The sequence below is a fragment of the Sinohyriopsis cumingii genome, chromosome 5 (assembly GCF_028554795.1).
Source record: "Sinohyriopsis cumingii isolate HCF-2022 chromosome 5, ASM2855479v2, whole genome shotgun sequence".
Classification (NCBI taxonomy): Eukaryota; Metazoa; Mollusca; class Bivalvia; order Unionida; family Unionidae; genus Sinohyriopsis; species Sinohyriopsis cumingii.
The window spans coordinates 47748509-47886008 of NC_142965.1; the positions used below are offsets into that span (position 1 = coordinate 47748509).

A 137500-nucleotide genomic window follows, 5' to 3' on the forward strand; every position below is an offset into this window, starting at 1 on the left:
GAGCTTCATTGCTTATGGTGGCATTATTCTAAGATTTGAGAGTTACAAACCATTTTGGATGTTTTCTTTAATGTACGTAAAAGATTTTGCATTTCACACTGATATAAGCCCACTGCTTGAATTACATCCTGTCAAACAGCAGAGTCAAAGAAGAAAAGAACAAGTCCCGTGGTTTTGAGTGTTTTGCAACGTCAGGGATTAAGATATAACGTGGTTTGTCATTTTTACCAGTCTGAAACAATATATTGTCATTATTATGCATGCAAAATGTAACATACATGATTGACACTATCATGGAACTATGGGTCTTGTTTCTTGTGTAAAGTAGTGGACCAAAGAAAGGAATTCTGCTCTCATTTGACGGTATTCCACAAAAGTGACCACTTTAGCTTTGCAAGTGTCGATGATATTTAACATTCCACTTGTTCCTTCTTAAAGTACAATATATCATCTCCAGTGTCGACAAGGCAAAGTTCTTAACCACTCAATAGATCTGCAAATTTGCCCACAATTGTTTGGATGAATTTGGACACCATCCTCATATCGTTGCCGCCTCTTCTGGACCAGCTTTATTATGAACTTGATTCCTTACCCACTCATGTTAGTGGTTGCAGCACATATCGACGCACGCTCAGTGGAGGTCAGGAACGACTTATTGAAAGTTCCAGGCTTCTGGCTATATACCACTACACTACCCTTGGTCGTAGTTTTCCTGTTTTTACTTTGATTCAATGCCATTGCAGTCCACACTTGAAAATCTCCTTTCTCAAACGTCTTTACGGGAGTTTTATTTATGACAAATTTAATTATTGACCGCAATCGCTGTTTCTGGGTATCTGCGCGTGTCTGCAATGTAAGCTACTGACCAGTAATTCTCAATCTTTGAGTCGTGACCCCAAACTGGGTCGCCACGCTATTCTGAGTGCTTTGCCAAGATAGACCATTATTATTTGAAATTTCCAAACCCATGTGGTGTGTTTAACATTGAGGGGTGTCGAGGCTAACATTACAAATCCTATCTGTATCGCCACCCAAAAAGGTTAAGAACTGCTGCTGAAGCCCATCTTTCAAAATTCATTCGATCCACAGCAAAGAAATAAGGGATCATTTTACTGACAGCTGCATTTTCTAGAGTTCATCTCTCTTTGCTCGTGGAAGACACAAATCTAAATCGTTTGGAGGTAGTTATACCAGAATCTAAATGTGTTTGACCTTTTGCTCATGTAGGGTATCAAGCTCTTTATATTGTTAAGAACAGAAATAAGCTTTTCAGACAGTATCTCACTTGCTGATTGGTTGTTAGCTGCATATTCTTTATCGCTAAATGTCCTAAGTATGCGTCAGTGAGATTTATAATTTCGTTTTTGCTTCACTCAGATCTGTAAAAAACATCCTTGTGAATCCACTGACCTCTTTCGATGCTTCTCCCACGGGATCATTCAAACTACTGTCTGCATATAGCCTTCCTGCACATGCAAGAAATAATAACCCTGAGGCAAATAAGCACATTCTAGAACTCTTCTGGGCATCTAAATTGTATTCCCTAGGTTTTATAAGATAAGATCAGAATTCTTTATTTCAGACTACAAAGTCCATACCTCTAAATTAAAATATAATTATATAGTAAATACATTGTATACATAAAAGAACATATATATCATACATACATATTATAATAAATAACTTTATAAAAATATATAAAAGAGTTGTACTGACCAAGTGATGTCACCTCTTTTTGAACTGTCTTCATAACAGTGTAAACAGTACTAAAATTGCAGGTAGTTATGCCAGAATCTAAATGTGTTTTACCTTTTGCTGATGTAGGGTATAGAGCTCTTTATACTGTTAAGAACAGAAGTGAGCTTTTCAGACAGTATATCACTTGCTGATTGGTTGTTATCTTTATCGCATTTGCTGATTGGTTGTTAACTTTATCGCTAAATGTCCTAAGTATGCGTCAGTGAGATTTATAATTTCCGTTTTTGCTTCACTCAGATCTGTACAAATTTAACCATGTGAATCCACTGACTAATGACATCTATCGATGCTTCTTCCATTAAAGCCACTGTCTTCATATAGCCTTCCTGCACATGCAAGAAATGATATGCAAGAAATGATAACCCCAAGGCAAATAAGCACATTCTTGAACTCTTCTGGGCATCTAAATTGTATTTCCTTAGTTTTATAATAAATGACTTCATAAAAATATATTAAAGACTTGTACTGACCAAGTGATGTCACCTCTTTTTGTACTGTCTTCATAACAGTGTAAACTACTAAAACTGGGTCGTGAATTCGGGACACTGGGGCAATACCCTATATGTGTTGGTATGGGGTGTCTTTCTTCATTATATTATGACCACCCACAAGAATGGCTTGCTCTCTTGAATCGAAAGAATACATGAACGAGTTTTTGCAGACAATACCATGCCTAAATCCAAGCAACATCAAGCTTGCTGGCTTGTTCAACAGTCGTAACATCACTGTACCATTCTTCAATCCACTCTCCAACTAAACATTGCGGATATGATTGCTGTCCATGGTGGAAGTCAATAGTGTTCGTTCTGTTACAGATTTTTGTTGTTGCAATGAGCTACGTGAAGGTGCCTTGATTTCCATTATGCCAAGGCCGTCTTCATTGAGCCTTTGAAATAGCCAAAGAGTTGAATTAAAGCATGGGGTTCCGTATTAGCAGAAAGACCCACACCATCAGACTGTTCTGGCCTCTCAAGTTGTATTGAGAAGTGTCTGAGTTCAACCGTATCATAGTCTATGAGTTCACCGTATCGTTATTTATGAGTTCAACCGTTTTGAATTCTATGAGTTTAACCGTATCGTGGTCTATGAGTTCAATGTATCGTAGTATATTAGCTCAACGTATCGAAGTCTGTGAGTTCAACCGTATCATAATTATACAGTACCCGAACATGCTGAGCACTGTAAGGTGCTATTACTTTCTGTTCATTGTTGAATATTCATGGCTAAGCCGACATGTTTAGGTGTACAAATTTAACTCTTGAATCTACATGCAATAATTTGATTGTATATGGATTAATAGCTAGATTTTATACAGATGGTTTCAATGATACTCTTCCTATATCCTTCCCAGTAGCAATCAAAATATTTCAAAAAGCTGTAAAGACTATTAGACTATTTAGAATAACAGTGTCATTATCGTCGGCCGTTCGTATTATAACATATATGCCTCCACATTTATATAAATCAGAGCGCAAAATTTCACCAGCATGGTACAGGAGGTATTTTTATTGTACCGTCATATAATGGAATATGAAGTTCACTTTCAATATGGTCAAGCTTACATTTGTCTTCTTTTCGTTAATTTTTTTTTTTTTTTTTTTTTTTTTTTTTTGTCTGTTTGCTTAAATGCAAGACTGGCTTCATTGTCTGACCAAATGGATACCACAGCTGAATCAGAGTTATGAAGATCACAGAATGCTTGAAAGACTATACCGTCACAAATGAACTTTGTATACCTATTTTTAAGGGTTTCACTTCTGTAGTTGACATTATATGGTAATTGTAGCACTGAGGAGCTGACGAAAATGAAAGGATGAACCTGGCATTGAAAAGACTCTAAACCCGTTTATAAGACGAGTCCAACTGCAAGCTACAAAGACCCTATCTGCCGTCGCATAATGCGAGGCAGATCGGGGCCTGTGCAATATGCTAGGCGTAATCAGTAAAGCAAACAAGCTAGAAACTGACAGACAGGCGCATTATGTACGGCTGATCAGGATCTTTGTTGTTTGCAGTTCGGCTCGTCTTATACGCGAGTAAATATGGTACCTCGCGCATTAACTCCTCAAACGTTTTGTAACACCAGCTTTTATCGGGTCTTCGTTTGAGACGACGTCCGTGATATATTTCCTTTGCTTGTGATGTCCGCTTAAAGCAGGGGTGGGCAAACTACGGCCCGCCAAGGGCTTTCATGCGGCCCGCCAAGGGTTTTCATGCGGCCTAGGAACAAGTCATCATTCGCACTGACTCTGTTTATGTTACTCTGTTATCAAATAAATGTGCTTCTTTTGAAGTTTAAGTTTAAGTTTTCAAATATTAAAAACATATTAACAACTGAAAATTAGTTAGATGTTATTTAGAAAAACCTTTTGTTTTTGCTATTTCAAATATGAATTATTTTACTTAATGAACTATGCGGCCCGCGACAAGATGTAAATTTGTGTATGCGGCACTTGCACTGGAACGTTTGCCCACCTCTGGCTTAAAGTAATCTATATAGTACATCTCGGATATATAGTACATCTCCACGGCAGCAGTAAGGTCTTCCTGACGAATGTAGAATGGTACGGGTTTTCCTACATTAAGCAATTGTCAACAATAACTTACTGACAAAATATGACATCTCCTTTGTGGTATAAATAACACACTTTCTGTCCCAGACAACTGAGATAATACCAGTCTTTCTTGCTTTCATTGGAGAAGATCATCTCTACTTGTGCTCCTTTTGCAATCAGTTTAATATTTGTTTTGCTGGTATGAACTTTACAGAAATTCATGTGTTACAGAACAATGCTGTCTGATTATAATAGATTACATTCAGCGTCACAGCAATTCATGTGTTATAGAAAGGTGCTATATATTATGATATACTTCATTCAGCGTTACGTAAAACTTCATCTGTCTTGCTACTCGTTGTAATGTCTGAATACCTGGCTACCTGCCATACATAACTTTCTGTTCCGATTCTCTTGACAAATGATTCAATGTTTCAGTCTATTTAGCTTTATATATGTGTGGCAAGATATGTCTTTGTGTCTATGCCATGTTCTCTCTGTCCTTTGTGTTGTATTTTGAGAAGAAAATTACATTTCAAGCAGAAATGCGCACAAACACGATCTCTTTGATCACATCTCTCTCTCTCTCTCTCTCTCTCTCTCTCTCTCTCTCTCTCTCCTAATATATATGCTACTTTACATATTCCCCTAAAAACTATTGACTATGAAAAATAAATCTAACAACGGTACTAACCACCTAACCAAATGACTAACTGCCTATTAGCTATGGCATCTTTAACAACTGACTGAAATAAATCAGTTGTAATTGATGATATTCAGCAACCAGCTACCATATTCCGTAAACTATATCTGCATAAATTATATCCACGGTAATTTGTTTACCACAGTCTAGACATCATTATAAGAATAATATCATTTTTCTATACTTAAGCCTTTTACCGAATACTGAGCCAGTCTAAATTGAGGTTCCATTTAAATGCTGAATGCATGCTGTCCCCCTAATCTGTAGAACGCGGAATGCAGATTCATATTAAAGTCTTAAGTAGGTTCATACCTATAACACCAGTTATATATATAACATGGCATTTAAAGTGTTGGTATAAAGCAAATTGGTATACCAATACTATTGGTATATCAAATTGTGATCCACCCATGGCGCAATAATACGAATATATTAAACATTCTTTCAACTGCAGGCCTATATATCAATGATGAATGTATCCTCATTCCTTAATTATAAATGACATATGTAAATAACGATAAAAAGTGTTACTAGTCCCTGTTTTCTAAAAGAAATTAAAATGGTACACAATTTCATCGGAATCCTTTTTTTTTCCATTCCCCTCTCCCCTCCCGTGCGTAAGGGACAAAATAAGCAAACATCTAGAGAAAGAAAAACATATTGCGCTGGACGAAAACATTAAAACTGAAATTGTATCAAGCAGCCTACAGTAATCTGGTTCGTCATAACGGTATGTTTACGCTTTTATTGGGATCTATCTACAGTGCTCTTAATATAAATCATAAATAGTTGCAATAGCCTGTCGACACTAAGCCTATATGTTAAATTTGTCGGTTACGAGGCACACATACTGTAGCGTTTTTAATGCTTTGTTGTTGTTGTTGTTTCTTAAACTATTATAATGTTCTAAAAATCGATTATTAATTATTAAATATAAAAAATGTCCAAATGGTTACCCCCGCCTCCCACCCTCTCTCTCTCTGTGGATTATCGTAGCTAGATACGAGCGAAAATCCATGAAAATACGAGCGTTGGGAGTTTCTCTTGTGTCATACGATGATGTCTCTGGACATATGGATGATGGAAAAGTTAGTCAAACCGTCCAAAGAGGAGAGAGAGAGAGAGAGAGAGAGAGAGAGAGAGAGAGAGAGAATTTTATAGTCATTAGAAATGTTTAAAAAAAAAACATATTTCTTGTTTAGATCATGAGTGTGTCTTATATTGATTTAGTAAATGTGAATAAAAATAGAAACTAGAAAAAGAAAACAATCAACTTATCAATTTGCATATGTGATTGTGAACAAGACAAATCGTAGAACTACATTTTGTAGCGGACACACTCGCAGGGATCTGAGGAGTTCATTCACTAGGTCAATACACAGTTGCCATCGGAACTCCATTCAATGTGCAAATTTGTGTATTTTGTATGTGATATAAATAAATAAAATGTATGTTTAGTATGTACGCTGTATCAATGCTATACCACTCGTTGAATAGATTTTGCATTAAAAGGAAACTCGGCAAACCTCGTTTCTTTTAATAAAAAATGTATACATCTGGTGGTATATCATTGATACAGCGCACATATTATACATATATTCTATATATTAATGAGGATGCTGGAGATGTTTATCTAGGTACCGAGATTTGTTCTGTTCTTGTATCATTCCCTTTTAGACTTTCTTGATAACTTCATAAGGTCAGCATCTTCCCACCTGATACCTATGTTTCTCCGCCCCAAAGACCAATCAATCACCGTGGTCAACACACGTTTTGAGCAATCAGAGTCGATATTATAGCACCAGACTACAAAGTTTCCTTTTCTATCATTATTAATCGGCCTTCAGCATCGCATTTGCTATTTACGTATCACTATCACTGTATCGAGTTTTGTAAGACTTAATAAAAAATGAAAACCCTAGGGATCGACCTTACGGTGAATGAGAATCGCCCATTTAATGATGTTTCATAAGTTAACTCTTTTGCAATAGTCAGTATTTAATCAGCAACAAAGATATGACCACCATACAAGATGTATTCTTACTTATCCGGCCTAAAACTTATTTTTCAAGGGTCTCTAGGAGCAAACATAAGTTGAAAAATGGGACGGTGATACATAAGTTGAAAAATGGGACGGTGATCTAACAAGGTATAACATTTCGCAGCCAAAATACGACAGACAAAATCTTGTACATGCAGTTGCAAATACAATAAATGTCGTTTGTATCATGAAATAATGCGACGAATCCTTCAATCCAATGAAGCACATAAACAGCAGATAACTGTTCGACTATTCCAAATTTCGTCACTGACAACAAATAATTAGAACGGCGTATGCCATCCCGTGACCCACAGTATGGTGTACAATGGTGTAATGTTTAATTTCTGATGGTCTAATGGTGATCGTTTTAAAAGTTCACTATTATCTTTGGTTAGAGTCGACCTCCTAACTATGGAAGAAAGCAAGAGTATTAATTCTGACACTTATCAGAAGATGATGGGTTTATTTCCTATTTCATCTTTTACTTCTTAAAGGCAAGCAGCGTAGACCCAGATATGTCGTCGCATAATGCGATAGCAGATTGTGTTTTATTTTATTTATATCTGGGCGCGCGTTATTCACGCATAACAGCTGCTTGTAGATCGCTGCGCGTTATACGCAGGTTCAACTTGTTTGTATTTTGATGAGCGTAATACGCGGAACCATGTTATTTGTATTTAGGTGCGCGTTATACTCGGGTCCCATTTGTTGGGTGTGTGTTGTACGCGAGTTATACACACTTTAATAACCTAATTGGTCTACATAATTGTATGTGTTGTTCATTTACCTCTGTCGCTGTATCTCTGTCCATTTTATGGGCCTAAATAATAAAAAATGGGAGAGGCTGATGTTGGGATGAATTTAAGCCATCTCATCAGATGACGTAGGCCCAATTATTCCCTTAAGCAACAGATAGCCGGTAATTAGTCAGTGACAAAGTTGACCCTAACCTGCTACGGTCAAGATAAACCCATCTGGTGCCCGTGTCCATGTTCACTTTACTGACTCATTTTATCCCATATCAGGATAAGACATGACTTCGCCTAAAATTATTGCCATTAGTTTAAAATGTTGCCCCGCCTTGATATTAGTATCTGCACATCAACGATCCATCTTGTCAGAAAGGAGCTGCTTGTGCCGGGACATAATTTACTGAGTACAAAAACTAATTAAAATGGTCACATATATTTTTGTCCCGGACGAGAGAAAAAAAACAACATACATTACAAGATAGTTTCAAACGATTACTTTCGTACCTACAAGACTCGCAATACTAACTATATGGAGAAAAGTGGACCAGTCTAGAAATGAGTGAATATAAAATAGAGTACATACGAATTTAGTTGGCCCTTATGATGAAAAGTAAGTTGTAGTAAAAACTATGTTGCTAGCTTATCATATTCGTTCCTAAAATAACATCTACAATGTTCCTTTGATGTAATTTCAGTCTTTTTAGAGCCCTGTCTTATGAACACTCACTAATAAAACTAAAACCTCATTATTCCGGTCTGGAATGGGAAACACGTGATTCGTGCAGATGTAGATTAAGACGAATGTGGCGAATCACATGTTTTTTTCACTCAGAAGCTTGCACCAAGGATGGGTCTATACTGAGATGCCTTTATTTGATCATGAATGTTTAGAAATTTAAAGTTATTTTTAATATCATGGTGTTTTCATAGGTTTACTATCAGCGTGGAATGCGTTCTATGAGTCCTATACAGGTCAACAGACTTACATGGTTTCAGATGCTCATTTAGAATTAAGTTTCCGTACATGCAATATCTTTGTTCTATTTGTGAATGAAATGCAAAAATGAATACCTTTTGTCCTTTTATCTCTACAAGATTTTAAGAGGAAAATGAGCCACATTTTCACAAATATATGTTGCCATGACATGGTGGTGGTGGTGGGGTACAATTTTTATATTTGACTATATTAGTTGGTGGGTTATCTATGCAACCAAAGATATAAATGTAACACAATTGACTATTTATGGAGTAATCTAAGGTTACCAGTTTAATATTTCTGACTGCCTTTTGCAACATTATGCTTCACCTTTGCTCACTTACAGCACCCTACCTAATCCTGATGACCCGCCCGTTTCATTCAGTGAAAGCTTTCGAATTTCATGTTTTGTATTTAAATATGTTAATACCTACCTCACTTTACCTTTAAATTGAGTCCTGGGGATTGTAAATAATTTCTGACATTTAAATCTCTATTTTTGAAGTAATGCATATGCATGTAGATTGTGACAAGTTCCTTTTACTCATTTTATAGCTTAATACGAGGAGGCTGATAAAATATTTCAATCTTAAATCTAAGAGAAATGGCGAAAGCATGCAAGAAAATCTTGATTAGATAGATTTATCTCAAACATTTTATTCCCTTTTTGTGAAACGAAGCTAAAATATTTAAATGTTACCTGAAACATACCATTATTGATATTGGTATATATGGACTTCCAGTATGTTTTGATATTCGCTCATGTGAACTTTGACAAATAGAACTGCTCACTATTTAACGATGCACTCGACTACTGTCTGTCCAGTAAATCAAGGGCGGAGAAAGGACTCATGGTACTAATTTATAGGAGAAATGGGAACCAGTCTAGAGATGATTTGTGAGCATAAAATTGTTTAGATATGAGTTTAAAATTAAAGTTTTAAAAAATAACTTTTGACAGTTTATTCGTTTTGTACTAGAAAAATAGAAACAATGTTCTGATGCAGTATCATTATTTGTTTATATTTAACTTAGGAACACTCAGTACTGAAAGAAACAAGTAGTTCTTGTGTGTGTGTTTTGTTGGGGATGGGGTGTGGTGGTGGATTATTAGCGTAGCTTTAATAATTGTAGCTATATCGCTACGACGTCTGCAGTGTTGGAATTTATAGTTAAGTCCAGCACTGGGGCACCATCCCGCAGACATGTAGCATCATGTACCACCCAGTCACATTATCCTGAGACCAGGCTGACCAGTCCTAACACTAACCTCTTAATGCTGAGGGCCAAGCAAGGCAGCTCTTAGTGCCATTTTTTATAACTCTCTGCCATGACTCGGCTGGGGTTCTAACGCGGATACTTAAGCCACTTAGACTACAGGAGTGGTCCAGGCAGTTGTGGCAAGAGGAACACATAATGAGTATCATGGAGAGTTGGAAATTTTCGGTAGAGACGGAATCACAGCCTTACGGAAATATAGTAATCAGATGTCAAGGATTTAAATTAATTTCATATTTTGATTATTCACCATCAATACAAAACCTATATGTAACTGAAGATGTTTATTTAGTGCTGTAGAAATTGGAGCACACAATCCGTAGGCATTCCATTCACTTAAAAAGGAAATATATAAAAGAGATCTGGCATTCCTTCGGATTTACAAAATGACACATAAATAAAGACTCCTGGCATTCTTTCATACATACAAAGAAAAACTTAAACAAAACTTTCTGACATTCCCTCAGTCTTACAAAAGGATATATAGACAAAGAGTCCTATCTTAAACGTAAACTCATTATGGTCAGCCCGGTGTACTTCTATTATAATCCTTTATTTTTTACAAAGAGGGTACGTTTGATTCAGTTCCATTTGCTTAATTTTAGCCAGATGGCGTCGCTAGGGTTGGTGTCACCCAGTGCGGTAAACTCATGGTGTCACCCCTCCAGACTTTCACCATGGATTCCTTCTTCTTAAAATAACTCCAAATTTTGCTCCGACTAGCTCTGAATCTCATTCAAATAAGCACCAGACGCGCTGCAGACTGCATGGTGGCACCCTATGCTTGCTAGTCATGTATTTAACTATGATCGGTTATCCGCTTATGAAATCCGACTAGACCGAGCAGTGTGTGCTCTGTAAAATTTGCAATTTTTCATTTTGGTGTCACCCCTCTGAGATGGTGTCACCCGGTGCGGTCCGCACCCCCCGCACCCCCTAGCGACGCCACTGATTTTAGCTTATGAACAAAGAGAATCTAGTAGTAACAGCCTTACATTTCTATTTAATCCCTGGAGTTCGAAAAGATCCTTGAAGAATAGTCACTATTCTTGAATAATGATGCAAATAAGCCTCTATTTTGGATACTCTCTCAGATTACTGCATTCTCCGTATCCAAAGTATGGGGACTGAGTCGATTGTGTTGCTAGAAAGGGATCTCTCCTAAGGCAGATAACCAAACAAAATGTATGTGTCTCTTCAGCCGAGTCCCCATCCTACAGTGCGCGCATATTTTTCCGTGTGCTGTTCTGCAACTCGCCGTGGGATAAATATGGAACACCGTGTGAACAATTCGTCAGTCTCTACTCCTAGCGCAAAGAAGAGCGTTTAGAAGAGGCAATGGGGAAAATAATTTCAAACATGCTACACAGAAAATGATCTCGTAAAGATTAATGTTCAATTTCAATAATACTTAGAAGAAACAACAAAAAAAGGAAACAAATATAAAAAAATCCATAAAAGAGCCACGGACGGTACTAAACGCACCATAAAACCTTTGGGATTGGACACGAGCTGTCTGCCCATTAACATTATTGCGTCTTTGATCAAATTGTATGCAGTCCATGTGTACTCATAAGAATGTACGCATTTAACAACCTATATTATTAATGCGAGACGTATGGCGCAATGCGATGCCAATCGCCATTTATTATTAATAGGGTGTGGCTGCATGATGCAAAGGTTGAGGTTTATTTCTCGCTATGAGCCAAATGATTAGGTAAACTTATTAAACAACATACAAACGACGACGGTGGGCAAGGTTTCTTTGTACCCATACATAGCTTCATCATTCGCACGTGTTGTTGTCGACATCGAAAATGAGAGGATAACACCAACAACAAAATCAAAACAGGTTATATGGATAGTGACACGTAAATTTGGTAAATAAATCCACGTGCAGCATTATGATTGACGTACATGATATCGTGAAACATCTCTATATGGTGGCAATATTGAAAGAGAGTTTGCAAATTCTTAAACAACAATGTACAATTTTAGAACTGTTGAGGTGATTATAAAATCAGTATGAAATGTGAATATGAAATCAGTATTAAATGTCACTATGAAATCAGTATGAAATGTGAATATGGAATAAGTCTGAAATGTGAATAGGAACTCAGTATGAAATTTGAATATGAAATCGGTATGAAATGTGAATATGAAATCAGTATGAAATGTGAATATAAATCAGCATGAAATGTGAATATAAATCAGCATGATATGTTTGCTGGTTCATAATACTTCATGGTCGTCGAAACAAAGGTATATACATATAATTGTTTATCGTATGATTGTACCCTATGAAGAAAATGTCTTGAAACCAATAAGGCCACATTTGTGACAATGGAAATCAGCATCATATGTGTTCTGCAATAGTATAAATATGACAAGACCGAGTCTAGCAATTTGAAAGTACTTGAATCTTTCCTTATACAGACCACACAAAAAAAATAATAAAATCATACTGACTTACGTGCAGACCTGACATTACATTCATGTAACTTATTAGATAAAAGAGGTCGACTTATATTCCAAACTCGGTTTCAATGAGAGCTAGTTGAAATCAAGATCTAAAAATGTGCCGGAATATAGTACAGGCAGAAAGTATCAAAACCTGAACATTGCGTGCAGGTAGCTTCATTACCTTTGGACATACGTTATCGCAAGGTTTATAATAAATTCTCAGACTTTGTTTATAAAATATTATGAATTAAAAAATTGATCATATAATAGTGAACACTCGCAACTAGAAGGAAGGGAGAATGTTGTGGCGGTGGTTTTAACGCCATTTATCAGCACTTGAAAGGAGGAAGAAAAAGAAATGAGGAAAACCACAGTAAGTACCATCAACCCACGGATGCTACTGGCAAGATTTCTCAGATGCTATCATTGGCCGGGCCCTAAACCCTAACCCACGCGGATAGATGTGAGATGCTAGTAATTAGTAAAGGTGAACGCTTTAGACCACTCGACCAAAAAGGAGAAAATGTTAACTTTTTGTACCGTATACATTTACTTATAGAACAAATTGCAAAAACTGTACTTATCCAGATCTGCTGTCGCATAAAGTACCGGCAGATCTGGGTCTGCTAGGAGTAATCAGTAGAACGAACAACATAGACCCTGATCTGAAGGTGTATTATGATACGGCAGATCGGGATCTTTTTTGTTTGCAGTTTGGCTCGACTTAAAAGCGAGTTTAGACGGTTCTGCTGATTCTGTTAATCATTTTTCTTCTCGGTACAATTTATGTAATTTGCTCTTGAAAAGACTCATCAATGCCGCCTTCTTCTCAACTTTTGAATTCATGTTATCTACTTTGGTCATCTACTTGTACATCAGATGTTTTATACATTATTTTATTTACGAAATGATAACTGTCCATTATGTGCATTTTTATTTCTATTTGTTGGGGGGGGGGGGGGGGTTTGCAACGTGGCAAGAAGTGATATAAGAAGATTGCTTTCTCCATTGGTCGACCTTTTTGATGATTGATAGCACTGCAAGGAAATAGTGTACGCTCACGGGAATCATTTGTTTACCTAATCGCGCGCAATCGTATGTAATACACGTGAACTGCCCATTCTGTCTAAATTTATTTGACAACATTCCTTAATATGTCATACTTAGTTTGTCTTTTTACGCGGGTTAAAAGTATAAATATTTTGTCTGTACTGCACGTTGACTCAATATATTTAAGGACCATAAAATTAAGTAGCAGGAACTGAAGATAAGAATAAAGTTGGAGTATTCGTTTGCAAACTTTTGAAGGTCCAATAAATTGTAGTAGATAAGACTAAATTTAACGTAAACGAACGTCGCAAAAACGGAACTTTATAACTAGATTTAGAGCTGTAGGATATTCCCCTTCTCCTCTAAATGTATTTATTTGTTGGCTTAAAATACAGCACATATCATAAAACAGTCCTTTATTCGAAATCGCTTTAGGGTTTAATTCGTGTCATCATGCAGAAAACGAGTGGACCTCATAACGCGTGTCATCATACAGTAAACGAGTGGTCATCTTAACATGTGTCGTCATACAGAAAAGGAGTGAAACTTTTAGCGTGCCATCATACAGAAAACGAGTGGATCTCTTGAGTCCATTTCAACGAATTTTGCAACCTTGTTACCTTTTCTCCTTTGTCATATGCACATATTTGATTCTGGGTTGATAAGGCTTGTCTTCCCGAGGATATGGCACGGTTTTGCCGCATGGTGCCTGTTTGAGTTTGGCAAGGAAAGTTTGTCGACCTGGAAATTTTGGTTGGGGAGGTTTGTCTTTCTGTGGATTTGGCAAGAACTTTGCCTTTACCATTAGTACTACTTACCTTTTGCTCAGCATTATATAGCCAGGATTGTGCTAATTTGCTGTTTTGATTTTCCGTTATACATACATACATACATACATACATACATACATACATACATACACACACACACACACACACATACATACTATACATACATACATACATACATACCTACCTATCTACATACATACATACATACATACATACATACATACATACATACATACATACATACATACATACAAGTGGGTAGCAAGCAATCCGCATGATCTTTCGCGTGCTCAGGATTCAGTAGATTATAACTCGTTCGTTTATTCCAATATCAAATAACAGGTTGAATTGAAGGAAAGAAGAAATAAAGAAAGTTAAGTCAGTCTGAAAAATACTTTGTAAAGGATATACATGTATACGGATTAACGTCCTAAAAATGGAGGAGTTCGATACATAGATACATAAATATGTATTTGAAAAATTGTTCCAATTTACGACATCTCTTAATTTTATTTATTTTTCGCATAAGCACAGGCAGCGCTGATAGGTATTGGCATGACATGTTAGTGTCCATTTGCTGTGCATGAAATTCAATGGCAACGCATTAAAAAAAAGATCTGCTTTAATTAGGTCTTGATTCTGTACGTCCTTCGCCTTTGTGTCTGGTTTGACGACTGATGCCCTATAACCTTGTACAGTTTCAGATAAACATACACAATATCGTATACCTTCACTTCTAAGATCATAATCAGGTGTTTAAGTAATGCGTTGAAAAATTTAACGAATTATATTGATCATTCAGGCCAGGTGTGAATTAAAAAGTCTAAAATAGCAGTCAAATTTAGATCTCTGAATAGATACGATCTATCGTATGTCACCCTGTATAAGATGTACATAAGAATTAGCTATTTTGAAATGACTGGTCATCCTAGCTGTTCAGTGATGATCATAATGACCAATGCTAATGCATGATTTTTAAATAAACAATTTATTAGCGTATACACCTTTCTGACCTCCAATTACGATAAACCAGCGGACTTTTGATGCGACTCCCTTTGATCGAAAAGTTAAAAAGTTTTAATATCTGTCCCCCCCCTCCCCCCCCCCCCCCCGTTCTGTATTTGTGGATGTTTTCGCAAAGTAAAAACGAAATCTGGTTTAGAAAAAAAAAATATTTTAGGTATGTTTTAGTTGATTCTTCTTTCTTTTTGATAGGGACGTACTTGTTTGGATTATAATTGGCATGTGTCAAGTTGTTTCAGCCCCAAGCCAACATTTTATTTTAATACCGGCTTCTGCACTCTATCAGCCATTACACCTTATGGCCGGTTTCCTGGCCCTGATTTAACGGTTATTACACCTTATGGCCGGTTTCCTGGGCCTGTTTTAACAGTTATTATGGGATCCTTGCTATGTATCGATATGCTTTTCCTTCTAATGTGTATAGCAGATTTGTGGTATATTTATTTTTTGTTGTTTTATTATTCTTATATTTTTCGTGTTGCTGTTGTTTATTTATATTTGTCAGCACGGACCTATACGTTGCAAGTTTTTTCTTTGTTTCTGTTTTATATGAGACAATAAATAAATAAATAAATAAATAAATAAATAAATAAATAAATAAATAAATAAAATTGTATTTTTCTTGGAACTCAATGATGGGGTGTGTGGGGCATTCCTGACTGTTATGGGTGGGCGGGTAAACGCTCCATTACCCCTAGTGGGAGTGATTTACCTATCCCCCTCAATCCCAGTGGCTATATTTTGTTCCTCCCCAGCCTCATTTATAAAATGGTCTAATTCGTGTCAACCAGCTTTGGGGCAGTGCTGGTCATGTCCCTTTGTGTGCGTTGGACCTGATCACAAGACTATGTCACACTTCAGGATAAATTAATATGAAATAATGCAAAGGCTCGTAGAGGAATAAAAATTAAAAAAATGAAAAGAAAAGGGAGGAAAAGTGTTGCTCCTTGTACTGTTGTCTGTTTGATTTGCGTTTTTCACTCGCATTTGTTAGTACTTGTACCTTTATCGGTTTTCTCAAGTGTTTGTCTTACGTTCGAACACCGGCCGAGTCTTACCAAAGACTTACAAAAATGATAATACCAGCTGCCTCGCTTGGCGCTCAGCATTAAGAGGTTAGTGTTAAGACTGGTCGGCCTGGTGTCAGAATAATGAGACTGTGTGGGACATCATGTTGCATGTCTGAGGCATGATGCCCCAGTGCCAGACATCACTTTAAATTGCCACATTGCAGACATCGTAGGGATATGACTGAAAAATTTTGCAAATTCCAGATCACACACACATGCACGCACGCATGCACATAGACACACAGAGTCTGATGTTAGTATGCAAGTTTTCTGTTTTTGTTTGGTGTTTTTTGTTATTTTTTGGAGGACATATTTGTTCCTATTTCGGGTTTGGATATTTCCAGGATGTCGGAGTGGAGATTGTGCCGCACTATGTGGATTATCCCATTTATAGGAATGATATACCCTACCCTTTCCACCTCAGTGACTGTACTTCATTCATCCCCCATCTCAGGCAATAAGTATATATCGACAATCATTTAAACATTAGAAACGTCTATCAAATGTGTGTGTGTGTGTGTGTGTGTGTGTGTGTTTGTGTGTTTGTGTGTGTGATTTGGATTTTTAACGTAGTTTTAACAATTTTTCAGTCATATCGCTACGATGTCTGCAGTGTGACAGTTTATAGTGATGTCTAGCACTGGGGCATCATGCCGCAGACATGTAGCATGATGTCCCATCCAGTCACATTATCCTGACACCAGGCTGACCAGTCCTAACGCTAAGCTCTTAATCATGAGCGCAAAGCGAGGTAGCTGTTAGTACCATTTTTGTGAGTCTTTGGTATGACTCGGCCGGTCTATCAAATATATAGATAATATTTACGACTAGAAGCCGTGAAAAAGAACAGACTGTATATATGAGTAGCATATAAATTAGAGACGGGTTAGCTGTACTTGTGCATGTTTTGCGGTCTGTACTTGTGCGTGTTTTGCGGTCTGTACTTGTTATTTTGCGGTAAATTCCATTTCTCAGCGCAAGATAGGCTATATGTGGCGGCCATGAGGAAGAACTCGGGTAAAACCCGACCCACGGGAAGCCACTAGCAGCTTTCTCACATGTCCACATCGACCCAGCCCGAGGCTCGAACCCACGCTGACAGAGGTGAGATGGTAGTGATTGGTTAAAGCGAGCTCTTTAGACCGATCGGCCATCCTGGTCCCTGTGTGTACCTGTAGTGGTGGCATATAGGGCTATATCCGATTAAAGGAATAAATGTACAAATATACCGTGCCCAATTAGTGTCCTTTTCAGTAAAGAAATTAATTCCACAATCACACGAGTATGTCAGAATTGGATTTCTAAAACTTTTTCAAAAGGATGGAAACAGTGTTCACTTAGCGTACTTACACATTTATTGAATGCCTTCACGCTAGCCTAGACTATCTCCAAAAATACCCTGTAATCATCTGGTACGGCTTACCGATTTGAATAATCGCTAAAAATCTGTGTTTTCATCAGGAAGCCAGGTGATTGGGTTGTTAGCGGCAAGCGTGTTAAGTGACCGTGTGATGATTTAATTCTGGCTAAATCAGTGGCCATAATTCAGACCAGTTAGTCACTCATTGAACATAAATTAAAATAATGAGTTAATGAATCAATTGTTCTGAAATAATTGGTGGTCTTAACTAAAATAAATATGTTTCTCGTGTTTAATATATGCGGTTGGTCGTTTCAAATATCAACACAAATTCTACCTACCTTCCTACCTACCTACTTTACTATCTATCTATCTATCTATCTATCTATCTGTCTGTCTGTCTGTCCGTCTGTCCGTCCGTCCGTCCGTCCGTCCGTCCGTCCACCCACCCACCCACCCACCCATCCATCCATCCATCCATCCTTCCATCCATCCATCCATCCATCCATCCATCCATCTCTATCTATCTATCTATCTATCTATCTATCTATCTATCTATCTATCTATCTATCTATCTATCTATCTATCTACGCTATATACAACCATACTGAATTTTTTAAAATATTATTTCCCTTAAAATCTTAGAGGGTGAAAATGAAGTATTCTTCGGTAGTGAAATTAAGAAGCGTGTGAAAATGTTACTCAGCTTGGATGCAAACAATTTCTCAAGGGTGAAATTAGACATGTTAAAAATCTCCCTTGAATTCTTTTTAGTCAAAGAGTTTTATGTCCTCGTATCACCAAAAAGAGTCACACATAAGCGATTCTAGTATGGCTGCTATAAGTAAAAGATAAACTACTCAAGCAAAGAAACGCATATTGTCATATATGCCACGGAACATTCATATATGTAATAAATATTGCTACCGCATATACTCGCTTATAAGTCGAGCCAACTACAAACAACAAAGATCCTGATCTCCGTGGCATTATTCGACGGCAGATCTGGATATGTGCAGTATGCAATTGGACTCGTCTTATAAGCGAGTATATACGCTAGATGCAGCTTGAGTTATGATGTTGTTGAATGTCTGAAGATGAATTTCAAAGAGTGGAGAATAAATCAACCGAATTTGATTATATCTCTCAAAAATTGGGTATGATGACAGTTTGTGTTTTGAAAAGGTAATGGACCAATATTTATACCATATGTTCTTGCTTAAAGTTCGGATATAAGTGCAAACTTAACAAACCTTGATCCGCCGTCGCATCATGCGCCAGCAGATCTCGGTTTGTTCGGTTTGTCAGGACTAGTCAGCAGAACAAACAACAAAGACCCTGATCTACCAGAGTATTGTGCGATGAAAGATCTGAATCCATGTTCTTTGCGGTTAAACCGGACATAAAAGCCAGAATAAACGGTTCTTGTTGGTTTTAACGGTCCTTTTAGCACATCAATGACTTTATCATGCCAAGCAAATGGGAGCGAAGTACCTGTTCCAAGCACACACTGAGGCAGCAGACCAGAATGGCCTATTGAACATGCCACCCGTGGATTACGAGTCTGCAGCTATAACAACTGGAGCTTATGATGATAGACAAAAGCGAGGAAGACAAACAGGAAGAATGCATATGTACCTACCCACCTACCCATCCGCACCTACCTACCTACCTACCCACGCAATAACACATACGTGGACAAATAAATGCTCATGGATGGATGGATGGATGGATGGATGGATGGATGGATCGATCGATCGATCGATAGATAGATAGACAGACAGATAGATAGATAGACAGACAGACAGACAGACAGACAGATAGATAGATAGATAGATAGATAGACAGACAGACAGACAGACAGACAGGCAGACAGACAGACAGATAGATAGATAGATAGATAGATAGATAGATAGATAGATAGATAGGAAGGTAGATATATAGATAGATAGATCTTTGACACGATTTTTTACTATCGCCTTTACGTGATATTATTTTCAGTTACTCACACGTAGAAAATTCGGCTCTATATAGAGTGCACGGTTGGTAATTGAATGGTAATTGCTACACGTAACTGCTTTCTAAGCACATCAAATGCAGAAAGGAAAACAAGGAAAAATTTCAAATGTATACGCACAAACGAAAGAATGATGGAAGACATCATATTAGATGTCAAAAAGTACAACCTGATGTTCAAGGAAACCTATTGTTTTTCACTACCTTAGTTTGAACATAGATAGTATAAATAGGCAGTAATGTGGAAAATCTATGCACACGCCATTGACATTTAATTCTATTAAAGCTGGATGCAATCGCAGGAATAACCGTTTCTAATCTAGGAAACTACTATATTCATAATTTATATTGCATAATGTCGGAAAGGGCCAAATAATAATGTCTCAAATGCAATCAAACCTGACGTAGAAACTATCTTAACATATCTATCGTCTATATTTAGAGACCGATTGACTGAAAGAATGTAATTTGATGCATTGTGAAAACCCTTATTACCATATATCTGTGTGTGTCTGTATGTTGGAACACTGTCTTGTTGAATCAGCATTTTGAATCACTGGTAGATAATACAACAAAGCACTGATGTCAAAATGGACTAAATAATGCTTGGCCTTATTCAGTTCAATTCATTTTTAGTTATCTTAAAGCTGAATTCCCTTCCAAGTCAATTTTATTCTAAGGTGATGAGCGTTTACAAAAATTATTTTATCACTGAAGATCCACTCAGTCTAGTTCGGCTTGCTTAGTTTCCGTGAAACCGGGAGTTGCGGATTATAAACAGTAATAATTACGCTCTGGTAAGTGGAGGTTTTGAAAACAAGGTTCGCTTTCTCCAAATTGCAAATGTGAACTGTATTCAGATAATTGTTCTGGTTTTCAATTGGTACACATTTATTAATTGGAAGAACAGATTTTCGGTCGGCCAAAAATCGTCTGATAGCAAAGTTGGGAAAGTGAGTGCACGTGCTCTGCAGTTAGCTGTGCCAGCCCTTTCAGTTGTTACAAATAAGGTGCGCCTAGTTATATGTGTCATGCTGACATTTTTTGCTGATTTGTTTACGTCACTTGTGTATGACAAACAAGGTATTGGAGATCACCATGGATCATTTACATGTTATTTTGTTTGCTCGACAGTATGGGCTCCCCTTTTAATTTTTCACCTCTTTTGTCTTTACTTTGGTGTAAAATGTTACACGATATTGTTCATTATTCTTCATTTGGAATGCAGCTTCAGTGTTCGGTATTGTCAAAGTGGACAGAGATATCCAAATGGTCAAATGTTCGGAATAGGAGGGAGTAGGTTTTTTATATCAACTTTTATATGAGAACAAGAATGAATCTTTACATCGTAAAGAACAATTGGGTCAAATTCATATTCTAGCCTCCTTCGAAAGTTTTCCAATGATCACGCACATAGCATCGCGGCAAGCCGTCACATGAGACACTTCAAAACTTTTCTTTATCGCCTGCCTGTATGGAGGTTTTCTCGTTTTTCATGAGTTCACATTAATAAAAATACGTCATCTGCAAAACAATGTAACGAACTCAAACACATAAATGAAAGTGCCTGTTTATCAATGGTGTCTGAAAGACAAACTTTGATTGGTTCATTAAAACAGAGTGAAAGGTCACAGTGGGTCACAAGGGTAAACATATTTTTCTCGACTCTTCTTGATTGGCTAAACAGGTTTATGCATATTCATAAAGTAAGAAAATGTCCGCACAGTTACGGGTGATAGAGGGGCATAGCGGAAAGTGTCCAATGGCTTACAACGATGCGCACATAATGGACGCGCGCGCATATTTTTTTTAATAATAATAAATAAATAATATAAAAACTGATTTTTGAACCAAGTTCTAACGTTACATATTTAATATTGACAATTGAAAGCTTCCGGAACACATTAATATTCAGTGTTAACTGTCTTCGTCACCACAATTCAATAACAATAAATCGGTTATTGTAGTGCCGGTAATATTTGGTTTTTAGAGAACGTATTTCCTTGCGTACGCACTTTTAAAGCAAGCAGGCGTCTCGCATACTTCATAGTTATCGACTGGAATAAATAACCCTAAAATTAAAATTAAAATTAACGATTGATGTTTCAACAGCAGTAGATGTTCCCACTTCTGTAAGTCATTTGCCGTAGTTATAGTCTTTCTCAAATGTGCGATCGCCCTACAAAGATGTACGGGGAGTGTTTTATTTTCTCATAAATTAAAACATTTACCATTGAAAATAATTAGAACGAGAAACTGTAGGACTTTAGATTACATGGTCCGTACTATATAATACATACATACATACATACATACATACATACATACATACATACATACATACACACACACACACACACACACACACACACATACATACATACATACATACATACATACATACATACATACATACATACATACATACATACGTACGTACGTACGTACGTACGTACGTACATACATACATACATACATACATACATACACCAGGCCCAACAGCCCTTGTAGAAATAAATCAAACTAAAAATCTATCCGTATGAGACAAGCTAAACGTCATGTACATTAGCAGAGATTATAGAATATATGTATAAGGATATGAGGATATAAATTACATTGATATCAATACATAAATATATATAGTGGGTACCTGCTGTGCAATATTGTACAAAACATACATTTTGTCCTATTGTGAGTAACACTTTCTTAAAACAAAAGAAAAGGCAAAAGAATAGTAATGTGAAAATGAAGGAGAGAGAGAGCATAAGAACTATATATATATATATATATATATATATATATATATATATATATATATATATATATATATATATATATATATATATATATATATATATATATATATATATATATATATATATATATATATTTATATATATTATATATTATATATTATATATTTGTTATATCTTACATTATGTGCACATGTACATGTGTGTGTGTTATAGGGTTTACTAGCTATTAATTGTATAATTCTGGCTAGACCATAGGAAATGTGATTTATATAATATGTTAATTACGTGGTTTAACTCGCATGCTAATTGCTCGCATTTCTAAATGCTCCATCTTTTTTTTTCTGATTGCCAATAGTTTCCTTTGATTTTGAACGACGAGCAAGTACCTGTTGAAAATTACAGGTAAATAAATTTAATGTTTTTATATACAACTTTCTGTATCGGCTTTGGCCCTGTAAGTAGTATCTTTGCATTATTTACACACCCTCCATTTACCTAACAGTTGTATTTCATGGCTCAGTGTTGATAGCCCACAGGTAGTGCCATTTAAATAACTGTCGCTGTTTGGACGTTAAATAACTGTCGGCACAGGTAGCAGCAGTTTATCTTTTCTATTTTTTTTTATACATAGGAGACGGTCTTTTCAATTCATTACAGATCAACATTACACGCAGCTTTGGAAAGCCAAATCCATACGAAAAAGTATTTTGTTGGCTAAGCGATACTGTTTTGGGGCGGGCTTAGTTGAGCGCTGTAGCCAACCAGCTAGGGTTTTAGTCTAGCTCCACATGCTTTATTATCATTCTCGTGTTGGACTGCCTCTGATTTGTACGTGCGTGGTTTACTGATCTGAGAAAATAAGCAAGCATATCAGTTGAGCTGAGATTTGTACGAAGTTAGCGATAAAGTTTGTTCCCTTTCATTTCCATTTGTCCGTTAGAAAAAAAGGAGTTTATGTGATTTCCTTCATGGAATATATTATATTGTTACATTGTTTTCGATGATTTCTGAAGCTGGTTAACGTGTGGAAAATATTCCATGACCGTTAAAATGAATGGAATTACATTTTCGGGAATTATATATTTGTTATATCTTACATTATGTGCACATGTACATGCAAAACAATTCACTGTTTGTGACAGAAGACCGATACACACAACTGCAAAGCAATCTAGTGGCGATGGAAATTTTAGGATTAAAATTTCGACAGAAAAATATAGACCTGGGGAGGTTTATAAAGGTAAGTGCTGATAAAGTATGCTTCACCTCTGTCTATATCACTGCTACCTGTAGCCTACTGTAGGTAATATTAAGAAACACGTGGATTCGTTCGTCCTGGGATTTCGTACACATCGTTTAGTCTTTGGATTATAAATCTTTGAGTGGAGATTCAAGCATGATTAAAAAATAAATCAATATTTCTTGTCGTTTACGAGCAAAGTTGAATAGAAACAGCGAATAATACAAAATAAACATTTATTTAAACCTTATATATATAACAAAAGGTTCTAAAGGTTATACGTCCTGTTAAAAGATGTTCAGCACTTGCTTAATTTCGATTTTTTATATAAAAAATACGCACATACACCCTTACGTGAAAAAGTTTATCAACATCGTGAGTGTAGTGCTTATGCGCAATTGGTGCGGCTTACGTGTCCTTATATTAGTGTGAAAGTGCAGTATATAAAAAAAATGGTATTTAAAAAAATCTAACTATAGATTTACATCAATAAAACTTTCACATTAAGACTTTCACTAACTACCAACTCCTTTGTCACGAAACAATCTATCTATCTATCTATCCATCCATCCATCCATCCATCCATCCATCCATCTATCTATCTATCTATCTATCTATCTATCTATCTATCTATCTCTGTGTGTGTGCGTGTTAGAGAGAGAGAGAGAGGATGGATATTCAAACTATCGTATCGTTTTATTTATAACATGTACGGTGTTACTTGTTTCTCCAGATCATATGTTCAGGAATTGGTAAGGAAAAGATGAAAATAAATTTATGTATCGGGTTTAAATGCACATCAACACAATCTTGGCTCTATAGTGCCGAGTAAGGGCTAGGTGGAAAAAACGGTAAAGTCTAAAACTTTGCCAAAATTGCCAGATAGAAAACTTTCCCCGACGAAAAGTAAATATGCACGTTGATACAACACATAACAGGTAAAGAAGAATTAGCAATTTTTGTAAGCGCATGATACAATGCATCATAAAATCATTATCTGAACAGATTCAGAGCTTGGGAAGTGTACAAAATTAGAAAAGGCAAATATTCGCTACGGTCGTTCATACAGCAAGTTTTAAATTTCAAACCTTGATGACTTCACAGATGTGAAATATGAAGTGCAATTCTTACATAAAATTGCGATTTACGCTAAGATTGTAATAATACTTCCTCCAGAAACACGCAAAGACTAACCACAAAACTGACTGGTATGCTGAACACGTTTTGTCACAGGGAATACCGTCTCTACGCGCTTATAAGTCGAACCAAACTGCAAACACTGCAGATCCAGATCTGCCTTAGCTTGATGCGCCTGCACATCAGAGTCTATGTTGATTGTTCTACTGATATTTCCTAACAAACTGTACAGACCCAGATCTGCCGGCGCAGTATGCAACGGTATATCTGGGTCTGTGCATTTTGCAGATGGATTCGTGTTAGAAGCAAGTACATACGGTAACCGCCATAAATTATTTAAAACCGCCGGATCTGTGGTTACTATTTTACTAGGGTGATTGCTATAATATTTGTCAATTTTAGTGGGGTGAACAGTCTGCTCATATGGAAGCAAGTGATATTATAACTTGGTTAAAATGCAAGCTAATTTGAATTGTACCCCCCACCATCATCTTTCTGTTTAACACCAAATTTAGTACACTCTAATAAAACAAGAATAACAATTTAAAAAAGAAATATTGGGTAAACGCTGTTTGCATACAGGTGCAAATGACAAACCGATCAAGATAGTTCCAGTTTGAATACACAAACATATAGACATACAAACATGTGGCGAGGAACCCATGGCAGACACACGTACAGACGGAATGATACAATGAAAAAGTACAAATAAACCTTTTGGCTTGTATGTAAACCACTAAGAGCATTCATGTCCTTAAGTGCATCTTGAATATTTGCGATCAACAATCGCAAACGTAATGGTTGCAATGTACTGAAATCATGCAACTTGAACGACTCTCCGACGTTGTATTACTCTCCTGTTCAGCCTCCACAGGCTTGGACCCCTTCGATGTCCCTCGTTGTCGAGAAACGTCAGGCTTTATCTTGAGATGCAGACCCATGCTGCCCTTTTTTATCAACTAGAAGTGTTAATTTCAGCCAATTATCTAAATTACGTGGAACAATAATAACTGTCTTAAGGTACCGTGTATACTACACCACCTTTCATGTGTCGTTTTTGACAAAAGGATAAATATACATTATTTCAATAAGTGCGATTTAAACTGTAAAATGACGAGAGAGAGAGAGAGAGAGAGAGAGAGAGAGAGAGAGAGAGAGATTTCTGGTTGATCTTTGCTTTAAGTTTTACTTTCATTTCGATCAATACATAAAAAAAAGAAAACTCTTGGACAACGTATCATATCTCTCTATCAGATGCTGAACTTAATGTCCTAACCATAAAAAACCCACGAGTACATTTTTTATATTGTTCTCTCCAAATAACTCGAGGTATTGGAACTTACTTTAGTGAATATTCTCCTCACATAATATCATTTTAAATTTTGAAAGTGTATAACTTTATTGCCCATTCACCGCATCACCTATGCTGATAAATTGCGAATAGTTACAATCTCCTTTGATACCATACCTCCATCAAACATTGTATAGGGCCACAGGCAGCACAAAATAAACCATCCTATGTACTCGCTTGTAAATGTAGTCCAACCGAAAAATGCACAGACTCAGATCTGACGTGGCATAATGTGCTAGCGGATCCGGGTCAATGCAATTTGCTAAGAGTAATCAGTAGGAAAAGACACGAATCCCGATCTACTGACACATTATGCGACGGCAGACCAGGGTTTATGTTCTTTTCAGTTGGACTCGACTTATCAGCAGGTTCAGACGGTAGTATATTTGCTATCTATATCAAACCTTGATTTTATATGGCACGTAAATGTCCTTTCATAAAAAAACATGTGTACGCGTTGCTGCCCGTTCAGAATCCTTTTCTTAATATATTTACCTGTACGATGACGAACAAAAATGTTGAAAAATCTTATTCAAAACGGTTGCTGAGCAGAATATTAGGTCTGACCTACAGCCCTTTCACGACACTTTTGAATGTGGAAATAAAATTTGAAACAAAATTATGCAAAGGGGGGGGGGGTAATGAGCCGGCTCATGTGGTAGGCATGTCTTCAAATCCTGACATTTCCAGGAACAAAAATATGTTAGAATTGAAAGAAAAATTATATGCATCTATCTCACAATTTTACTTTCATGTTTCTGTGCACTTGTCATGAAAGACGGATGGAAACGATATGTGACTTTTAAACGTGTTTAAGTAAAATCTTGTTATTCACAGTTATCAGGAAGATTCTCATCTGTCAACATCTGACAAAGAATCGAGTTATCATCTATTAACATCTGACAATGAATCGAATTACGCCACTAGTACTATTAGCCTGAGAGGAGAACTGTAACGTTTGATGATGTCGTATTTGTATATCCTACACTATGAATAGATAACTAAATAAGTGCGGATACCAGATTCATTTCTAGAAAAGGACATTCGACCTTACATGAAGTAGATATTAATTTATTGTAAATTCTACTGTTATAGATCAATCAGTCAATAAACCACTGACTGACTGACTGAATGGCTCAATCACCTACTCACCCACTCACTCATCCTAAGAAAACGCATGCAATTAAGTTCGTTAAAATTAATTACCAGTTTACATTAGATGTTTCTTTGGGAAAAAAATCCCTGATTGGTTGGATATTTCCTATAACTGTTCATTTAAAACATTTAGTGTTCGTATCAGAAGCGAGAACAAGAATAAAAATAGTAACTCCGAACATAGTCGCTTATAAGTCGAGTCAAAGAAAACACCTTTATCTGCCGTAGCATAATGCGCCTGCAGATCAGGATCTATGTTGTTAGTTCTACTGATTGCTCCTAAAAATAATTACACAGATCCAGAGATGCCGGCGCATTATGTCTGCCTTATAAGCCAGTATAAACCCTAATGCTTTTTGATAACTGCATAGATTACTTTCTCTTCTGTAATTATATTTTAATTATATAAGAATAAACATATTAATACCCCGGCAATTAGACCGATATATCGCCGATCCTTATCGATGAAATAGGAATATATCGATCTATGATATTTTTGTCGTTTTTGAAAAGTATAAAAATCCTTTCCTTACTCTCTCTCTTTTAACTTGATAGTATTGAAAAAGAAGATGTATTGTTATCAGATGTTAGTCACGTACTTAGAGAATAACCCAGCCAGTATTATTTTTTTACTCACGGGTCAAAATGCAGGTTAAACGATGTGTCAAATTACACGAGTACTTTTTTTCATATGTATACATACACTATCGAGAGATTTGCAGTAACTGGTACCTGAATGCAAACTTTAGGTGTTTACCTTTTCTGTGCAGTCTGTTGACGATGCCAGTTATGCAGCGCCTTTACAAAACAAGTGCGTGTCGATGATTTTAGGATATCACTGATAAATATAAATCACGGGAAGATTTTGAGCTGACTTGTGAATCTAATGTTTAATAGCCATTACAATATTTTTAAAAAATCATTTGAGAAAAATATTACCACTGCAGAATCATGTCTCAAACAGGGGCGAATGAACTACTTTTATTTATAATTACTGATAGTACGAATTTAACCAGGTATAGCGCGCAGGTAATAGTTAATACATTTTTAACCGTGTATAGCGCGCATGTAATAAATAACTGTGTAGACCAAGATATAGCAATACGTTATTTAACAGTCTATGACGCACACGTGATCACTAGTAGCGTTGACTTAGATCTGATAATACGTTATTTAAATGTATGGCGCGCATTTAAGTACTAGCAGCATGACATAGATCTGCCAAAATGTAATGCGCTGAAAGGTCATGATCTATGTTGTTCTTTTGAATATTTCATGTTGACCATGATCTCTTGGTACATGATGCCAAGTAGATTATACCATATACCATATATTCCCAAAAGAAACTTGGGATGAGGCTCTGTGTCACATCACGTTACCAGCCAGTAACTTTAAACAAATTGATATCGAAATCATTGAACTTTCAGAATTAGTATAATTTGAGTATCTCGCCTCTGTTGATTAATTGCATTGGCATAGATGTAGTCTATATCGCATCCCATTTTAGACTTTTAATCCTGAGCTTATGTTTGGTCCTCAATAAATTTCGAGAATACAGGTAATCGCAGAGGCGGCAATAGGAGTACGCGGGGCCCAGGGCCGACGATGACCGCGCGGGGCCAGAGTATCAGTATCTCGATTGGTATGCTATTGCAAACACCGATTATGTCTAGACTAGATCAACTTTCGCGATTTGCATGCATTACGTGCGGCCTGTATCAGCGTTTCCAATTTACCGGAGAATATAGCTTGACAAACTCATAAGGACGACCTTAGGCCTGAAGCGCTGGGCCCCCTCACGCCGTTCCTGGGTAATCGGTTTAGGAAATTCGTATTTTGAAGCTTGTTATACACGACCAATGACGGATTAATAATAATGTATCACATGTATATATCCGATCATTGGCGGAAAAGCCCGATTATGCTCCGATTGACAGAGAATAACACGAATCTTCGGCAATCCCATTTCAAATGGAAATTAATAAACTAAAAACTGAAAGACAAAACAGGCATCTAAAACTCGTTTTTTTGCCCCTTTATTTTTAAAAAAGACAATCCTGCAAGGCCTTCAGCAGCATGATTTTAACTTACCGCAGAACTTTAAAAAATCACTTTTCATGGCGTTAATATTGATGGATGAGTGGCTGTCTGCCTACGTCTTCGTTGATTGATAGACAATTAAAAATAATATATATATATATATATATATATATATATATATATATATATATATATATATATATATATATATATATATATATATATATATATATATATATATATATATATATATATATAGAGAGAGAGAGAGAGAGAGAGAGAGAGAGAGAGAGAGAGAGAGATGCGAAGTTGACGTCAATGGAGGAATCTGTAAAGGAATACCCTGCGTCATTTGCTCTGCAGTGGGTAGAATGCAGCATACCGACCATGGAAAGAAATTTTACTGTTTTGTTCTTTTCTCCCTATACTTTCAAGGATTGACATGCAATATATGATACGTCAGCATAAGTTCGGTTTAATGTGCTGTGTTTATAGTGAGAACAGTGTTCGGTTTAATGTGCTCGTCTGGCATGCATATGCAACAGAAATGCACTATAATGTGAATGATGAGAATTGGAGCAAATGCAACACTTTTTCAGATCTGCTGGTGCATTATATGACGTTAAATCTGGGTCTGTGAAGTTTGCAGTTGGATCCGACTTAGACGCGGTATATACGATGTACACTCAAGCCCCAAACTGCACAAATCCTGGGTCTGTTGTTAAGTGTATTCAGTAGACCATGATCTGCAGGCGCATTATGCAGCGGTAGATCAGGATCTTTGTTGTTTGCAGTTTGACTGGACTTATTAACGAGTATATACGCTAGGGTGCGAACTATATTAACCACAGTCGGTAATATAGTGATATTTGCGATCGAATTTCAGTGTGTGGGGGGAGTGCTCGAATATTCCAATATACTCAGTAAACCACTGTTTATTTTATTGTTTTTTTTTTTTTTTCATTTTCACCGCCTCCATTTCAGACTGCGTTAGCGTATAATGTGTCAATTTGTTTTCCATTCACATGTTTGTCTATAACATATGATTCACGAATGGCTTTTGCTTCAGCCGTGCTAAATATTGGCATACTTAAAGATTGGTTGATATGGTAGGGCTGCTCCTGTCTGATTTTGGTTGCGTGCAAATGAATTACGCAACGCAATACATGTTATGTGTATGCATGATCCTGCAAGTCAGTAATAAGTACATGCAATATATATATATATATATATATATATATATATATATATATATATATATATATATATATATACACACACACACACACACACACACACACACACACACACAATAAAAATGTATAGACCTAGATCTGCGCTGGCGGACAATGGTTTTTGCAGATTTACGGAAGCATAATGATCGATGTTGTTTGCATTTCAGTGCGACTTAAAAGTGAGTATAGATGATATAAGGAAAAGAGGGAATTTATATGAGTACATGGGGAATCGCTTTGTACGGCCTTTAGTGTAATGCAGAACGCAGATCTTTTATTTTTCCCTAATATCTTTGGCAACTTCGACCTAAATGGGGTGCGTGAATGGTTTTGGGCTTGTGGCTATTGCAGGTTTAACGCCATTTTGCAGCACATGATATGCTATACATGGCGGCCAGTACCTTTGGCGGAGGATCCCACTCCCACTCTGTGAAAGAGCCAACGACCCACGGGAAGCTACTGTCATTCTTTCTCACGTACCCAAGAGGACAGAGCCGGGATTCGAACCCACTTTAACATATATTAAAGGTTTAGACTACTCAGCCAGCCGTGTCCGGGGCCCCGAGTTGTCGAATGGTCTGAAGCGCTCTCCGTTACGGATCACTGCCATCTCACCTATGTCTGCGTTGGTTCGAGTCTCGGATTCAGCCATCTTGGGTATGTGAGAAAGCCTGCCAGTAGCTTCTCGTGGGTCGCGTGGTTCTTTCCGGTTTTTTTTCCCCTGGTTCTTCCTCCACCATTAATATTGGCCGCCATGTATAGCCTATCGTGTGCTGAAAAATGGCGTTAAATGCAACAACAACAACAACAACAACAACAACCAGCCGTGTCCCATCATGAATGTTTAGTTCATTGACACAGTAGTCTTTTTACTGTGTGCTGTTAATGATTATTCGATGGGCTTTGGTGTGACATCACAACGGACCCATAGCCGCGCCTGGTATACTCGCACAACAATTCTCAGAGATGATAAATGTCAGAATTATTCAGCAAAATACATAATTACCAGTTAGTCACGGGTACTTTGAAGTGGGGTTTATCTTGGCCTGGAAGAAACGGGGCTAATGCGACTTTGAATTCTTAAATCTAGTTTCATAATGCGGACTTGCAATACCAGAGCTTGAAGATTCTTTGAATTGTGCACCCCGTTTTTAATCAAATTTAAACATCTTACATTTGCATCTTTCGTTTGATAAATTACATGTATTTGAAAATACTGCGGAGTTTCAATGAACAGGTCCTATAGATTTTAATTTCATTCAGTATCTTTGTATTTGTAATGAAAGTATCGACCGGAATTAGTCATATATCAAGGTGTTTAGATAAACTCACGTTTCTTAAATTTGTGCTTAGAGTTCAAAGATAAAGTCTACCCGATATTAGGGTTAAAACGACGAAAGTTCAAAATGTCACAATTTAAATAGGCTACAAAATCGATAATTTCTAGACATGAACATGGAGTGACATAGATAAGGGGAACATACTTGTAAAATCGTGAAAATTTATTTGCAATGATCTTAGTTGTTATTGAACTCCGGCTGCCGATTGATGTCGTTTATCAACAAGAAAGTTGGCTTACCCGGGCACAAGGAGCGGTTTTTCTTGGTGCGTGGAATCATTCAGTTACGATCTGACATTATTTAACTGCTGCCGATTAGGTTAGAGGAGACCGTAATCTCTATTCTGGTTCACGGCAAAAGTTTCTTTTGAAAAATATGTATGAAGCAGCAAGGTTAATAATAATAATAATAATAATAATAATAATAATAATAATAATAATCAACAATAATAATAATAATAATAATAATAATAATAATAATAATGATAATAATAAGTAGTAGCAGCAGTAGTAGTAGTAGTAGTATGAATACACTGAACATAGCAGCTCCAGTCATTCAATCATTATAAAAGTTAAAGTTATATATTTATCCTTGCTCGACACAGCGGCGCAAGCCACGTGCGATAATCCGCAACGCGTATATTTACCTTGTCCACTCGTGCGTAGATTTGCTCAGTTGCCATGAACACCCACCAGTTCTTTAGTGAGTTCGACTTGAAAAAGAAACTTGGGTATATTTTGGTCAAGAATAAATCATCTCAGTTGAGTCGCTCGTGATGATCGTCCTGACCGTCTGTAACCAATCAGAGCGTCCTGGCCGTCTGTAACCAATCAGAACGTCCTTGGTCTTTTCGACCACCAAAAACTTAACCAAATTTGGGAAGTCTCACTTTAAGTACCTGAGAGTCCTTTTCAGAGTCGACATTACCTGACTTGCAACGGAAAGAGACGAGAGTGTTCCGAATGGGTCTGTGATGTGCACATGATGTTATTTGTTAAAATAAGGTACATGCATATGCAACGGCGGTTACTAGTATTTATCCAAGGCGTTTTTCCAAACACTGGCGGAAAGGGCAGAGCGTCTTCCGATTGCATCACCCTCCTGGCTCTCTTGCCCATAGCACTGGGATGAGACCGCGTTATGAGACAAAATACATAATTTGTACAAACGTAGTTTCTCTACTGGAAGAATACAAGACGCTGTCACTCATTGCATTAGTGAAAATTATATGACATTATAAATCATTGACCAGATAAAGTATTGATAGCGAATGTTCGGAAAACGTAGACATTTGGTACGTGTACGTTGCCTCCAATTTATTTTAAGCAACAGTTCGTAAAAAGTTTCAATCAAGACGGTGCTGCAGTATGCTATGTGATATATGCGCAAATATATGGATCAAAGGTGACACTCGGTACTTGCATGCGAGTTTTACTTCATCCTATAGTGGCTAAGTTCCGTTATTAGATTTAACTGTGTAGTCGGTGTTAATGATGTATTGAGAGAAAGAATTTATCGATGTCTATTTGTTTTAGGTTCATGAATGTTCGATATGAGTGGAAAGTAATCTCTACCAATTTAAATAATGTGCCTAAATGAATTTGCTCCGACAGCAAAGGTACTCGTCCTCATGTTTTTGTGAATGCTAAACTGTGCCTTACATTCATGGGAATACGACTAGACTACAGTCCTACCTTGCGATATCTGAGCAGACTAATATGGTGTTCGAAAATTAAAGATTCCGGAAACTATCGTTATTACATATAAGAAGGGAGAATACGCCAAAAGAAAACGGTGAAGTCCAAATGAAACAAAGATTTAGATTATCAAATTACCTGTGGAATGATGTCGATGTCCGTGGACATTTCACTGTGGTAGAAATTTGCATGCAAGAGCCACTACAAAGAGGAGACCAAACTTGCAACCGAAAAATCTGAATTGAGCCTATAACGTATAAACTTTAGTGTCCATAACAATTAGGCATAAAACTGCGTTCCAGACACAAACAAATTTGTACCCTGAAAGAAGGGGACGGAAGGGATAAAGAACCATTTTTGCGAAAGGCGCTGCCTTGTAGCGATCAAGAGATGAAACGGGCAATAGTCAACTCTAGTACATAAAGACAGACATGTTTAATGTTATTTTGTGGAAATTAACGTATCCATTTGTTAGAGATGTTGAGTTAAATGTTATTTAAATCTGTTTAAATCGGGGTTTAATGCGAGTGATTTTAACTGCCACAATATTTCTGATAGTGGTGGTATTTGTAGCACTAAAAATCTATATCGGTGGCAACAATGACTTAAAGAAACCTTCTCTAGACAGTTGATCTAATTTTAATTCGACACATTCTCGCCCTAAACGAGACTGTTTTTAACCTTTGACCTATTTGATAGCGGATACGATGGAAGCTGATATTTCTCTTTGTTAGTTACTTTTTACCTCGCGATTTTCCAAATCCCAATGTCAGACATCCAACGATTGTCATATCGTACTTGCTAGATAAAATCATACGAAAGAACTTGTGTTAGCAAACACCTCTATAGGAAGGATACCCGGTCAGAGAGGTTTATCACCACATGCTTTGCAAGATTATCAACAAGGTATTTGGAGTGGAAGTTAGGACTATTATTTTGTATCTTGAACTTTAGACGATCGCGAATTTGTTAAACGAGAACATCACAAGTAACGGAGACAAAGAAAGGCAGTATTTATATTATGAGACAATTGGAACTTGTCGAAGGGTTAATTGTTTAGGTCATATAAATTAACGACAATAAACATGAATATAACAAACCAAAAACAACAACTTCCCCAACCCCAACCCCCAGCTTGGCATTCCTTTTACTACTCTGCACTTTTGAGTATAGAGAAGGACTATTTAGAATTTTTCAGAAACTCTATAATATCACTAATTATCAATATCGTGATATCAAAGTCAAACTAAACACACCCTGTCTGAGTTTAACTGGATTTTGTTCACGCTTTTAAATGACCAGGAGTTGAAGTTTATTTCGGAACCATCAAAACATCGGCGTCATATGTGACGGGCCATGTATCGCAGTTTAATAAACCGCGATAATCTGATTATATCGACCTGTTTTTAATATTTATCCTGGACAATTATACCATGAATAGATACAACAAAATCTAAACGGTTACGAAAAGAAAAACAAGCACATTTTTATCCAGAACTTGTTCTATATGGAAATATTTCAATTTATTTATTCCCGCAAAGAAACAATACTGGTCTATTTTCTCAACAGAAGGAGTTAATGTTGCTTCAATAATTTACATGTCGTAGGTAATTCGTAGGTCAACGTTTGCTTTTTTTCTGTACTTATTCGATTGACCTCTCGGCTTCGTGCAGCATATGTCGATTAATGTATAAAAGCAGTCCCAAGAACCAATGTCCTCTCTAATCCCAGGTACGTACTAGTGTTTACCTAACTACATATTTTTTACAAGTGTGGTAGTCGGACAAGCGTTTGTCGAACCAAGCTGATCCAATAGACACTTTAGACTATACAACATATGTACTTTTAAATATATAATCACATTTTTTTCGTAAAATTTTCTTAAATATTTTTCCTTTACTTAATTGTATTGGGTAAATAACAAAAATTATTTTCTGCAAGGAAAACACGGATTTAAAAGAAATCTCCATGCAGTCAGCAGACAGAGTATTCTCTCCAAATCTGAGGCCAACATTTTCTGATATTGCCTTTAAAAATGTTTCTGTAAAAGTTTCAAGATTTGGAAAAAGAAATATTTAGAGCTATATAAGGACTGAACTAATTCTAACAGTCTGAAAAAGTCTCAAAGTGTAAGGGAAATATTTCACTTGCCTGATAATCTGATTTTTTAAATTTAATTTATCATTTTTTCAAACTGATTGTTATATTATTTATACTTTTAAACGAGCAAAGGGTCTAAAAAAAATCAACAGATGCAATCGATGTTGCCCTTCCATGAACATTATGATCATTTTCACGTTTTTTTAAGCACCTTCCTTTCTCCATTATATAATCACATTTTCCTACATTCTCTTGATGCCAGACCTTGGCCTTTCGCAAACGGCTTTGCAAATGAAAAAAAAAAAAATACTTTTCCGTACCAGACATTATAAATATCCAGCATACCAGACTCCCCATGAGCGGGGGATCGCGCGTTGCACAACAATCTTTATTGACCTATCACTTCACACGCTAACTGGACCAGGATTTATTTCTTTGTTGGAAAGTTTTACTTGTATGTGTACCTATAATGGCGAAATTGATTAAACTACTACCGTATATACTCGCTTATATGTGTGTGTGTGTGTGTGTGTGTGTGTGTGTGTGTGTGTGATATGGATTTTTAACGTAGCTTTAACAATGTTTCAGTCATATCGCTACGATGTCTGCAGTGTGACAGTTTATAGTGATGCCTAGAACTGGGGCATCATGCCGCAGACATGTAGCTTGATGTCCCACCCAGTCACATTATCCTGACACCAGGCCGACCAGTCCTAACACTAATCTCTTGTTGCTGAGCGCCAAGCGAGGTAGCTGTTAGTACCATTTTTGTAAGTCTTTGGTATGACTCGGCCGGGGATCGAACCCACGACCTCCCGCATCCAAGGCGGACGCTCTAACCACTAGGCCACCGGAGCGGTACTACTCGCTTATAAATGAGTCCAACTGCAAACTGCACAGACCCATTTCTGCAGTCGCATAATGTACCGGTAGATCTGGGTCTTTGCAGTTTATTAGGAGTAATCAGTAGAACAAACAACACAGACTCTGATCTGCAGGCGCGTTATACTAAGGCAGAAAAGGATCTTTGTTGTTTTCAGGTTGACCCGACATATACGGGAGTGTAGACGGTCCTATTTGCATATACATTACAAACAAAGCAAACGTATGTGGCCTCGATTATACTCATTTATTGCGAAAACTGTTGTAAATTTAACTATAGGTTACTTCTAATGATTTATTATTGTTCTTCCTTTATTCCCCTCATTAACAAATGCATAATAACCCTTTCAACAAATGTCATTGTCTACCCTACGACGTTTTCTTAGTGTCCACTTCAAATGTGCCGTCGAAAAGTGTTTTGCTTCAAAATTTACAAAATGTTTGGCAAGGAACCCTTATTCAGAAAAATAAAGTTTAGCAGCTGTGGATTATACTTAATTAGAGGAATGGCATGCACTCAGCTCACATGCATATACCTCCACCTCTCCCATGCCCGCTCCTACCCAAGATTGCAATTAATCCACAGTAAAAAAAAATCTAAAAGTAGTTTGAGGAAAATGAATGGTCAACATGCATATCCTTTGATGATGACCATATCATGCACTAAGTTTCACAGCAATCCGCTAACAGCTGCAAGTGTAACCGCATTTACAAATTTATGTTACACAATGCACCCTATGAACGCCAAAAAAGGGTAGTAACTCTTATCAAATTCTCCGGACCACAAAGGTTTGTCAATGCTTGCATCTTTAGATGATAATCATACTTTGTACCAAGTTATACGGCGTTCCATTAAAAACAAATGCAAAATAAGCTGAGTTGCCCGATTCTGTCTTACACTGCATACAGCTGCAAGACATAAAGGGCAATAACTCTAACAAATATTGCGACAGTGATATATCAATATGCGCTTGTTCAAATGGCGCACATAATACACTGGAAATTTCATGGCGTAACAACTAACAGTGAGACCAGATGTATTCACAAGATTATGTGGTACTATGCACCAGGCTCCTTCAAGTCATTTGGGGTAACAATTCTAAATAGCATCGTAGAAGCAGGGTTATTTATAGATTTTCAAATCTTTAAATGATCAGAACATTTCCCAGGATTCATAGCGAATCTCTGAAATCTGAAATTGATTGCATTGAGAATTTAGCTTGAAGCATAACGGGAAAAAAAGCTTTATAAAAAATAAGCGCGAACAGTGATTGACAGAATGCATATATTTGGGTGATTACCATAATATTTGTCAGTTTTATGGCAATCAAGACAAAAATGCTAAATAAATTATTGTCAAACGTTGAGTTAAGCTACACGATATATAGGACAATAAGTCTCAACAAATGAGAGAGCGAAGTGCACTGTCGATATAAATACGGATTGTCAGGGGATGCCCATAATATTTGACGAAGTTTCATGGAATCCATCAAACACCGCGGCACTAGTCGTGCATACGAGATTGTGTTGTAAGCTGTAGTCACCTATAAGAGAAAAAGAGCAGCAAGTAACATAGATTGCCGGAGCAAAGAGATTTGTCGATACACACATCCAAAGTTGCGCTAGCGAGAATGTGTCACACACCATACACTTCTACAAAACAAAGACACAATTTTTTTATTTTATTTTACAAACACGAGGGAGCAAAGAAAGATACATTTAAGCAGATTGGATTAGACTTAATTAGAGGAATGGCAACAACTCAGCTCACATTAATATACCTTTAGGTGATGACCATATTTATTTACCAAGTGTAACCATGATATTTACCAAGTGTAACCATGATATTTACCAAATTGCGTGGCGATCCATAAAAAGCTGCAGGTTTTGTTGAGCTAACGAGATTGTGTGCCCGATGGAAGGAGTGACTACTGCTGTACCTTTGATACCATTGTCTTTATTTGCAAATTAGTGGCTTGACGTTTACCGATTTACCACATTAGGACTGTGTAGGTAGGTACATTATCTGTACGAGACTCACTTCTAATAGTGCAGCATGTTGTATTGCTTCGTAGTATGCTAACTAGGTTTTGGAAATGCAACAGATGTAAGGTTAACAGCATGTTTTATGTCCACATAGATTACCAGCCTGTGTTGAAATCGTGTTTTCTGTCCACATAGATTACCAGCCTGAGTTGAAATTGTGTTTTATGTCCACATAGATTACCAGCCTGTGTTGAAATTGTGTTTTATGTCCACATAGATTACCAGCCTGTGTTGAAATCGTGTTTTATGTCCACATAGATTACCAGCCTGTGTTGAAATTGTGTTTTATGTCCACATAGATTACCAGCCTATGTTGAAATTGTGGTTTCTGTGTTATTGTTACTTCGATGGAAGACGTAAAGAAAGTTGGAAAAATAAGCATTACCCCTGCCAGTTGCATTTTCAAAACAATTGGTTAATTATAAATACAGCATATATGGAAAATATTCAACTTCAGTAATAATGCCATGCATTTTCTTGATTTAATTCTGCGGGCATTTCTAACTTTTCCTTTAAATTCAAGATTAATAAATATACTCATTTCTACAAAGTTGGAACTAAGAGTTACATTTTAATGTGTGTGTGTGTGTGTGTGTGTGTGTGTGAGAGAGAGAGAGAGAGAGAGAGAGAGAGAGAGAGAGAGAGTGTGTGTTAGTTATGTTATTTGTGCATCTAATTTTGTTAATCAATGCCACAGTGCTCAACACATGGGGAATTTTCGTACTGGGTCTGATCTCGATAAGTACTGCCTGCATTTTCACCAAAATCAATCGTCTTCAGTTTTTATAGTCAATCAACGATGTTGTTAGCAATTGCTAAATCAAAGATTTAATAGAATTTTAATAGAATTTTAATACAATTTTAATAGAATTTTAATAGAATTTTAATACAATTTTAATAGAATTTTAATAGAATTTTAATACAATTTTAATAGAATTTTAATAGAATTTTAATACAATTTTAATAGAATTTTAATAGAATTTTAATACAATTTTAATAGAATTTTAATAGAATTTTAATAGAATTTTAATACAATTTTAATAGAATTTTAATAGAATTTTAATACAATTTTAATAGAATTTTAATACAATTTTAATAGAATTTTAATAGAATTTTAATAGAATTTTAATAGAATTTTAATACAATTTTAATAGAATTTTCCAGGTGCTCTGAAGAAAACAAGTTTAGATTCAACTGGAGTATTCTCTTTGTACGTTTTGGAATATAGCCTCTTGGATACTGAATTTAACTTACTTTCTGCCATGCTTGATACAAGCAATTGGAAGACATATCCATATACATTACTATAGTATAAATTTTCCAGCTTTGAGGCACGGTCACTGACAGGATTATGTTGTCAGAATAAAACACCAAGAATTAAACACACAAATACGCATACATATGCCCCTGTTTCAATATTCATTCTGACGGTGAACACTGAGACATACCTGCACTTAGACCTTGGGCCAGTTATAATATCTCATGTCCGTGAACATTTTATCAACAATTTTGGGATTATATATATATATATATATATATATATATATATATATATATATATATATATAGTAACCACGATTTTATTATTTGACTTCGAGTCATACTTGTAGTACTATCAAATACATACATCCATGCTAAACATATCTGCATTTAATAGTAGCATATCAGGGCCAGCCTGTCCTATTGCGTTTCCATTACACCGAACAACGTGTCCAACTCACGCTATTTTGTGATTTTATACTTCTTTCCGTACGAGAAATTTCGTACAAAGTCACAACACATGGACAGGTGATAGGCAGTTGTTTTACATGGTATGAATGCCTTATAAAGTGTGGAATTTACACTTCCGGAGCATCCTATTTGTATGCCGGAGACAGTTTTAAAATCAAAACATATCTTTAACAGGGTTAGTATGCATTGTCCATATAAAGTATGAAAACTGTATATGATGAAAAATTTACCAAATTTGCGAAAATTGAAGTGGCTGCAGTATAACTGATTGATATCAAGTGGTTTCACGGCAGTCATTTTTTCTTTCTTCTGTTTTTAAGTTTTTTTAATACTTCTTTGACGTGAGTTAGCATAAAAGTCCTTTTGCTTGTTAAAAAATAACGGAAACGAAGGTTTTCAAACTTAAATTACTTCCAGATAACAAGGAATAAAGATTTAATTCAGGTGCAGTACACTATAATTTGATCTATTTCAGGTTATTTTTATATACACGCAGTTTTCCCCACAGAACTTACTGTTACATATCGTGGGCCATGATTAAGGACTAATTATATTATCACGCCCAGCAATATTCCGAAATTCATGGCCTTACCTCTTCAGTTAACATAATGGTGACCTTACCGCTTCAAATAGCAAAATCATGGACTTACCTATTCAAGTGACAAAGTCATAACCTTACCTCTTCAGGTGACAAAGTCACGGTCTTTCCTCTTCAAGTAACAAAGTCATGACCTTACCTCTTGAAGTAACAAAATCACGGCCTTTCGTCTTCAAGTAACAAAGTCATGGCCTTACCTCTTCAAGCGACAATTATGGCCTTACCTCTTTCAAGTGACAAAGTCATGGCCTTACCTCTTTCAAGTGACACAGTCATGACCTTACCCCTTCAAGTGACAAAATCTTGATCTTACAGCATCTAATATCAAATTATGGCCTTACCCCTTCAAGTTACAAAGTCCGGACCTTATGACTTCAAATAGCAAAATCAGGAACATTCCTCTTCATGTACGAAAGAATAGAACTTTAAAGCAATATAATGGTTCATGATGATAACCATACCTTTATCCACCTTGATTTTTTCCCCTTCAGAATTGATTAGTTAACACTAGAGGAGATTGAAATCTTTAGTTCAAAGTTGTACCCATTCTTATTTCTTGGTGGGTTTGCTCAACTCTGTCCGAAAGGGTCAATATATGATTTATGCAGGATCACAAATGCGCATTAACCATTCGTGTCATCTTGACATTGAGGGCTCTACAATTATAATGCTAGAAAACGTGTAACTAATATGAACAGCAACGATTCATGTTTACATGTTTCAGTTACATAATCTTGTGCTAATTCTTTGAAGCCACATTTTCTTAGACAAAGCCTAAAACTGATTGGTATAAAGTCGCTCTATATAAAGTATATTTGAAATATATCTGACTTTTATTACTGTTCTTCGCACATTGAAAATCAAGTTTCACCCACGTTGTAGTTGTGATACATTGTTCAACAAAACAGGTGTACAAAGCTAATGTTCTCACATTGTATGCGTGGTGTGGGTTTTTTCATCTCTGCAAGATAGAGACATAAGGAGGCTTCTATATCTTTAGAACATAAAAGACGTTGATTATCTTACCTGAATTATGCCCGATTGCAATCTAAGGGTCATTTATACAACCGAACTTCTGATAGATTTGATTCAATCAAACCGAATACAAAATCTTCTGACAGGAAGGTTATCTTAACAGATTATTGAATTAATGTCCTTATTAATATCCGCCAACTGGTAGAAACTTAATATCAATGTATACATGTCCCCTTTGTAGGTTTGATTTGATGTTTGTCTTTATTATCAGAACAAGCTAAACTTATCGTTAAAACGTGCCAATGATGAATAACTAGTTGCCTACCAGTCCTGATCAGTTCAGTATTAAGAAGATAATTCTAGTTAAAGAGCAATTAATTTGGACTACTTGCATTTATGGATGGTCGGATCAGCGAAGAGTTCATATAAAGATCTTAACTAGATCGTTTGTATACAGCCGTACTTCGACGGGCACCTGCTATTGTAGGCATATATAAGGACCATAGTACCCACAGTGACGACGCGAGGGGGCTGGGGGTTGAGATGGGACAATTGTCACCAGGTGGTAGGCGAATAGGGTTCCGTCGGAAGTTTTTCTTTTCATTTTGCAGCTGAATGGTTTATTCTTTTTTATCTTCACCATAGCGTAACGTGACAAGCTCTTCACAAAACTTAAATTTATGAGGTAGGGGAGAGGGAGGTTGGCAAATGACATAAGCATTGCTATCTGAAGCTAAGCAGGTTGGCCACGACACTTATGAACACTTACCCCGGGCACCTCGATCGATCCATTTTCGATGTTTCGGTGATATTTAAAAAAATATATTTCCGGTATTAAAACACTGAGATATTAACTAAAGAGGAATATTTAACTAGGTCTGATTTATAGGAAAACGGGAACTTGTGGAAATGTGAATAAACATTAGAAAAATGAGATCACAACTGGAACATGTTTGAGTCACAATCAACACAGGGGATAATATCATGAAATATACGAAGTATATACATTAAACAATTATACCAAAAGGTGACATTACAGCGGATGATGAGGTTTTTACATTTTTCAAAGCAGTGCAGCCAATGAGGATGATTTCTTTGCAGGAACGTAAACTAAGTTTTATGTGTGCGGCTTAGATGTCTGAAGTGCTCTCCTTTACCTAAGACTGCCTTCTCACCACTGTCCGCGAGTTTCGTGCTGGGCTAAGTTGGTTATGCAAGAAAGCTTGCCAATACCTTCCCGTGGGTCGGTGGTTCTTACTGGAGTTTTCCCGGGTTCTTCCGCTGAGAGTTATACTGGTCCCCGTATATTGCCTATAATGTGCTTAAAAATGGCATTATACCTAAAACAACATTAATGGAAATCAGTGGAATGGATTGTCCATTTCTTGCCAAACAATTATTAATACTAGATGGTTTCTGACAACAACAGGACTCGTGCCTAATTAAACTGTTGCTTTTCTTTTTTTTTTTTTTTTTTTTTTTTTTTTTTGAAGGGATGGGGTTGGGGTTTAGTTATCATAATATAATAAACTTGTTGACTTTCTTCTTCATATGTGTTGTTAATTATTTGTAGTATTTAATCTTATTGTTTCTTTTTTACTTCTTAAACACGTCAACATTCTAAATTAAGATGTTATTTAACAAATCGCCAAGAAGTAGCCTCGAGTTAGCCAGAACGTCGTCTTCGAATCTGGCTCTTCTTTGCTGAAATATAAAAGGGGTTTACCGGTATGTACAACGAACTTTAGTAACAGAGATCTCACAATGAAATAAGAGACAATATATGTGAATGCATACAGATCTATATTGGAGGCAAACACCATTACACTGATAACTGGAGTAATTGAGACAGAATTAATTGCCATAGAGAGACATAAAACGTTCACTTGTGGCAATAAACGCTGCAAACAAAAATCGTTGCTGTGCATCACGTCTCTGGTCGGCGCCACTTATGTAGAACAAGAATGCGAGTCTTGCTCGTGCACATGTGTACATGAGTGATTATCTGTCCGCGTCATTTTACACGTCTTATAAAAATATTGGTTCATTACTCGAAATAAACTTATTCTAACACGATTCAGTTTAATACAGGAATGTTTGATTATTATATAAGACCTAATGTAATGATTTCATTATTTTGCACAATTTTAAGAAAGAAAGAAATCGCTAAAAACGTAATGTAACTTATTTTGTTTAATACTTATAGACGTCGACCGTGATAGATGTAGGATCTTTAGCCGCAATACACTCAACATAGTCAAACTGAAGAAAGTGCTTTCAATTGCTATATTTGGAAATAAGATCAGCAAAAAATGCTAACTGCACTTAATGCACATAGTCTGAGAAACCCGACGCCAGTCTGTCGAGAGCAAAACAAAACCTCAAACATTTGACTGATTAACTGAAAGATAATAGTTCTGAGAGCAAAACCAGTCTCCACTTTCCCCCGCCATGCAGATTGTTTCCCAGAGACCTTGAAAATTTGGTCAGGGTCAAGGTCGCTAGGACATAATCAGGCCTGAAAATCCTCCAAAGGTATCTACGTATTAAATTGTGTCTTGTTTGGCCACGGATATTGGCGATACATTACTTATAGGTTTATATCCTTCTCGAAGCACAAATTATGATCATGTGACCTTGAACATACAATACATGTTATTGCAACTAATCCGATATTGGGATCTTTTCAAGGAATATAATTATTCAGTTACATTCGGTTTGGTTCAAAAGTTCTTGAGATATCACACTTGCAATATTAGCTCAGTGTTATTTGTGGACGACGGAAGTACGAACAGCATAAATCCAACATGTCTCCCGCTTGTGGCTGACGTACTGTAACTAACTTTTTTGGTAAAATAAAGGCACTGAGATTGGAGTTCATAAATATATAAAATATCCTTAAAGTTGTATATTGAACACAGTAGGTGAGCGATGTCATATTAGAAGACTATTTTTACATAAAAGATGTAAAATAAAATAATCGAATTCGTCCGTAATATACTATTCGTGAACTGCCTCCTGTGAAATTCATCTCCGCAGAACTCGTCCCACGTGTGGCCGGTTCAACTTGTAACATTCTTATGTATGTTTGTATGAAATCAGCCATCCAGGTTTCGATAAATATCAACATAAATATCAAGTTTATTTTGGTAAGTCAGTGACTCAGTACTAATGAAGTATATTGATTAATCTAATCGTTAAAGTGTTTTAAGTGATATTGCACGTATAGCACGACACCATACAGTCACATATAATATACTCCAGGATCCAGGACTCGTACCCCAGCATAAATGACCAAGGGGTTTTTGTCTCACCAGTCGAGCTGTAACTCGTTTTCCTATTTTTGAGGCATACAGTTCTTGAGCCCAACATACTACGAACGCAAGAATGCAACTTAACGTGTGAGTAGGAATATCACGAGATGTCAGAGGCGGAAGCCTACGAAAGCCTAAAACTATCTCCCTTATGCATGTGATTTGTCTTTACTTTGAGTCAGTTTTCTCTTACCTTTTAATTTTTATTGGCGTAAAATGCTGTGTTCCCAGCAATATTATATGCATTTTTCGCTAGTACACATATATTAATGGAATAACACTTTGGAAAAACGATGATACCGACTTCAAGAAATCTATCGATAAGCTGTGTGCAGTTGAAGAGTAAAGAAAACCGCATGCAAGTTGGGTAACAAGAAGATTGTTTGTGTTCTTGTAACGAAGCAATTTACAATATTTTGCAAGAGATTAAATTGTTGACAAGTGAAACTGGACATAAGGCATCCTTTTAAATCCAGATTTACACATCAAACTGCACATCTGGTATAAAAAAAACCCAACATGCTAGCTACATCAGCGTTTCATCTACATAAACCTGTCTGATGAAATTTGTTTTATCCTTCCTTAGTTATCGCGTCGGAAGCAGTGACAAATTATGGATGTCTGCACAATCCCATTAGAGAAATAACTAAAGCGGTTGGCACTATATTTTTGTCATGCGGCGGAAATTTAGTACACGAGTATATGAACTTTTAACGTCCCGAGGCTGTTGTGTCCAGCTGGAAAACAAACAAAGAGTTAGGCAGGTCTTTGCCCATTTGACTTTTCATTTTCATGTCAACGTTAGTCCTCCGAGTACCGGCCTTGAACCAACAGCTGTTGCATGGAACCATATTTCAAACGATTGCCGGTGTTCGTTTTTTGTTCACTTCTTGTCACGCCTAGAAACATGGTAAAACATAGTTATCACTTTTCAAAAGGCGACAGTGACAGCAGTGGCCTTGTCTACGTCAGCTTTTCATTTATATATGAATCAGATGCCGTTGGGGTATAATTTAAATCAGATGTTTGTTATCAGATATCCAGGGTTTTTTTTTGGGCAAAGTCTTTAGAAGAATTGAATTTGTTAACCAAGTCCAACAGATTTCCCAATCATCCCTTGCCACCCTTGGAATATCGATACATGGAAGAAATAATCCTGGACAAGTGGGGCGATAAGGACCGGCGATTTTATTGTTTAACTTTTCTTATATGTTACTATAACCTTCAGTGCCCATCTTTTATGCAGTTCTGATTGAAGCTGTCACATACAACACTTTGTTATAGCACCCATTACGTAGGATTAAAATCGACGAGGATGGTTACATGTTCGGGCTTAAGAAGGTTAATTCTTCGAGTACACTTGTTTAAACACAAATGCATGCAGAACAAACCTTTCCATTCATTTATGATTTGCCCCCCATCCATCACTGACACTATATAGTTAAGAAACATTAGATGCGAATGAGACACCTATTTGACAGTTATGCTATATTAAAACGACAGATTTTTTTTTAACAGATTTTGGCACTTTTAAAACAAGGAAGATCGATGGTTAGATAACATACGATCGGACAGTTTGCATGTAGAAATTTACAAAGCAAATGCACATAAACAATCTCGCCACACCTGATAGGTGAGTAGAAAGAGAAAGCTGACGAGCAAGTCGTGCACTATTTTTAATAATAGACAATTCGCCCATTTTAAATCTAGTATCAAATTATAAAACTGTTGACCGATAAACGATTTATTGCTCAGGATAACGCGTGGGTGAGATACATTATTATGGCTGTAATACATCCAACAATTGTCTCTTTCTCATAGAATGTCATTTAAACTGTATGAGTTGAAAAGGAAATTGCCTCACACTCATCAAGTGTTGAATCCTATAAAATTTTTGGACATAAAATTAAGTGAGAGTCAAAAAGAGACGTTCTGCTGGACTGGGGAAATCTTTTCACGCCATTGATGTAGACAAAGACTGGCTTTAAATACCTTAGTCCTCAGCCCAGTTCATTGTAGTGTATGGTGGTAAACGGACACCAAAATAGTGAAAAGCGTCCGCAATCAAGTTGTTAACGCACGTGCTAGTTACTCTATACAGGCATGCATCAGTTAAGAGTCTCCACATTCTCTGCATTATATATATATATATATATATATATATATATATATATATATATATATATATATATATATATATATATATATATATATATATATATATATATATATATATATAAGAAAATGTAATGGATCGTTAACGGAGATCGAGAGATGCAGGGGACGTTCTAGGCACTGTTAAAATTGATTTGATTAAATAGCAAATGTGATTTGTATTTTCTTAAAGTTTATTTTTTTTTATATGTAATGGGCATCGTTTTGTTATATGACACAGCTGATCTGAAGACGTACTTTTACGGCCTCTTAAATTCTTTCATCAATTAAAAAATTAGAATATTAATTATGCTATTCTCACTTAGTAAAAAAGTTTTTAACATACAGCACATCGGGGTCTTACACATCCTTACTATATATGTATGACAAATCTCGATTTATTCGAACATGACCCATCATTTGTGAAACCGAACACATAGTTGCTCTGGAAGTGTAGATAAACACGGGCGGCACAAAATTTGTGTTGTCTGCGGGGCATAATAACAATGAGAAATGGCAACTGGTTGCATTATTTTAGTGTCAGAGACGGGATAAATATTATTTTACATTATCGTTTGTAAGGCAAGATGATTAACGAATATTCCACACCCTTAAAATGCATTTGCCCTGTCAAGTATGTACTGGGATTGTCTTTGGTAACGTTTTTGATAAAGAGTGAGTGTGGCCCCGTATTCAGTCCAGAATAGATGTACTCCACGGTTTTCGCGCCATACATTTTTGTCCATCGTGCACTCCTCGGGTACAGCTAGAAAAAAGAAAGAAAAAAAACCCCACTGTCACGAGTATTGTTGTTGGTGTTATTGTTTTGACTGCCATGACTACAATAATTTGGCTTAAGTGTGCAGTCGTTCAGTACAGGGCAGCATGCACGTGAGAGTTAGACAATTAAACAGTTTAAAATTAATTCAACTCTGATAATATCTTACCTAGTTTTGATAGACTTCACAAGATCGCTATTACGTTTTGTATAACGTGAGTACCACATCTGTGGATATTTTAATTTACAAATATAAAGTGAAGCTATTACAAGTTGTGAAATCGCTCTGACGTAAAATTCTTCTTAGATTTTTTGTGAATAATCAATTTAAGGCCATTTTAACCCTCACGGACACTAGAACAATATATTAAATATCCATAAATTTTCAATCCTGGTAATAACCATGTATATAAGCTTAACAAGAGAAAGGAAGGACAGAATGAATAATGAAGAAAAGTATAAACGGTGTAATATACAGGAGTCTGGAAATATACTTCCTACAATTAATGCTTACTTGTTGTTTACTTATTTATTTCAAGCATTGTGATAAAGACATAAATTTTCTCATTTTCCTCGAGTATTATTAAAACTGACTGGCTGCGTTTCCTCTACGGAACTTCTTCAAATTTTCAGATCACTTGCCACCCCCCAAACGCCGTTCATGCATACATGCGTACTCACGAATCTGCTTAACATGAGTTCATACTCAAACTAGAATATCTTCTTTCTGCTGTGTTATATCTTATTTATTTCAACTTCATAAAGTAACTCTCCATATGACACTGCATCCTTCACCAAAATAAAATACATATTTAAAATCTCTTGTATATAAATCCTTGTTTTTCTTCTTCTGATCGTGTATCATAATTTTAATGTACATCCAAGTTGTTAAGTATCTTTGAAATGGGTCCTATTGATTCTTAAATCGTACACATCAGAGTTTTAGATGGGTTTTCCACACGTGATAGATTATACGTAGTGGCCAGTATATTTGGTGGAGGATAAACCCTGGAAGAACGAACGACCCACGGGAAGCTACTGGCAAGCTTTCCCATATACCCATTTTGATGAGCCCGAGACTGATATTCAAAAGCGCTAGCAGAACCCCCTTTTAAATGATAAAGCTATATTCTTAACAACTATCAGGATGTAAAATCTAATCGAGTATTTCTCTGCATTTGTTAACAGTCAATAGAAGATTTCGAATTAATATTATGACTTTACGAAGGTTACACATGCTATATGGGGTCTTTTTGAAAATTTTACTTATACTGTGTAATGTTGAATAATTGTGCCTCCAGGGTATAATGAACACCTATTTCTGCCTGCAAGCAAATAAAAGTTTTTAGCACTCAAGCACGTTTCTCTCGGGTAGGACGATATCAATCCTCTTGAGAACTGACTGGAACTCTGCAAATAATGTTATAATTTTAATTACCGTATATACTCGCACATAAATTAAACCCAGCTGCAAACTGCACAGATCCCGATTTTCTGTCGCATAATGCGCTGGCAAATCTGGATCTATGCAGTGTTTTTTATAAGGAGAAATCAGGAGAAAACAACATAGACCCTAGTCTGCCGATGCATTATGCGACAACAGATAAGTGACTTTGTTGTTCGCAGTTGGATTAGACTTATCAGTGAGTACATACGGCATGTCGAGAATTAAATACGAAATAGACAAACTATGTCCAAAAGCACACGTAATGACGATTGCAAGGCACAGCGTCAACTAGTTTGTGTAAATATTCTAGAAGTATTTCAATTCATTTTGTACAAAGGCTGGTTGATCTAGTTTGTCATATAACCTCGTACGAAACACTACATCTGGTTATCACTGCCTAATTATAAATGCTTCCACATAACTCAGAACAAAGAACAACAATTGAGGAGGGTAGAGATACCAACGTTTTGAAATATGGTGAAGAAATGTTCACAAATGCATAGGAATTTCTTTAATAATTAACGACCGATTTAGCTGAAGATTAAAGCTAATCTTAAAATGATTCGAATAACTTGGTGCGTGATTCTTTTGGCGATTGTGACATTTCAAGGAATCCAACACATTCACATTTAACTATGAGAATTCAACATGTGAAAAGACTAAATAGTTTATGAAATTAATATTGTTTCTTCTTTAGTTTAATTTGCACGTGTTTGATTAGGTTTGATTAAAAGAATTAAGACCTTGTTGGAATTGTGGAAAATTTGATGAGATTCGCGACAAATTTAGACATAAATGCAATGTATTCGAACCACTGGTACTGTTACACGCAAGGGGTATCTTACCGAGGGAATCAAACACCTGTTCGAGGGTGGCTTGATAGTCTATGTTTTTCCCTATTTCCTGGGACTACAACTTGTTGTCAGGTGATAGGTTCTTAAATGCGCATCTTTAATTGTTCTCTGCTCACCTCATGACCACACATCGCGAAACTCTAATATTATATTTCATGGTGTTTCTCTTGTTTCAAATTTGTATGACTTATTAGTAAACACTTTCCGAACGGAACATTAGTACTTCATGCCTTGCAGTACAAAACACGACCAAAACATCTATAAAAAAATTTATTCCTACGGCAAACCAGGAGCTTCGTTGCTTGCAGTTTGACTCGACTTAGAAGTGGGTAGACGGTAACTTTGCTTCTTACACTTCACTAACAATTGAAAACTTAACTGAGCCAAACACACTTTTAAGCTAGTTCAAAACAACGCCAATAAATGTACACCCTGCATTTTGACCTTACATATTAGTCGTGTATTCACTTTGAAAGTGGTAACTCATGTTACTGGCGAGCAACCTCAACTTTACAAACATGTTTAAGGAGGGATCAGTTTAAAACCAAATGTGAATGTTTGGGACAAAGTCTATTTTTAATGAAGGCACCAATGAAAGACAATCAGACACTCCCCAGAATAATCATCAATTTTCCTTAATCTTCCACAAATACTGCACAGATAACATAACAGAGAAACGCCGAGAAAGCAAATCCACATACAATATCAGATAAGAAAACCCAATTCATCTTGATCAGAAAGTATAAAATGGAATATTGTTTAAATGTATAAAGCTTTCACTTGCTGACCTTGCTATATAGCAATAAATGTATCCTGGTGAAGGAAAACCAAATATATTTCCTTGTGCACGAAGTTCTACACATGTTTGTTACATGATATGATCAAAGATTGTCCATTCAAGAATGGACTTTTGCTGAGGCACAATACATAAAAAACACAACACCCCCCACCCTCCCCACAAAAACATAAAAAACAAGAAGACAATTAAAACCGAATGCATACTACATTAATTGTCAAACTACTTCCGGAATCCTGGCTACATTTTTAAGTAACATGGAAGATATTCTGGTTGAGTAGAGTAGTCACCAAAACAGAGACTGGGTATTGTATTGACCCTTTTCTCTCTCTCTCTCTCTCTATATATATATATATATATATTTATATATATATATATATATATATATATATATATATATATATATATATATATATATATATATATATATATATATATATATATATATATATATATATATATATATATATATATATATATATATATATATATATATATATATATATATATATATTTATATACATACATACATCCGGACTTACTTGGTTTAAAATCTCCACTGCAAAACTGACTAATTCACCCCTATATATAACAGGCCTGACTTATTTGGTTCAAAGTCGTTCGTCATTACCATAGTGACGTAATCGAAATGTGCCCTTTTGGAGGAAGAGTATATACCAAGAAAGGGAGACAAGTCAATGACCTATGCAGCTAATCAGGGTATGAATATTACATAGAACCACTCGGGTAAATCAAAGTAAACAAAAATACCCGACAAATAATTGAAAAAAAGTATTTTATCAACAGGGATACGTCGGTATTCTTCAGCTGCACAACACAGTTGGCTTTGTAAGAAACACGTGTTATTCGTGAGATGGACATAGTCTGAGGGCAGTGACGCCATGGAACTTGTACAACGGTGGTTTTTAAAATATTTGTTCGGTGTAAAAGTATCTGCTTCTGACGTCGGTGTAAGACAGATTAAGTTAGTGAAATATTGGTTTAGAATTACAAATTCTGGAAATATTATACTGTGCGCTGCATATATGCAGCTATATATAACTGGGTTACACTCTTTACACGGATTTAGTTTTGGTGAAGCGTGGATGTTTCCTGTTTCAGTAAATTGCTCCAAGAGTATTCAACTTTTTCAACAAATAAGTTCACATACTTTTCTACCAGACTGGAATAATAAAGAACACAGTTCTAAACAAAATAAATGTCTCTGTATAAACATGTAAAAGCTGACTTGTGACTCGAAGTTTTTCTTTGGAATTTCTTGTATAACCATAAACATCGATCAGCTTGGACAAAACTCGATAAAGTGAAAGATATCGTATGCTCCGTGACAACTATGTTATTGAAGATGAATATGATTGTTTTTAGTATGTCCAGTGTATACTAAGTTGTATGTAAATTTAATTCAAACGTACTTCTGCAATAAACCAAAATGGCACAGATAAACTTCTTGTAATAAGAAATTAAATGTTCAATAGCGAAATTTGAAAATAAAACATTTAAAATAACACACAGATTATAATTTCTATAGTAATTTATTGTAAAGACTGTGTTTACTAACCTTTAATTTACATAAGACTGTGTTTACTAACCCATCCACTCTTTTCCGGTTATATGCGATTACGGTTTCGAGTTTTTGGTTTAAATTACACAAATGACATTCGATAAACACGCAATATTAGTAATATCTGCTGTATGAACATGCAAATGCTCATGATAATAAACTGTTGAATTGAATTTAATTGGTATGGTCAGTAAGAAATAATATTTCTTGTTTACATGTCTCATTATTCTTATCAAGATTTTGTGTGCAATGCAAATTACTCACACGTTGTAAGAGGAAGTTCGATCCTAAGAAAACAAAAAAGTGTTACGGGTCGCACTTCAGGTTCAGCGAAGACTCGGCGCCTTTTCATTGGTCGTCATGGTTAGAATTAAGTATAAAAACCACAAGAAATTTTAGACAACTATGTTCCAGGGGTTTTCGTTACTAAAGCTAGTTTTCATGAGAAAGCTGTTAAAGTGATATGATATGAAACGCGACATTTTATAAATATTTCTTAGCTCATATATTCGATCTATTCTGAACTGTGAAGCATGTTTTTAGGAATGCAATTAAATTCTGCACTTGACATTTCATGAAAGGTTAATAATGTTATGTACAGTGACGTATTAGAAAATGATTAATTTGTGTTGTACATATATGGTCACGAGGTTCACAAAAACAGCTTGGATAACCGAGGAAGAGACAGTATTTAGAGGTCAACGAAGTCTAACTATTGTTGACAAAACGAGAATCGAATTCGCTACAACCTGTGTAAAATATACCAAATAAAACAGTGCCAATTGTGTGGAATCGCTCCCACAATACACGGCATTCATGAATGTCGACCCTCGTAATCACAGTCATCCTTCTTATTTACCAAAAGATAAATAATCTTGTATCAAATGTTTGACTTTCTCAACTCAGGTGTAAGACGTTTTGGGTTCGTGCAAAAGAAGTTTTACCTTTACAGATGTGTTGGAGCTGAAAATGATAGATATACTGGAAGGCATACATACATACATACATACATACATACATACATACATGATTATGGCCATATACATTTTGAATGATTCTAATACAATACAGAAAATGTAAATGCATCAAAATAGTGAAGTTTGAAGATTGCCAATATAAATTTGAGTTACATTAATACATTTTAGTATTACTATCACGATGTACTCCACTCAAGAAAAAATTAGGAGAAATCTAATGACACGCTGTTAACATGAGATCAAGAGTGAAATAACCTCTTCTCAAAAATAACAGTTACATAGCCTGCAAAGATTAAACTGTTAGTAATGAGATTTTTGGTAGAAGCCAAAGTAATTTTATGAAGAATAGGTTTTATTTTTGTCAAACCGAAGGAAAAGGCAAAGAAATCGCTACATTCAAATCTACTAGTACAAAAAGGAAAATAAATATTTGTGATATTTTGCAAATAAGTAAGACAATATCGTTTGATTAAATAATAACATATACTTCAGATTATATTTAAAAAAAAGTATTCAAGCAATACAGGCGAAAGATATAAATCCTTTCATCTTTGTAATCATTATTTTCTACAATCACTTTAACGGTTGATTGGATATGAAAATATTATTTCGAAACCTTAATATGTGCTACAAGTGAATTCCTGAACCATGACGGACATAACGATCAATATCCACGGTGTAAAGCACGATGCTTAGTAATTGTAGGCCTTCCACAGTATGGTGCCAGGTTCAGTAACATTAAAGCTATGAGTAGACACATAGTTTCTGGCGCCAGCTTCCAATCTATCACAACCATGCGATCATAAATGCTCATCATAAAGGAGGTACGTTTGTTCATTAAAGTAAAGCCTAAATTAAATATATAATCATCTTCTAATGTTACCCATAATGTTTTAAAAGTGAACTAAATTTAAACGCAGAAACTTATTTTCACACAAGGATTCTTTTCAATTAACATTTTACGGGAATATAATTATAAGTGGGCGCATTACCTGTCGTAGAATAGTTGCCTATTTTTTGTTTTCATAGTTACCATCTGTCGCGTTGCATGTTGTCCTCTTACCTCGCTGTTCTCGTGTATCCAGACAGTTTGTAACACGTGAGTACGATTTTGGGGTATTTCGAAGACCATGGGAATTAGAACAGCAACATAGTATACTTAAATGCTATCAAATTCTTTTATCTTACAAGACGAATAGTTTTGTATTATTAGATTTTATTCCCACATCTTCTTCAGTACATTTGCGGATATTAACGTCAACGATTTTCGGCTCAGTGGTAAGGCATTTTCTTATTTAATAGATTTGTAATCAGATGCTTTTTATTTATCAGCATTATTTTGCTGTTCAACTTCCAGTAACATATTTATACAATACGTAGGTATGGATGAATGTCTGTCCGTACACATGGAAGTCTGTCTGTCTGTCTGCATGCATGCATGCATGCATGCATGCATGCATGCATGTATGTATGTATGTATGTATGTATGTATGTATGTATGTATGTATGTATGTATGTATGTATGTATTTATGTATGTATGTATGTATGTATGTATGTATGTATGTATGTATGTATGTATGTATGTATGTATGTATGTATGTATGTTTTAATCTTGTAACGAGAGTCTCAAAATTTTATATGAAGCAGATTGATTGTGATGCTTTCTTAGCTGCAGTTTCAGAGGTTTTGAATCAGATTCATGTAATCGTTTCTCATTCGTAAAACGTAATAGCCAGAGAAGGCTTGTTACTGCATATATGTGCAAGATTTGTTGTCCACACACACGCACGCCTCTACCTACCTACCCACGCAGGCACGCACGCGCACACATAAATACATACATACATACATACATACATACATACATACATACATACATACATACATACATACATAAATACATACATACATACATACATACATACATACATACATACATACATATATGAAAATAATAAGTTGATATCTTTCCAAAATTTCCTTTGGTTCCTATTGTTTAATTCTTGAAAATGCATGATTTCCGTTATAAACAAATCTTTGAATATATATTTTAGACGCTCTGATCCTGAGGTAACATTATACGTTAAAATGAGAATTATCTCTATGACATAGAAACCCATTTTGGGGAATAATTTCTAAAAACAAATTTCGGAAAAGTCATAAAATTACAAGTCTTGGCAATTTGAAGAAAATTTTCAGCATAAAATTACAATTGTTGATCATTTAAAGAAAGTTTTGAGCATACAATTATAAGTCTAGGCCATTTGAAGAAAGTTCTCCGAACGCGATGAAGTTATTCGTTACTCCTGTATTCACAAATATATCATAAAGATTGAATATATGTCCAGCGCATTTCCTTTGCAGCAGGTAATACAATATTTTACTTTGATTGGTTTGCTCTAAAGGACCCTACGTTATAGAGCAGGTTTAATGTGCCTGAAAAGAGTGTGGTTGGTCCGGCGACACTATTTATTGGGGTTATTCTCAGGTTGCTGTGAAAAGGGTTACTGACAGTTATTTAAGTGGTACCTTTTTCCCTGTCATCCTCTACATTGCAGTTTTTAAGATTAGTGTGCTGTACAAAACTTATAAAGGTAGTGTAACCTTTCATAAATTTGACTAGTCATCTTGGATTAGTCGTCTCCATGACGACTGACACGCGCTTTTAGGTATCAGAACACTAACTGAGCCAATCAACTGTTATTGCACCCAATTGTAAACCCTTAGAAAATCATTTATAGTTTTCTTTGATTTTTTTCTGGAGATCTTCTGGCAATGAATGATGTTACCAGTATTCAAAAAAGAAATTAGTAATAAATCCTCCACAGAAAATACTACTTTATGTTTCTTGCATTCAGCCTCTACATATAATGACAAAGGTGTAGTTCGGTTAGTCCTGAAAAGCTCACAGGTAGTAAAAAGTCCAGTTATTTTATTAAATTGCAAATTATTTCCACAATATGACTAAATTCCACCTTTGTTTTTTTATGATGTGTCCAAGTTAGTATTAACGTAAGCATGGTAGTCTTGGTGTTGTTATATACATAAATTTATACATCACTCAATTGCTTACAACCTAATGCATAACATAAATGATTACGACTCGATACATAACATAAATGCTTACGACTTTGATGCATAACATAAATTCTTGCAGCTTGAGACATAACACAAATGGTAACAAATTGAGACATAACACTAATGCTGATGAATTGATACATAACATAAATGCTTACAACTCGACACATACCAAATGCTTACAATTGGACATATAACATAAATGCTTACAAATTGATACATAACATAAATGATTACAACTGGACACATAACATAAATGCTTAACACTCGACACATAACATAAATGCTTACGAATTGAAATATGTTGGAATTCTATGCATCATTTGACGGATTATGTACCTTTATTTACTACAGGCGCTCACACAAACAGGATAACAAAGAAATATTATAATGGTACAAAATTATATCTATACTAGATGCCGATCTCATTCTATTATCTCCATCAAAAGATAAATGGGATAGTGTGTGTGTGTGTGTGTGTGTGTAATTTTAATTTTTAACGTAGATTTAACAACATTTCAGTCATATCGCTACGATGTCTGCAGTGTGGCAATTTATAGTGATGTCTAGACCCTGGGCATCATGTCGTAGACATGTAGCATCATGTCCCACCCAGTCACATTATCCTGACACTAGGCCTACCAGTCCTAACTTAAACCTCTTAATGCTGAACGCCAAGTGAGGCAGCTGCGTGTACTATTTTCATGTCTTTGGTACGACTTGGCCGGGGTTCGAAACCGCTACCTCCCGCATCTGAAGCGGATGCTCTAACCACTTAGGCAATCAGAGCGTTCATCGGGATAGTAATATATAGTTTATATTAACTCGATACCCTTATATCAAGCACATACATTTTACAATTACATTTAATCATAACTATTACTATCGACCACTGACGAGAAGCTTCCTAAATGTTTACATAGATTGTTATTTATGAACCTTTAAACAAAAGAATCCATGCTTCAGAGATTTACCGTTTTTACTCGCTTATAAGTCAAGTCCAACAGCAAATAATATAGACCCTGAGCTGTTGTCGCATAATGCACAGGCTGATATGGGTTTATTTTGTTTGTTCTGCCAATTACTCTTAACAAATTGCATGGATACATCAGATACGAAACAAACATTTAAAAAAAAAAACAGAATTAGAAATACCCACATTTTAACAGATAAGTAGTACAGTAGACAAGTAGAGACAATGAGGTGAATACCAACTGTACATGACTATAAGTCCAGGCAAACTGCAAACAACAAAGATCCTGATCTGCCGTAGCATAATGCTAACAAACTGCACACACCCAGATCTGCCGGGGTGTTATGAGACGGTAGGTTGGGTCTGTGCAGTTTGCAGTTGAACTCGACTTATAAGCGACTACATACGGTGCTAAATGGATACGTTACAATGCCAAATTATGACAAATAAAAAAAATCAATAAAATTTCTTTAAGGATTGTAATCTTACTATGAGACTGCCGTATGTTTGGGGATTAAAGAGGAAATAGGAACTGTCATCAAATCCATTGATCTTAAGATACCCCATAAAGAAACCTTAATAGAGCTAAAACGTCTATTGTTCAAGCAAAGGTGGTCGATTCAGACATTCAAAAACACGCTCTCAAGTAGGAGCTTAACACTCTCTTTGGTTAATCTTATTCATAAAGAGCTCAGTACACTATCTGGACGATGTTTCTAATTTACTGTAATTACGTCTTTCACTATTATTCAGAAGAGTATGTAAAAAATTTATACCACAAGATAACTTTTCCACAACCGCGATAACTACGAAGCTAAGATTTTATTTGTCATCTTCTCTTTTACTCCAATACTTTAGAAAAGAATATGCCAAATGTAAAAATAAATTATATACTCGCTTTGACGCTGGTAATATAAGTATGAACCTGGTCATTTAAGCTCATACTACTTCCGGAGCAGACAGACGCTGGTAATATACGTATGAACCTGGTCATTTAAGCTAATACTACTTCCGGCGCAGACAGACGCTGGTAACATTCGTAGAAACTTGGCCATTTAGGTTCATACAACTTCAAGCAAGGATGACGTGAGAAAAATTAACAGAAGAATGGATCTTAACTTGTCTATATTCCAACATTCGTTCTATTCCTGCACTGGTGCCTACTGTTAATAAAATGTGTCGAGTGTACAGAGTATTCAACATCGCTTGTTCATGATGATTATTCTAAGACAACACATGCTATTAAATACATTTTAAGACCCCGAATTCTCTTGGCTGGGTGATCCTGCCCCCCGCCTTGCTCTCACCTCTTCTAGTGCAGTCCCGCGGTTAAGGATACCCTACTTAACATGTATTTATTATTGCACTCCGCCCAGAAAACCCAAGTCACTACCGTGGCACCTTTGTATCATTACCACAATAAAGGATAGCTATCTATATTTGTACGATTCTTTGTCAACACTTGAATAAATTCCTTTTTCGTTTTTTAAAAGTGTCTTTGAATCTTGTTAGATGGTATTTCGCCCTCAAAAATCTTCAGATCTGTCAGTATTTACATATTTAATGACTAGAGCACACTTGAAATTTGATACTTTTGCCAAATGTGTATTTTAAATAGTAATGTGACGTCATCAAATTTGAGACTTTTTAGTTCAAGACCCGACCTTGCCGACAGGTGTTTCGATTGCATCGCCTTTGTCTCCTTGTTAGGCTCACCGAGTACACGTATCTTTCAGCAACAATGGATAGAAGCGATGTTTCTTTAATCTCTGATAATTCGTTTTCGTTTCTTGCTCTTCTATCATGATTGTGTAAATCAACGTTTGGATTCAATGATTAGAAGAAAGAAAAAAATCAGTGACGCCATTATGGATAAATTAACTGGTTCGTTTGGGATTCCAACATGTGTATTATCCAAACTCCTAAATCATGTCTCAGTCAAAGCATTTCGTGGAAATTATTGAAATATTCGCAGAGAGCTTGTTGTTACTGGAATTTGTTGAATTACATATGAAAGAAAAATATGTTTCCTGTTTTGTAATTTGTATAATGTATTACGGACTTCAAATCCCGAAAAAAGAAAAAGGAAAATGCTTCTTTGATTTGCCATATCAAAAACAGGATCTAATCATTTAATTCGTTTTTATGTTCCTCTTTCAACGTTACCAAAGTTCAACTGTTTGAAAAGAAAATAATATAGTAATTATGTTTACGCTTGGTCAAATATTTTCGGCATGTTACCACTTTCTTCACAGTAACTGTTCGCTGTCTCCGTTGCGTAGCGTTCTAAATGGCTTAAAATGTAGCAACAATGAGTATACTTTCCAACCCATATGTTCCTTGCTGACAGCTATTGGTTTCAGAGGTATGGATATAGTCATTGAAGATGTTTTACCATTAAACCTCAGAACAAATACTAGTTTTCAACACCCGTATTATCTCAGCAGTTTCTACGATTCCGTAGACCGTTTTGTGAGCAAATGAGTTTTCCATTGAAGGAGAAGGTTTCAACAGTTTTTTTTTTTTTACCGGGATGGTCATAGGATGCGTCCCATTGCATTTCTTTCGATTTTAATGGCTACTGTACGACTCGTGCTGATACGTGCCTGGCGGTAGTCTATAGAGTTGTCTAAGAATATCGCGTTTCCTGATCTCCATTGCAAAGTTTAGCATAAGAACAGTCAGCGATGCCTTTACTTTCCTAGTCTACGAGGTAGTAGTACATTTGGCGGTCTTCGATTAAATTTCGAGAAATAATGATTCTTGATCATACTCCGTCACATTAGACATTTATGAAACGAAACACCAAGTTTGGTTTGTTTATTTGAAGTCAATGTTACTTACATTCGTCACTGATGCGCGATATTTGGGTACTTATGACCGTATCAATTAATTAATCAGAATATACGAACACTAGAAAAAGTATTTTTGTCTCGTCCCCAAACTTCACAAGTTCAGGATTCTTTTGGGATTGCGAACGTCAAATTTACTTACTTCCGAAATTGAACAGCTTTACAACATGCAAAACCACTCACCTCCGAAAATGAAGATTTGACAACAGAATTGTTCCTATAAGCGTCGGCAATTTTACGCTTTGCAAAAATACTTATCAACACTTTTCATTTGAAAGAATTATGTTTAGTTTAAAATTACGTCCAAGAACTGTACAGTACTGACTTCAGTAAGTTATGAAAATTAAAAAAATAATAGGCCACATGTTTTGGAACTAATTTGTTGCATTTACACATGTACGTGACCTCAGAGTTGATTGGCATAGAGATAATATTCAAAATTGGATAGTAAATCGTCAGACAACAGAGTCTCTTATTTTGCGACTATGGCGCAGAGTGTTTCGTCCCTAGTAATTTTCTGTCTTCTTTATTCTGGATTTAAAAATCTCCTACGTAATGGAGATCTGACAAGCACTGATAAAAGTTAATACTTTGGTGACATTTGGAATTTCAGCCTGTTTTTGTTTTATTCGGCTATCAGGCATAGCGTTGCATTTTCTATTTGGGAGAGTTTTATCCTTAATAGTGATATGTTGATTCAGGTGTATCACCTTCAGAAATATGCAGCCGTAAATTTGATAGGCGAATTTAAAAGACAACAGGACAAGACCTACTTAAGAGATCACGTATTCTTGTAATGGAAAACTTTGGTTGTCTCTCATTATCATCTTTACTGTATTTTTGGCCATCTTAATGTATAGTTCTCCTTTTCCGCAGAACACAATTACCACCAGCACAATATTTTTTTATAATGCATTTGTGACAAAATGAGTAATATTAGCCAGTTCTTTCCTATTCTATCATGGACGAGTTAAAAAGTGGTACAAGTTAAACATTTTTCCATTCTATGTACAACGTTCAATTTTGTAGTGATTGTCTTTCTTTTCGAATCTGGCAGTAGACAGCACCAACGATTCATTAGAACGCATACGAGTCTACCCTATTTGCATGGGATGGTCCAATTCTGTGATGAGTTTACTCTCCATTGGACAGTCCCTTAAAGCGTGCTATAGTGAAAAATTACCGTGCTTAGAAGAGGGAATGGAGTGCGAATTACTTGGCGCCGGACACTTCGAGGCACAATGCATGAAGGGGCTGCATTAGCAGAGCGTGACTTTAATGACCAACCATATCAAATTTATTGTCTGTAGGACACATTTATTTTGACAAACGTACAGAGCCCATATTTTATAGTTTGTAGATGTCTTAGACAAATACATCTTTGTAGAGAAAGTACGTATTGTTACTTTTCGAAAAAGTATTTTTTTACCGACATAAGTGATTTTTGGCTGTGTTTTTTTTTGTGCGTGCTGATGCCGAATGCTCATCTAAGGATAATATTGGGGAACAATTATTGCAAATACGCATATATTGTTGAATTTATTCTAGCAGATGGAATGCAAAAGTAAAATGATCTACCTAATTTTCTGTGAAATTTAAAATTATCTTTTTTTCTCTGTCTGAGACCATCCATTCGTATAAATATTTGTTTATTGAAGAAATGTCGCTCTCATTCCGTACTAAACATTTATATCTAATAAATTTTGGACATTTACCAGGCTATGGTACAATTAATATGAATCACTGTTACTTAATAATGTAATTAAAGAATTTCAATATTACAGATAATTAAGTATTAATTCTATTCACCAAGTCATTATCTCGATAATACAGTCACTAAAATCTATCATATTTATCTGCATAGAAAACTATTTTCCTCGTACAACCTGATACTGGTTCAAAAGAGCAATTCCCTTCACAGCACGCAATCTCTGTAGATTTCATTGAAATGAAAGACCCCTGACCGTCTTGTATGATAGCAATTTTAAATCCCACATTGTATTAAGAAGGATTTTGTAACAGTCAAGCCAAGGTTGTGGGCATATTTTGACTTAGTCCAGAACTAGAATCATTGAAATTCGTTTCCTTTTCTTGGCATGACTGAATATTCAGACAGTACGGACGAATAGGAGAAGATAAAACCTGAAACTGAAGACGTCAACTTCTGACATATATGCAATATGGAAAAGTCCCCTCCCCCCGGTCTGTTACCAACAATCATGTACTTTTTGGGCATATACGGAGTATATTTTTTTTCCTTCACTCTACAAGGTTTGGCCGAAAGTGGAAAGGTTAAACATAGCATATACACTGTGTCATCTTATACAATAATAATGACCGTACAGTGATGAAATAACAACTCGTGATTTCAGCTGAAAGGAAGACAGATATTATTCAGTTGTCCTCAAGAATAATTACAAAGAATGTGCATTGATTGTATTTTAGCTACCTGTCTTTATAAACAGTTGCCTCCGACGATGCAACTATATCAGTCCCATAAAACCTATGCTACCAAGGTCATTCTGAGGGAAATTTATTTTATTAATGTATGCGTTCTTTTAGTGCTATTGCATTCTCTTGAATCATTTTATTAAAGGCATACAGTGACGTCACGGACAAGTCATTGCGTATCAGACTGTTCAACGATATAATCTGGGGGAAATTGTTCATGCAGACCCCGACATGTAAATGAGGATCATTCCAATCTGAGGCTTTGTAAGATGAGATATTTGGTAAATTGCCTGCTGAATCATTGCTTCAAGGATAGGTCCAAAAAAGTTTATTTGTATGTAAACCAGCGATGAGGTATAAAAAAGACATGCAAAAGACACAAATTGGGTACACTGACACATCCACTGAATTAAAACTAGACGATAAAACAACAGTTTGAACCGCGTCTCCAAATTAGTAGTGTTGACATCATTAATCTTGTGAGTTTTTCTCTTAATTGTTAGTGATATACACCAAAAGTATTCTTACAGTAATATCTAGATTGCTCATAGGTGAAGAGGTTATCGTTTAGATGATTTTTTGATCAATTTAGAAACATAAAGTTTTCTTTTGTTTTCAAAGACTTAAAAAAAAATCCCCCACGTGTTAAAGCATAAATATTTAATTTGATGAGTACCTAGAGATACAAGCATTCTCTCGGAATATCTCTCACTGTAGTCTTCAAAAGGAAATTTTCACACCTTATCCAATGATATTAATTATGTATCATTTAGACGATGTTTTGAAATAACATTTGTTGATTGTGAAGTAAATTAGAATTACGTTTCATCTGACACATAGCAATTTTGAGCAAATTTAATACTGAGATAACTGACAATCATATCCAGTGCGTTCTCACAGGTCACAAACACGGGACCCGTTGTCAGAAAATCTGTACCCCCAAGGGATAATTACGAAATACGCAAGAATGTAAATACACAGATACTGTCTGTGAAGCAGTCAGGATCAAAGCTTTTTTGTTTGCAAAATTCTTTCTTCAATATCCTATACATAATTCAGATAATAATGTGGTGCAAAGGAAATGCTGGTAATACGCAGACCGTGTAAGAATTCTAGTAGCTCTCCGTGCTCATCTCGAGCTATGTAGTTTCTTAAGTGCATTAGAGGTCAATCAGTTCTGATTTTATCGGGACATATTCATTCCAACAAAGTTTGAAACTGCAGTTAGTAATAATTCAATACCTTAAACGTTAATAACTCGAATACTCGTATTACTCTTTAAGACTCGTTTAGAGCCGATGTAAATCGTTCTTATTCAAAGAACAGAATAATAAGTACAAAACAAGACATAATTTTGACGAACATACGATTATGTTTGAAAAAATGTCAAGATTAAGCAATGTTATGAAAGGTATTGATTTCAATATATCAGGATAGTATGTATTTTGCTATGTTTTATATTGTTGGTTTTGTTTGTGAGAATGTTATGAGATGTTATGATAAGCTCGTATCCCAAGCATTTTCTGGTTTTGGGTGTTTGACAACACTACTGAATGTAGACGAAAAATAAACGACGAAGCAAGCGATGACAAATGGCATAAATAGTCGAGACAAGATCAATAAAAAAAAACACAAATGTACACTGGATCTTTGTTTCACTAGCAAAAACTGATACATGAGTATTTTATTTTTAAATATTTTGCTTATATGAATGATGTATAATGTTATTAATTATTATTTAGTCAAATTAACGAGCAACATTCCCTCGAATAGAGAACAAGTAAAGCAAGCATGAGGCCCTTGTGAGTCTGAGATCACTCACCTGAATGAGTCTGCCTAATAGCCAAAGACCATAGCAAATATCAAAACGATCTGGGTCATTAGGATGCTTTCTTATTGAAATTTCTCCAGTGCTTTCGATTCCACGTGTGTTGAAATTGCTAGGTTTCTCTAGATTTTCTATGTTCATCCATATTTGATCGCACATTAGTATCATTCGTCTAAGCCAGGCCACTTTCAGTCAAAGTTGGCCAAATTCTTTTTAGCGCTGTTTGAAACAAAGTTGTGCAAATGTTTGTTCTACTTTTAGTAACGGCAGTATTATTTGATGGCTGGACATGCAAGTAATGACGCTTTGTATCCGATCCGGTCAAATACGGTTCAGTGGTTTTTGAGAAGTCCTTTAAATGATTTTAACTTTTGAGTAAGGGCGGCCATATTGGATGACGAATTGTTCGTATAAACTTTGAAAACCCTTAATACCAGAATATTTTCTGTCAAATTTGTTTAAATTCTACTGAATATTACATGAGAAGAATTCGTTTAAAAATGTTTATACTTTTAGTAAATGTGGTCATACCTGATAGAAATTCGTCATCATTTGTGCAGATATAAAAGGACTTTATGCCAAAAATGCTTTTCATCAAGTTTGGTTAAATTCTGTTCAGCGGTTTGAAGAAGAAACGTTCTGCTGAATATAGTAACGGTGACTGTATTTAATAGCTGATTGGCATAATTTTATAAATAATTAATGTCTTAATACCAGGATGCTTTTTGTCAAATTTGGTCAGCATCTATTTAGCGGTGTTAAAGCAGAAATTGTTTAAACAGTTCTATATTTAGTAACATTACCATATTTAATGGCGGATAAGAAGTTTTGAAGAAGATGATCTTAATAGTATTTTTTAAACAATAATTTAATGGCGGCTCGGCACCACTGGAACAAACTTGAAAGGCCTTTATGCCGGGATAATATGTGTCAAGTTTGGGTGAAATTGGTTTGGCGGTTTTTCAGAAGTTGAAAATTGCAATCGTGAAAGGACCACGTACAATTTTCCTCTAACTCTGGCAACGGCAGTCTTAGCTGAAGGAATATCGGCATAATTCGTTCCACGTTTCTTCCTATTATATTTTATCAAATTCTGTTCGGTAGTTTTGGAGATTAAGCTTTTCAAAATGGTTGTTCTCTTCTTTTGTAAATGGTGGTAATATTTGATGCGGATCAGCATCAGTCATTTACATTTCAAATGTTTGTCTGCCAAGATGTTCAGTGCCAAGAATGGTTGAAGTTAGCCTTGTGAGTTTTCAGAAAGTTTTGAAAACAAACTTTTTACCAAAATCAGACGGACGACGGTCTCGATGCACGCTGAATGACGGACGAGTGACCATGCCATAAACTTACTCGGCCTTAAGGCCTAGCGAGCCAAAAAAAGTCCGACGAAAGAGAATCGTCGTATTCTGCTATACCTTTGATACACGTATACAATTTGTCAAGAAAAGCATTATGGAAAATATTATCAGATCAAAAAAGTCACCCGATTATGACCTCACAATGTACTTCAGAGAATGTAGATTCTTTTCGATGGTTTCTAAAATTTCTTTAACCATATACAAATCACCTCCTCAAGTTGTCTCTCGCCCATGAACAGTGGAATCGCTGTTCTTTCTCATATTTTATTTCACTTCCAGAACGTATATTCCTGTGGGTTTACTGAGTATCAATTCAATTTTCTTCATATAAATGGGCGGTTATTGCACCTACAAAAATAAATAAACGTTTTGCAAACATGTAATTATTGGTATTAACTTCACCACATTAGCATTTATTTCGCGTCATTTTCAAAACCAATTTTCTTCACTCATCAGAATATAATTTCAATGTTTACTTATAGTATTGCCTTAGAACTAATGCATATAGTTACAGAATATTAGCGTAATTCATTTTAACATTAGGTTTGAAAACAGTGCATAACATGAGAGTTTAGTTGTCAGGAAGGTATTATTGCTTAATGAACCGTACGCAGGTTTATTCGCTCATTGTATTTTTCTATATTAAGAGAAGTTCTGAGATAAGTTGCGCTGATACTGAATGACCTCTATCTTGTTTTCATTAGGGCGCAACACCTTATTTTAGAAATCGGGAAGATATAAGTGACTTTTAAAAAATGTTACTGGATAAATCAATGAAGCTAATTAATCAATACATCAATCTATTCAGCCTTCCCCCCATAGCTGATGTATGTGTGAGTGTATGTATGTATGTATGTATGTATGTATGTATGTATGTATGTATGTATGTATGTATGTAATTATGTATGTATGTATGTATGTATGTATGTATGTATGTATGTATGTATGTATGTATGTATGTATGTGTTGGAGTGTCTCTATGATAATTCATGTACGTTTTTCGTCTCTTTTTATATCTTGCAAGAAACGAAACTGAAAATATCCCATATTCTGTTTTGTTTTAATAAAAAAAAAACACAATACAAATTTAAAGCTTAAATCACAAATACACTGAATCACATGTCATCAATCATGTTTAACCAGCATTCCACAAATCTTAAAATGTATAACAGAGTCGAGAGAGGAAATAAAATAAGATTACGTCATTGCACACGGGAAAATTACATTTCCGAAGTGTGCTGTTTTTAGTGTGTATAGAACGGAAAGAGAAGGGTAAAATATGGACCAAAATACTACGATTCCTTAGCCTACTATAAAACACAATAATTACAATGGTTGCCAAAAACGATGTCACCCAAAAGAAATAATGACAGCAGTGGATGTTTGACTAGTAAGGTTAAATATTGTAAACGCCCCTGCCTGCACTTTTGCTATTCTGAATTATTCAAGGTCGAGAAGACATACCTCAGATCAACAAAATCAATCAAGGCTATAGAAAATTAAATATAACCCCACCCAAGTTGACGGGACCTTAGAGTAGACGGAATAACTCCATACTCGCCGAGGTTTATTATTAACGTCCCGAGTTGAAACTTGACAAAATGTAAATGACAGTTATAGTTGTGTCTGAAATCAGATTGAATAAACATTGTACGCATTCTTTCTCTCCAATCCATATTCTCAAATGCAGCTTGAAGCGTGCAATTAATGTTATTGTAAAAGAATTCGCTGAATCACACGACAAGTCTGCTGATTATCTCTGTTCTGGTCAAATGAAAATCTGTTGACATAATTGTTCATAGCTAGACATTTCTTCTTTCACTGTACACATGCGCAAATACTCACACATTGGGCATGCTTGGAAGAAGTCCTCCAACCAGCATTCGATTTAGCAAAATCACTGAGAGATAGACAACATTTCGTACAATAATTGACATAATTTGTTACTAATATTTAAATATTTAATGAATTTCATAGCCATAATGAATTTGTAATGGGTGGGGGAACGTGCAGTCAAAGTGTTTAATACGACGGCCAATTTTTAGTTTAAACCTTTGGTTGTAGAGTGCCGATTATTACCTAGTATACGAGATAGGAAGCTGCACACGACTCGACTGTTGCTGAGTATTAGCGTGGAAAACAATTCATCCGATATTTCTTGCCAGGTTACCGCAGAGAAGTTAGCCCCAATGTAGTTCACCGATGCGCCTTTCACCTTGTATTTATTGAAACTTGTGCTCCAAAAAATGTGTTGAAAGTGTTTGCACTTCATACACAACAGAAAATCTCGTCGAATCGTACAACCGATAAGAGACTATTTTTGTCATACTCGGTACTGCACGAAACGTTTCTATATATTTGGAGACGAAATATTTAACACATTTTTTTTTCATCATTAAACTGAATCAAAGATGTATTTAAGTATCCACAATGGGAAAGGAAAATTATACAGCCATCCGGTTTGTACATGTCTCCAAAAATAAACACGCCCAAAATGACTATTTTTAATGAAGCTAATGAATGCTAAATGAACGTACAAACTACAAGAATAATATATATTACACTTATGCCATGCCGAGTATCTCGAATACTACAAATTCATTTGATATCTATATGGTTCAATTTGTGCGTCCTTTCATATATCTGTTAAGCACCGTATGTACTCTTTTATAAGACGAGTCCGATTGTAAACTGCACAGACCCAGATCTGCCGTTGCATAATGAGCCGATATGGGTCTGTGCAGTGTGTTAGGAGTAATCAGCAGAACAAACAAGTTAGACTTTGATCTGCAGGCACATTGTGCTACGACAGGCCAGGACCTTGGTTGTTTGCGGTGGCTTATTGGTGAGCGAAAGAAAAAGTACACGGGTTCGAATCCAGCCACCAGAGTGCCGTGGTGTGTTTTTGGGCGCAGGCACATTATTCCAATTGCCTTGGGAGTAAATGACTTATCTGTGCTGATGTGCCGAGAAATCGTTGTAAGTGACACTACTCCAGATGATACAGAGTGGCAATCGCTTCTCCTTAAAATGTTTGCAAATTATTATTATTATTATTATTATTATTATTATTATTATTATTATTATTATTATTTGCAGTTGAGATAGACAATACGAAGAAGAATGACAAAACAATGCTGGGCTTTATGCTGGTTGTTGTGCCTCAAGGAGTAGAAAATGAAAGCGTTTCTAGCGGAGAATTTCTGGTAAGTTTATTCAGGAAATGAGTTTATTCCCTTTAATGTCACCAAAACGTCAAATGTCAAGGTAATTTAAATTAAGAACTTTAAATGGCATGTAGTATGAGATTTATTGCATAGCTTAGATTCACTATGGCATTTATGTACCTCGGCATAAAAACACATTAGGGGTTGTCTTGGCCACAACATTTTGTACATTACTCTTGAATATAATGTAATACAACAATTCATTCATTACTTCTTGAATACAATGTAATACATTTCGTACTTTAACTTCTTGAAAATAATGTAATACAACATGTACATTACTTCTTGAATATAATTTAATACAACATTTCATTCATTACTTCTTGAATATAATGTAATAAACATTTCGTACATTGCTTCTTGAATATAATAATACAACATTTCGTACTTTATACTTCTTGAATATGATGTAATACAATAGTTCGTACAATAGTTCGTACAATACTTCTTGAATATAATGTAATACAACAATTCTTTCATTACTTCATGATTATAATGTAATACAACATTTCGTACATTACTTGTTGAATATAATTTAATGCAACATTTCGTACATTACTTGTTGAATATACTTTAATACAACATTCGTACATTACTTCTTGAATATAATGTAACAAAACATTTCGTATATTACTTCCTGAATATAATATAATGCGTTTCATACATTACTTCTTGAATATAATGTAATACATTTCATACATTACTTCTTGAATATAATGTAATACAACATTTTGTACAGTTCTTCTTGAATATAATATAATGCAACACTGCGTACAGTACTTCTTAAATATAATTTAATCAGGAAATTCTCCGTGTCGACTGTGTATGTTTCTAAAAAAGGTGGTGTTACTCCTTTCTGATAGAAAAGAGTACATGTTGATATCATCGAATATGTATTTGACTTAAGTATAGTAATCCATTCCATAATTAATTGTAGTGTTTAATAACTAATTTGTATTAATAAATTTAAACTCCGCACGGCTATTTTTCTGTCAATATGTCTCTCGTGGTCATTTCAATATCGTTTTCCTTGTCGTCTAAGCCAGATGTATATTAATATATGTTGTATACTAAAAGAATATTAATATGTATTCTGTACCCAATACATATTGATATACTTTCTTTACACAAAATATATTGATACACGTTCAATACACAAAATATACTGATAAATGTTCTATATCCAATATATGTTGACGCATGTTCTTTATCCAAAAACACGTTAATACATGTTTAACCCAATGGTGTTGATACTCAGGGGCATCCGCAAAATTATTGGGGGGAGGGGGCAAAGATGTAGTGATCAGCTATTAAGTTTTACGGATGTAGGCCAAACCCTGTTTAGGGGTGAAATCGGGGATGGGGGTTAATGTTGAGCTGTTACGGTTAATAATGACCAGGTGTTTATGTAAGAAACTTAACCTAGCGTTATGAAAACTCGTGTCAACTGTTTGCATAAAAATCGTAATTTAGATCGGCACAGAATTCATATTATCTGTTCACTTATATTTTAGATTTCTACTAAAGATTTGGTGAAAAAAGCGGAGGAATGTGCCCACACTGTCGTTACCCACCATTACCTGGTCGCTACGCGTAGCGTATCCCTGAAGTGGAAGGCACCTCCAAGAGATTCCGGCTGTCTGGAGTTTCGGTAAGACTTCAGACCGTTTTTTAAAAAATATGTTTTCATCAAATTAACATGTCCTCATTTCATTACGTTCCAAAATAGATTGATACAAAAATGTGGCCACAGCCTCACTTAAACGTTGATTTGTACATCACACAATGTCATTTTAACTGTATGCGCCCTTAATTTTAGTCTGTTTTAATTATCGTACGTTACTACAACCCCTTTCTGTTTTGAAATAACTCGTGCTACAAGTGCAGGAATGCACGTGCAACATGTGCTTACCAACTCAACTGATAGTGACGCAGAACTAATTTCTTGTTAATATGAGGTAAGAACTGGCAGTTAAAAATAAATACAGACAACTATGAAGAAAACGTTTGAAATGATGGAAAATAAAAACTTCTTGGATATTTACGTATGCCAGTGGCAATTACTACCGTGGTTTTGAAGGTTTTGATAAAGCAGGTGTATTTTTTAAATATAAATATTTGAAGGAAACAAAACTAGATAATTGTAGAATCAAATAAACTATAGATGAATGGACTTTATTTTCATAACTACATGAACGTGTTTAGTATAAAACAACGGTGTATATACTATTGGGTAGTAAATAATTAGCATTTGTTAGAAAAGAAAACTCAAATCCACGTTAGTTTTGGAGAGTTCTGTTTGTGGGATGGAACATGAAACGATGACAAGGTTGATTATCCGAAAAGAGATACCACATTATACTAATCACAGACTTTGTGGATAGCCTGCATTGAAGGTTCATTATATTTTCAAAAGCATCTAGCTTGAATTTTCAGAAATCTTCAAATGTTTGGAAATAAATTGTCAGAGTTACCTTTGTTAGAACTTAAATATATTTAACGCGGCTGTCCAAAATCTGAATACTGTAAGAAAGCTGAACACACTTTTCTCCAGGGTATCTTCAGGTCCAGCGAAATGCATGATTGTAAAAGTTACTTGTGGATCACGTTCTTTTTTGGATTTGTTACGTAATTTTAAAACTAAAAAGATACTCTTCATCCTACGGCAATATTGTAACGTTACACAAATTGCTTCAAAGAAACACGATAAATAAAACAGTGACAATTTCTTTTTAAAGATAATATGTCATCCAAAGCATATGAATTAATTTCGTTGCCTGTCGTATTAAAACTTATTTTTGCCGGATTAAGTTTCCCCTCAAAATTAAATGATAAATATTTCACAAAGACGATTTTATGACCAAGAAATTAATGGACACAAAGTACAAGGTAAATGTGCATTATGGCGAAATGTGGAGATATGATCTACACGTGCAGCTTCAACTGATTGTGTGATACACTGTAAGTAATTCAGATTACATTAAAAGTATGAGAGTATACTTATATTCATGTTGTAAGCTTAAAAAAGTATGTCTTACCTAAACAAGTATGTTTTACTTAAACAAGTATGTCTTACCTAAACAAGTATGTCTTACTTAAAAAAAATTAGAATGCTTTAATCATGGTAAGCTTAAATAAGTATGTCTTACCTAAAAAATTAGAGTGCATTAATTATGATTAGCTTATGTATACAGAGAGAGAGAGAGAGACAGAGAGACAGAGAGAGAGTCTGATACCAGCTTTAAACAGGACAATATATTTATTGCACAATCCACTGTAAATTGTTTGATGCAGATAGTACGTTAGCATACGTAACTAGTACTGCCGTTATATGCCGCTTGAAGAATTGGATAATCGACCAAGGGCAATAGGAATCCTTTAAAAGAAAAGAAAAAAAAGAAGAAAAAATGCAGAGAAGGTGACATAAAGACACCCGTCTGCCACCTTTATCCTATATAACAGGTTACGTTGTTCAAACATTCTTTTTCCCAATTACAACTCTCTGATATCACTTAAGTGGATTGATTGTGGTAAGAATACCTTTTATGATTATCATTTTAATCATTAATTTTGTGACATTAGCCATAAAAGTAAAGGAATGGAAGGGAAAATATTAAAATATTTATATCAGAGTTTGCTTTGGACTGTGATCTTTGTAGGTACAAAGTGCCACCCAATTCCGATTCTTTCACAATAAATAAATAAATAAATAAATAAATAAATAAATAAATAAATAAATAAAAATGCGTGTGTGTGTGTTGGCAGACTTTGTGCAATTTGATGTCAATTGTTTCTCTTGAGCTTCAGTTCCCATGTCTTACATTTTTAGATCTTTGCGTAAGCAAGTCAAGATAGGAAACTTTCTCTTCTTCATGAACTTAAAGTTGTGTTTTTAATGAATTCTCGGTAACATGATGCTAAAAAACATCGTAATACCTAAACTGTCAAAAAATCCATTTGAATTAGTTGTCTGTATATCACATCGTTGAAACTGCCGCTTAAGAGTCTAAAGTCATTGGTCTGAGAGTTTTTCCAAGATTGCTCTAAATCACCCGTTGTTTTTATAAGTGAAATGGACATTTGGTTTCCTTTCACTTATCTGTTTAGATCTGCAAATAAGTTTTTCTTTTTGTGCAAGATTGCCGTTATTTTTCTGTGAAATGTTAACGCAAAATACTTGTGTTGCGTAGGGAGGTGTCAATATGTCGATTTGTTTATAGTTTAAAGGGATATACAAGATTAGGAATGATGAAAAACAAATAATACAAAGACTGATTGATGTTCATGAAATCTTACTCGAGGGGATCAAAAATTGCGAGCTTTGTCCCCCTGTCATTGTGATCCGAATTGACTGATCGTGATGCGTTCTTAGGTGAAGAGATCGAAAACCGACAGCTTTGCCCCCTGTCATTTTCGTGAGTTACTTGATCTATATGTTATCTTTTTTTTACAAGTCAGGTTGAATCCAGCCGGTGTTTAGTACAGCTTTGTTATGAAATAGAAATAATTATTTTCCAGATCAAACAAATGCTATCCGTGTAATTACATGCTAATATCAAGCCTTGATTAAATCTTTTCTCATTGACCAATTTATTCCCTGGAGTTTAAAAACTCTGGATAAATAAAGCAGTTCTGATTTCTTCTGTATATTTATTGTCGTAATTCTTCCTCCCAATTTTCAGAGCCACTGTGATCGAGGACTCGGAAACGTGGTACAAGGATGATGGTGGTCTGACAGCAGTACTCTGTGAGGAAGAAGAAAGTAAGACCAACACCAAATGTAATAAATTCTACTTCCCACTTAAACCGCCCTGGTTAGGTCTTAATTTGGACTTCACAAGCAACATAGAATCTGAATCATTAGGCATTTTTGGACCATTCTAATTGCATAATAATTAGTGGTTCGGGTTTTGTATCTTTTTCTCCATTTTCTGCAACTTTCATTTTACCGTTTCGATTATTTTTTTTATATTTTTATAATGGGAAATTTATAATTACTTTGAGAAATGTTTATTTCCTGCGGGTTTTACTCTTCACTTCTGGGGAGTTATACTTTCTATTTCTTGGCAGTTATAATTTTATGTAACTAGTTTTCCCTATGCAGAATACTTTCCACAATAGAGCATGCTTTTAAATGAAAATTTAAATTGGGAGGATTAAAAATATTAATTTGCAATTAATGGAGTTAACTCCATCTCTAATTGATTAACTTAATTAATTAATGGCGTTAACTCCACATCTAATTGATTGACTTAGTTTTGCTTTCCTATTGACGAAGTTTGTATTATTCAAGTTTTTGTGACGATTCACACCACACAGATCATGTAGCATACAGAGTATTTAAAGTACACGTACTAGAAATACCAGCAATTACATAGCTATGGAAAAAGTATCTCTATTTAACAAAACCAAGATGGTCAAGAAAGTCAGTATTTAATTTATGAATAGTTCCACTTAGATTAGTTTCACAAAGACTATGTGAGACACATACATATAGTAGGAATTGTTTAAATATTTTTAAATGACACGGAAGAGAATGCGAAATTCTGCACTGTGAAGGCCATAGCAGTAACAAAAAAAACGATTTTTATAGAACTTCACATTAATACAAAACGTTTCTGAAGATAAATTTAACTAATAAACTTCCAGAGTGTCATGAATACCTCGAAGCATATATAAATGCGCCTTTTTCCACAGAAACGAATGAAGCAATCAGTACCATTACCAATTTTGTTTCAGTTCAACTTTTAGGACCACAGAAAGATGCGGCGATCGAAACTCCTCGGTGTTGCGCGTGTGGTCATGCTATGTATAAGATGGTGTTTCAGGGCCTCTGGTCTCCGCAGACCCATCCAAAGGGATTTCCAACAGGAAGAGGTATTCTTTTTTGGCTACTATTTTAACTCCGTCTCTTTCATTACTGCCAATATCAACAGAGGAAATAATTCAAAGGAATATAGGGTAAAGAGAGACACACAGTGTATCCCCTAGGAGTGTAAGACTGAGAGTCAGAAATCTCCTAGGTGTCAAAATTGGGGGATGGGGCAGACTGAGTAGAAAACAAACTTGGTATCAAAAGTGGGTGTCAAATTAAAAAATTTGGGGTTTCTGAAGCGCAAATGAGGGTAAAGGACAACACTGAGCCATGTCTTGAAATAATAGCAAGATTTCCTTATTGTGATTACTATGTCCATGCGTGCTTGATCTTATTTCTTAGTCATTTTGGAGTCAGTATTTACAAGTCTCATCTGATAAAGATTGTACCCCAATCACAGTTACTAAGTATTAAATATCTTGTCAGCTGTCACACAAGGATAGCAATCATAATAGATTGGAAACGTTATTCGTTATCTCGAGCGACAACATTTGCTGTTCAGTCGCCTAGAAAACGAAATGGATATGGTTGCTTGGTCTCGAATGGTCAGTTACCATATAAATGTCTATCGGACAATAACATCTATAAAAACCAAATTTTAATTTCTCATTTATCATCGAAAACATCTTTGATCGTGCCTGTAGAGAACAAGATTTGACAGCGATACCACCCTTTTCCTTTGCGCAGCGCAGCATAGATAAAGATGTGTAAAGGAGAATGAACATCCATATCAAGCCGACTGTACATATCACAAGCGTGGCGTGGGTCAGGGCAGTAACAGACTGTCTGTAAAGTGTGTTGTTAATTTCAGTAGCCAACTATTCTTACAAGTCTTGCTGCTTTAAACAATAAGTTTCTTTTGGTTGGATTTTTCTGTACCATTTATGCTGTAATAAATACTCTCAGGATTGCGAAACGATAGATTAATTCCCTTCTTCTACAGAACAATTGTTTCAAGCCATTGCCATTTATTATTATTATTTTATTATTATTTTATATTTCTTGATTGCTTTATATCTAATAGCAACTGTAAAATATAATTAATATCTTCTTTTGGGGGCTGTTTGTCTGAAAAGGCTTAACATATTTTTGGAAATGTACAAGTATCTCTCATAGCTAATTTAGGTTCACAGTACTGGAAAGTCACTAAGTCTTCTTAAGATTGTACATCTTGCGCTGGTTTTGTACTGAATTTAATTTTTGCGAAGTTGATGATTTCGTTACTATATTATTCACAATGATGTCCTCTCTGTTATCTGTATTTTTTCTTTCGCTCCATTTATAGACTTTGAACAGCATTCAGTATGATAAAAGAATAGTTGTTACATGGACAATCACCAAATATTTAATAAAAGGCACAATAAAAACTATTTCATAATATAATGATGTAATGAACTATATAATACGTGTATTCTTTTCGCTTTCTTATTGGGTATCGCGTAGTTGATTAACGTGCCTGGTTCAAAATAAATCGGTTGCGGGTTTGAATGGTGCCAGGATGGACCCAAATGGTTGTAGTGCTTTGGATCTGGGCACGGCACGTGACACTCTTTTCCCTCAGCGTTAATAGGTTTTATTTCGCTGGTAAGCCTTTTAACACTTTTCAATCTATCAATCTATAATCGAACTTCTAATTACAGATGCCCTTCTCCTCCACTGGTCTAACATAGTGGGAGCCTCCCATACCGCCGACTACCATATCTGGGACTACGGTCAATATGCTTCCAGAGGGGTCAAGGAAGTTTGCGAATATGGGTACAGTACCAACCTTGAGAAAGACATGAGGCTAAATGTGAGTTACCTTAATTTGAAGCTGCTTCTTCTGGGTAAAGGGGCAAACTTTGTCAAGAAGGTGACCTTTGGAGTTATAAACCAATGTATGATGATATTGAGATTATTTTAATGCGTCATTCCCCTCTTAATCAAATTATGTACGTTATGTTATAACAACCAGTTATGATTTGTGGAACTTTTTAATGATTGACATATTTATGGTTTATTTCATCCTTGGGCTACTGCCACAGTGTAAAAATGACAGTTGCCAGTGGTTCTCTTTTCCAATTTGTTACCACACTAGATATTCAGGCCCCAGTACTATAATTTCTTCGGTGTAAAAATCACAGGGGCGGGTGGTTCTCTTCTTCTGATTTGTATGACCATATTACCTTTTGAGGCCGTTGTACCATAACTGCCTGTTATTAGAAGAATTACGAACGTTCTATAATAGAGTTTCACTTATTCATGATATCAAAAAGCTGTGATAAAGTATACGTTGGGGTCTGTTCTCTTGTGAGGAATATACAGTACTAACGTTTTAGCTCTGATATTATTAAATTATAACATTCGCAATAATCAATAGTGAGTTTGTGTTATACTGAATGAATAAATCAAAGTCTGTTGTTATAGAAAATGGTAATTAAATGATCATTAAAAGTCTGAATTTCTAACTCTCACAATTGCAAGTGGATGTACGTATAACTCTCACAATTGCAAATGGATGTACGTATAACACTCACAATTGCAAATTAATGTACGTATAACACTCACAATTGCAAATGGATGTACGTATAACTCTCAAAATTGCAAATGGATGTACGTATAACACTCATAATTGCAAATAGATGTACGTATAACTCTCATAATTGCAAATGGATGTACGTATAACTCTCATAATTGCAAATGGATGTACGTATAACACTCACAGTTGCGAATGGATGTACGTATAACACTCACAATTGCAAATGGATGTACATATAACACTCATAATTGCAAATGGATGTACGTATAACTCTCATAATTGCAAATGGATGTACGTATAACACTCACAATTGCAAGTGGATGTACGTATAACATTCACAATTGCAAATGGATGTACGTATAACACTCACAATTGCAAGTGGATGTACGTATAACACTCACAATTGCAAATGGATGTACGTATAACTCTCACAATTGCAAATAGGTGTACGTATAACACTCACAATTGCAAGTGGATGTACGTATAGCTCTCACAATTGCAAATGGATGTATGTATAACTCTCACAACTGCAAGTGGATGTACGTATAACTCTCACAATTGCAAGTGGATGTACGTGTAACTCTCACAATTGCAAATGGATGTACGTATAACACTCACAATTGCAAATGGATGTACGTATAACTCTCACAATTGCAAGTGGATGTACGTATAACTCTCACAATTGCAGGTGGATATACGTATAACTCTCACAATTGCAAGTGGATGTACGTATAACTCTCACAATTGCAAGTGGATGTACGTATAACTCTCACAATTGCAAATGGATGTACGTATAACTCTCACAATTGCAAATGGATGTACGTATAACACTCACAATTGCAAATGGATGTACGTATAACTCTCACAATTGCAAGTGGATGTACGTATAACTCTCACAATTGCAGGTGGATATACGTATAACACTCACAATTGCAAGTGGATGTACGTATAACTCTCACAATTGCAAGTGGATGTACGTATAACTCTCACAATTGCAAATGGATGTACGTATAACTCTCACAATTGCAAATGGATATACGTATTAGTTTAGGACACTATTTTATCGCATAGTTTCCAAGGCGTGTGTGTGTATGTGTGTTTTGGATTTTTATGTAGCTTTAACAGGTTTTCGCTACGATGTCTGTAGTGTGGCAGTTTATAGTGACATCTAGCACTGGGGCATAATGCCACAGACATTAGTATGATGCCCTACCCAGTCACATTATCCTGACACCAAGCCGACCAGTCCTAACACTAACCCCTTAATGCCAAGCGCCTAGATAGGCAGCTGTTAGTACCATTTTTATAAGTCTTTGGTATGACTCAGCCGGGATTCGAACCCGCAACCTCCCGCATCCAAGGCGGATGTTCCAACCACTAGGACACAGGAGCTGTCTTTTATGGCATTGTTAAGGCAAGTAATATCTGTGCAAATTTGTATTTCTGGAAATGACCAATGGTTCTCAAAACTTCGTATATCTCATGCTACGTGCACACACATGATATACTATGACTAGAACCAACAACAGAGAAAAGAATTATCATTTTAATTGTGTTTCGTGTGTGTGTGTGTGTGTGTGTGTGTGGATTGGTGGGTGGGTGGGGGGCTAATATTTTACTTCCAAGGCAACAACCTTGTTAAAAATTGCGACATTATGGAAAAGGGATGGTCCCTTTTTGTCGTCATGCCCTAACATTTTGTGTGTATGTGTGTGTGTGTGTGTGTGTGTGTGTGTGTGTGGGCTAATATTTTACTTCCAAAGCAACAACCTTGATGTAGAGTTTGATTAAAAATTTCGACATTCTTCATTACATTTGTTTAAGAGTATGCCACCTCCCATTTGATTGCAGTTGGTCTTTACAGATGAAATAATAATTTTGGGGACAGAAATTATTCTACCTAGCTCAAACATATCAGGACATTTTCATGTTTTGATGAGTATGGTAGAGAATTATTCTGTTTGGACGTTTCCTTTCTAACGTAAGTAAGGATACGATAATCCACTTAGACCGCTGTCGTGTGAGATACATTTTACTCCGGAGCTAAAACCACAAATTGAGTAAACGAAACTCAATTTCATATTTATGAACGGCATTGTTACAGATACAGTAAAAGAAAATTTATTTTAAAAGTGCAGCTTTTGTCATCTTTTCAAGGTAACACTACACTTATCAAGTCTACGACTGGCCCCTATAGTAGTCGATAAGAAAATATTAATTAGTTTTATCTCTGATTTTCCTAGAGATTTGCTAAGCAATGTTACTTACATTCAACAGACTACAGAAATAAAGCCTAAGCAGGAAATATCATTTGTATTGAGTTAAGTTTCCCGGCTTTCTGACAAGGATGACAAAGAAGCAGGTGTGATTCGGACGATTACGGAAAGGCCACGTTTATTAAATATTCTATTTAGATGCAACTGTTTGCAGAAAATGCATCATAACCCATGCTGATTTGATGACATGCTGCGTCCATTTAGTGCCTTACATACGCAAACTAGTCTTGATGCATCAGAACTTGTAACTAATGCACTAAATATCACCTGTAATATAAATAAATGAAGGAAATAATTAAGGAACTTAATTAGCATAGTGATAATTACAATGGAAATAGCGCCTTCCATAGCTCGCAACTGAAACAATTACTAAATTCTTTTCTAGACATGATATAAGCACGTGGACTATATATTTTAGAACATTTTTGTAAAGTATAGAAGATTTCGATAGCAAGATTAAACATGAATTACTCTACTGAATCAACAGAAAAAATATTGGTACGTTGGACATTGATTCCTTAAGAATTACGCGCTTCACTGAAGGGACTAATTTCCACTAAAAGCTAAAATTATCTTCACCAATAAAACCCCCCACACAATACATGATAGAAACTATTTAACTAATCAAGGACATATATTCATGATATTATATACGCGTCTTTCGTCCCCAGAATCGTGATATCACATACGCGTCTTTCGTTGCCATATTCGTGATATTACATACTTGTCTTCCGTCCCCAGATTCATGATATTACATACTTGTCTTTCGTCCCCAGAATCATGATATTACATAAGCGTCTTTCGTCCCCAGAATCATGATCTTATATACTTGTCTTCCGTCCCCAGAATCATGATATTACATAAGCGTCTTTCGTCCCCAGAATCATGATCTTATATACTTGTCTTCCGTCCCCAGAATCATGATATTACATAAGCGTCTTTCGTCCCCAGAATCATGATCTTATATACTTGTCTTCCGTCCCCAGAATCATGATATTACATAAGCGTCTTTCGTCCCCAGAATCATGATCTTATATACTTGTCTTTCGTCCCCAGAATCATGATATTACATAAGCGTCTTTCGTCCCCAGAATCATGATCTTATATACTTGTCTTCCGTCCCCAGAATCATGATATTACATACTTGTCTTCCGTTCCCAGAATCATGATATTACATACGCATCTTTCGTCCCCAGAATCATGATATTACATACGCGTCTTTCGTCCCCAGAATCATGATCTTATATACTTGTCTTCCGTCCCCAGAATCATGATATTATATACGCGTCTTCCGTTCCGAGATTCATAATATTACATACGCGTCTTCCATTTCCGGATTCATGATATTACATATGCGTCTTCCGTTCCCAGAATCATGATATTACATATGCATCTTTCGTCCCCAGAATCATGATATTATATATGCATCTTCCGTCCCCAGATTCATGATATTACATATGCGTCTTTCGTCCCCAGAATCATGATATTATATATGCATCTTCCGTCCCCAGAATCATGATATTATATACGCGTCTTTCGTTCCAAGAATCATGATCTTATATACTTGTCTTCCGTCCCCAGAATCATGATATTACATACGCGTCTTCCATTCCCGGAATTTTGATATTATATATGCGTCTTGCGTTCCCAGATTCATGATAATACATATGCATCTTCCGTCCCCAGATTCACGATATTATATATGCATCTTCCGTCCCCAGATTCATGATATTACATATGCATCTTCCGTCCCCAGATTCATGATATTACATACACGTCTTCCGTTCCCAGATTCATGATATTACATATGCATCTTCCGTCCCCAGATTGACGATATTATATATACATCTTCCGTCCCCAGATTCATGATATTACATACACGTCTTCCGTTCCCAGATTCATGATATTACATATGCATCTTCCGTCCCCAGATTCATGATATTACATATGCATCTTCCGTCCCCAGATTCATGATATTAAATACATGTCATCGTCCGCATAATCATGAAATAACATACATGTCATCCGTCTCCCGATTCATAACATCTCATAGTGTCTTACGTTCCAATAATTTTTTATATGTCCGTTATAATGCAGAATATTTGTTTGTTTTTATCCGTGTCCGGCACTGGTCACTTGATCCTGTTATTGAATATCAAATGTTTCCATCAACTATACGATTAAATTTGCTATTACGAACATCTGTTACTTCCTATATCCTACCTTCTGTTTTTTTTTTTTGTAAATCTAGAAACATGACACGGATTCACTTTTTCCTGATTTTGTACTGCCAAGGGCAAATTGTATGCGACACATTTTATAAAGTTTACAAATGTGAAATAAACGGCCTTTATTTTCTGAAGTTTAGAACCGAGCCATTGGTGATCGGTCACATTTGTAAAATGTTTTCCGTGTATTTTTGTGGTGAAATAACGGGATATCCTACGTGTCTGGGTGTTGATTGGCTGGTGTTTTGACATACTTTTGCCCTAGTTAAAAATATTTTCTTCTCTGTTGATAAAAACGGATAAAAATAATGTTTATTTTAAAAGATGCAATTTATTGCTGTTCCTTTTCTTCCATTAATGATTGTTAATCGCCTGAACACCACTGTATTTCAGACCTCGAAAATACAGTTATGTATGATTTTGTCTCTTTATCTCAAAGGGGAAACAATTTTCATCCTTTGAAGATATAAATACTTAAGAACAAACCAACTCGTTTACTATCAGGTGGATTTGTTTAAATAGAATTGAGAATAAGAAAAATAAATCAAATTCACCAACAACAAAATATAGTCTCTGTGTTCGTGCGTGTATTAAGTATGTGACGATCAGTTTCACTGGGATGCTCTATTCATGCGGCAAAGCTTTCCAGGTAGCTGAGCGCAGGCTGCACGAATCGGTATAAAATTGCCATGTTTAACATCTAAAGTCTCACTGATACATCCATAATCAATCATCCAAGGTCACAAAAAGCTAATATAGTAGAACGGAAAAACACAAATTAAAAATCACAAAGGTCGCAGCAGGAATGATCCCACCTTTTCAACTGGAGATCACAGCAGTTTGAAGTCAACTGCAGGTGAAACTCACACTGGGACACCTAGCACACCTTCCTATTGGAATTCAGCAATTATTCATCAGTTTTTCTCAAACACTAACTAGTCTTCGCCTTTGGTTGTTCGATCGCTGAAAGTTTAGCATAAGTAATCATTGTGGATGATGTTTTCCTTTGCAATAGCGTTTTCTCTTTTGCTTAAACTGTCTTGCTGATTACTGGATAAAAATTCTCTTTTGCAATTTAAAAAAACAGAAGAAACTCGTAAGGTGGTTCTTGGTCTAGAAAGAAGTTTGACTAGATAAAAATTGTAGAAATGATCTAACTATATTATTACCTTCCCAATGAGAGCAAAGTAGGCTCACATCGCAATCTTATTTATTTGACAAATTGTAAAAAAAAATATGTGTGTGCTATTCCTGAAATCGAGGCCAAATGCATTTCCAACATTAACATGCTTTGATAAAAGAAAAACGATTAACCCAAAGTAATCACACATTTATATTTATTAACCCAAAGTAATCACACATTTATATTTATTAACCCAAAGTAATCACACATTTATATTTCATGTTAAAGATGTCTCTTAAAATTTGGAAACTTTGATCTATATTTGTGTAGCACATTTAATACTCGTGTCTTTATCGGATGACCTTTAAAATATTTTTTTCCAACTTGAAAATCGAAACCCACCCCAAAAACATCTTATTGGTAAACCATTTGCATTAACTTATCTGATGTCAGAAAATGGCATGTGAGTTGGAGTGAGAATGAGTATATTGGCCTAGCACAGACCAAATCTGTATAATAATATATTTTTTAACATTCTTTGTTAAAGACCTTGTTCTCATTTCATTATTTTACATCTAGTTTTCCTACTTGAATTGAATAGATTTCAGTGAATACAAATACTTCCAACTTTCCATGAGAAAAAAAAAAACAACAAAAGCCAGATAGCAGTAGTATTAACTCCACCAGATTGTTATATAAGCGGGTATGTTGTTATGCAAGTGGATATGTTGTAATACAAGTGGATATGATGTAATACAAGTGGATATGTTGTTATACAAGTGGATATGTTGTTATGCAAGTGGATATGTTGTTATACAAGTGGATTTTTTGCGTAATCCTCAGATACGTTATTTGTCAATGGGCATGCGTTGTAATAACTACCAATGCTGATCCAGCTTTCACGAGTAAAGATTTTCTGCAGGCATAGAGCTTATTGCCGGATGTCATCCTAGCTTCCCAAAGCTTAGGAAGTAAGATATATTTCAGTTTTTGACATTTCGTGACGCACACCATCATGACCCTAAACTTTGCTTTAAAAATAATCGCTCTTCTGCTTTGATATATTGCAGCAAAAAAACGAAAACGTTTGTTCACATTTCTTTTTTTTATATTTTATTTTGGAACAATAAGGCCAGTTGCATAAAAATGTAAATGATTGGCGTATGGAAGAGTATTCATTTATCGTAAGTTTTATTCAACGGCAAAATAACTTAAATGAAATGTTAGAAATAAGTTTAGACAGATAGTATTTTTTAAGATAAAAGACACCGCAAAAACTGACCGTTATCGAATAACATTTTCACAGTAATCCCATTTGCTGCTCGATGCCACAATGACCATCTGGACTAGCTGTGACCTTGACCACCTGGAATATTTCTCTGTCCTTGATATGAAAGCTTAGGAGATAATCGTAAAAGTTGAATCTGTGCAGACAACTGACATACATCGAGTCTAGTAAAAGTTTAATCTAAGCAGACAACTGACATACATCGAGTCTGGTAAAAGCTGAATTCGAGCAGACACCTGACATTCGTCTAGTCTAGTAAAAGTTAAATCTGTACAGACACCTGACATTTAGCTAGTCTAGTAAAAGTTAAATCTGTACAGAATTCAGCTAGTCTAGTAAAAGTTAAATCTGTACAGACACCTGACATTCTTCTAGTGTAGTAAAAGTTAAATCTGTACAGACACCTGACATTCAGCTAGTCTAGTAAAAGTTAAATCTGTACAGACACCTGACATTCAGCTAGTCTAGTAAAAGTTAAATCTGTACAGACACCTGACATTCGTCTAGTCTAGTAAAAGTTAAATCTGTACAGACACTTTCACATTCGTCTAGTCTAGTAAACGTTTCATCCAAAAGATCATTTAAATTAAGAAAAGTTATATATTTTTGCCCACGACAGAACCGTTATGTATTTATGTGATTCTTTTCGTCTTCGCATGGGTTAACATTAAACTTGAATCGCATGCAATTTCTCATAGCCTGAAGAACGCATTTGGTCCTTTGTTCTAGTACTTCATTCATTGAAAATACCTCTTGATTTTACATTAGGCTAAAGATAAGAGGGAGTAAACAAACTCTCGAAAGAGAATTACAATTTGTGCCACTATGTCAAGTGGTCAGCGTTTCAGACGCTTGTTCAGTGGATTTTAGTGACTTTTTGGTGAAATTTCATGGTGAAGTATCAAGGGGACAACCTTCTCTTGAAACACGATAAATAATGACAAACCTTTTCAAAATCTCAAGTTTTTACTTAAATCAGCAATACCAATAATATCATTAAATTTTTATCTAAAGGGTTGTAGGAAAATCGTAATTTATAATTGTAGAGGTGCCGTGGCTGGTGTGGTTGGCGGATTGTGCCTTCTTACAAGGTGTCCGCTTTATTCGGTTCTCGTTATCTAGACGATGATAGCCGTCAGTGTTTTTGCCATGATCGAGTAAATATTAATATAAAGTGTGGAACTTATTTGTGGAATAAATAGATATCTGAGCAGATATATAGAACAGAATGACACGTGCCCCCGTACATGAAAAAGCAACAATTTAATCAATTACATAAACAACTGTGAAATACATTACATTAGGAAGATACACTTCTTTTTTAAATAAATCTTTGACCGAATTTCAAACACAAATACATTTATCTAAATATCCGATCTGGTTTAAATGATATAATTGGTTCATCATAGAATCGAGTGAACAATGAAAGTCATTGCCTTGTAAAACGTCATAACCTGCTGATTTACAGTCCACTCCAACTTCACTGTGGTTGTTCTTATAGGTCCTTTCGCTTTTTCACTTCTCCAACCTCCCTACTGTCTCGCCACTTTTCGGCCCTCAAACTTCGTGTGGGTAGGTGGATACGAAAGTACGTAGATACGTGTATACCTGGATCAGTAGGTACGTGGATACGTCAGCAGATACGTCCGTGGAGCTCTTTCCCCTTTCAAAATAAACAGAGAAGCAACCTAAATCTTCTGTCAGTTGTCCTGCTGGGAACAGATCATTACTCCCCTCTCGTTATGTCAGATATCGTTCTATCGGATTTCAAACAGATACCAAGCTAAACATGGAAGACCATAAACAAACCTAGTTTCATAAGATTAATGTACTTCCTAACGGCTTTTCCATCCTAGCTCCCATTAACATCACACGAGACATAACAGTTCCGTTCTCGTCTCAATTACACAAATGAATGAATGAAATTCAGTACATGCTTAACTATGTTATTTTTAGTGAATACTCACATTCTAGTCTTTAGCATTCATGAAATCATCTAAGATCAGTGAATTCAAACGGATTCTCGTGACTCATATCAACTAAAGTAATCTACGAAATTCTTAGATTCCTATAACAATCAATACGACAGACTAAAACAATTTGTCAAACTTATATAAAGAGGACCATTGTACGAAGTCAGATAGATGAACTCAATACAGTTATACTCATATCAAGAAAATAAATCTACGAATTTAAACAAATAAATTGATGCAAATATAAACAATTAAATTCAAGCAACTCTTTATATTGGTATAGACGAATTACATGAGATTGACGCAAATACCTTGTGCTTTCAAAATTTGTTCTCTTCTACCGCCAGAATTGTGTCCGTTGACTTTCCAGACATCCGGTCCCTTTGACAAATGTTTTACGAGATAATTTCTTCTAAATTCAATCTCGGAGTCTCTTATATTTTCACTCTTGCAGGAAAAATGCAGACTGACTAGATTTTTCGATGAGAACAATTTTAAAGACCAAGAAATTTCGTGTGGGAACCACATCTTTTATTTAGCGTAATCAGGATTAAAATATATATATCGCCTTTTATAACCAGGCACCAAAATTGCGGTCAGCCTGACTTCTAGATGTCCAAACCTGATTCTGGAAAAACTCAACTCTGACAGTTCCGATATAAAATTGAAGTTAACCTCTTCCTTCCAGTTTGTCTGACGGTTAAATAAACGAAGGCTTAATTAAGAATCACTTCCTCTCACGACACAGACAGTAGGAATAATTGCAGTATAGCGATTTAACAAGCACCTGTCCCCATAAATCTAATTATTTGTTCTTTGGCCCAAGTTAATGTGCACGTCATAGATCGACAGTAATTATTATCCTTACAATAATAATCGTTGAGATGGTTTGATGTTGCACTATGCTAGACTGACGTAGCGTCAAAAAATATAAACTTAAAGTTGAGTTAAATGAATGTATCTCCCTGTTATCTGTGTAATTTGATGTTAAGAGGAAGAAGAAGAAAATAATAGTGTATCTGTAGTATTACACACACACACATACACACCTTGACAGATAAGAGGCATCTAATGGAAATGATTAAAACACTCATTCTTTGAAAGAGCTCTATTTTTTACTAATTGTTTTTACAATATGTTATTGAATGTAACTATTAATTATAATGTTTTTAATCTAAGTGATATTGCAAAATGCCATTGAATGTAATTGTTGTTACAATATGTTATTGAATGTAAATTTTGTTACAATTTTGTTGAATCCAACTGTTATTATATCTTATTGAATGAAAATGTTATTACAATATATTATTTAATGTAACGGTTATTACAATATCTTACTGAATTTAACCGTTGTTACAATACTATATTGGATCTGTCATTATAACAGCTAATGGTTCTAACTTTTATTTCACTTCTTTAGAGCGATAAGATCCGCACGGTAATTAAGACCACGCCGATGTGGCGGAATGTCCTGGGAACGAGGGAGGCCATTGTTACCGTCAATCAACAAGCCCATATGCTTTCCTTATTAACTATGATAGGCCCGAGTCCAGACTGGTGCCTCGGTAAGTATTCCTGCTGCATGCCTTTCTGCTGTTTATTTATCTTTTGTTCAGTCGGTCTGTCAGAAAGCGTTAGCAACTATCACAACGCTTTTCGTCTGTCGCTATTTGTTATGATCTGCTCGACTGTAGACTGATGTCGCTATTGGCGGTCATATGTTTGACTGTAGACCGATGTTGCTATTGGGTGTTGTCTCCTTGACTCTAGACCTATATCGCTATTGGCTGTGATCTGTTTGAAAATAATCTGTTTGACAGTAGACTGATGTCGCTATTGGTGGTGATCTGCTTTACTATGATCAGCTCGATTCTAGACTGATAATGCTATTAGCTGTGATCCGCTTGACTCTAGACTGATATCGCTATTAGTTAGGATCTGCTTGACTCTAGACTGATATCACTATTGACTGTAACCTGCTTGACTCTAGACTGATATCGCTATTGGCTGTGATCGTCTTGACTGTAGACCGATGTCTCTACTGGTGGTGATCTGCTTTACTATGATCTGCTTGACTGTAGACTGATTTCGCTATTAGTTAGGATCTGCTTGAATGTAGACTGATGTCGCTGTGGCTATGAGCTGCTTGACTCTAGAATGACGTATTGATCCCTATCGGCAGTCTTTTTACATGTATGATTGTTCCGACTTTATCGACAGCTTCTTAACTCATCATCTGTCCCCTATGTTTATGATGAGCTAGATTTATCGTCATCTTCAACAGACAATTCTATCTTAGGTCCCTTATGATATGGATTGGATAGTACCAAAAACTGTCAGAAGGTAAGCTTGACTTTCTTCTGCTGCCACTGCAACGCACCAGTTTCATCTACTATCATTAAATATACCCAAACAACTGAACGTCTTCATAATAAATACTCATGCCCCTTGTCTCTTCCGATCGCTAGAGACCCGCCCTCCGACAGGTGACTGTCTTTGTTATGTAGTAATTTTGAGTTTGTTTTCATGTTTTATCTGTACATAAATTTCTGTCCATTTGTTGGGTTCATTGTCTTTGCGTGTATAGTCTATAGTCCTGCTTTTATTCTTTTTGGAGATTTTCTTTTCATTCTTTTCATGTCTGTACCCTCTTAACGTTTACTACGAGATTAGAGATATATATTGATATTCTTATGTATTTAACGGACAAACGCTTTCTGTAACCAAAATGTTAGCTTACATAATTTACAATAAGTTTATCGTTCTGTGAGCAGGTGTTAGTTCCTTGAACCTCTGTCAAACAAACTGCACCTGGGCTGACGATATTGTAGTGGATCTGTACCCTTGGGATGCTGGAACTGATGAAGGAGTGACATATATTGTGAGTGAACATTACTTTAATTGTCCGTTGTATGCAGTTTCTTTATTCTTATATAATATGCATTTAAAGTTTCCTTTTCAAATAATTTCATGTTTTAATAATTAAGTGCATAAGAATAAATACTTGGTTATTGTCACCAGATTATTTATATGTAGTATTTGTATAATAACTTGAAGAGACTTTTATGTGCAGTTGCCATGGAAACATCTTACATTTTTGATTTGAGAATATAAAGTATTTTCATGTCGATCTTTGATTAATTTCTAATGTTGTTATGACTGAATTGGAATACTCATATATTGTTATCACTTTTATACAATAATAGTATGCATGCGCATGTTTTCATAGTATAATACATTCAACATTTCATGCTGGAAAGCAATCGTGGTGTATAGACTTAGTTGTCTGTTTATGCAGTATTTTGACTATTTCAAGGTTGAAAGGTGAGGGGTAGGAACAAAGTTAAAAGATATTCGTACATCTGGAGCAAATACCTCTAAGAAAAAAAGTGTTTGTATCATATAAAAAATAACGTCGATCAAGAATTTGTTTGTCATAATAATTGCAAGTGATAAGAATTAAACTTTATTTTAAGAAATTTTAAAAAAGTTATTTCGATATTGTTTAGGTAAAATAAATGATTGAATACAGTTTGCATGTTATTATACATTAAAAAAGTTGGGAATAGTTAAATGTCCAACGATATTAACGATTGTTTGCTGTGTTGTAGCCTGGTCGGAAGGTACCAACTACACCCCAAGATAAAATTCATCGAATCGTAAACACAAACCCCACACACAGGGATTCGCCATTCTATGGGCCTAATCCAATCAAACCTATGGCGACATTAACTCTTACTAAGACAAAGGATATATGTTCAGACGAAGAAGGAGGGGCCACGTCTGAGGAGGGTTCCCCAACTACTGAGGAACTTATTGATGACATGAAGAAGAAAATGATGATGAAAAAGAAACTTGGTTAGTTTTCGCTACATATCTTCTTAATTTATGACCGTTGATTCAAGGTAATATTTGAACTATATCAACGTCTACAGATATACCCTAACATGAAATGTTTTGGAACAAAACGTACTCAGAATTAAACTTGCTCCGAAAGTAATGACATTCTATAAGCAGAGCTGAATCTTGGTACCTGTAAGCAGATTTGAACCTGATACTGAAAATTGCTACGATGAAATATTGTTATATACCTAGAAGTCATATATTTTCGTAGATATCAATTTCCATGCTTTGTGAATAATGTCTATGAAGCAACAGATCATTGTTAAAATTATTGAAGAGATAATACGTTTGTCCAACAAAAATGAGTTTGAGGACATGTATCACATCCTATACGAGTTTGAGGACATGTATCACATCCTATACGAGTTTGAGGACATGTATCACATCCTATACGAGTTTGAGGACATGTATCACATCCTATACGAGTGTGAGGACATGTATCACATCCTATACGAGTTTGAGGACATGTATCACATCCTATACGAGTTTGAGGACATGTATCATATCCTATACGATTCTGTCTTAACTATTAGGCGTAAACGTAGTCGTGTGAGCATAATAATATATTGAGCAATTTCATATTTTCTTGAATACATTATTATTTTGTGGCTTGTTTTTCTTTTAAAATAAGAAATGATGAAATGTGCTACCACTGACTGGACAGAATGGTCCGAATGTTCTAACTCTTGTGGTCCTGGAATGCATCAGCGAAGCCGAGCATTGGTCAATGAGGACATTCTTCCATCCATGTGCCCCATCGATCTCATGGAGAAACAGGAATGTCAAGGAGATTGCACAGCGCCCGAACGAAAGCCAGGATCACGTGAAAAGCTTTCTCAAGACTTTGAAGTTCGCCACACGTATGAGCTCGATTTTGACGACCCATGTGCAGTGACCCCGTGGTCAGACTGGTCGCCTTGCAGCGCACGTGTCTGTGGAAGAGGAGTTCGTGAACGATGGCGCATGTTCCTTAGGAAGTCGGCCCAAACTATGGATTGTGGAATCAAAATAATGGAAAAGGATGTGTGTTTTGGCATGATTCCAGACTGCAAGAAGGCCTTAATGATGAAGAATTTCACAGGTAACGCATGTAATTACGTTGACGTGATAATATTTCGTAGTAGAAAAGAGCCACGTCTATTTTTATGTATCAATAAGTAATCAGTGATAATTAAATTTATAAAATGGATATGAAGAAATAAAGTTCTAAGACATGACAAATATATTAATATTTTAGACTTAAATTGTATTATATTAGTTTGGTTATGCATGGACAGACCCCATTATAGGTAATATAAAAGTTTTGTTTCAGTATATATATACGCTTATAACATTCAAGCTTTTCTTACATGCAATATAGGAGACGAACGCAGTCAGATTATGTTGGTGTCATTCTAAGCAAATTTCTAAATTTCTTTAACGTAATAATGCATCCAGACATATAATATGAGATCCAGAATTTTCCCTCTCTGTTTCGTGTACAGGAGAAATTTATAATTATAATTGCATGCATGTATAAAATGCATTTAAAAAAAGAATCATGTTGGTTTTTGCTGAGTGTTAAATTTAGTATGTATAGCATGTGCGTTCTCGTTCCTCTTCTTTGTTCCATCCACTTTAGGGTGCTGGTATACGAGAGCTAGGTGACTGATGCCGTTACTTGCGGCACGGGTTCGAATTCTGTTTGGAACAAATTTTAACCCTGAGTCGATTTTATTGGTATCATTCAATCTATCTATCTCCCTTTCTATCTATATATAACGAGGGAGATAGTTATTCAATGCATGCATTAAATCACATAGTAAATAATAAATTATGAACTAATTAACAGTTTTAATGAAAAAAAGTCTCCATCTGGCAGCCATTTGCAGTTTACCGGAGGAACTTGGTCCATGCCGTGGGAATTTCCAAAGATGGTATTACAATCGGCAAATGAAGAAATGCCTTCCATTTACGTATGGTGGTTGCCGTGGAAATGATAACAGATTTGAAAGTGAAGAGGACTGTAATGTTCAGTGTGCTGACTTTATGGGTAAGTGAAAATTCCACAATAATTCAGATTTAATGTACGAATATAAGAGCATAATAAGTAAGTACTGATCTATACGAATCAAATAAGCTGATGTTCATTAACTTTGAAATACCTCCATGAATTTTCCCAATTCAGTAGTAACTAGGTCTTTTAGATTCTATAGCAAAACATCCAGAAACGTTTACTGACAGGGAAACGTCATTTGGATTGGTCAGTCGACCTTATTTACCTATTTTTTTTTTAATATTCAAAGCTTAAATTTCATATTAATTAGCAGATCTATCATCATTTCATTCATAAATTGTATGCAGATATGAAATGAATTATCCAATGCAGTTATATATAATCGAATTTATTGTATACCTATCAATTTTCTGCACAAGAGTGGCTATACTTTTACTGTAAATTTCCAAAAGTAGGAAAACTCCAGACTGTCGTTCTCTTATTCTGTATTACCATACTCTCAAACGAGGCTGGAACTACTTCTTCCCCATTTTTTCTTGGTTACGACAGAACATGCGTGAATAACTATTCCGTATCTCCACGTGACATACACATGGAAATAAGTCGCGCTCTCTTTAGAAAAGTCTGTATAATCAAGTTGCAATAATTTGTTAAATCTAGCAGTAAATAACTGTCGAAATAATCCTGTCATTCCCATTCCAAGTCCCCAGCGAAGTCTCTTCCTGGTTATTCAGCCGGTGATGCACAATTTGACCACTGCACCATAGCTGTAAATCGCATATATGGGTTTTCTGTACCACTGCGTCAAAGAATTCATGTTATTAACAGTGACAGTAGTGAAAATGAGGGAATGTTGTTACACACGTTTCATTCATAAAACTGAAATTCATGCGTATATCAGCTGTTAAAAAAAATAAAACTCAGTTTATTAGTTAAGATGAAGTTCGTATCAGAAATGTTGAAATCTTAAGTAATTTATTTTTTCAGTTTCATTTTGGGATTTTTATTAGTTTATTTGAAAATTGGTATGTATATAGCAAAAGTATTGGTATCGCTTATCGTAATGACATGGATGGTCTGATGCTGACAAATCAACGGAATCTAGCAATCAAGATATATATATATATATATATATATATATATATATATATATATATATATATATATATATATATATATATATATATATATATATATATATGTTCCTTCCTCGTAAATATGTAATAGACTATTCAATAAACATTCATTTTCTTTGATCTTCAACGTAGCCTTCATTTATAAGTTACCTAAAACAGGTTTTGAATTAGAAGAAACTGTCAGTGTTTTGACAAAACATCTTTTATCCGGATAATGAAATAGCTAAGAGAGAAAGCAAGACCCATTACATTATAAATCAGGAGCAGAAATATACCCTAAATATTCAGCGTTAAATTCAGTATAGTATACGGTAATGCATATGAATGGGAGTGGGCTTAAATGGAAAACTTTAACCGTCAAACTCACCTACCTCTAGAGTATAGTTAAATTGGGAAACGTAAAATATGTTCAAATATATTTTGAGATTTACAGTAGCAATGGAAAACAATTTTATAATTTGCAGAGAAACAAGAAATGTCCCAATTTAATGATATAAATGCAGAATTGGTTCAGGCAAGCGATGATCAGCTAAAGACACTAATGACGAAGAAGCAGATGATGGCACCGGGAGTACAGGACACTACAACCAATAACATCCAGGACAACAACCGACCCGACGACATGGAGGTGACGATGAAGAAAAAACAGAAAATGATGAGGAAGGCGAGGAGATTGGAAAAGATGAAGATGAAGAAAAGAAAGAACAAGAAAAAGGAAAACATGACCCCTCCCTCTCCTGATGACTGTATGGTCACTCCTTGGGGGGACTGGTCAGCGTGCTCCGTCACGTGTGGTAGAGGTACCATGACGAGGAGCAGGATGATAAAACGAGATGCTCAAAATGGAGGCAAGAAATGTCCAAAGAAATTGGAGAGAACCAAGAAATGTAAAGCCAAACAGTGCCGTAAGTTTTACATATCAATGTTGTGGTCACATCTAAATATCCATATGCAATTCCTTTTTTACTCTAGTTACTGGTTTAATTAATCATCTGTTCATAGACAAGAAAATACAAGTATATTCTAACTCGGAGATAAACTGACTGACCAACAGAGCTAGCATTTTGAGAAAAAAAAGATGATAAGATGGTTTGAGATGATCAGACCTTAAACCATATAATATTCTTGTAAAATGATGTTTTCGGAAACTTGAATAGTCACATTTTTCAAGGTATCTTATTTTCGACGCCCTCGTGTTTTTATGAAAAGACAAGCTCATCTTACAATAAAATATGGCTTTTCCCGAGGTTCGTTTCTTAATGTGATCAACTGGTCAAGGTCACAACTGGTCACGGCCACAGCATGCACATGCATTACATTTCTTCGTGCAATTATTCATTTGAACAATTTCAACTCCTCTGCAACATTTAGCATCAGTGTGCTTCTGATGTAAAGCAGATTATCCGCATCACATGTAATCCCTATTGACGCTATCTCCTTACTCTTTTAATTCAGTTTGAATGTCCTTTGCCCATAGTTCTATTAGTAATTTTCTTGTCAAGGGCAAACTAATCCTGCTAATGTAGTCCAGACACTAACCTCCGAAAACCGAATGTTGACAAACAAACTTTCAACAACGACTTGGTTGCTTTTGATATAATTTAGCTGTCCCATTTTTTATAATTTTGTTTTGCAATAAAATTGCCAAGTGTTGTTCAAATGAGACAATGTATAATTAGATTCTCGAATACTCCAGAATAATGTTAAATTCACAACAACTGCCTAGTAGTTGATCTAATTTTATTTCACGTGTTTGTTCTAGCAATTGACTGTCACATGTCGAGCTGGAGTCCCTGGAGCTCTTGTTCTGAAACATGTGGACCCAAGGCCGTCCAGATGCGGAGACGCACGGTCATTCAAAAACCCCAACACAACGGTGCCTCTTGTTTATCACGAAAAGAAAAACGATTCTGCAACCTTCCTGAGTGCACAGACTCAACGGTAGGTCTAAGTGTATATGCAATAAAAAGTTAATAATTTGTCCATTTATATGGCAGACTTATAGTAAACCTAGCAATATTTATCTGTCTTTTAAAGACGATTTTTTAAAAAACTTATAATATATTTTGGTAAATTATACAGAGGGCCTAAAATTTAATTTCCAAACTTCACGCGATTTTTTAATTGTTTAATCTAAAGACAATTTGAGATTTACTGCATTTCTACCATAATATTTGACACAAAAATAGGAAGACGTAGCATTAAGATGCCCTTCCTGATGCTGTATTTAACAGCTATATCATGCAACATATTTGTCAATGATTGGAAAAGATATGTTGGGATAAATTATAAAACATGGTAGCAACGACAGACAAAAACACAGAAAATGATATATTTAGATTCCATTTATTCAACCAAACGTGGTCAATAATCAAGTATGTATGTATGTATGTATGTATGTATGTATGTATGTATGTATGTATGTATGTATGTTTGCATAATACTGTAATATGGTGTCTACTAAAAGTAAAGTTAAAAAATTGTAAATATAAAGAATCGACAAGAAACGAGTAAGATCAACATTTCCAAATATATGCAAACATAACTCATTACAAGAAAAATATAAAACGCAAAGCTGTTAAAATTCTGTAAAGGTACATATAAAGATAAAGATAAAATGGATAAAATCTTTAAGACAGGTCAAGTGGCCGTGTATTATAAGAGTTTTGATTTTAAAATAATATCAGATTTCCTAATAATTTACCCTGGTTTGAAAATTGTAACAAACTTTATACAGCTGTTGCAATGGCGTGACGTTGGAGAGTTCGTTTCGTATAAATACATGCGTGTTTTTTTTAACAAAATCGTATTCAGGGATCAAAATGCAAAAGAGCACTGGATTTTATTTTTACATTAAAAATTTCACGTGTTTTTATTCCAGGCAATGGACAAATTTATTAAAGAAATGCAGGCTCATCCACCATACAACTGAGAACAAAAGTACAATTTGCGGCAGGGATATACATGTGTTCTTTGTTTATATGGACGTACTCATCACATCAACGGTATTAGTGGATCCATATAGTGAATCTTTCATTCCATTCTTGTGTAGCCATAATTTCATACATTCTAAACGAATCAGACTCTGTGACTTTTTGTTGTAATGCGAACGAGGAGGGACCGGAAATACGTTTTCAAGGACGTGAATAAGATGATAAATTGACATAAAATCAAATGCAGGATAGGATATTTTAGAACCGTCTTTTTTAGAACAGCTCCTAGAAATGGCAGCTGAATTTGGCGCAAAGACTAATGATATATGTATATGTGCTTTACATCATTTGCAAGGCAAGCTTAATTTATGCCATTCATTATTTTCCGGACAAATATCAGACTCGCATTATATAGAGTCTATGATATATCAAGGCCCGTACTATAGACATTCTATGATATATCCAGGCCCGTACTACAGAGATTCTATGATATATCAATCCCCGTACTATAGACATTGTAGGACATATTGAGGCCCGCACCGCACAGATGCTATGATATACCAAGGAATTCTGCCATTACGGAAATACACAAGTCAAAGTGCCTTTAGCAGTTTTCAGATGGAAAATTCGCATATTTTTTTTTTGCGATTTGCTTGTCTTTGTTTGATTCTTAGAAATAATAAAAGGGATTTATACTATTCGTGTATTAAGGAGCTCCGCCAATTGCACAGAATTCTCTCCCACCACAAATTACCGCTAGAATGAAATTCGCTTCTACTACATTTGGATTGAAATGACCTGTAAATAATGGTGTTGTATTAGGAAGGAATTTACAACATTGTTTAAATATAAAGGATGCTGAGATAGTTGTACTATTGTAATTAGTTACACCCTCATTGGCCTTTTTGTTGATCACATAAATTCACACCGAAACAAATTAAAAGTGCCATATGTTGTTGTATAAAGGCATGTAGTGTACACCAAGGCTAGTAGATAATTGAACACGAAACTAGACAAGAACAGTAGTTGTTGGAACAATGTTTAAACAGCATAGAAATATGTTTGATATTTGACAAAACATACACGTGTTACATCAAAATTATTGGGTCTTTATGCCGTCTTTGTGAGTTCACATACATACTAGTAAGACCCAAAGACATAAAATAAAACAAGTACAGCTGTAGTAACAACTTTAGAAGCGTTTGTGTAGAACTGCACTTGTACCTCGACAAAACATGCATGTGTTACATTGTTAGTAATTGTTTTTGTATCACATACCCATACTATCTGTAGACAGTTGACAAAAAACTAACAATAAGTGTCGAATCTACATAATTATTCTTTGTCTTTTGGTGATATTTTAAAACCCTGCCTCATGTATGCATGTGTTGGGGGTGGGACGGCAAGTAAGAAATTTACATATACATGTCTTGTATATAAATGTACGTTAGTTAATGTACTATGTGCTAAACAGTGTGTATAATCCCTTATAAGTCGGGTCCAATTGCAGAGACCCAGATCTGCCGCTGCATAAAGTGCCGGCAATTCTGGGTTTAAGGAATTTTCTTAGGAGCGATTAGTAGAAGAAATAACATATAGGGTCTGCATAATGCGACGGCAGATGATGAAGTCTGCTATATGAAGTTGGTCCCCACTTGTAAACGTGTATATACGGTATATGGCACAGTGTTCTTTATCATATCATCGACATTAATGTAGCCGTCTGTGGATAGTATTGCAATCTTGTGATTGTTTTGTTGATCTTAATTTATACAGTTTTTGATCCTGTGCAAGAAATAACCAATCTTTCACTAACATTTAGCCTGTGTTAAAAACTCGGATAATTATTTTTGGATTATTGTGTGGTATACTCTATTGAGCGTATCCCCCCAAAAAACATGCTAGGTCAATAAGCTGTTCATTGGAACACTCGACCTTAATCTGTTCCGACTGAACGATATTTGAACATTCGACCTTAATTTATTCCGACTGCACGATATAGGTTTGCAAGCAAATTCATCCCTTTAAGAAGAAAAGCATAAAACCATATTTTGTTCAGTATCTGGCATTCGTATGTACGTTACCTTATATTTTGCAACGTATTCTATGGAATATATTTTTAAAAAATATCAAATTATATATGAACATGATCATTTTTCTCCCATGGTAACGTGTGTAACAGTTTTGAAATATTGTCAATAGTCATATTAGTTAGTTTTCTTTCAAATCGACGTTCAGGCATTTTGCTTGAATTAGAATGATATATTTCACAGCGACTACAGACAATTGTAAATATCAAATTCGTTAGAAAATATGTTGTCTTTCGGTCCTATGTTTAAAAATAATCTTCAAGGCAGTATGCTCTCTTGGTATCCAGCGGATCATATCGCATTAATATACTAGACTAATGGAATTTAATTTCATACGCACGAGTTAGAGTTGTTGAAAAGTATGAAAGACGAATTGAATTATGAATGAAAAGAGGAATGAGTATCATCGTTGATGAATGGATGGATGGGATTGGGAGTGATATCACTGTTCATGATTGATATCACTGTTCATGATACTGTTCATGACTGATATCACTGTTCATGATACTGTTCATGACTGATATCACTGTTCATGACTGATATCACTATTCATGACTGATATCACTGTTCATGATTGATATCATTGTTTATGGTTGATATTGTTCATGGTTGATATCACTATTCATGATTGATATCACTATTCATGATTGATATCACTGTTCATGATTGTTTTTGTAAAAATAAATAAAAAATAAGGCTGATCAGCTTGTTAATAATTCTTTTAAGTCTGCATAACAAAATAATGTCTTCCGCTTTCAATACGCGTACATCTTGAAGTGTCCGAATTTGACCTCAAGGATTTCAAAAGCAAAAATGGCTTCAGAAGAATGTAATCATGCAATTTTCCCTAGAATAATTTGGTATCCAACGAAAATGATAAATGGAGATATGTTACTATTTGTCACATGGTTTGTATTACATGATTAATTTAAAGCGTGCACTTGAATTGAAGGTACGTTTGCACCCATGTCTTGCCCGCTGTTCTTCAACATATTCGAGTGTCTGTGAGATCGTGCCATTAAAATGAAACATCGGAAGATTTCAATACATGGGCAAAATATGCGGAAACAATATTTCTCTTATTTCGCGCACGTTGAAGTTATCGACAAATGATAGACGACAAAGAAACTACACTTATCAGCACGCCAGCCTAATGGTATTTAAACATTTAGTGTGCCCGTACGATCTCATTACTGCATAAACCATCATAGATATGAGAGATTCAAATGTATGAATATTAAAGTAAATTCTATGCATTCAGTAGATAGCAGTCTTTACTTGCAGACGAGCACGTTTTATAATCGGAAAGTTCATGGCCCTTTTGCCAATAATAGGAAAACACACGTTGCAAATATTACAAAAGCTGCTAATGCATGCATAGGTGGATTGTTCACTAAGTGACGTCATTTAATGCCAACCATAATCAAAGCGTTTATCTTCGCTGACGTCTGCGCCACGCTACTTGGCCGTAAGACCACATATAACTAATAACCGCCATTTTTTAAAGAGGCCTACAAATTTATCGTTTATTTATGTGAAGCTGCCAACCAACCAATGCAGTTCAGAGAGAAATTTGCAAACTTATGAGAATGACGTCACTGTTTTGCGAATGACGTCACTGACTAACCAGTGGGGGGGATTTTACTAGTTACCGGTCTCTGTTACTGACTTGCCAATCTAGGCCTGGTACCAGCGTTTATCAAGGACATTTATTGATTTGTGTGATTTTTTGACTTTCTTTTCGAACTATTCGTAATGTTCTATTTTGAACTGTTTAGAAAATACTTTTAACTTAGTTTGTACGAATACGTTGCATACAGTTGTCACTCTCTTGTCAGTACGACTGTATTGACCTCATCTACATCACCATTTGACCGAGTTCACCGCGATTTTCCTTTTTATTTACACTTTATTGTCCAAATGTCTAATTTGATTTCCGCTAGACCAGCACAGAACGCTTTCAGATTAGCAATTTGCACTAGGACTACGCATGAGCATGGAAGATTTTCACACTTTGTGATCTCAATTGACCTTGAAGTTGCCGTCATAGATAACATATAGTTGGATTGTAAGATATGTTAATGGTAGATGGATTCTATTTTTTTGTCGCTCACTAAAATGTTTTAAACTTCGAAAAATTTATTCAAAGCATACGCTTGGAATAATGCTTTACCATGGAACGATCGTTAATAAGTGTTAAAAATCCATCGATTGATTTTAGATTATTGTTTGCATACTATCATTTGTTTCTGTGCAATTAAATTTATTTAATTTAAACTTTTCTAATGCCTAGAAAGAATATATGTTATAGGAAAGTATGTGAGATGAGTCATTTTATTGAATAAAAATGAGTTAATTCACTGAGTGAGAATGAATCGATTCACTGAGTGAGAATGAGTTAATTCAAATGAGTGAGAATGAGTTGAGTCATTGAGTGAGAATGAGTTAATTCACTGAGTGAGAATGAGTTAATTCACTGAATGAGAATGAGTTGATTCACTGAGTGAGAATGATTGAGTTGGTTATAAAGAGTGTTTATGAGTGAATGTAATTCATGAACCAATTATACTTGCTTGTAGGTCGAGTTCAACTACAAACAACATAGACTCTGATATTCCATCGCATCATGCACAGACAAATCATGGTTTATGTCGTTTGTTCTGCTGATTACTTCTATCAAACTACATAGACCCGTCATGCGACGGCAGATCTGCGTCTGTGCAGTTTGCGGTTCGACTCGACTAATACGCGAATATAGACGGTATTTATCCGTTCTGTTGACATTTGCCTGATCCCTGTAATATTGTTGATGTTATAATTTATTCAGGTAATCAGTTCGAATGTATCTGAGCGATGTTGGGTGGTAATTTTACCTGTATGCTTCCATGAATAGAAATGTATCTTTTGTACAGTAGGTATGAGTGATCTGGTTCATTCGATTGTTTCATACTTTTATTTTTATTTATAAACATCGCTGTTTAATTATTATTATGATGTGCATTAGTATATGAAAAGGTCTGTGACCATATATTTGTATACATTTTGAACCATTTGTATTGTTGTAATTTCGTGTTCTACAAGTTATAATGTAAAGAAAATGTATGTAAATATATCGATAATAATCTTAACTGTATTTTTACACAAAGCAAAATCTGTTGTATTTGCAGTATCGTATATAAACTATTTCAAGTGCTTAAACAGTAAGTATTATAAGTCACTGAAATGGTTTATTTTTGCTAACTAGTGACAGATGAAACACGCATGCTCAGTCGCATAAAGTACAAGTATAACATAGTAAACTTCTGTTACTTTAAAAGCATTGGCTTTAACTCATCTTTTTTTATACCTTGAACAAAGCTATATAATTTTTCCTTTGTAGACGATACAACTAATACAATGATGTTTTTCGAAAGATCCAATGAAACATAACTTAATTATGTTCACACACGGCAAAACAATATTTGGACTTGTTTTGCTTGTGATTTTCTGAATATAACTGTCCAAATTTTGAAAATACATTTTACAAGTTTTATTGTGGTAACCAAGCGTAGACTGAAAACATTTACCCGAGTCACATTACCTTGAAACTAACTTTTTCACAAAATCTTGTACTCAGGGCAATTAGTATTTGTTTATTTGTTCTTATTCATTCTAATGCAATTCAGAAGATGGTACAGCAGAATACAGAATTCCTTGATAAAAGCGACTACCTTTAAAGGTATTCAAGAAAATATAAGATGAGGACTATTTGTTTCCTTTCAACCATTCTCGAAAACTGTAAGACCATGTAAATTAGCTGAAATACTTTGCACATTGCCTTCTTAATTTTGACTCGTACATTTACTGTCAGGTGGCGACATATTATATCATTATGTGTACGTAAATGTAATCCTGCGGCATTTCCATACAAATTATAAACATTCATGCTAAGACAACCCAAATTTACATTTTGTTTCGTTTTCCCAACATACATATAGTTTTAAACATGATCTGAAGGTGGAGTTCTTCGAATTAGAAGGAAAAAAAGTATATGCGGGAGGTGTGTTTTCTGCACTCAGTGATGGTTTACAAACATCCATTTAAATGGCATATCAAGCAGACCAGTCACCATTTCGAAAGGGGTTGGGGTGTGTGTGTTACTTTGAATTCATTGCCAGTCAAACTAGATGGAGTTTTATGTCAGTGGTTTTTATTTTTGCATTTAAATATTGTGATAACGTAATTTGTTAACAAAAATAAAAGTCTTTTCCGAAGTTGTATTTGTGATTTTCGATATCCCCTTGAGATAACACGAAGAGTACTGAAGAAGTCTCCTTGGAGGTTATCTCACGGACAGAGTGCTGAAGATTGTTCATTCGAGTCTATCTCACGTGATATCTCACATAATGAGTGCTGAAGAAGGCTCAGTGGAGTCTGTCTCGCGTGGTGTATTATGAGGAAGGCTAATTGAATAAATCTCTCGTGATATCTCACGTGATGAGTGCTGCCGAAAGCTCACTGGAGTCCATCTCACGTGGCGAGTGCTGAGGAAGGCTAATGGAATCGATCTCACGTGATATCTCACGTGATGAGTGTTGAAGAATGCTTACGGGAGGCTATCTCGTGTGAAGAGTGACGAGGAAGGCTCATTGTAGGTAATCTCACGGTGATGAGTGCTAAAAAGGCTAATTGCAGGCAATCTCACGGTGATGAGTGCAAAAAAGACTCATTGTGGGCAATCTTACGGTGATGAGTGCTAAAAAGGCTCATTGAGGTCTCAGGAGATCTTTATGATGATGACTAGAGTAACATAAATTGTAAATTAAAGATATTTATCATTCATCATCATCATCATTATCTTTCAGTACATCAACATACAATAAAGTCATCATACACGGAGGATTGAGCAACAAGCGAATTGCTATAATTAAAGCGCTATCCAGTATGACAGTTGACAACACTAATGACGAAGTTCCTATATCACACCCGATAATGATTCACATTTACACGTTGGGAGCACATCTGTTCACATTTTCATGTTCTCATAGTGAATTTACAACGATTTGTTCTTAGAACTGAGCCTTCATTTTAAGCAGTAATATTACATAAAAAATGAACCTAAAAAAAATACCTAACAGTACAAGGAAGAAAAATGACGTATGATGAAGGGAGCTCATTTCCAGATATTCATAATGGTATTGAAGCATCTTGCAGAATCATGCATCGTTTACTACAGGACTAAATAATCATGGCTGGAAACCAAATTGATAATTTTGTCTAATCACTCACAAAGTTAATATAAAGTTATTTGAATTTTATTTATATGAGTGATTACGTAAATTTTATACTTCGATAACCCAACCTCTCACAGTTCACACTTCGATAAATACCCATCCACTCATAAAATTCAAATAAAATCATTCGAACTATATATGAACAATTAAATAACTTTTACACTTCGATAAATGCACACACATGTATCATTCAAATATTCCCTCTAGATAGTTTTCAAATCAACAGATTTCATCGAAAAAAACAGTTTTCTTTCATGGATCTGTGCACATGGCGCCAGTTTACCTAGCCCAGTTTTCGCCAAGCAAAGGTTGTCGATTGACTTCGTTCATCGTTGATGTGGAACTGAGTGGATCGGTGACCCTTGGCTAGGAAAGATGCCAAAGCCAGTACAAAATCACAAGGCAAGAGTAAATAAAAGAAACAGTGATTTTTACTGAGCAAATATACTGCATAATTATCATTCGTTGGTTTTACTTTTTAAAAAGGTATCCATTTTTACTAAAATCCGCTGCTTTAATTTCTTATGCCAGTGTCTTTGAATAACAACAAATGACTGAGCCTGTCGAAGAAGAGCTGGACTTAATGTACACTGGAAAGCTAATTTGTAACCGAAACTTTTTCGGTCAAAATCAGAGCAGGATCACGTGACCGTTCTCAGTCCACTCAGTCGTTGCATACAAATTTGAATTATTCCACAATAAACGGAAATGAGTTTCATCTCTCTATCATGTTACAGCGTCTGTAGCGTCGCTGTACTATTTTATAAATTTGATTAGTAGTTATGTAAAATACAGTAAGTCGGTATGATCAAAATTGCTGTACTCGTCAGTTTCTTATCGATTCAGTTCACGTGGGAGACATATAGAGACATGGTTTTTTATTGGATAAAAATAACGACATGGTGAATTATGATGCAAGGACCTCTCCCCACCATTTCCCCCTGTCTTTAGGTCGACTAATCAATGCATCATCTGCAGTATGCAATGGTTTTCTGATTACTTTGCGGGGTATAGTATGGAATCGTATTTTCAAACACCCGCTCTTGACTTCATTTATTTTAATTTTTCATCGATTCTCACACTCTCATCATCAAATTTGTTTTACATACACACGTTGATATTTTTACCACACAAACCGCGAATGGAGTTCGCTTCATATTTGTTTTAGAGTTCTAGAACGTAGGTAGATATTGCACAACTGTTACTGCCTGATAACGATAGTGTGCTAATGAATTATGCAAACCAAATTTGCCATTCTGACACGATCCTACATTTTCCTGTCGAGTCAGCAGTTATGGAGTACCTATATTCACGTACGTTATATCTTTACTTCGAAGGAAAGGAGGCAATTGCACTTTTTGAATATTATATTCCTAATCGATAAATACTGAATGCACAAATAACGAAATTTGAAATATGAGTAGTGTAGTGGGGCACATTAGCGATAATGGAAATCCCAGTCAAAAAGTTCGTAGGCAAAGCTAGCGACAAGGGGAATTTAACATGGGGAAATTTAACATGGGTGGGACTATAGACGGACAACGGAAATTTAACATGGGGAATATTGCTGGGACTGTTTAGCCTCAAGGGAAATTTAACATGAGGAATATTGCTTGGGGTGTTTAGCCTCAATGGGAATTCCAAATGGACAAAACCTCTGGGCCTATTTACCGACAATGGGAATTTAACATAGACTAAACCCCTGGGACTGTTTAGCGACAAGGGGAATTTAACATGGGAATATTTCTGGGGCTGTTTAGCGACAAGGGGAATGTAACATGGGGAATATTTGGGTTGTTTAGCGACAAAGGGAATTTAACATAGGTTGAGTTTGTATAGGGACAATAGGAATGATGACGTCACGGTACAGGACATTGACAATAATGTCCGCCATGCGTTCTATAAAGTTATATGTCCCGTCCGTATAACGTAGTCGAGCTGACCCTTTGAGACCGGGCAGGGTTTTAAAGAAACAACACGTTTGTGGATGACAAATGACAATATATTAAACACTGGTACTAATGATATCAAAATAACACAGAAAAGCATATAAAATGAATATAAAACACATATGAAATATACTTTGACTACTATGTCACATTCATGTAGTCAAAAAGTTCTAGCAACTCCATATAAACTTCATGTATACAAATATCTCTAGCAAACTTTCATATAAACAAATGCTTGTTGCAAACCTATATAAACAACTACTGGTTGCAAACATTAATGTAGTCAGACACTACTGTCATAATTCACATGTAGTCAAACCACTACTTGTTATTATGCTTTTACTTGTAGTCAATACACTACTTGTTATTGTGCTTTACTTGTAGTCAAAACACTACTTGATTGGAAAATACATATTGACACGGCCTTCTCTCTGGCACGGTCACTTTCCCCTCCGCACTTGTACCCGTACGTTGGCACTGAATTGGTGGGTTATACTAGTAATGGTACACCAGACGTCATGGTATCCACAAGCCCATCCGGCTGCTCGTAACCGGCGAGCTGAATATGGAAAATAAACGCACCTTTCCAATAGTCTAGTTTAATTGGAATGGGTTTTGTTGCAACTACTTTAAGAATATACGATAGGTACGAAGTATGACCTAGGAATGCTATGCAATAAAAATAAATATACGTAATGCATTGACATTAATACATACATGATATGTTTTCGAAATTAGTCGTGATAGCGACTAGATGAAATTAACTCGCTACCACATTGCCTAGGTTATATCTTAATAAACTGAATTGCATATACGATAAACGATGTGACCACATAATACAACAATGAACGTGCTTTTACGAAACTCAATAATTATTGTAAATAATAAAAAGAGCTGACTAAAAAAACATTCGACTCACCCAACTGTTTGTCTTTAACGAAATTACAATGGCACCTGCCCGACAGCTGAATATATTTAAGAGCTTCCATCGGAAAAAAGTCGACAACTCCTGGCGGGAGCCGGACATAGAACTTTATGACATAGAATCACCTACCAAACAATCCATAGTGATGAGAGTGCTAATCTAAAATAAATTTTTATACAAAACAACACTCATACTAACAAAATCCACTTTATTTGCTATCAATACATTGTGAGAAGAAAATTTGTTATCTACAAAATACACCATTGCCTACAATCACCTCAACAAAGGAGTTAGTAGTTATAGTAACACTATTCCACATTTACACAAAAGAATCACACTGAGTAGGGACAAGTGTTTCTTTTTTCTTAAGGGAAAAAAACAAACACATAAACACATACAAACGTACGCACGCAAACAAACAAAATACACATACAAAATACACACAAACAAAATACACACACATACAAACGAACGTGTGCGTACAAAAAAGACACATACACACTTTTATTAAGGGATAAGCTTTTTGTTGAGAAAAAAAACACACATACACACACAAACGTACGCGCGCACACATACACACACAAACAAAAAACACAAACACAATCACTATTTTTTGTGTTTAGGGATACGTTTTTGCAAAGAAAAACTAAATGCATTGTGTTCGCTTAGAATGTAAGAGGAGATGAAATCTTACAAAATATATATCCCTTACACCACAAAAATGCTATCCATTACAGCCACCATACCATCCATTATATCATACTCACTATCCAAGCGTCCTGTGTTAGCTTAAAATGTAAGAGAAGGACACAAAAAAGACTATCCACAACAATGTTATCCACCACACCACTATGCTATCCAGCATATCATACTCAGTATCCAAAATGTACTGTGTTCACTTAGAATGTAAGAGAAGGAGATGAAATCGCATAAAATATATATCCCTTACATCAGAAAAATAATATCCATTCACCCCCTATACCATCCATTTTATCATAATCACTATCCAAACACCCTGTGTAAGCTTGATATTATCCATCACACCATTATGCTACCCAACATATCATAGTCACTATCCAAAACCCATTGTGTTCACTTAGAATGTAAGAGAAGGAGTGAAATCTCACAAGATATATATCCACTAGTCACTATCCAAACACAAGGCTTTTTGTGGTGTAAGGGATAGATATTCTGTGAGATTCCCCATGTTAAATTCCTCTTGTCGCTCTCTTTGCCCACGACCTTTTTGACTGGGATTTCCATTGTCCCTAAGGTGCCCCACTACACTACTAATATGCATTAATTTGCTTAGAGCCGAAGTGATAGTGAGAAGAAAAAAACATACAGTAGGATGTGTTTATATACATGTCTTAAGAGAAGTTACACTGTATATATGGCGTCACAAGTTACATGTATATAGAGGTACGAGTTACACTGTAAAAGGCGTCATAAGTTACAATGTATGTAACGGTACGAGTCGCACTGTACACGGCGTCACAGGTTGCACTGTACGTAGCTTTACACGTTACACTAAATATAAAGTTACAAGTTCCATTGTAAAATGTTACACTGCATATAGCGTTACAGGTTGCAATATATACAGTTACAAGTAACAGTGTATATATAGAGCGTCCATACGAATCATACTTTCAGCAAGATTTGAATCATGTCTCAAAATTAAAGAAAAATCAGTCATTCGTTTGGAGTAAATTCGATAATTATGTGTACCTTTGTACAAAACTGTACTATTCTGAGTTCTTTGGAAACTTTTATCAGTTTTTTGAATGGGTTAATTGTTAATTGGCACATAGCAATCTAACTTACCGTCTTTACTTGCCTATAAGACTAGTCCAACTGCAAACTTCACAGATCCAGATCTGCCGTCTCACAATGCGCTGGCAGACCTGGGCATGTGCAGTTTGTTAGGAGTAATCAGTAGTATAGACAATATAGACCCTGATCTGCATGCATAATATAATACGGCAGATGAAATCTTTGTTGTTTGCAGATTGAATTGTCTTCTAAGCGAGTAAGAGACGGTTAAGTTATTTGCCACGTTCCTGATAAATGCGTTCAGTTAGGATAATTGTGGAAACTCGATGAATCTATTTATCTAGAGCTTACAGTAGGCAACGTATTTCCACTAAATTTGCTGCCAAATGACAAGTCACATGCAGATGCTTAACTACCCTGGGAAAAACTGAATATGAATGGAATTTGACCGATAATTTACTTATTGATTAAATTTTAACTTGGTTATAAAAAAGACAACAAACTTTATATGCGCAAGTAATAATCACGAAATGACAATTGACAATCATTAACTATTTTAGGTGATTCCGTATTAGCACAACTAAATTCTTTGGAAACTCTTTCTTTTTAACCTTAACATTATTCAACAGTGAGTTCCAGATGCGCTGACCCATAAGGGCATTGACAAAAATGGGCTAATGCAATCGTAGACGATGGATACGCATGTTTATTTGCCTTTGTCTATTATTGATGATTGGCAGCAGTTTATGGTGTGACATCACAACTGATCTTCACTTGAGTATTCTCACACCACGATGCTGATGTATGGTAAATGTGAAAAGTATTCATGATATTACAAGTCAATTACCGGTATCTTGAGAAGGATTATATCCTCTAATGTATAAAATGCTGCAAATGAAAATAATGAGTTTCTAAATCTGCTTTAAGACAACTACATAGGTGGCACTCTACAGTTTCATACTTTGCATAGGGTTAGAAGTTTTAACAAAAAGAATTTCCATGGGTTTCCTTGCTGCTTCTACTGGCTATTTAAAAAAGACATTGTATATCTTAGGTATTGTTCAATAAACCATTAATTTACTTTATTTCGGCGTATGTTTGATGATTGTAATGTGGATAGAATAGTATACAGTTTGGCCTTACTCCAGATGTGCACCTTTCAAAAACGTGCTAGCTCCACTTGGTCATTTTCACTTCCTGAACTTCAGAGGTAAATTGTAAAAAAAGAGCAGATAACTTTTTATACATTTGATATATTTGGTAATTCAGTCATTGCACTTTCAGAAGCTGGTATTGTCTAGTCTGGCCATATTCATTGTCCATATTTTAATAGCTGATAAGGATAGTGTACTTTAGACAAATTCAGGTTGAGTTTTGGAACACAAGGGAGCAGTCATTTTAGTTAGCAGTGTGCTTAGATCATTTACAATTTCCAAAAGTACAATAGCCAAAGAAATGTCAGCCACATTACATTAAAGTAGCATAGAGGTATGCCAACATTCTCTTCACTGTGCATGTTTTAAATGCAAACAACTTCACCTTACATACGTCACTCTCTCAAAAGTACATAATAACTGGTGAGCGCTTCAACTGTGCTTCAAGGGTAATGCCGTGTGCACACATACAAACACATCTTTAATGACGTGTGCACAAATATCCACTCATTTTAATGACGTATGCATACATTGACACGCTTCTTCTCATGCTCATATGTAGCTGTATAATTGATAATACTTTTTACCCAAGCTTACAGGGGTCTAATGCATAAACTTTGTAGGATGAAACTTATTATATCGAAAGCCTGTGCTCAGCATTACTTTGTGCGCTTTCGTATCAGGTTGACCTTACAATTTGACACTAGTATGTAAACAAAGGTCGAGAACAAAATACAGCCATGATACAAAAGTTTGACCTTACAAATTGACCCTAGTATACAGAGGTCAAGATCACGATAAAGCCGCGATATTAACGTTTGACCCTAGTATGCAAACAGAGGTCAAAAAGACGATACAGCTATGATATAAAAGTTTGACCTAACACGTTGACCCTAGTATACAGAGTCCAAGAAGACGATACATCTGTGATATAAAAGTGGCATTATCAGAGGCAAATGATGCTTCTTTGCATGTAGTTATTCTTCAGTTTGGGAAAAAATGTTTTAGTCTGCTCAGGTAAAGGAAGTTAGGACTGTAATAGTCCTCATGAACTGTACAAGAGTCCAACGTATAGTTTTTTTTATTCACCAGCAGCGAGAAGGATTACTCCAGCTGTTAGTGGTAATCAATTAAGTACATCATTTAGAATTTAAAGAGTTATATTCCCATTTAAAGCCATTCGAATACACGTTCCTAACCCTCCACAATGAAAACAGTAACAAAATACTCGCCATTCGTTACTATTAGCATTCACCATACAGGTGGTTTTAGAAAGGGAATTGGAAAATTCACGCATTGATGAGCCTTCCGTTTACATACAATATATTAAATAAGATTACAATCGCCGATCAAAAGCATCAATACCGGACCGTGACGATCAAAAGCATACCGGGCCATGGCGATCAAAAGGATCAATACCGGACCGTGACTATCAAAAGCATCAATACCGGACAATGGCGATCAAAAACATAAATACCAGATCGTGCCATATAAACTAATGGTTGATTGTCCTCCCTGATGGTTGAATACGAACTGGATATCCACTGTACATATTCTTTTGACAAAGCAAAAGCTTTATTCTTTTATTTATATTGGTTAGTATCAGACCTGTTTGCTAACTGGAAATACAGCTTTACTTTGAAATAAAATCGAATTGGTTACCATTATAAAGGAAAACTAAAATCGAAACCATAGTTTTGAATGAAAAAGTAATATTTCCCTACTATATTTTTCTTAATAAATTCACCTGTGTTGCCAATATAGTAATGATATAATGCAATATCATGACACATACCTCCACACTTTTAATATCATGACACATACCTACACGCTTTTAATATCATGACACATACCTACACACTTTTAATATCATGACACATACCTACACACTTTTAATATCATGACACATACCTACACTTTTAATATCATGACACATACCTACACACTTTTAATATCATGACACATACCTACACACTTTTAATATAATGATACATACCTACACACTTTTAATATCATGACACATACCTACACTTTTAATATCATGACACATACCTACACACTTTTAATATCATGACACACACCTACACACTTTTAATATCATGACACATACCTACACATTTTTAATATCATGACACATACCTACACACTTTTAATATCACGACACATACCTACACATTTTTAATATCATGACACATACCTACACACTTTTAATATCATGACACACACCTACACACTTTTAATATCATGACACATACCTACACACTTTTAATATCATGAAACATACCTACACACTTTTAATATCATGACACATACCTACACATTTTTAATATCATGACACATACCTACATTTTTAATATCATGACACATACCTACACACTTTTAATATCATGACACATACCTACACACTTTTAATATCATGAAACATACCTACACACTTTTAATATCATGACACACACTTACACACTTTTAATATCATGACACATACCTACACACTTTTAATATCATGAAACATACCTACATTTTTAATATCATGACACATACCTACACACTTGTAATATCATGACACATACCTACACACTTTTGATATCATGACACATACCTACACACTTTTAATATCATGACACACACTTACACACTTTTAATATCATGACACATACCTACACACTTTTAATATCATGACACATACCTACACACTTTTAATATCATGCCACATACCTACACACTTTTAATATCATGACACATACCTACACACTTTTAATATCATGACACATACCTACATTTTTAATATCATGACACACACTTACACACTTTTAATATCATGCCACATACCTACACACTTTTAATATCATGCCACATGCCTACATTTTTAATATCATGACACATACCTACACACTTTTAATATCATGACACACACTTACACACTTTGAATATCATGACACATACCTACACACTTTTAATATCATGCCACATACCTACATTTTTAATATCATGACACATACCTACACACTTTTAATATCATGAAACATACCTACACACTTTTAATATCATGACACATACCTACACACTTTTAATATCATGAAACATACCTACACACTTTTAATATCATGACACATACCTACACACTTTTAATATCATGAAACATACCTACACACTTTTAATATCATGACACATACCTACACACTTTTAATATCATGACACATACCTACATTTTTAATATCATGACACATACCTACACACTTTTAATATCATGAAACATACCTACACACTTTTAATATCATGAAACATACCTACACACTTTTAATATCATGAAACATACCTACACACTTTTAATATCATGAAACATACCTACACACTTTTAATATCATGACACATACCTACACATTTTTAATATCATGACACATACCTACATTTTTAATATCATGACACATACCTACACACTTTTAATATCATGACACATACCTACACACTTTTAATATCATGACACATACCTACATTTTTAATATCATGACACACACTTACACACTTTTAATATCATGCCACATACCTACACACTTTTAATATCATGACACACACTTACACACTTTGAATATCATGACACATACCTACACACTTTTAATATCATGCCACATACCTACATTTTTAATATCATGACACATACCTACACACTTTTAATATCATGAAACATACCTACACACTTTTAAAATCATGACACATACCTACACACTTTTAATATCATGAAACATACCTACACACTTGTAATATCATGACACATACCTACACACTTTTAATATCATGACACATACCTACATTTTTAATATCATGACACATACCTACACACTTTTAATATCATGAAACATACCTACACACTTTTAATATCATGAAACATACCTACACACTTTTAATATCATGAAACATACCTACACACTTTTAATATCATGAAACATACCTACACACTTTTAATATCATGACACATACCTACACATTTTTAATATCATGACACATACCTACATTTTTAATATCATGACACATACCATCACACTTTTAATATCATGACACATACCTACACACTTTTAATATCATGAAACATACCTACACACTTTTAATATCATGCCACATACCTACACACTTTTAATATCATGACACATACCTACATTTTTAATATCATGACACATACCTACACACTTTTAATATCATTAACTTTTGTAAGCGATTCAGCACCCTGACCAGTCTGAAATATCTCGAATCCGAATGTAAAACACTATTATTTTACAATCTTTCTGATACAAAGTCTGAAAAGCGTGAGACCAATTTTTAATTTTAAATCAGTTTAAGTTTACTTCTTATAAATATGACACTGATTTAAACTGACCATGTTTTTTACACTCAAAAAAACTATATTACCATGGCAGCTATTCTGATAATGGCCGATAGCAGCAATAATAAAAAAAAATTCGACAAAATGATTGTTTTATGGTGAGTTGCTTCAAATATAATCGCGTTCAGACGATTCTGAAGAAAAACAACATATCCATGTACATTAAATAAAGTAAGCTTTAGAAACTTAACTGCACGTGTAATATATGAAACATCTTTGCTTGTCAACATTAGGCATCATAAAAAATGTGTTAAAAAATTGCTGACTGTGACAGGTAAATGAAGAATGTGATATAAGCGTAAATGTGACAGAGAAGTAAGGAATGCGATACAAGTGTCAATGTGACAGGGAAATGAGGAAATACAAAACCAGTAAAGCAAGAAAATTTAATAGTCAAGTCTTGAGAATAATCAGCATAATAATTGTTTACTTCTCAAACATAAAACCATGCAAGCTACGATATACTTGGAAGCATACACTTTTGCATATAGAGTTTCACTGAATACAACCATAAACTGTCCATTTACGTTTTGTCTTCTTTCTCTGGGTGCACCATCTTGCTTTTGGGTGTGCAAATTTTGAAAGTCTTTGACTTCTATTTGTAAGTGGTCGAATGGATGAACTCTAAATGAAAAGTTGGCAATCAATGTTTTGTCAACATCAGCTCGGAACTCTAAAAAGGCAAAGTTTTTCATCAGTGGGTGCTGGAGCTGTATATCTTTCGTAATAATAACGACATAAGTAGTAACATTTACAATGTAAAAGAAAAATTACTGTCACGCCATTTTTGAACGCTTTCCATAGGGCATTTGACACCTTTTTGATTGTTAAAATCCATTATTCCCATGCACATCTATAAATGGGTCCATGTTAGTAGACAGAAAATGGACCTGAAACTGAACGTTACAGTTATGCTAAAATAAAGAACTTATACTTTCGAAATTGAATAAACAAGACATCACAGAATCTGTACAAGTTAAGATTTGTTACACTATGAATACTATGGGATATGAAGAAACGCAATTGCAGATAATGTTTCCAAATTAATTTATCGGTGTCAGTATCCTTAATTTATACAAAAAGTCTTATTAAGTATAAATGCATGATGGAAACAGACGTGATACCTTCTCCTAATTGATAAACATAATCATTTTCTTCCCTTTGAATGATCCATTCTTTATTAATTAATTGGTGCAAAATAGTGTCTACAACGTTAAAACTGAACATGAAGAACAAGGTACAGGCGTTGTATCTTGTCGTACCGTATAAACAACGCTGTGACGTGGTCTCACTAAACTCTGGAATAGTGATGTGATTGATAGTGGAAGTGAAAATAATAGTGTAAAGAGAGATATAATGTCGCATTACATACGTCTGTACGTATAATACATGCATGTGTATAGGTGTGAGATAATAAGGATGACTGACAAGTGCAATAATATGAAAGAGTATGTCATAATACGTTGTATACAATAATTATATTAATAATTATGTTGCACGTTAGAAATATATTGAATGAGATCACATCAATTCAAATAATGGTTTAATATTTCTAAATAAACATAAATTTAAATTTGTATTAACTTCACAGTGTGCATGTTGAGTAATGTGAAATAGGTTGCTGCATGTGTTCCAATTTCAAAGAGGAGAATGGATGATTACACAATTGTTTCGAAACTTGGAAGATTGGGCAAAGATACAACTTGTTGCAAATAATTAAACCTATCAAGAAACGAACACTGATAATTTTGTTTCCTATTCACAAGGAAATATTCTCAGAAGAAAGGTAGCATATGTGAAGAATTTGAAAAGAAATAAAATTATGAAAAACTTGAATGTTAAGAACTCTTATCTTATTATCTATTTTTTGGAAGAATATATATATATATATATATATATATATATATATATATATATATATATATATATATATATATATATATATATATATATATATATATATATATATATATATATATATATATATATATATATATATATATATATATATATATATATATATATATATATTTTATTACCTATCGAAGTGAATGTATTGGTTCTTCCCTTTCAAGTCCTTCAGAAGAATTTTTCACCCGTTTCTGAGATAGCAGGATCCACGATTGGGTTCATGCTTCCCCATATATGGAAGTCTATGGCATGGAGGTAACTACTTACTGTGTCACAGAACATCAAGATTTTGAATCCTCTCTGGATGGATTAATTGATATAATTTACAAAATTTTCAGATATGTGTTTATCTGAGGCGAAATTTAAGGTGGAATATATAGTATTTTCCTACATTTTAATTGTTTATATTTTTTAAATTCTGTCTGAAGCAGAATAATATGATTGTTAATTTGAATAATCTGCTGCTATTATTGAAATGCTTATAAATAATTCCAATTTTAAAAATAAATATGAAAATGTTTGTCAATAAATTTCAAAATAAAAATTACGTATGGTTTCCTTGAAACGGATCAGAGGACTAACATAGAGGGCGCTGGTAATAAACCAACAAAATATTGAGCCCAAGAAATGTTTTTATCTCCTCAACTGAGGTTGGATGCAAGTGTTGGTTTGGCCCTTTTCTTAAGTACACAAATTTTCTTGTTCATCACAGAGCTCAGAGAAGGATAGCTGGGAATAATCAACAAAACTATTATTATCATCAGGGATTGTGACATAGAAGTACATGGATAAATTTCAACTTGTTCCAAATTAGTTAACCAAAATCAACCATCTTTCAGGAATTTCACACTTTACTCCGAATTTTCTGCATCTGAAAAATCTTAATACTGTAAGACAGAATCAGTGTCACTGTCATGGGACTGCAAGACAGAATCAGTGTCACTATAATGTGATTGTAAGTCAAAATCAGTGTCACTGTCATGGCACCGTAAGACAGAATCAGTGTCACTGTCATGGGACTGTAAGACAGAATCAGTGTCACTAATCAGAGTCACTATCACATACATCAGAATCATATTCACTATTATGGGACTAGGTCAGAATCATAGTCGCTATCATGGAACTGTAGGTCAGAATCATATTCACTATCATGGGACTGTAAGTAAGAATCAAAGTCACCATCATGTGATTGTACGTCAAAATCATATTTCACTATCATGGGACTGTAGGTCAGAATCATAGTAACTATCATGGGACTGTAAGTCAGAATCATATTTCACTATCATGGAACTTTAGGTCAGAATCATAGTCACTATCATGTGAATGTAAGTCAGAATCATAGTCACTATCACGGGACTGGAAGTCAAAATCAGCGTCACTATCATGGGACTGTAGGTCACAATCAGTCACTATCATGGGACTCTTAAGACATAACCATTGTCACTGTCATGGTACTGTATGTCAAAGTCAGTGTCATTATCATGGGACTGTAAATCAAAGTCAGTGTCAGTATCATGGGACTGTAAGTGAAAGTCAGTGTCAATATCATGGGACTGTAGGTCACAATCAGTCACTATCATGGGACTGAGTCAGAATCAGTTTCACTATCAAGGGACTGAGTCAGAAGCAGTGTCAATGGCATCAGGAATGGTAGATTATTAAACTATACTAGCAAAATCAATAGTATCAATTTAACCAATAGTATCAACTATACTAGCATAATCAATATCAACTATACTAGCATAATCAATAGTATCAGTATAATAAATAGTATCATCTATACTAGCATAATCAATAGTATCAATCAGACTAATTCAGGACCAAATTCCACTGTCAATACTATCGTTCTTAAAATCAATATTAAAATCACGATTGTCATGACTGTCAATACATACTACATCTATATTTCCTTGCGTATAATCAGTCTTAAATCATTCCAGATAAATATAATATTTAAAGATTACTCAAACACTTGTTAATATTGTGATACTTTATTGAAACGGCATAAAAGTATTATAGCTGTATAACATAAAACAAGATGCAAGTTGCAATGGTTCTGGATTTCTCTGACATATGAAAAGATACTTTCTGGTCGGAGACCCCCCCCCATAATTTAACTAATTGTTTGTCATTTTTAATCAACCTGTCTACTATTTATTTGCACATCTATACTAGTAAAATGGTATTAATGAAATGAAGGAGTACACACCCTGGAAAGTATTTCAACAGACAACGTGAACACCAAATACAGCGATCGCAATTGCTATTTTCAATGACTGCAATGTCCCTACGGATGCTTCTTTTGGAAGGAGGCTATTCGCCTAAGTAGGACATGATTTCTGTTATTGACAGCAGAATTCTTGTGTGTGTGAGAGAGAGAGAGAGAGAGAGAGAGAGAGAGAGAGAGAGAGTATTCGACGAATCGAAACGTATTCATTTTTTTTCTATTGACACTGCTGCCCACAACCTTGAATGTACATTGTGCTGCCTGATCTAACAATTAAAACATTTTATATTGTTACCATTAATTTGACAGACAGTTATACTTTATAACTTTTTGAGGTTTCTTGAACACTTCTTATACGTTTGTCTTCTACCCTCACCCCTTCTCGCAGGCTTGGTGATCCAGATTATGTCCAAGGGACCTCCAGCATGTCTTAATAGGCGACGAATGGATGCACCTTCTTTGCTCTGGGAATAGGCTTGTGGGGTTTTTCTTGCTGAGAAGGTCTTAGACTTTTAAACGAGTGCGGTTCCTATAAATATGACTTTGAATTTATAGGATTTTACCCTTTTTGCTGTTATAATTTTTGTACCTTTTGGGGAAACCTACACTATATAACTATACTATGCTACTGTGCCGTGAAAGGTCTTGTATACTCACATATTTGACTTCTACCCAATAGACACGTATCTCCCATGAAAGTATCGACCGCATTAAGTCATACAAAGGCGGGTAGATAAAGTCAAGGTCCCTAAAATATGTCCTTAGACTTCAAAGGTAAACCCTAACTGAAATTAAGTCCAAATGATGCCAGATCAAAATGTCACATTTTAAATTGGCAAAATAAATCGATAACTTTTCAGGCATGGTAATGAATGACATAGATAAGACGAACATATTTTTGAAGTGGTGAAAATTTATTTGCAATGATCTTAGTTGTCATTGAACTCCGACTGCCGATTGACGTCTTATATCGTCAACAACTTTGGCTGACCCGGACAGCTAATCATTCAAAATGTTAAAGGTTAAATTTTGAGTTAATATGTATTCTGAAATCTTATGCTAGTTTCTTGACTGCAGTGAGAAGTGACATGTAATAGCTCTTTTAACTGCAGTAACGATTCCTAGGTGATATACTCTAAGCAGATGATATATCCATGTCCTCACCGAAAATGGTGTCAAATCGTACCTGGCAGATGTTGGATCAATGGAAGACGACATTCCTCTTTGTAGGTCACTATATCACACCAAGAGTTTTCAAATCCCAGTTATGTGGGGAGTTTTCCTATCATAGCTTGACAAACATGTTATGTCGATTGTGGGAGTGGTATTGGGTCAAATGATCGAATACCAGGGGATCTTGTGCGATCGTCTTACCTCCGTCGTGCAATGTCTGATAGCGGTTACATGTTATCGCTACTCCTCCAAAATAACACAAAGGAAAGGCATGAAACTTGGTACACATTTTCATCCTGAGATGTAGTTGGTCCTAAATGAAAATTATGTTTCTTGTAAGTCCAATATGGTCGCCAGGGTGACCATCTTGAAAATCTTCTTATAGCTACGATTCGTGAATGGATGGTTTTATTGGCATGGGGTTTCACTAAGAAGACATCTTATGATATGAAGATTGATCCAGATGAAAAGGTGCAAGTTTTACGTCCAACGCGGTCGTCATGACGACCATCCTAAAAAATTAATACTCCTCCTGAATTTGCAAAGAGCTTTCGTTAAATTACTTTATATAGCATTTATACCGTTGTAAATGATTATCGTGCCGATATGACGTTAAAAATGAGAATATTGTCTTCACTTTTCCTCATGAACTTATTTTCATTTTAACATGGGCCTCCACGTATGATATGTACGTCTTTAACGCCGTTTCACCGCTACAAGAATTATGGGTACTCTCGTCTAGCTTTTGGTTTCAAAGAATAACACTCAAATTCAAATCATTTATTTGTAATTACATCAAGTACAAGGGTAGAGAACGTGCAATGATTGACGTGGCACTATTTATTGGAATAGTCATGCAACTTAAGTAGCCGGTCAGATTGCATAGCGCTCGCTAACCAAAGATAAGTATGTAATGATAGCTAATGCACGGGAAAATTATGATACGGTGTATTCTATACTTATAATGGTTCGGTGTTTAGCATACATACATACATACATACATACATACGCACGCACGCACGCACACACACACACACACACACACACATATATATATATATATATATATATATATATATATATATATATATATATATATATATATATATATATATATATATATATATATATATATAAAAATTGAAACTGCATTAGTCATTGTTGGATGCATTTCCTCTGCAATTAAAAAGCATAATGTCATGTATAATTTTTCTTATAAGCATTACGAAATCAGGATCTAGTAGTTATCACATTTCTCCGTGGTTGACCCCAGTTCTGTTGAAGTTCTTATAAGATTTTCTGCAAATGCTTCAAAATATTATGAGGGAATGTCAGCAAAACACGTGTAGTCATGTAGAAGTTACGTGTTTATAAGCTTCTGTGCACATTAAAACAGACGTAACAACAAACCAAGCATCTGCCCACATCGTTTTTATCGGTATACAGTCCTTTTTGTACCTTTGGTGTGAACGTTTTTTATATATATCCCTAACGATAGAACAAGGAAAGACCAGTGAAAGGAACAATCTAAACTACTTTACATCCTAACTGCATTTGTAATGAAACCTTTAGCAAAAAAAACAAAAATAAAAAAACAAAATAAAAAACAACAAAATATACAGAAATTGTATTTTTTTCTTCATGTGTAAGGCTTAAATCATTTCATGTACTTGATTTAATTGTAACCTTTCCACCACATCAGAAAGAATATAAGACAAAATTGTTTGTATTACTGGCTTGGGTTGTATACATTTGATGGTTTCCACCAAACTTGTTATACACATTTTATGGTTTCCACCAAGCTTGTTACACACATTTGATGGTTTCTACCAAACTTGTTTACACACAATTTATGGTTTCCTGTAAACCTGTTAGCATAAATCACTTAAGACCCGTTCTGTGCTGAAGGTGGTTCCAGATTTCGTGTTTGATAGACCTTTAAGAAATCTAGGTCGTATTACATGGCTTTTGTTTACCTGTATAGAAGACGTGTTATTTTTTTTTAAAGATTTATAAAGCCAGCCTCTGTAACCCTTCTATATCATGACATGGATTATCAGATCAATTCAACTCAACAGATTAGTATCATGAACATTTACATGCGTATAGAGTACAAATTAACACATTGAGTGGATAACAAATGCAATGTGTGCAACTTTAAACAGACACTCAAAACGTTAATCGTTAAGAGCTGGAAAAGAGACGATGGACAAATTTACACAACAATTTTTTTAATAAATTACTCTCGAAATAATAATCTATCCCAGTGGTTCCCAACATTTGTATTTACCCGTGACCCTAAAAAAAGTTTTTCTGAGCCTCACGATCCCGTTTCCACATTTAGATAAGTGTTGACACCCTCCGAAAATCACTATCAAAATCAGCAAACCGTTTGCTTTAACTTAAATGGTTATCAGTCCAACGATATAAACCAGAAATAGCGCCAACTGTTCCCACTCCTTTTAAGAATTCAAATTATGATCCGATTGTTTGTCATTTTCTCCGCCCAATTCAACAGTCTTTCTTGTAATATACAGGTAAATAATTAGGAAAAGCAGCTTAACAAAGTAATACCTCTAAAATTGTCTTTATTACCAGCGTCATCATACTTGAATACATGTACATTTTCTACCTCACCCCATTGCGTCAGGTCAACAGCGTGGTTATGGACATCATTTGGGACAAATACTTTGTTCCCTGTCAGTGAAAAGCTTGAATATACGTAAACAGGCGCTTCCTCGAGCACTTTGGATGTTAAAGGCATCATTTATTTTGTAGAAGGGATATTTGGTTGACAAGTTATTATTCCAGGTCTAAACATCGCAATTAAAAACAAAAAAAATGGCATGGTATTTCCAATTTCTAATTGGCTGTGTGACGGGTATGATGTAAACTTGACTATTTAAGTGCTTTATTGGCTTCATATTATGCATACTGATGGATATCAAGAACTTAAAAACAAATTAATCAGCTTCCTTTGCTCTTCCAGTGTGGTTTCTTAAGTTCTAAACAATCAGGATGTTTAAAAGTACAACCAAGACGTAGGCGTAATATATAATGTCCTAGGCCTAATATCTACTGACCTAGGCGTTATATCTACTGACCTAGGCATAATATCTCATAACCTAGGCGTAATATCTAATGGCCTAGGCTAATATCTACTGACCTGGGCGTTATATCTACCGACCTAGGCATAATATCTAATAACCTAGGCCTAATATCTTCTGACCTAGGCGTAATATATACTGACCTAGGCGTTATATCTACTGACCTAGGCATAATATCTAATAACCTAGGCGTATTATCTAATGGCCTAGGCGTAATATCTAATGACCTAGGCGTAATATCTAATACCAAAGTGTAATATCTAATGACTTAAGCGTAATATCTAGTGTCTTAGGCGTAATATCTAATTACCTAGGTGTAATATCTAATGACTTAGGCGTAATATCTAATGACCAAGGCGTAAGATCTAATGACCTAGGCATAATATCTAATGACCAAGGCGTAAGATCTACTGACCTAGGCGTAATATCTAATGGCCTAGGCATAATATATAATGGCCTAGGCGTAATATCTAATGGCCTAGGCATAATATCTAATGGCCTAGGCGTAATATCTAATGTATCGTCACTTTTGTAAAGTCCTTGATAATCCAGTTTCGTTCCAATTTAATAATAAAAGTACAAAATTCTAAGCGTTTGCAGATTAAACCGATCTCAAGCTAATAATAAAGTAAAAATATCATAAAATGGTGCATATTCAAATGATACCAAGTTAATAAAAATGCACCCAAATCCTAAACTGTTGCAAATTTAAAATGATCTTAGATGTGATTATGTGTCACCGATATCCTATAACCTTCTTTAGTCGCTTTATTGATAGTGTTCAACGTGTAATTTTTTTGGGGTGCAATACCGAAGGAAAGCGAGCGGATTGCAACCAATCACCTCCACCCCATCAATCCTTGTTAATGTTTTTCTTCTAAATTTCTTATTTTATCTCCAACAAATTAGTGTTTCTTGCATTCCCTCATCCCTAGATATATGCCTTTCGAAGCAACATTTTAAAGTCATATCAGTTTCCTGAATCAAGGTAATTTTATATTGTGAAACAAAATCTTCCAACCAAAATACTATCCAATTTTTGGATTTGTATACTAATGATGTTACGGTACTAATTAGACTTAGTACTTTTACTGAAAACTCGTAATTTAAGTCATACTGAACAGCAAGCAAAACAAACACCATATGCTAGCTCGACCAGGAATGTTTCTTTGTTGTACTAATTTCTTTCTTTTTGTACATACTGTGGCACCACTGATTAAACCACCAACTAGTGGAACTATGCATGTATTGTTAGAAAAAAGGATCTAAAGTGATCTGAGGTATTCAGAATATTATAATGCATGCTATCATAAACCTTAGCATGAGATCTTACGCAAGCAATAGTAACAATAAAAATAATTTTTTTTAATACCATGGTGTATTACGGCACAGCAACACAAGTTGGTTATTCAGTGCCGACGCAACTGGAGTAAAAATGACTTGACCAAGGACATACCACTGTGGTTGATCCTCGCTGCTCCCGAAGACGATTCAAAACCTAACCCTTCGGTCATGAGTACGGCAAGCTAGCTACTGAGCCACAGTGACAATAATAATAATAATAATAATAATAATAATAATAGTAATAATAATAATAATAATTCTTCGTCTTCTACTTATTATTATTATTATTATCATTATTATTATTATTATTAGTAGTAGTAGTAGTAGTATACATTCGGCGATTTTTTAAAGCAAAAGGTGGAGGAGGAAGAATGTTGTATTTTCACTTGCTGTTTGTTTATTAATTCTGTCACCCCTTCCCCTCAATGAACTCACAATGGCCTTGTTACCAATGTCGTCAAAACTTTTTCTTATCGGTATTTGTTACTGACCCATTTTATTTCAGTGTAGCGCAGAAATATTTGTATACATTTTTTTCAGATGTAAAACTATGCTATGGGGCTCTTTCCAATAAATATTTTGGTTTCAAGACTACATGGTTTTAATTAAGGATAAATCATTACTAAGAGCAACATGGACGATTTTGTGCATTATTATACATAAGCAAGATTTATGCTAAAATTTCGCAAGAGAGTGGAGATACATGTTTAGGTTATTTAATTAACTAATCACTGATTCTTTTGAACTTGATGCAGACAAAAAGCAATGAAAAAAAATTTATTTTGTGTACTCCTTGACCTCTGGAATGTATATGACGCATGCATTCCATTCTACTGTTAGATGTTTAAAATGGCAGTGGTGTAAATATTGACTGATAAAACACGATTTGGGAATCTTTTTTCATCTAGGTCATCTCAGCAAGTTTGATGTATGTTCTGATCTTGGCGCGTGCTGTATGTGTTTCCGCCAAAAAACAATCGTCTGCAATATCCCTATCGATCATCAATAGCCGTCAGAAACTTTAAGTTTTCACTGCTTGGCAAAATTTCAACTTCGCTGTTGGCGTTTGATAAAAGCAACATTTAGTAAATATGGATTTTTAATATCTGTTGAACATGCACAAAGAAATAAAAAGGTTTGGTTTACATCCTAAAAATGTTGACCTTTGGGGTCATATTTCTTCTCTCCAGAATCACGCATGTTAACTACTATTTCAGTGAGCAGACGAATTGTTGAAAGCAGTAATCCGAGAACAATTTAAAAAATATATTTAATAGCAAGAGGATATTTTTTGACATGCAGGCTGACATAAAAAAGCAAAGAAACAATCTTTTTACTCTCTGCTCGCGTTTCCAGCGACATATGAGGAAAATAAATAAAACATGTCACAGATAAGCGTGGTTATACACATTCTGTAGCATGGACTTACTAAAGGTTGTCAGGGACGAAAATAAATGAAGCAGAAACTATATTCGAACGAACATTAACAAAAGAAAGAGTGAAAACAACAAGCTTTGAAAATTTAACAAAGAATTTATTTCCCTGGAAACACAATGTAAAAAATAAAAAAAGAAAGAACTTATGGTTTTAAGAATCAAATCCAAAAATATTCCAAGAATAATACACGAATTAAATTTTATAAGTCCTAGTAATGAAATGTTCTAATAAATTCAGGTTCGAGTCCTCAAGAAAAATTCATAACGGAAGGCGATATTGTATACTGTAGTCAGCATAGCACTGATGTGTTTACAGTTCTTTGTGAACCACAGAAAATAATAGTCCGGTATCTGAATTACGAATACAATTTAAAGAAATGTCTTTGTCCAAGAATTCTGTATGAGCACTCAAATATTTCCAGGAAAAAGAATTACTCTTTTAGAATCCAAATAATTTGAATAAAAATTAAAATGTAACTTCAAACTGGTCACAACGAAACACTTTCCAGTGTCCAAAGTAAAAGCCCAACTGAGATTATTTCTCTATAGATAAAGGTTATACGGTCAAATAATGCGCAAAAAAGATACACGTATGAGGGTCACGTGATGACATTCCAGAACAGTTTAGAAGGTATTCACATGTCTAAGGTCATGTATTCCACCAGTACAGAATCGATTTCACTATTACCATTCATACGTTAAGAATGAATGGGAAAAAAACGAAGTTGTTTACTTGATTCTCAATCAAGACCAGAAACTAGGTGAGCAAAATATACAAAAGTTCGGTGTTTGTATACGACTAAACAGTCAGGTCAAACTAATTTTTGGAAAATATCAAATTCCTAGTAAACAAACTTATATTACTTTGACATGTTTATATATATATATATATATATATATATATATATATATATATATATATATATATATATATATATATATATATATATATATATATATATATATATATATATATATATATATATATATATATATATATATATATATATATATATATGGCTGGTTTCTTTATTAGAAATGAACTAATATCCGTCAGTATCCGAGAAAAGTTTGTAAGAAATAGCCATTATGATACATGATGTCGCAAATTTTGAATAGAAACTATTAAACCTTTTTCTTATACCAATAGATAACAGACGTCGTCTAAACTCGCCTTCATTCATATATTTCCGAGTACTCTTTAAAACACGTAGACTTGAAAAAACTCTAGATGTACCGTTTCAATCCACATGCTTCAAAACCACGAGGAATAATATGTACTAGTTACATAGTTTGATCGACTAATTTATGTGATAGTCAGTTGGTAAGTTCCTGTTGGCAGATACGCCCAAACAAGAACAACATCGCTTTGTTTTCTATATTGTGTAGGTTCTTATTTGCTGAAGTAAAATTTCCATTACCATATATACTCGCATACACATTAGATCCAACTGCAAATTGAACTGACCAAGATCTAATATGCCAGCAGATCTGGGTCTATTCAGTTTGTTAGGAGCAATCAGTAGAACAAACGACATAGACCATAATCTGCAGGTGTGTTGTGTTCAGATATTGGCCCAAAGTTAATGAAAGATTTTTCATGCTAAGACAATGTATTCGGCTTCTAATAAGACGAGTTTACTCAATGTATTCGACTTCTAATAAGACGAGTTTACTAGATTTAAAGTGATTAATTTAAGAAATATTACGTATTTACAAAAGAATTGCATTACTGCAAAATTCATGTAAAACGTGAACATGTAACTACAGTATAGCTTGAAAGGAAGCCTACAACACCAGTAAGTTCCAAAAACAAATTTATAACTATCAAAGAAACCAAAATCGAGATGCTAAGATTGATAATGTCAGCATAAAGTCTATGAGATCTGGCAGTAGGAACATCCTCGTCCTTTCCAATCGCATCCTACCCCCCCCCCCCCGCCATCTTCTAATCAACGCATAAATTCTAACAACCATAATGATAATACAAATGGTCTCAGATGTATGTGGGCTGATATCTAGGGGATAATATTAGTGGTATTTTCTTACCCTGTTTCAAATGTAGTTATTTCGTACGTTTTGTTAAGTTCATAACATGATTTATAAAGACTCAAACATTGTATTACATATACAAGTCTGTAAATACACCAAATGCTGATATGTCATCGGTTTTTAATATATCTTTGTAATTTTCCTATATGATGAATATTTTATTTTCCAGACAAACAAGGAGGCAATCTACAAGATATCTGAGCATGAAAGTAGAGGAAACAATCATGTGGACAGGAACTATTCACAGATAGTCATATAGGACAGGAACTATTCACAGATAGCCCTAATAGGACAAAAACTATTCTCAGATAGCCCTAATAGGACAGGAACTATTTACAGATAGCCCTAATAGGACAGGAACTATTCACAGATAGCCCTAATAGGACAGGAACCATTCACATATAACCCTAATTGGACAGGAACTATTCACAGATAGCCCTGATAGGACAGGAACTATTCACAGATAGCCCTAATAGGACAGGAACCATTCACATATAGCCCTAATAGGACAGGAACTATTCACAGATAGCCCTAATAGGACAGGAACTATTCTCAGATAGCCCTAATAGGACAGGAACTATTCACAGATAGCCCTAATAGGACAGGAACTATTCACAGATAGCCCTAATAGGACATTAACCATTCACATATAGCCCTAATAGGACAGGAACTATTCACAGATAGCCCTAATAGGACAGGAACTATTCACAGATAGCCCTAATAGGACAGGAACTATTCACAGATAGCCCTAATAGGACATTAACCATTCATATATAGCCCTAATAGGACAGGAACTATTCACAGATAGCCCTAATAGGACAGGAACTATTCACAGATAGCCCTAATAGGACAGGAACCATTCACATATAGCCCTAATAGGACAGGAACCATTCACAGATAACCCTAATAGGACAGGAACTATTCACAGATAGCCTTAATAGGACAGGACCTATTCACATATAGCCCTAATAATCAAGGCAAGTATGATCTCATCAGGCAAGCACGCAACACTCAATCGCGACAATAAAAACAAAACAAAATCATTATTTTGCATTACGTCTTCATTTAACGCCATCAAATATAGAACAATAATGTGCGGCTTCTTATGCAAAGTCGCTCTTTTTCATTCTAAAACAGAGCATTTTAAGGGATGCTATATGTGACAATTACCACGCCTTGAAATACTTTAGTTTTGTTGAGTTAACTTTATAAATTCAATTAATATTATTAATTTTATTGTATATATTCCCTTCCTATCTGATACATGCATTCTGTGACCATTAGCAACCTTCGTGTAAATTAAAAATGTTCTGAAAGAAAGAATTTCTTTGCTGTACAATAATAGACGTCGACGTTGATTGGGGCAAGGGTTTTGAAATCATGCTTACATTTTTACAGCCTAAAGAATGCTTAGTTGAGAAATATTTTTTCTGAGCATGTTTTTATTCACGAGACAGGATTTGGGCAATTGACTATGGTTATATAACGCATAGAGCCTCACTTTCACCTTGGTCGATATGGTCTTGCTTGCCCAGATTTTAATCAGATTTCCCAAATTGCGGTTTTCACTTTGCCTCGGCGTATCGGAATCATCTTTTCACACCATCCATTTTCACTAACGCTACTGCCCAGACAGCAGAAGTCTTGACAATTTAGAAACGGTCTTTCTTTTCCACCAAAAAAGCACACTAGACTGGCCTCAACATAAATGCGGCTAAGAGAAAGGTATTGACAGTTGGAAATTGGACAAATAAAGATAATATTGAAATTATCGATACATAATTTGTTAATTCATTGGAATTATCACCATAGTAGCAATAACCACGAACCATTCATTGCAGTAACACATCCTCTTAAATGACTGTATTATATGTTTACACTTACCCAGTGTGAGTTATTGTTTAATATTTTAGTGAATACTCAAACGTTCATGAAATTTGTTTGAAACTTGTTAATGTTATGATGACACTCTGTGATCTATAGTGGCAGTAAGAAAGGTGATGGATACTAGGTCTGAATGTCAAACTGTTAGTGCACCTGTTAATTGCATAATGGTCACACTTTTGTTAGCGATAGTTTAGGATTTGAGTGACACGCGGTGATAATGTTAAGTTTCTATGTCTTGCATAACCTGCATTCGCCGACAAGTGTTAGTGGACTGACAAAATGTCTCCTTCAACATCAAACAACACACCAAGGACAAAAGCCAACTTGTTGGCCTTTGCACTTATATGCAAACTCTCTTGATCGGTAAATTTGTTACCTTTCTCAGTTGTCCGTGTCAGTAGCAATGACAAATATTTAGTGTCCTGAAAATCCCATTAGTGAAATGCATTACGTGGTAGACGTAATATTTCTTGTCACCAAGCACGTAAAGTTCTCATGCGTCCTGCGGCGCTCCTGCTCCAGTTGAAAAGAAGAAACTTGTTTAAGCATGTTATCACCCTTATGACCATAGTACTCTTATACTAAGAAATACCGAACAACAAAAGCAAAACAATATAAAACAAATACAAACACGAACCTAGAATCGTTATGCGTATACAAATTAAGATAATCTGCTTATTTGTTTGAGCTCAGTCGGATTTGAATCAATAGTTACAACATGTATCACGATAACGTGCCTAATTATATTATTGCCATTCATTATTAAAGTTGAAAAATGTACATGTACAAGGTATTCCTAATAGGTAAGTAAATAATTAATTAAATATATAAATAAAATAAATTCTGAATGTTGACAATTTATTATAAAACATCGATAGCATTTAAACTGTATAACTTGTAGCAAACATTTTTACGTGGTCAACTATTTCATGTTATCAAGAATTTATTTATAAGCTTAAAATGACTATAAACATACTGTTTTATAATAATTAGTGTTTCTAAAGAACTATTCACAGATTTGAACGGAGATTGTTATTACATTAATTAGACATTGATATGTCATATCCCAAGGTGAAGTTTATAACACACGGTACACATGACATCAAAATATACAAGGAAGTGATGATTGTGTCAACTGCGATTGGTCGTCGTGTCCAAAGTTGTAATATCTGTAAAATTAGATTACATCAATACATGAATAAATTATTACAGAAACAGGAGGAATAGGAGCTCAAGAAATTCTAAATTAAACCAAAATTAATTTGATGGGTCTTGTTTAAAAAAGGATAGAAATTAAATATAAAAAATAACACTTAGAACGAAAACAGAAGGAAACAGAACTGCTCACTATTTTCCAGGCATTTATGAGTAATAGAGGAAAAGTGACGGTAGATGGAGATATCCATCAATCACTTAACTCATTACTTTAAGAACCATAATCAATAACGTAACGTTAACAAATTGCAATATTTTAAAAATAAATTAGCGCATCAAATGTGTGTTTGTGATTGTGGTAGTAGTAGTAGTAGTAGATTGCATCTCTGCTGTATTTTCTACACACATCTTACACATTTTCCCACATTTCCTTTCAATTGGTAATTTATTATTGGAACACTCAGACTTTAAGATTGGCGAATACTGTTCTCTTGACAATAATGTGAAGATTTTAAGATTGGCGAATACTATTCTCTTGACAATAATGTGAAAATTTTAATATTGGCGAATACTATTCTCTTGACAATAATGTGAAGATTTTAAGATTAGCGAATACTATTCTCTTGACAATAATGTGAAGATTTTAAGATTGGCGAATACTATTCTCTTGACAATAATGTGAAGATTTTAATATTGGCGAATACTATTCTCTTGACAATAATGTGAAGATTTTAAGATTGGCGAATACTGTTCTCTTGACAATAATGTGAAGATTTTAAGATTGGCGAATACTGTTCTCTTGACAATAATGTGAAGATTTTAAGATTGGCGAATACTATTCTCTTGACAATAATGTGAAGATTTTAAGATTGGCGAATACTATTCTCTTGACAATAATGTGAAGATTTTAAGATTGGCAAATACTATTCTCTTGACAATAATGTGAAGTACGCTTTGATTTGAAATCATGCCTATACTATTCGATAGCTTTTAAATTACGTTTCGAATTGATAATATGCCGATAAATTCAATACATATGGAAAACAATTGAATAGACTAATTCTACTTTCGCAGCTATTGACATACGATACATTTTTGAATGTCATACTTCGATAATTATCAACATTATATTACAGTCAGACATAATTTTTAGAGATTGTGTATAAGGGGCACGTAAAGCCATATTTCATCACCTAGGTAATTTCCTGGACATACTGCACTCAAATAAGCCATATTTAAGAAGCAGGAGAAACTTTTAAATTGCTGTTGAAATTATTTGCATAGCGATTGATATTATTTCACTTAATAAGTTTGGAGAAGGATGAAAAGGAGATTTAAAAGAAAAGAAAATTTGCTCTCAGAAGGAGAAGAGAGTTTACGACATAGATGGAGCAAAATATTGCTTCAAAGACGGTAACAGAGAGAGAGAGAGAGAGAGAGAGAGAGAACGCTATCACGCTATCTGGGGCTTCAGACGTTTATTGCTTTGCTATTATGTGCAGTACTGCTATTTATGCTGTCTTTCTCGAACTCTAAAATTAAAATTGGCAACCTTATGTATTCCATCAACATCTTTATTTTGGTTAATAATTCTTATTTAGTTTGATCCTTAACTGACAAATTATTAAAACAATAATTCTTTGTGTTCAAAGTGTTCGCTCATTAATTAGCGCTAATGTACAGTTAACACCCATTAATAATGAACCAGACACTCATCTAACATTTATACGCCAATAAGAACAGCTAAAGACAATACTTAGGTACATCTGATGTGAATAAGACGGATTGCTCGATCAACATACAGTCAGACTGCTTGCTTGTTGAGATTTACGGAGCAAATGAATCAAAACAATCTTTGTATAAATAGAGTCAGATATTTATTAGGGACGATGGTTCCAGTGACTGACGAGTGTCAAGTTGTCATTGAAAGAGCGTTATAATGGTAAAATCAGAAATGCTATAATCACAAATGTGACTGTATTCGGGGTGGGGTAAAATTTTATTACAGACAGGATTTAATATAAAATTCTAACATTATGAATAAAATCTGATATAGAATTCGGAACAGTGTAAATAACTAAATACTGGTGCCGTGTATCTTTTATAAGCCAATAAGTAAAGAGCACAGGGACCAATCATCATGGTAAACTCTAACAAATATGCATAGGTGCATGTGCGGAGCAAGATTGGTGTTCTTCATGGCATAACCAGGAACAAAACTACATTTGTTGTATACCTTTGATGTTATGTTATTAGGTATCATATAAAATGATTGAACGTTGGGAAGCCTTTGTTTGTTTGTGTTTTTTTGTTACTTATTTTTGTTATGAAAAACTTTACGCAGTGCCTGTATAACGATATTGCAATAGATTAATTTTCAGTGTATTTGGGTTGAGCATTTTTCGGTTGATATTTTATGTGCTCATTTTTACAGGAGCAAACGACTCGGAAATAAACACCCCAAGGCATTAGAAGACAAATGGGAACTATTTTTGCATCGGGTCGTGATGAGATAAGTAAAGTAGACTCAAACAATAGCACAATACAGTAATGGAAAGTATTGGATAATCGAGCAATTGAGATGATACACAGATAATCAAAGGTACACACGTGCAATTTAACTGGCATTGTTTTAGTACTTATCCGTATACATGTCTCCTTATGTTTCGCCGTTATCTATAATGTTTTAAAATAAGTTATCTACTTTCGCGCATTTTCAATTTCCTATGTATGATATCATTAAACGATGATTTAAATAGCCTTGAAATATAATTACTTGCTGTTGCTTTTATGGCTATATGAAAGCGATGAATTGAAAATGTAAGTTTCGTATATGTCAACATAAGTTTTATATAAACGAATAACTTCAATTTACATCTTTTTTCTAATTTCGTGTACAAGCCATTCACTCTACTCCTGATATCGTGCAGTTGACACAAATGCTTCATATCGGGTTCACAAACCGGAATATAACTTAGAAATCACCTATAGTTATGTTTTCAGTCAAGTGTATTTTTAATTTTGTATTTTCATTTGTTTTGGGTATTAAAATACGAACAGGCATAACGCATTTACCGCTGACGGCAAAAGCACACAGGGTCATACCCTATAACTGGTATTTTCATTTGCTGCTATATTTATTTGTTTGCATTTGCATAGTCCTTTCTAAAATAATAATAAAGTAAATACAAAATCCACATGCATTACTAAAACTTTTTACGCGATTTTCCCTAATCCTGTATTCCATGAAATACAATTACGTTAAATCAGATATAATCCATATTTAATACATTTTTAGTGATACAAGTAATTGCAGCCGACATAACCAATTAAACGGTTAATACAACCTAGGCAAGATGGCGTTCTTCTGCCGCTGTGTCGTGCATCTGTGATAAGAACCAGAAGACGAGCTTTCCTAACGTATGTTTTGGTCTGAATTGAAACAGAAGTCGTAAAGTAGATTGTGTGTATCCATGAACGTGTGAATTCTGACGGGTCTTTTCCAGCGTATTTGGGCAATTGGAAGATGGAAAAGTTAAGAAGTAATTATTAAACTTCAAGTTGTTTTGCGCTACACAGAGATCATTTTCATGGTTTTGCTTGTCTTTATTTAGGTTGGTCAGACAGGTAATTTCGTGTCAGGGCAGTTGGAGTAAAGTGCCTTGCCGGGCAAACACCACGGTTGCGACCCATGTTGAACCGATGGTAGGACTAGAACATGCATCCTTCCAGTCCTGAGTCCAGCACGCTAACCACGGAGCCACCGCTTCTTCATGTCATGTTTTTAACTAAAACAGTGCAACGTTTTGACAGCTGAACTTTGTCCTTGTAAGGAATGACAGTGTCTTTATATAGATGCAAATCTTAGCTTTAGATAATTAAACACGCTTCAATAAAGTATAAGCAATTTGAAAAGAATCTTGAATTATTGTATGGCCTTAAATCTACAAACAACATGCAACAGACAATAATGTTAATAAATAAAAATAGGAGAGATAAAAAACTGAAAATAACGGCATAATGACAACTGTAATGAGAACTGTGTCAACTAGTTTGTGTAAATATCTTAGATTTGTTTAAAATCCATTTAGAACAAGTGATAGATGATATGATTTGTCTTGAAACCTTGCAAGAAAAAGAAATAAATATGCGCAGTATCTAATTAAATGTGGCTCATCCATCGCTATTTTTAAAAAAAAGCAAATTCAGCTCTCGAAATTGCCGTCACCACGGTAGCCCTATAACAAGATCATTACAGAACGACCTGTCATTTTTAAAGGCTTCTGCTGTTTGGTTTTATACTTACTATCCTGAGACCCAGCAGCTTCTATATTCATATTCGGAACAACTTTCATTTCTACCCAGCAGCTTCTATATTCATATTCGGAACAACTTTTATTTCTACCAACAATCCTCTATTAAACAATCTATATTATTGTATCGAAATGATCATAAATACTTGGAACAGTGAACTGACACAGATGGCAACATATCAGTACACATTCAGGCAGACTTTTATTTCATTACTGAGGAAATAACTCGACATATTGTTGCAGTCTGAATTGGATTTTTGTATGGTATAGGCGGTAATTTGTTTTTAATAGATAATCTGTACTATCATCGACATGGTGAGCTGGGGGCATATGCTCAGAGGAACTTTTGAGCTTACCCAAACAATGTTATGATTGTTATGATCTGCTTGTTCGATTCACTAATGAAATAGAACTCTCTTTGTTTTCATTGTAAGAGAATGTACCATTTTCAGTTTAGGGGGCAACTTCAGTTAAATATAAACATTAAATTAAAAATTTTGTTTGATAATTTTCTAGTACAATTTTAATGGTTCATCTCCTTCAATATTATTCTCAATAGCATTTATTTTCAAAACGTCTAGATTACCGATGGAATTTCGGCTCTAATTATCGCTGATCTCCAACGCATTTTAAGAAGAAAAAAACTTTTTCAATGAGTACAAGCGAAAGAATATATTAAATGAGTTATATGCACGCATAGAGACTGATATCAGTTGTAGTTACATATGGCATCTCACGTATAATTATGTGAAGATTGATTGATTTGTTTTCTTTGACATAATGGTAGGTATTGAAGTTGTCTGATGGCGTCGCCCATCTTAGTGTTAAGACAGGGCAATCAGTCCATATATTGACGTAAGGATCTAAGCACAACAATAATGCGTTTTATTGACGCAAATGTCTAGGCACAACAATAATGCGTTTTACTGACGCAAGTGTCTAAGCACAACAATAATGCGTTTTATTGACGCAAATGTCTAGGCACAACAATAATACGTTTTATTTACCCAAATGTCTGAGCACAAGACTCGCGCCTTGTGGATAACACACATATCTGAGCACACAATCAGGTCTTGTCGTGATTCAAATGTATAAGCACAATTCTCGGGTCTTATAGATACTTTGTGACTGTGGGTCCTGGTTTGGAGTTTATAAAACTCAAGTACGAGGTTATTGTTAAACGAATGGCAAGCAGCGTTTCGTAACATCCTTTTTTATTTGATGACAGCGCGAAATTTTGGAGTATTTAGCGCTTAGAAACTGTAATAATGTCAACATAGTTAAATGTCTAAAGAAATTCATAGCCATTTACAACGCTATAATTTAATGTGTATTTTAGTCGAATATATATGAACAAGTCAGTCATTACACAGAAAAGTATTGGAACAGTGCTCACTGACTATCCATAAAATTAAAAGCTGAATGCGCATATAAAACGTTATCAAATCTTCCCAATCTCAAGACAAAAGAATCGTCTTTTCAATACAAAAATGGAAATTGCATGTTGCTGTGTTAATATTTGTCGGTGAGAAACAGTTAATAAGAAGACACGGGCTTTTTGCAGTAAAATGCGCCCCGATTTCCAGTCTCCTATACTTTTTGTTAACTTTGTCATTTCCAGGGACTGTTATGGCGATCATTGAAATTATAAAAATATTTTGTTAAATTATTTAATGAGAGACCTAAATCGCAACCAAGTTTTTTTACGCTCTATCCATACCACATTATCGAAGAAATGACGTAACGACTGCGTCATTCTGAGGTGTGTAGTAAGCGCTTATTGAACAAAGGAGGGCATCCTTACAGTTGGACACAATTCTTGTGAGCGCATTAATAATAAGTAATATATGCAATATTTCGATTTCTCAAACAAGTGGATATATTCAAGTAACAAAAAGTATCAGAGACAAGTAGGGATAAAAAGTGATGGATGACATACCCATCAATGATTTAGTATTTAGTAGACCTCAAACATCTGAAGGCCTCACATCACTTTCATTAGTGCTGAGTATATAACGTTACCTCCTTCCCAGAGAGGTCAATAAACCACGGGACCCGCAAACATTTCCTTTAATAATTGTGATGCAAACTGGTGGAAGCTAAGTCCTACACACATACAATAAACTACTGTTGTATCGCAATAAAGCAACAAAAACCCATTTACTAGTTTAAAATCAAAACAAGTCATATTCCCCAGTGTCCAACAGTGAATGTAAGGTGTTCCTCGCAAACCTCACATTCACAGGGAGACTAAATCTTTTTCTTTTTTCTATGCGATACTCTATGTGCGACTTATTAACATGACACAAACTAGT

At 35.1% G+C, this 137500-nt stretch overlaps 1 protein-coding gene across 3 annotated transcripts; it reads left to right on the forward strand.

Moving 5' to 3' along the window:
- Nucleotides 1–23388: 23388 nt before the first annotated feature.
- LOC149799102 (spondin-1-like) lies at nt 23389–103384 on the forward strand. Of its 3 annotated transcripts, none has more exons than XM_089958101.1 (14): nt 23389–23832; nt 69665–69771; nt 71307–71443; nt 74475–74554; nt 75532–75669; nt 77308–77459; nt 88494–88638; nt 89848–89954; nt 90685–90931; nt 91608–92057; nt 92808–93008; nt 94612–95013; nt 95871–96049; nt 96990–103384. In XM_089958101.1, the coding sequence occupies exons 1-14, from the start codon at nt 23631–23633 to the stop codon at nt 97038–97040; spliced, it is 2598 nt and encodes an 865-aa protein (XP_089814227.1). In that variant the 5' UTR covers nt 23389–23630; the 3' UTR covers nt 97041–103384. The 3 variants fall into 3 exon arrangements, with proteins under 3 accessions (XP_089814227.1, XP_089814225.1, XP_089814226.1); XM_089958099.1 differs by having other exon boundaries at nt 23391–23832; nt 94573–95013; XM_089958100.1 differs by having other exon boundaries at nt 23392–23832; nt 92838–93008; nt 94573–95013.
- The last annotated feature ends 34116 nt before the right edge of the window (nt 103385–137500 follow it).

Coding starts and splice junctions, on each gene's coding strand:
- LOC149799102 (XM_089958099.1), top strand. CDS start 23,631: ATGACCGTTAAAATGAATGGAATTACATTTTCGGGAATTATATATTTG. Junction 77,460..88,493: donor AGAAAGACATGAGGCTAAAT/GTGAGTTACCTT, acceptor TCACTTCTTTAG/AGCGATAAGATCCGCACGGT. Junction 89,955..90,684: donor ATGAAGGAGTGACATATATT/GTGAGTGAACAT, acceptor GCTGTGTTGTAG/CCTGGTCGGAAGGTACCAAC.